At 25.2% G+C, this 144,179-nt stretch overlaps 7 protein-coding genes and 1 long non-coding RNA gene across 12 annotated transcripts in view; 4 read left to right on the forward strand and 4 right to left on the reverse strand.

Annotated features, from left to right (window-relative positions):
• Window positions 1-1,453, reverse strand: part of LOC145844877 (kelch-like protein 35) — a 2,535-nt gene extending 1,082 nt beyond the window's left edge. Inside the window, exons 1-2 of the mRNA XM_082952298.1 lie at window positions 1,231-1,453; window positions 1-363 (exon numbers count right to left, since the gene is read on the reverse strand). The exon at window positions 1-363 is cut by the window's left edge and continues 1,082 nt beyond it. Coding sequence (XP_082808424.1) covers window positions 1-363; window positions 1,231-1,453 — 586 coding nt within the window. The remainder of the gene's footprint in view (window positions 364-1,230) is intronic.
• Window positions 1,454-16,202: 14,749 nt separating this feature from the next.
• LOC145844551 (uncharacterized) lies at window positions 16,203-21,511 on the forward strand. Its single transcript, XM_082951948.1, has 2 exons — window positions 16,203-16,360; window positions 20,948-21,511. Exons 1-2 carry the CDS (start codon window positions 16,231-16,233, stop codon window positions 21,364-21,366), a joined length of 549 nt encoding a protein of 182 aa, XP_082808074.1. The 5' UTR covers window positions 16,203-16,230; the 3' UTR covers window positions 21,367-21,511.
• A 17,755-nt stretch (window positions 21,512-39,266) lies between these two features.
• On the forward strand, window positions 39,267-50,731 carry LOC145844065 (inositol polyphosphate 1-phosphatase-like). The gene is made up of 8 exons (XM_082951404.1): window positions 39,267-39,499; window positions 41,507-41,658; window positions 41,934-42,064; window positions 42,309-42,483; window positions 45,997-46,072; window positions 46,948-47,085; window positions 48,560-48,704; window positions 50,146-50,731. Exons 1-8 carry the CDS (start codon window positions 39,302-39,304, stop codon window positions 50,343-50,345), a joined length of 1,215 nt encoding a protein of 404 aa, XP_082807530.1. The 5' UTR covers window positions 39,267-39,301; the 3' UTR covers window positions 50,346-50,731.
• Window positions 50,732-54,980: 4,249 nt separating this feature from the next.
• Window positions 54,981-70,774, reverse strand: LOC145844153 (cysteine/serine-rich nuclear protein 3-like). Of its 4 annotated transcripts, none has more exons than XM_082951516.1 (9): window positions 69,969-70,774; window positions 65,910-65,996; window positions 64,327-64,551; window positions 62,599-62,729; window positions 61,888-62,081; window positions 61,415-61,559; window positions 60,946-61,078; window positions 57,394-57,567; window positions 54,981-55,400 (listed from the first exon to the last, which is right to left on the reverse strand). In XM_082951516.1, exons 1-9 carry the CDS (start codon window positions 70,759-70,761, stop codon window positions 55,357-55,359), a joined length of 1,926 nt encoding a protein of 641 aa, XP_082807642.1. In that variant the 5' UTR covers window positions 70,762-70,774; the 3' UTR covers window positions 54,981-55,356. The 4 variants fall into 4 exon arrangements, with proteins under 4 accessions (XP_082807642.1, XP_082807645.1, XP_082807644.1 ...); XM_082951519.1 differs by lacking the exon at window positions 69,969-70,774 and adding an exon at window positions 69,666-69,759; XM_082951518.1 differs by lacking the exon at window positions 69,969-70,774 and adding an exon at window positions 66,555-66,615.
• Window positions 70,775-85,842: 15,068 nt separating this feature from the next.
• On the forward strand, window positions 85,843-88,027 carry LOC145843792 (sec1 family domain-containing protein 1-like). Its single transcript, XM_082951020.1, has one exon. It carries the CDS (start codon window positions 85,879-85,881, stop codon window positions 87,766-87,768), a length of 1,890 nt encoding a protein of 629 aa, XP_082807146.1. The 5' UTR covers window positions 85,843-85,878; the 3' UTR covers window positions 87,769-88,027.
• Window positions 88,028-101,292: 13,265 nt separating this feature from the next.
• Window positions 101,293-103,831, reverse strand: LOC145844583 (uncharacterized). The gene is made up of 3 exons (XR_014370293.1): window positions 103,724-103,831; window positions 103,092-103,185; window positions 101,293-101,586 (listed from the first exon to the last, which is right to left on the reverse strand). It is a non-coding gene; the product is annotated as an uncharacterized LOC145844583 (long non-coding RNA).
• A 1,882-nt stretch (window positions 103,832-105,713) lies between these two features.
• LOC145844878 (elongation factor 1-alpha-like) lies at window positions 105,714-127,205 on the reverse strand. The gene is made up of 5 exons (XM_082952299.1): window positions 127,023-127,205; window positions 125,234-125,411; window positions 124,139-124,367; window positions 123,214-123,847; window positions 105,714-105,886 (listed from the first exon to the last, which is right to left on the reverse strand). The coding sequence occupies exons 1-5, from the start codon at window positions 127,111-127,113 to the stop codon at window positions 105,714-105,716; spliced, it is 1,305 nt and encodes a 434-aa protein (XP_082808425.1). The 5' UTR covers window positions 127,114-127,205.
• A 10,300-nt stretch (window positions 127,206-137,505) lies between these two features.
• LOC145844634 (large ribosomal subunit protein eL18-like) lies at window positions 137,506-142,785 on the forward strand. 2 transcript variants are annotated; one of them, XM_082952034.1, is made up of 4 exons: window positions 137,506-137,549; window positions 139,521-139,607; window positions 140,324-140,657; window positions 142,600-142,785. In XM_082952034.1, the coding sequence occupies exons 1-4, from the start codon at window positions 137,547-137,549 to the stop codon at window positions 142,722-142,724; spliced, it is 549 nt and encodes a 182-aa protein (XP_082808160.1). In that variant the 5' UTR covers window positions 137,506-137,546; the 3' UTR covers window positions 142,725-142,785. The 2 variants fall into 2 exon arrangements, with proteins under 2 accessions (XP_082808160.1, XP_082808161.1); XM_082952035.1 differs by lacking the exon at window positions 137,506-137,549 and adding an exon at window positions 138,138-138,192.
• Window positions 142,786-144,179: the final 1,394 nt, after the last annotated feature.

A 144,179-nucleotide genomic window follows, 5' to 3' on the forward strand; every position in this document is an offset into this window, starting at 1 on the left:
AAAACGCGCGCCTCTGCGCAGCTCCAAAGCTCAGCCAGCGGTCGGCGGCTTGAAGCACCTCCATCTCCGAGGTGACGTTCAGCTTTAAACTGGACAAAATTTCGCTCACGCGCGCAAAATCGAGGTGCAGGAAGTTTTCGCTTTTGGCAGCAGACGCGAAAAAGCGCTCCATGCAGTGAAAAGTTGCTTTGGAAAATGCGGGCATGTTGAATATTTTCGCCACCTGGTGGAAAGTCGCTACGTTTTCGACGCTTACTTTATCGCTCATGCGCTCGACGATGTCTTGTTTCATGATTTCGTTTGAAATAAAAGCTTCGGGTTTAAAACGCTGACACGTTTTTCTCCGGTCGTGTCTCGTTGCTCCTGTGAAAATATTTAAAATTAAATTTGTTTTATGCTTTGGTTTCAAGCCAAGCTTAGTCGTGATTACGCTTGCTAAATAAATTCCTAAACTAGTTATTCATTTAAGTGTTTAATATAGTTTATTGAACGATAATAAAAGACGATCAAAGTATTTGATTCTATTACCTGATGCACGAAGAACCTTTCGGCTATCGAGTCGTACATCACGGATACCTTTTAACGTCTTGTCCAGGATTTTTTCTTAAAATTTAATCCAATATATATATACAACTGTTTAAGCTTTAATAATACAAGAACTAATCTAAAAAAATTTACTCTGAAGATAGTTTGATTGTATAATATCAAGATTGAAATGCACTTAAAACAGTGTTTCGTTTTAAATCAAATAATATAATAAGTATAGATTTTCATTTTTAATTATTAAAATTTGTTATTGTCAAAGTTAAATTAAATGTTGCAGATTTAAATATATACTTTAAATAAAAAAACAACTAATTATCGATGTAAAACAGTGACGACAGCCCTCATTCCTTTACCAAATCATTTGTTTAAAAATAGTCAAAAGCCAATAACACAAACTGGTGCAAACAAAACACAAACTACTAAAGCTTTGTTCGTGAGCTAAACCATTTTTGAAATAGATAAACTTGATTTAATCTGTTTATCTACGTATGGGGTAGATTCTACGTAGACATCGTGTTTGTTTGTAAAACTTGTAAAAATTATTTGCTTTATTTTGTCTTGATTATAGCAGTAAATATCATCAATAAGATTATCAGCGACATCGATAAATATTTGTTTTTATCAAAAATAGTTATAGAAATTTAAAAATTTATTCGAAATGGAAAAATTTATAAACTAGTTAACCTGCTTCGGAAATATTGTTCCCAATTTGCGTACTCTTCTTCGCCAAACGCTTTTCAGTATTGCTCTTGCACAATTTAACAAAAATAGTATTTTTTGACCTTGCAATAGGATGTTTACCGTAGCCGAGTAAATTTTGAGTGGCTTCCCCAATTTTTCTTTTTAAGTTATTGAGATGTCTTGTTGGTGGTAAAGCTTGATTTTGTTTAGACAGATTATTTTTCATTTTAGCTACTTAAAGTCTTAAAGCATTCTGAGATAAATATGAGTAATAGAATTGATTTAAATTTTAAAAACTTGGTTTACCTAGCCAATGTTAAAAACATCTATTATTAAATCAAGAATTGAGATAATACAGAGATAAACATTGAATGAATAACGAAGTAATTGTCTTTATGAGTGATCATATTACCAAATAACAATGTAATGGTGAATCAAACAAAAAAGTAAACCTCTTGAATAAATGAACTAAACACTAGAGGTCGGCAAGCTGCGGCCCACGAGCTCGTTTACTTTTTTTAAAGAAATGCTAAATTACAGTAGCCTCTCGCTTATTTACGCACATTGTGTCCACAGAAAAAGTTCGTAAAGATACGAGAGATCGTAAAGATACGAGAGGTCCAAATATACTAACTATAATGGCTGTTATTTGATATTGCTTTTAGTTAGAAGCAGACTTGGGACTTTCCAACTTTTAACAATTTGTCTACTTTATTTATAAATATGAAAACAAAAGATGAATTACAAAACAATTAAATAATTGTTTTTGATAAGAATGCTGTAATTTGATCAGTTTTATTTTAAACATTAACATTCTTAAACAATTTAAAAAAGTTACTTATCAGGCCTATAAAAGTAAAAATACAGACTGACATTCTGGCAGTATTTTTTCTCAGCTTTTAAAATAACTCTCCTTTTTATAATAGCAACTAGTGAACTAAAACAATGTTTTAAAATTACTTGGTTCAGTAAAGGTATCTTTTTACTGCATATTATTTTTAAGTGTGCACATAAATATTTATAAAAAAATTGAAATAAGACATAAGCTAAATCATTATTTGTTCATAAAACATTTTCTATTTTCTAAGTAACTTTCAGTGTAAATTTATTTATTTTTTATGCAAACTAATGTACAGTGTAGACTAGGGTTTCACAAACCTTTTTTTAAATGCCCCTTTGAAGAAATAAAAAAGGCTATTTCCCCTTCCAACAAGACTACTATTTTTTCTTTTTGATCTACATCTGCAACTCAAGAATATCTAGTGTAAGTTTCAAATTTACTAGTAAATACACCTAAGACCTTCTTTTTTTTGCGTTTCATCTGCAACTCAAGAATATCTAGTGTAAGTTTCAAAATTTTAAAACTCCCCCATCCCTTTGTCCCCTTTACTGATTATTGCCTCCAACTTATTTTAATGGCCTCCGGTAACGCCCACTTTAGGAAACCCTGGTGTAGACAAATGCATATTTTTAAAACCAAGTTTTAAAATTATGCTTAAGAAAAATAAAGTGTAATTTGAGCAGGAATTTCTAATATAATTATCAATTTAATGATACAAGTGTAAAAAGACACATTTCAAACAAAAAACAATAAGATATAAGGTAGAACTTTTTTTTTTCAGAATTTAATTTTAATTTTTTTTTTTAGATTGTCTGTGAATATTGAATTATTTTCTAGGAGTGCTAATGTACATATATGTTCATTTTTGAAACCAAACTTTTACTAATACTTAATTTTGATAAAGTTTTATTTAAGCATAACTTTCTATAATATTTTTTTTCCACTACACATCATAGTTAAGTGTCAACAGACACGTTTAAAATAGTTAATAATATGACATAAGTTAAAACAGGTTTTTGTTGAGAGTACATTTTCATTTTTTAAATAATATTTCTTTCAAGTTAAGTTAATTGTTATGCATTGCACACAAACACACAAGAGCTCTTATTTGGAACTACTTATTTAATGTACTTTTGATTTAGGAATGTTAAAATCACTGAAATATGTCATGGTTCCCAAAGAAAAAAAGATGTTAAACAAACGTAAGCAAAAACACATAAAAAAGGTTGATAAATCACAAGAAGTATATTAGTTTCTTTCATAGATATAACTAAATATCTATTTTTATAAATTATGAACTTTTTCTGCGTTTTTTGTGTTTAGTTTTTTAAAAACAATTTTCCCTGTTTAGTTGAATCAATGAACTACCTAAAAATTAAAAAATACTTTATTTCTGAATAATGATGTGTTGCTGTCAAGCCTTAAAAAGGGTATAAAAACAAAAAGAAACCAAAAATATAGATTTGTTGTTTTAAATTTTCGTTAGGCAAATTAATTTTGCAATTTTTTATTTTAATAGAGCAAAAGACTTTAAAACACAAAACTCTTCAACAAAAAGTAATAACTTACTCTGGTACTTAAATATTTGTAGCTATTTGATTTTATAAAACTAAACTATCTGTCCTTTGAGTAGAACTACTTTTTCAAAACCATTTATCCAAAATGGTTTTAAAAATATTTTAACCAAGCACTGAACCAAACATTTGGCTCAGTGCTTGGTTAAAAATTATAATGATCATGGTTGCTACACGCTCAGCAAGATAGCCATTTAACCTGGATCCTGGTAAAAAATAATAAAAAACTGGAATTACCTTAAATTAAGAATGTTTTTCGAATTTAAATAAGTAATCTAGATGAGATAAGAAAACAATTATTATACACAAAAGAATTATTAAATATTTAGATTTTTTACAGACAATTAAAGTAACTTTTTTTTTCAGTAGTTTTATACTAATAAATATTTTTTTAATCTTGAATTTTGTTTTCCACAAAAAAAAAAGATAACTTGCGCTATAAAAACCTGAATATTAATCAGAATACCTAAACGAAAATTCTAAAAAACATGTGGCCTCCCTGACTACCCAAGGTATCTCAGACTTGTTAAAGATTTTTCATAAGTTAAAACCAGACTTTTGTTTAAACTTAAATTGAGTCGATATAAAAGTGAGACAAATGTAAAATTAAGTTGAGTTATTTTTTTACTGATTAGTAATTTAAATCTAATCAGGCTTTATTTTGTTTCTTAGAAGTTGAAAAGACCTTAATTTAATAACTTGTCTCAGAGTTGTTGCCAATCCTTCTGACTAGTATATTGGTATGGGCCAAGGGTAAAGATATATTGGGCTAGATTGTAATTTTTCAAAATTTTTGGCTTAATCTGGCTCTACCATTATCTTTAACAGAATTCAGGCTATTTAGGCTACACTACTTTTTCTTTACCTCAGACAATTTTTGCTTGCTTGATTTTTTTTGTACATTAATTGATTTTTTAATGCTTTTTAGTTTTTGATTTTTTAAAGACTTTTAATATTTTTTTACTTTTAATAAACTCAAATATACCAAAAAACCTGGAATCTTGGAAAAACCTGAAACTTGAAAAATTTTGAAAAAAATCTGGAACTTTGAACAAAATTCATTAAATGACTGGAATTTTGAACAAAATTCATTAAAAACCTAGGAAAACCTGAAATTTAAAACAATTTTTTATCTTAAATGTTAAAATTTCGATTTGACACAAAAAATCTACTGTATAGATAAAGTATTTTTGTGATCATAAAAAGTTTTTTTTAATAAAATGTAGATTTAAAAAAAGCTTTAAGATATCTTGTCAATGTCTTTATACTATTTAATTCAGTTTTTTACCTTTAACTTAATTTTAAACTATTATTAGACCCTAAAACTTGTAATATTATAATCCTGGAATAATTTTTTAAAATCTAGAGAAAATTTGCCAAAAACATTTGGCAACCCTGTAAAGTGTAAACTTTGGTATATCTTATGTAACTAAGACTAAATTTTTTGTTTCAAAAAGTGACAACCCAGTATAAACTTTAGATAATTTATTAAACGTTTACGAATAGTTTACTTATTACAATTAATACCTTTTATAATAAATATAGAAACTTTTAGATCTTAAAATTCTGGTAAATATATTTTACTGAATTAAACTACTCAAAATTTAAAAGTGTGAATTGTATACGACAATCAGGGGAACATTAAATTATTTATTTTAATTTAAAAATTTAAAAACACAATGATTTCTTTGTTCTTTGGCTTTTAAGTACATTTTTTACTGAATTTAATAGCTAAATGATAGAGCTAAAATAGAATTTTTTTTGGGTTTATTGAGTTAGTGCGAAGAGCCCGTAAAAAAATGAATAAACTTTTTAACAACTTTTTTTTAATGAACTAACTTTGCTATTTAGTAAATTTTTTTTCATAAATTTAATACTTTTTGAGATATAGGCCATTTTGTTTTTTTCAGTTATGATATTTAATTATGATCTTACTGGTTAGTCAAAAAAAAAGTTTTTTGCATAAGTTCTAAATTCACTGAGTAATTAAGATATGCTGCGAGAAATGGAAAACCACAAAACGGTTTATAAATGTTTTTAAGTTTTTTAATAAGCATTTTATTTTGAAAATTTTGATAAAATGCCTTAACTACTAATTGAATTTAGATTTTTTTTAAACTAGTACATTTTAGGATTCACTAAATAGCATTTTAAAACATTTGAAAAAACAAATTAATTTAGAAAATAGAGCACAATAAAATACATCTAATCAACTTGCATTTTTATTTCGTATCGTTTCAATCCTTGTAACATATTTGCCCTTCTTTGTTGATTGTATATTAGTTTTCGGCCATTTTCGTTATGTGTTGAGGCCTAGGGTTACATCCTGTTTTTAAATAGAAAAAATTTAATTTTTATTTTTATTCTATTTATGATTGATATATTTATATTTCAATTTTTGTAGTTAAATTTAACTTAAGGAAAACTTGAACTAAAATTCTACAGTAATGATGACATTTGTATAATTAAACCGTTTCTAAATAAACTTATAAGTAAACATATTTTCATTTGTTTACGCAATTATTGTCACAAAGGTGTGATAGTTTTAAAAAGTATACTGTTTTTGTGGCTACAGATGATTTTGACAATAACAAGTGAAACGTGTAAACTTAGTAGAATAGTATAACTTCTAAAAACAAGTTAGAAACTCTACTAAGGTTTGTAAATGAGAAAAGCTTTGTTTTTTGTGAACTACTTACGTATTTTAATTTTTTAGACTTACACTTGTTTTTAGTTGATTTTTTTAAGTTTTAAGTACAACGATTTGGAGTATTTAATTTACTTTTTAGAAATAGTGTTAACCTAAAAAAAATAACTTACTTACCATTACAGTACCTTAAGTAGTTTTATTTATTAAGTTTTAGGAATTAAGTTCAGCTTATTTTTATTAAACGCTTAATTATAAAGTTAATTTGATTGAAACTGTATTTAGTTGGTTGCACTAAAAAAGACCTTATTCATTAATTCATTAATAAATTAAAAATAAAGATATTATAAGAAAAAATAACAAAGTTTCTTTATCTTTAACTTTTTAAGAAAGCATAGAATTTTTAATTGAATTAATGAGGTTGTGCTGGTTTTATAAAAGTTTTACTACTTATAAAAATTTTAGAACATTGAAGATTAATGTAGGTAGAAAATTGTAGTGTAACTTAACGAAAGTGAAGTTAGCTTGGTAACGTTTTCAAGAATTTTTAAAAAATGTCCAAACTTTAGACCCAACTATTTTCCTTATCTTAATAGCTAAATGAATTTTTTTTTTAATGTTAGAGAACGGTCGTTTGTCTTTAATTTTAAAAAAATCCATTGGATTGGGGTTTGAATTTTAGTGTGGGGCCCCTTAGAAAGAAATGAGTTTTTTTATCAATTTCTACTTGGCTGGAATTAAAAAATAATAATAATTTTTTTTTTATTTAATATTCATGTTTATTAGTAAATAGATTCTGTACAACGTTGTTTTTTCCAACTGTTAATATTTTGTACTATTTAGCCTTATTCTAGAACTCCTAATTCCGGAATAAGGCCAAATAGTACAAATTATGAGTTTTGTTATCGATTTTCACTTACCTCGAATTAAAAAAAAAGAAATTAAATTAAACTATTATTTTTTCAATTTTTATATTTATATGTGAACAATGTTATACAATTTTTTTTTTTTTCAACTGTTAATATTTTGTTTTATTTGGCCTTAATTCGATTTAAGAAATCTAGAATAAGGCAAAATAGTACAATATATTAACAGTTGGAAAATAAAAATTATTGTACAGAATTTATTTAAAAATGAATATAAATATTTAAAAAAAAGTATATATTTTTTATATTAATTTTTTTTTTAATTAGAGCTAAGTAAAAATTTATAAAAAATTATCATTTTTTCTAAGGAGCCTCACACTAAAAGTCAAGCCCTAATCCAATAATTTTTTCTTTTATTAAACACTCTCTAAAATAAATAAAAAAGTTTGTATTTAGCTATTAAGATAAGGAAAATTATTAAATCTAAAGTTTGAAATTTTTTTAAAAATTGTTGAATAATGTTACCAAGCTAACTTCACACTCGTCATAACAGATAGTTCTAAAATAAAGTAGAATTGCTTTATTTATTCTGACTGAACTGTAAAAAAGGCTAAGTTTTAAATCAAAATTGCACTAAATTTTATAGACTTTTGTTGCTAGTTTTTGTCTACTAAATTCAATTTATTATTGTTATATAAAACTCGAACATGCATATCTTAAAAATAATTGAATGGTGTGTTAAGCAAAAGTCATCTAATTGATTGTTTAACAAATAAAACTAGAAATTTGTAACTAAACAAATAAATAAAAAACCTTAATTGTATATTTCTTAATTTTTTATTGTAATATGTATACTTAACAGATATTCATCTCTACTTGTTGGATTCAAAAAAGGAATGCATTACATAGTAAAAAAAAATCATTTTTACATATTTTTATAATACTTTACTACTACCTAACATAAGATTTTAAATATTTAAATCTAAGATTTAGAATAGATTTGTAATGCAACATAAATCCGTGAAAATTTTGCTTTTATTTAAGAATTAAGATTTGTTTTTATAAAAAAGAATGATCCTAATAAAATTTAATATCATAAGATATTTACAGAAAAAAAAATCTGTTTAATTACATAAAAAAAACCTTATTGAACTTAAAAATTTATTACTGACTTGACTTATATTAATTAAGCATTTAAAGGTTGAAATTTTGAAAAATTACTTTAGTTTATAAAATTTTATTACTTAAAATATTATTAAACATATTTATTAGTCTAGCATGCTTTTTATAGGAAAAAGTATAACAAAAAATACAATAAGGTGTCAATTTAATTTGTTGCTTTAAATTTTTAACAAAATTATTACTAAAAACAAAAACAACTTAGGTAATAAGTTTTTGATATATTGTAAGTTGTATTCAAGTTATAGGCTACTAAGACGTGTATGATATCTTTTTTTACTTGTTTTAATTAAAACAATTGCTGACTGCTTAGTGTTTTAAAAATTAATTAGGGTTAATAGTTTAGATTTAGAGTTAGTTTTTGTAGTTTGGTTTAACAAATATTAGCTTATATATTTGATATGACATTATAAATTTTAGTATTTAACTTGGATAAATACTTCTTTGTTTATAACTTTTAAGGCGAAATTTATTTTAATAAAGAAATATAGAAAAATGTTTTCCTTAAACTATTTGTGAAAACATATACAAACAAACTGTTTTTTTTTTAAGAAAACTTAAAAGGTTAAATTTAATTCAAAGTTTTTCATACTATAATTTAAACTAAAATAATTTTAGTTACCTTGTAAAATCTGAATATAAAATTAAAAGTTACATAGAGTATCTTAAAGATAATTTTAACTTTTTTTAACGTATTACTTAGTTGTTGTACAATTTAACACAAAAATAAATAGAACTTATAATGTTTTTTTTTGAACTTTAACGTTTTTATATAACTACAAAAAATTTTGAACTAAATTTTACGTTTTTACTTCTAAAGTGCAATTAAACATCTAAAAACTAAACAATTTCAGAAACTTCTTGATTTTTGTCTTACTTTGTTTCCATTTTTTACATTGGCACAAGAAATCATACCAAGTTTTTTAGACCACTTTTGTTTAAACTCAACTTAAAAAATACCAACACTAAAATGTTACTGTACACAAAACTTTCGGCCTAATGGCTAGCGAACAGCTGAAGAAAAAAATCATATTTCTTTACCCGATCTGCGTCAACGTCGGAGCTGTTCTAACCTCGGTATCATTGTTCTTGTTCGACAAATGTCAGCTTTTGGGCGAGATGAGATGGACTGTTGCTGTTTTTTGTGTCATGTGTTTCGTCATAAACATCTTTTTCTGGATAAAGACTTACTTAACTGATCCGGGTGTGATCCCTGCCGGTAGTGATGAGGAGCAAGTTGTGGAAATTTCGAGGCAGCAGCTGCCTGCGAGGACTGTTGAGGTATATTATACTATTTAAAAAAGTGTTTAGGGTAGGAGTCTAATACTCACAAAGGGACACTTTTGCACGAAAGGAGATTTTTGCACGAAGACGCTTTTGCACGGCGTCAACTTTGCACGAGGCGTCACTCTAGAACAAAGACACTTTTGCACAAGTCGAAAATTTTTTAAATATTTTTTTACTATCACTATCACCCCTTACCCTTGGTCCGATATTTTTTTGTTTTTTTATTTATTTTTTTTTTTTCTTGTTTTTTTGATTAATATTTTTTGAGATCAGGGTTGCCACTTTACCTAGAAAAACTTGGAATTTGCCAAATTAGGCAAAAAAACCTGTAATTTGTGAAACATGTAAAAAAAACCTGGAAAAACCTGGCATTTTAACAGTTTTCACATATACAGTAGTAAAATTTTGATTTGGCTAAAAAAATCTATCATACAAATAAAAAAATTTTGTCATCATCAAAGTTATTTTTTATTAAAAAACATATTTAAAGTAGCTTTATAGTTTCTTTTCAATGGTTTTATACTATTTAACATAGTTTCTTACCTTAAACTTAACTTTTAACTAAAAATAGACCCAAAAATGTGAACTTTTAAAAACCTGGAACAAATTTGGAAAACCTGAAAAAAAAATTGAAAAAACGAGTGGCAACCCTGTAAGAGATTTTTTTAATTTTTTTTTTTCTATCACTGTTACCCTTTACCCTCGGTCGGTAGCTGTCTTTTTAATTCATTGTTTTACTTTTTATTTTATAGTATTTTTTTTTACGGTTTTCTTCTTTTTTTTTTGTTTATTTTTTTACTATCGTGCAAAAATGACCTTTCGTGCAAAAGTGTCTTTATGCAAAGGTGACTCTTTGTGTAAAAATGTCTTCGTGCAAAATTGTCTGCGTGCAAAAGTGTCTTCGTGCATATTTTACCCGTTCCTGAGTGTTTAATTTCTTTAAAATAGTTAATTTACTTAGACCTATTTTATTATTAATTTTTTTTGAAACAAGCGTTGCATCACCTACAAAATCTGATCATTAATAATTCAATTTAGTTGATGCTAAATTTTATTTTTATATTAAAAAATTAGGCTCTAAAGTTATTTTAGAACATAAATATTGTAACTTTACTACATAATTAAATTTTACTAAAAAATTTTTTTAGCAGGACCCCTACATAATTTCAACAACCCCAGAAACTCATGACCACTGTGTTTTAATTAATGGCAGACGAGTCAGAAAAAATTATAATTGGTTGTCTGTTGATGAAACTCTGATAAAGTTAATCTACTGTGAAGTTTGCCAAATGTACAAGCCCTTGAGAGCTTCACATTGTAAAAAATGTAACAAATGCATTGAAAAACGAGACCATCACTGTATTTGGATGGGCTGTTGTGTCGGTAAAAGAAACTACAAGTTCTTCTATTTTTATTTAGTGTCCTACATTTTGCTCCTTATTTATATCATCTCTTTTGCAATAATCCATCTGGTAAAGCTTTCAAACCTGCTGGAAGGATTTTCAAACGTAGCTCATGACAGTCCAGGAACCATAGTTGTGTTGATAATTTCCTTTTGTTCCCTCTGTTTTGTACTGATAACGTTTTGTTACCACAACACAATCATGGCAAAGGGACAGTCGGCCATTGAAGAAACAATAAAATGTCAGCATGTAAAGTTATTTTACAGAGGAAGTGCTTGGAAGAATTTCAAAGATGCGCTTTGTACACCAGTTCCTCCTATTAGAACGTAAAACTGGTGTGAAGTTAGCTTGAATAAGTTTTTAAAAAAATGTCCAAACTTTAGATCCAATTATTTTCCTTATCTTAATAGCTAACTAAAAACTTTTGTTTTTATTTTAGAGAGCGGTCCTTTGTCTTTAATATAAAAAAAAAAAACTCCATTTGATTGGGGCTTGAATTTTAGTGTGGGGCCCCTTAGAAAAAAAGAGTTTTTTTTATCTATTTTTACTTAGCTCGAACTAAAAAAAATAAATTTTTTTTTTTTTTTTCTTTTGATATTCATATTTATTAGCAAATAAATTTTATATAACATTTTTTGTTATACAACTATTAATATTTTACAAAAGTTTTTATTTAGCTATTAAGATAAGGAGAATAATTGGATCCAAAGTTTGGACTTTTTTTTTAATTTATTCAAGCTAACTTCACACTCGTGAATGTAATGCAGTCCTTCTATACAAAGTTGACTGTTTCAAAAGAATAAAATTATCTATAGTAATTACGCTTCCTTCTTTTTCCATGTAGTAATTGAAATTTAAATTAGCGCAAAACTTTTTTTCAACTATGTTTATCGCGCGTTCTTTCTTCTTCTTTTTTTATGCAAAAAAATATGAGTTACTGCCAATTTTTACTGTGTTTTTGTTGTATATGTCTGTCATGAAGTTTTATTTGGTTTTTGTACTAAGTATAAATAAAATATATAAAATAAATATTGCTGTTTGTTGTATAGTTAAGTTATATAAATAAAAAAGCCAGCTAGGTTATACATACCGCTTCCAAAATATTTGATTCAAGCAGAAGGTTATTTTAAATTAGATAAATTCTACATCAATTCGTAAAAATTTTTGTTTTATTTGTATAAGTATCGTTTAAGTTTGATAATTTAGTATAAAATTAGAATTCGCATGTTTTAAGGTAGTTTTAAGGCTATGGTAAATAAAATAATGGATATAACACCTATTTCAAACCATAAACACAGGGTGTTTAATATAACATTTATTTACCAATATCTCATGATAATACAGTTTATTGAATAACAAAAAAGAACTCAAAAAGTTTGGTTCAGGACCTGGTGCACAAAGAACCTTTCGGTTGTCGAGTCGCACACCACGGATACATTTTAACGTCTTGCCCAGGACAAGACGTTAACTAACTAACATAAAATTTTATACTAAACATTAAACTATTTAATTTTTATTTAAACTGCAATGTTTAAAAAAAAATACTAATAACTTAGATTTATTGCTGCCAATAAAGTGTATTATTGTTAAAATAAAAACGTTTTTGAAATTACACAGTAATAACTGTTCACAGATTATCAGTCAACAATTCAGCAATATTAAATTTGATTTATGTATATTTCTAAAAAATAAAATTATGTAGGTTTTATTAATATCTACAAGCCATTTTTTCTTTTTCGCGAAATCTAAATAATTCTTGAGATATGGCTAAAACAAGTTTTAAAGAGTATTAATTTTTGATAACTTTTAGTAACTTTTAATTATATAAAAAAAACTTATTTTACAAAAATAAGAAAATGGTTTGTAAATATTAAAAGGACCTACAAACTTTTTTTTCATCAAGTTTATTTAACTTTTTGAGATATAGTTTTTTTTGATATTTTTAAAAAATTCGAAAGGTCAGCACTTAAATTATTCGAACTTTAATTGTCATATAACTGCTAAAGAGTACAACGCGGCCAGAAAATTCTGCTTGGTAGTCTGGAAGCCGTAGTTTTCCCACCCCTTCCTTGAAATACCTGTAAAACAAGCTTCTTATAAAATATAATTTTCTTTGACTTCATAGTTATAATAATGAAAATGTTATAAACTTAAGGTTTTTGATTAAAGTTTGTTTTCAAAATATAAATTTGTTGTAGAGGTCGTTAATTTTTATTACAAGTGTCTTTAAATAATAATAATTTTATATTTCGGCTAGTTTTTAAAGCTATTCTGTTACAAGTCACTGCTCTATGAACACAATTGTTTTTTAATAAATATCTATGCTTTGAAAAAGACTTTTCAATAATTTTACAAGGTTGTATAATAAAATTATCACCTTTAGAGTACTAAAGCAAACTCAAAAAGATATTTAGTAAAATTTTAAAATTACTCGATTACATTTCAATGTTTACATCTTTTTAGATGTATAATTTGTACTTTTGAAAAGAAGTTATTTAAAAGATTCTGTAACAGTATTTGTGTAAAAACTAAACACCTACAAAGTTACAAGTCAAATTTTTTGTACACTGGAGTGTGCTAAGCAGCTAAAACATTTTTAATTTTTATATCAGTTTAATGTTGCATAAATTGTCTTACATAACTTTGTTCTAATCTATAAAGTCTATTTTTATGCATCTAACTTACTTTTTACTAATTTGATAATTTGAATAAAACACCTTATGTGTTTGCAATTAATGATAAATTAATAAATGTACTATTTATTAGAAAGTTAAGAAAATTTAGCTTCTACACTGACAAAAACTACTGTACTTACCACAATTTGTGTGAAAAAGAGGATTATCAGTTGTCTTCTTATTATAAACCGCAGACGTTTCCTTCCTTAAGCCATTTATTTTGGATATTGTTTAATGAGTTAATCTTTTTCCACTGTAATGATTTAAATACATAGGTAAAAAACTTAAGCCGTAAAAAAATCGTAAATAATAGATGCGGTTTTGAAACAAACGACGCCGTATTGTCGGTAGACAGTCAAAAAGGATTTAATAAAATCGCTATTGATTCGCATTTAAAATGTAATAATAATTTTGAATGGTTGTACAACAATTAAACTACTCACCACAAGTTGTATTGGGTGACTCACCATTTTTTTCTGAAATTTATGCGTCGTTTGTTCCAAAGTTTTACGACGACTTCAGTCTCTCTTCAGTTCAAGAAAAAAGTCAGTTTGTCGTTTTAAATGAGGCTTACATAACTGTTAAAATTACTTTAATTCAATTTCTTACAATATAAATTATTTTTGAAGGCTTAAAAACTATAATTCAAAATTTAATTCAAGTACGACAATAAACAAAATTTATGTGGGTCTAATTAACAAAGTTATGATACTAAAACGAAACTGAGATATGTATTTTTAACCGAAAAAAGTTAGAATTATCAAAATTAGCCATACTTTAGTAAGTTTTGGAATATCTATAACCATATCTCAAAAAATATTTTAAATTTTGAAAAATTTTAAATTGCACATGTAGATCTTATTAACAAGATAAAAAAAAAAAAAAACTTGAAAAAATTTAGAGTAAACTCAAAAAAATTTGAATTTAAATTTTCGTCATTTGAATTGTTGCGAACCACTGAATGAGCTTAGTTTATAAGTAAGAAATAATACAACAAAATGATGTGAAAACTTAAATTTGTCTTGAACAGAATCTCATTTTCTGTTTCTACATACATAGTTTAAATTCTTTTTTAATAAATTGTTATAGCAATGTTACTTACTTAATTTATATTAATTCTAGTGTTGACTTTTTTTTTCTTATAGGTGCTACATATAATTCATTTTGGTAATTCCATTAGCATAGTGCTTAAAATTTTTTTTTTAGTTTTGCGAGCGATTCATAATCTAATAGTTTTATAACATTTTTTTATAAGTAGAGTTTTTTATTTTTTCTTGTTTTCCTTTATATGTCCTGGACAAGACGTTATAAAGCATCCGTAGTGCGCGACTCGATAACAAAAAGGTTCTTTGTGAAGCTAGTCCTACCTAGGACCAAATATATCGCTCAATAAACTATATATTTACAAAAACTTTATTTAATTAGTCTTGTGTTGTCCAAAATGAAAGCTTAATTGTTTAATATGCAGTAGGTGTTTTCTATTATTCTATTATTTTAATTGTAAGTTAATATTATGCACTATAGCTTTAAAAAAAATTTGATAAGTTGCAAATTGTTGTTTTTACAACTTTTAGTGTAGTACTTTTTATTTGCATCACATATTTATATTTACACCTTAACTTACTTCAATATTCAAAAGTGAAATGATTTATTTATTTTAAATTGATTCTAGATAGAGTTGCATAAGTTCTAGAACGAAACAGCTCTGAATACTTAATAAAGGTTTCTAAGTTTAAAACTTTAAAAAGCATACTCGAGTATTTATGTGTTTATTTCATTTCATGAATTTAGTAACTGTGCTCCACAGTTTTCAATTTGCATGATCTTTTTTTTTGAATATAGTTGTTTTTTTTTTTTGAAAAAGCTCGTTCTAAAACTAATGCCTATAATAATATAGAATGAATAAAAAAATATCAAATAACTTTTTCTGTAGGCTTTTTTACCAACCCAATTAGCCCAAACTCAAAAAAAGTCATTTATTTCAAAATAAAATTTGTTTATTTTATTTTAATTTGTGGGTTGAAATTTCTAAAACAATAAAATTGTCTCACTCAACCTTTTCCTTACTTTAAATTGTCATTGTTAGGCTACCGTTTTGACAGCATTTTAAGTTTTCTTGCCGTTATATTTGCTTTTTTAAATTCGTTAGAATTGAGATGGATATGTTGGAAATTTACCGTTTCTACTTATTTTGTTCAAAGAATATTTCAGGGCCTGATGTTCAGGCTTTACTTTAAACTAAGAAGACTTTAGCTTTTACTTAGGGGATCTTACTAAACGTGATTTGAAATCAGTTCTTTTTGAAATTGTTAAAATCTAACATTGTGTGCATTCCAGTGAACTTGAAAATACAATGTTCTTCTCTAATAAATTTTTTTAATTTGTATTTGCTTACTGGTGGTTCATATTTTAGTGCAATTCTTTAAAAAGTATTTTCAAATTAAACATTTTATGCATAGATAGGTGTTAAATTACAAATTGTTTTTTTTAACAGAATCATATTTAAAGTACATATATTTTAAGCTTTTAAAATGGGGTTTTATAAAAAAAGCAATGTAACTGCCTATAAGAAAGGAGTTGCAACACCTATATCAGAAATAGAACTAATAAAGAAAAGTTCAAGAAGCCCATCATCTTTTTCAATTGATTTTGTCAACAAAGGTCTGTTTTTTAACATGCACTTTAATGTTGCAGGGTTGCCACACAATCAGAAAGTGACAACCCTGATATTGCCAAAAACTTTCATGTTTTTCATTAGAATACAATTTTTAATGGGTTAAGTTATTTTATAATTGAAAACTTTAATTCTTAAGTAATACTTAAACAATAGTGTAGTTTTTAACAGATTTTAATGTACCATCTTTTTTAACTTAATTAAGTAATTGAGAAAGTTGTTAATATTTTATCTTAATTCAAAAGTACTTTTTTTTTTAATACTTACAAAAATTTGGCTTAAAAATTCACTTTTTATAAATCCTTTATAATTAACTTTTTTAATAGAAATTTTAATCAGTTATAAGCATAGAACTGATAAATTATTGTATTAAATCAGACTTCCATTTGCTTTTGATCAATATATTTTGTTTTAATATCAGTGTATTTTATAACAGTTATAATTTTACTATAAACTAGTCATATTATTTCAGCTATAAACATTTTATTGGCAGGACATTATTTGATATAGAGATTTTTTTTTTTGTAAATATTTATATAATAAAATTGAATAAACATTACTCATTGATTTAAAGTAGTTATTTACTACAAAATCTACAATCATTATACTCTATCATAGTGTCATTTCTACTAAACGGTTAAAACTGAAATATAAATATTTGAAAATGGTAAATTAAGGAAAATTTGTATACAAAATAAAAAAGTGTTTTTAGTAGTAAAAACAAAGTCTAATTTTAGTATCAACTCAAACATATACTCACTATTTTGTTACTTTGTTTTTATAAAAACCAGTGCATTTATCAACCTTTTTTCAGGGTTTTTACAAGCAGCACTAAAAAAACAAAATGCAGAATACATATTTAAACTAGCAGAAATATTATAAAAAAAAGTATTTTTAGTTTGTGAATTCTATTAGTAGCGCTGCAACACAATCAGCACAACTCAGATTAGTTTAATTTTTTTGTAAAACTCAGGCCAACCTAGGCTAGTTTAATTCTTTTTAACTCTGACTCAGTCCTTTTTTCCAAAACTCCAGTAAGTTTATATGTATGTGCCTAAAACTCTGTTTTTTTTTAGTTATATTTTTATGAAGAAACCTTGTTATTTTTTTGGATTTATCATAAACTTAGACTAGTTTATAAAGTTCAGAATTTCAGGCTTTTTTTGCTTTAAAGAGTGACAACCCTGAATAAAAAACTTTTGTAACTGTCAAGGTAATATTCCTTATTCCTAAAAGCTGTTTTGATTCTTGTAGTAAAAGTAGTACTAAATGATAGCTAATACACAACTCTACAAAATAAAAATAACTACTATAAAAATGCACATCCTATATCCTTAATATGTTGTAAAACTCTTATAAGTATATTTGAATACTTTTTCTTGTAGTATTCCATTTGTATTTTAGAACAATAATCACATATATTTTTTCATATTAACCACCAAATTAGTCTCTTTAAGTTAAATTTAGCAGTACACTTTGTCTAAGTACACTTTGCTTAAATTATTTTGTTTAATGTAAGTAGCACTACTTAAGTATCAGTTGTTAGGCAAGTTCAGCACAGTAAAATCAGAAAAGATGAAACAATCAATGTTTTTAATTAGGGCATTAAAAAAGTATCTAATAAGGAATTAAATAAATACTCTACTTAACAAAATCAACTTTTATTTACAGTTAAAAAAAAACATTAAAACAATAATTTTATTTTTTGAAAATAATAATATAATCTTTTTTAAGATGATGTCCTGAAATTAAAAAATTGTTAAGTTTTAATATCAAATAAACTATACTTTTATGATTAGTAACGCTTAAATAATAGTTTATTATTAAGTTGTGTCTATTGGTATGAAAATGTTTAAGTCTATAAAAAAGTTTAAAAACAAAACTATTAAAGAATAAAAACTGAATAATGTCGTTTCATTTTATTATTCAAAAGTTTTTTGTAACTTATAAATGAAATTTTGTACCCAGATACACACTTTTGTAAAAACTGGACAAGAAAACACTTTTTTTTGATTTTTTAAAGTTAAAACTAAAAAAACTAGTAGTTTATGAATAATAAACGTTGTTATATACATTTACTTATGTTATAACTTTTAAATTGGTAATTTTCTAGAAATCAGATTTTGTTTTTGAACTTAATTGAAACTAGTTTTCTGTTTTGAAGTAATATATAACTTAACTTTTAAGTATCAGAGATATATTTTGCTTAAAAAAGCTGCAGTTTTAATTTTGTTCTTAGTTGATTTTTTTTTTAGAAACTTTTGTTAGTATTTAGATAATTTCTTAATTATTGTTAATTAGTAAGAATATCTATTTGTAGATAGGATTTTGGTATGGTGAATTTAAGTTAGGGTTAAATTAAATATTTCCTCTAAAGGAGATGAAATCTAATTATCTTTTTAATGAGGAACAAGCTTACAGCTCATAAAATACCAAGAGGATTCAATTAACTATTTGTTAAGTTATCTATTTATTAACGCAAAATTTTAATTCAAGTTAGTTTAAACATGGATTGTACATAATTTTTTTGATTTTAGTCTTGCATACCACAATTTACACTGACATTTTCTCGCCATTAGAAGTCAGCTCCCAATAGGACTTATAACTAGAAGATACTACGTAGTTTATTAGTTTGGTTGTAGTGGCAAAGTTATAAGACTTCTGAGTAATTTTTGTTACTTGTTCATATGATTTTTTTAAAGATATTGTACCTTAATAATATCATAAAATTTTGAGTAGTATGATATTGAATTTTCACATAGCTTCTACAGATATACTTAACATTTAATTCTAAAGTCCTCGCTCACAATGGCTGGGCTAAAAAAAAACAGATACTAGTTTAGAAATAAATTCACAACTTAAAATTTTTTACAAAAAAAATAGTGACTCTCAAATTTATTTTGAAAAGCCAGGAAGTTTTAAGTAATTATATTGACAAAAACTGACATTTTGAAAATATTGCCTTAAATTCGGTATAAGTTAATTTACAAAAAGGAAATTATTTAAAATAAATTTGCAATTTAATAATCTACTCAAAAAATAAAGTTTTACAAACTTCTTGGTGTTTAATAAACTTCTAAGCTTATCAAAAAACTGTCATTTGGAGAGTTTTCATAATTGATATCAACTGATTCAGCCTGACACATAATAATCCTTGTTTGAAGAAAATTGTAACTTTGTTCAAATAGTATTTTAAATTATTTTTTTTACTAAAGGTAGAGTTTAAGTATCAAACCTCAGTGGAAAACTTTTTTACATAGACAGTAAGTCAATTTAAATTTTATGCTAATATAAGTGTTGAAGAAAGTTAAGTTTTGTTTAGTCTTAGTTTATTTAGTTAAGATTTTAATTAAAAGTAAACAATTAAAACTAAGAAAGCTTTATTTTTTAGGCTCTCCAAAACTAATATACAAAATGGATAAAGAAGGAAAAGTTACAGGTTTGTTAATAAAATACTCAAAAAAAACAAGCTTGTTAAATGTTTTGGACATTTGTTGAACAGAGAGGAGTTTTTTTTGTATTTACATTTAATTTCAATCTAATTCAGTTTTGTTTCGAAAATGTTATTTCTGGCTAACATTATATAAAAAACAAAATACTTTATTGAAACAAAACTGATAAAGTATTTTGTTTTTTATATGTTGCTAGCCAGAAAACACATTGCTTGTTTATTTCGTTCTGGGAACTTTTAACTTATGAATAGTACAATATATTTTGAAGAATTTATTTTAAAAATAGTTTTGAAACTACTTATTTTTTTACTTATTAGTTGTGACATATTGCAAGACTGGTAGTTTTTGATTAAAAAGAATACAGCTATTCAAGAGTAATAAAATGTTTTAAGTAATTTTTGTTTATTAGTTCATTGCTTTGATTTTAAATTTGTAAAATTAAAAAAGCTTTTTTATTATTAATAGAAACGAGTTGTCATTGTTATTTAAAAATGAATATTTTGGTAAAAATATTTAAAGGTTACTTGGTAAATATTTAAAAATGTAATTTAGTAATTTTTTTAATTTGCTGTTTTGAAGTATTTTCAAATATGTTGACACATGAAAAAATTAAAAGTACTGTAATGATTTTAATCTCATTTAGTTTCATGAATTTAGATTAAAATATTTTTTTTAATGGCATTAAACTAAAAAAATCAATTATTATACAGCTGTTGTAAAAATGTCAGTTTTGATATGTTGTTTAAGTTTAATTAATGTCCTTTTTTATCTTTTAAAATACTGTAAAGCTGTTACTATTTTAGATACAACTGATCAACTTTATTGAAAAATTATCTAATGTCTACATCTAAGCTTACAATTAAAGTAGTATTTGTTTAGATCTATGTTTGTAGTTATATTGTTCATTATACTGACTCGTAAAATTTCTGACCAAACAATATTTAAATTAATTAGTATAACAACAACACCCTACAGCTGTTGTAACATAAACAAAAGTTTTTAAGTGATTTAATATTTAATTTAAAAACTTTTTTGAAAAATGTTATAATAACTGTTCACAAATAAATTTGTATAGCTCAACACAAACACACGCATCTGCTCACTTCATCTATTATTTTACAGCGTTGAAAAGCCACCAGAAGCACGACTCTCCCCTGGTGCTCACCGACACGCCTCCCACCCGCAACGCGACCATCTACTCGCTGAACGCGTTGGGTCCGAACAGCAACAACCTGCTCGTGACCAGGAAGAACCTTCCGCGCGACCATCATCACAGACCGCCACCTCCCAGACAGAACGTCCCGGATGAAAAGAAAGTGTTGGTGAAGCCGCTGTGCAAACCTGCTATTGTACATAAAACTATTCAGAAGCAGGCTAATAAAAAGTATTCGAACAAAAGTCTTATTGACAAGAAGACATATATAAAGGGTATCGTTGAGGAGTGTAGCAATCTGAGGGGACAAGTATGGATCGGTAAATACTTGTTGAAGGATACAGCTGGAGAATCAAAGTTTAAGTATCCGCCTTTAGACAAAATGTGAATAGTGACTTGTAAAGTTTTTTCTTTTCTTTCACAAATGAAGTTTTCTAGGTAAATGAATTCCAAAATGTTTTCTTTCTATCGATAAATAAAGTTTCTTATTACTTACTGTAGATAATTTTAGCACCGTTACGAGATTAAAAGTTTCTAAACTTGCATTTGTTTTTTCTCTTTAACCTTATATGTGTTTTTACTTTTATAAATTTAAGTAGTATAAGTATTATTTCTAGCTTTAAATCATTGTTTTTAAACTGAAAAAGTTTTATATTTTATTTTAAGTTCTTAAGTTGCTCCATATTAACATCTACAACAGTTTCCGTGACATCTACGATTAAGACTCATTATTAAGACTCATCATGCTGAAAATACTTCAGAAACGCTGTTTATTAATGTCTTATATAGTTATAAAGTACAAGCATCAAAGTATTTAAAACCTAATTACAGTTATAAGTACATAAAAGCTCGATTTTGCTCATTTAGATTAGTACTTAAGAAATATATCCTTGACGCTTGAAAGCTTTTTATTTATTAGTTTACATCGAAATTTCGCCGACTGTTTTTCTTTGAAATCAAAATTCGTTAAGTTCAGGGTTTCCCAAACTCGTTTTAGTTAACGCCCCGTTTCGGAAATAAATAATAAAAATGTTGTTTTTAGATACTGCCCCTCAATTATTTAACAACCCATTTACTATTTTCTTGCCTACTAATTAAAGATCCCTGTTAGCATTTTAAGGGGCATTTCGCTCACTTTGGCAAACCCTATTTAGTAGAACTATTTTTTTAAGTTGAGACTCTTTTTCTGGTCCACTTCAAAACTCTTTAAAAACTGCTTGACATTTTTCCTTGTAATTGATTTATACTTTGAAAAAATTATTCAGATTAATGATAAAAAACCTTGACATGGTATAATTATATTTGTAATTTTTAGCTTAAATTACAATAAGGTAGGCAACTTTTTTAGTCAACAAAATGTTTTCAAAAATGAACTAAGTTAAATAGTTTGGCTACGCAATTTTGAAAACGTTTACTATAATAAACGGTGAAATATTATTGAATAGATTATTTTATAAACACTTCTAGGTAGTACATTAAAAGTTTAATTTAGAAAAATAATTACAATTTTTTGCACTGTTTTTCTATTCACTCATTTTTTATTAATAATACTGTTTTACTTTGATAAAGCACATAGTTTTTTCTACCAGTAAAATAGTAGCTCTCTTATTAGTTACATTAATATTTTTAGAATAATTAACTTTATAAAGTTGCTATCATACACTTTACGAGCATCTTAGACTGTTCAAATACTGTTAGCTCTATTATCTACAACTGGTTTAATAAAATATAAATAAACCATTCAAATCATGTTAGTTTCCATAATATTTCTTAGTAAAGCTCCTAACCAGCTCTAAATTGAAAATAATTGAAACCACTTACTTAGTACATATTTTGTTTAAGTATATTTAAGTGTAAAAAAAGATTATAAAATACAGTAAATCAAGCTTGAATACTGAAAAAATGATAAATGTAGCAAAAGGATTTTGTATTTACAAAAAAACTTAAATATATAAAAATACGTTAGAACTAGAAAAAATACTTTTATAGCTTGAGTTACTAATAAAGAATTCAAACAAGTTTGAGTTTTTTTAATTAAAAAAATTTCAAACAGGCACCAGTCTAATTATTACTATTTTTTTTTAACATTTTTTTTATAACTCAGTAGGAACTCCGCATAGTTAATTGAAGTGTTGTTTCTGCACAAAAATTTATGTAAATTGATAGCCGAAATATTTTTTGATACATTATACCATTTAATCTATGTTAGAACGTAACTTTTTATCTTAAATTACTTATATATTTCAATGAAATATTACTTATAATACGTTAAGTAATTGTCTTTTTAATCTTTCAAAAACTTTTTACAATTTCAAATTTTATTAACTCAATACCTTTTTGTTCATTTAAGTATAAGATGAAACACGCAATATTTTATCAAAAAAAAATCTTACTTTAAAAATTTAAAAACTTAATTTTAATAATTTAAGTTTTTTGAATACATTTCATTAACAAATCTACAAACGATTGCCAAGTAATTTCAATTATAACATTAAAATATTATACAAAAACAAGTACACTAGAAATAAATAATAACAACTAGAACTTATTATAATGATTTAAACTCAAATTAAATATAGACTTAAAAAACGAAGTTAAAGTACAATTGAAAATACTTACTACATAATTTGTTTTTTTGTATCTTGCACAACTTAAATTTAGTTAAAACTCTGCGAGGAATAATAAACTACCCTGAGTAACTATAAATTAGCTAGATTAGTCTGAGTTTATTTTAAATCTTTAAAAAATATATATTTATATACTGAGCGTTGTGTTTCAGTAGGGTACAAAGTGTTTAACGTAGTACGAACAGAAAACTATTTAGATTACAAATATATGCTTAAATGTATACAAATCAGTCTTGAAATATCTTCAAGTACATTAAAAATTCCAATATTTCATGCATATATACAGAAAAATAAATATTCTTTCAATGTGTAGTTTAAGATAAAAAACACGAATAACTGTTCACAAAATATTTAAGATGCTGAGAATCACTGATAGCAAAACTGTAAATTTATGCTTTTATTTTTTATGTTTACAGAAAACAATTTTAAATACGTATTTTATGATTTATTAAAGCTAGTCGCAAGGCAGCCATTGTTATAAACTAAAATAAATACTTTAAAACTAACATGATAAAATTTAAATGGTAAAACAAGAGTAAGTATTAGTTGTAAAAAGTATTAAAACTAACCCAAGTTAAAGTAATTTGGAATTAAATAAATAACTAACCAAAGTGTTTACAAAACATTTAATTCGGTTTCTCAAAAAAAAATAGCTTAAGACAGCCTGAGTTTTTTCAAACTATATTAAGAAAATCTAAATTAGCTTGAGTTGCCTAAATCTATTAAAACTTTTTAAAATCTGAGTAGCCTGAATGTTTGTAAACTCTTCTCATACCAATTATACACCACATACAAACTCTTTATATTACTCCATACCAGGGGTCGACAAACTGCGGCCCACGGGCCAAATGTGGCCCTCAAAGCCAAAATCTGCGGCCCGCGAGTTACTTTCTAGTTAAAAACTTAATTTCAAAAAAGTTAAAATAAAACGTTTTGCAATAAAAACTTACAGCCAGGCTCTTACTTTACTAAATACTGTTTAAAGGTGCTATTTTACTGCTTATTTTGTTATAATTTTGTAATACTAATTACTGTAACTATTTTTAAATAACTGCGGCCCTCGAAGACTTTTTTTTAAATAGTGCGGCCCGCAAAGCATATTTTTCTGAAAAAATTGGCCCGTGCGTTACAAAAGGCTGTAACAGAACAAAACAGTATTTAGGATCCACATGATTTACTTTTAAACAAATATACAGAAACCACAAATCATCGTTCAACAATATTAACAAAACACAAACAACAGAGCTGGCGAACTACATTTTGAATTTGAAAGATAACAACACAGACTACAAAATTAAATGGGAAATATTAGACAGGACAAAATAAAAATTCAATACTAAATTCGGCTGCAAACTTTGTAACTTAGAATATATAGAAATTGCTAAATCAGATAATAATGTAACACTAAACAAGAAACGCGAAAGACAAAATATATGCATTCACTACCAAATAACTTTTTTAGCGAAATTAAAACTAACTAAAATTTAAAACTAAGTAAAATTAAGCCGCAAACACGAATAGATAAAATATTTTTTTAAATAATTTAAAACATTTTCCTAGCATAAATTAACAAGTTCAGCGTATTTTTTCAAACTCAGCTCACTGTACTCTATTTATCTCTAATTAACTCTGTCTGTTATTACTACGTCATAATCATTGTAAAAATTTTCACTTTCTAAATTTTTGTTTAAAACTGTAATAAACAATATCTTACTGAGGAGTATATGGGATTTTATATATCATATACGAAACGTTCGTCTAAACTATTGGTTTTTGTATAACCAAATAAATATTTAGCTCCAATTCAATTTTTCGAGCACTATCGACCAGAACTTTTCATAAAATCTTTAATATATTTATGTATATATATACAGCAGGGGCGTGTTACGACTGGTTTCCTCTGCAACCCCTGAAAAAAAGAAGTATAACGGAAAAATCTTAGATTATTTAACCGAAAATTTTAAAATTTATTTATATTTAGTTGTGCTTTTTTACTAAACTTTTGAATATTATTGACCTAATATGACGTAGTTTTGCAAGTTTTATTTTTAAAAAAAAGTAAAAACAGTATAAAAATGTTATACTTGCAAAAGTTGCACATATGAACAATAAAACTTTTGTTACAAATTACGCCAACAAAAATTGTTTATAAAATAATTTTGAGTGTTATTACAAGTGAAAGGGTTTCATTTTTAATTTTGGAAACTTTAATTTTTGCTGAAGTTTCGTTTCAAAAACATAAGTAATTTTTGACAAAAATTTGATGTTTAGCTAAATTCTTTTAACTGGAATTGTTCGACTTATCAATTTATTTAAATATCGTGATAATGTTTTACTAATACTAATACAGGTTAGTTACTAATTTTAGTTAGTTCTCGTGTGCAGTTTCTTATTTAAAAAATGTTTTCGTTATTCATGTTAGCTTCACAATGTAAGACAAAATTTTCACATGGTCAATAATAAATAACATAGGTGTATATTTTAATTGTTTTACTAAAATTTGAAGAACTGTATTACTACAAATTTTATACAGTTATGTAGTAGACATTCATGAAAGTTTCAAAAGTGTTTATTTAAACTTTAAAGCTACCACAGAAAATACTTTGGTTTTGATTAAAAAAATGTGATACCTCACTGAAAAAATTCTAAACACGTCCCTGATATATATCGTATGCAGAGAAGCCAAATGTAGCTGAAACGCGGAAAATTAGTTAAAAAATGAGCTATTTTCCACAATAGCTGTTAGCTTAGCATAAACCTCTTTTAACCGAAATTTTTATTTTTGTAGCAGAACGGCCTCAAGGGGCGTCACGTAAACGTAAAGAAGAACATTTTGAAAAATAATTTATCAAAGTTTATAAACTGTAGTAACAATGCTTGTAACTACAAGTTGTAAGGTTTAAAATAATAAATTTAAACTGTGACAAGTTAAATCATTGTAAAAGGTTCTAAAGGAACACTGCTCTTCAAATAAAGTAAATTTGGAAATATTTAAAAAATGCTCATGCTCATAACTTTTATAAAAAAAATCATCAGTTTTAAAAAGCCAATTTTTAATATGTTTTAAAATTTCAATTAGTTATATATATTTTCTTTTTTCAGATAGAAAATTAAATAACTTATTTAAATGTTAATTTAAACTTATTTAAACTTTTTTATATTGTTTTACGAAAATAAGACGAAATAAGACTTTCAGCAAAATAGTAAGCTTAGTGAGTTGTTTATGAAACATTGCCACTAAATTAATTACACTAAAAATACAAATTTTTAAATTTACAAAGTGTTCAATTTAATGTTAAGAAGCAAAATAGAGGAGGGTGGAGTAAATCTGATGGTTGTCTACCATAAAAAATTAAAATATCCTAGAAATAAAATAATAAATTGTGATTAAAGTCTTAGAATAATTAAAGATTTTTATCAAAAATTTATCAATTTAAAATTTTAAAATTTTAAATTTTGTTTAAATTTTTGTATTCTATTTTATATGTTTGAATGTTATAATGAATTTTTAAATGCCTTATTTAAATTTCAAATTTTATGATTTCATTCAAGTAATATAGTTTATAACCAAAACATTACTATATTCAAATTACTATTTATTCAAACATAAGTTTATCATTTTTTCAAAAACAAAAATAAGGTTTAACATTTTTTTTTAGTTTTTAGAAATGTCTCTTTGACTTAATTTTTGCACATTTTTGCTGGTCACTCTTTACTAAAAAAAAACAACAGATTTAGTCTTAATGAAATTGGTAAATAAGATTTCTTGTAACAATCTATCTGCAAATTTTAATTTAATTATGTCTTGCATTATAAAGTCTAGGACTGTTTGTATAGTAGCCATATAAAAAGTAGCCTACAAATGTGCATAATTGTGTTAACCATTAAAATGATGAAATTGGTTAACCTGTGTTATTAAATTAGTCCAGTTTTATAAGCTAACTCTTATTAAAAATATCTTTGAAGACTCTCCTTTTGTAACAACTAAATATTTTAACTGTATACTTATTAATTATTCAAGAATTATCTAAATGACTTTAGACTAGTAAAAAACACTTTATCTATTATTTTAGAACTTAACAGTTATATAATGTTTTCTTTTTAATATTTATCATTTTATTTACTCTTTTTAGCTCTTCTTTGATTTCTTAAATAAGTTCTTCTGTTATTTGATAAATATTTTTGTTACAATTTTGGTTTTGATAAATTATGTTTTACAAGAATTCTAGAAGTTATGATTTTATAGCTTAAGTTTAGAAGTGTAGAAATTTTTCTAAAAACAGCTGTGTTTAAATCAAAACTAAACAATGTCTTTTATTCACTAAAAACAATTAATCAAGTATTATGTAAAACAATCCTAAAAAAATTAAAAATAAATTTTGTGTAATAAGTATAACAAAATAATAGTTAAATAATTGATCTTAATCATCTAATTGTTATAAAAAAGAATCATTAAGAACAGTTTTAATAAAATAATCATTATAAAATTTGATAGATTTGCTTCATTAAAAAAGTTTTCAGCTCACATTTCCCATATCCTACAATATATGAGCAAACAAGTAAAGTTATGGCTTTTAAAGCATTCAAATAGTCAATGAAAATGTACTTTAGTTTTTGTGGTGGACTTTAGATAAAATTTTTGTGCTAAGAATTAATGTTTTAGTTTTATAGTTTGTTTGTATCATGTAAAAATTTAACATCAGTAGATTAGTTTTATTTATAGTATCATCCATCAAGTCTATACTAAGATATTTTATACAACTAAAACCAGTTTCAATTAACTTTTAAGATATATTCAGTTAAAAAAAAGTTTCAGATACATACTGTGTGTGGCACTCTTAGGCTAGTATGAACTTCTTTTGAAATCTCATGCTAGTGCTGATATCCTTTAAGTATCTCATACCAGTTTGTATGCCTTAATTATTTCTTATTTGTTACAAATATTGATTTTTTAAATTCTTCTGTAATTATTTAGGTATCTTTTTGTATTTAAACTTAATTAGTATTATTTTTAATCAAAAATTTTATAACAAAAACGTTTTGTTTCTATTTAATTATAAACTCTAACTAGTCTGAGGTAACACAGACTGACTATTTTGTCTCAAAGAGTGGCAATTCTGATTATTATTAACTCAGATAAATTATAATTACATTAACTTAGTAGTTAGAATAGTTAAAAGCAAAGTATACATTTGTAAGTTGTTTAAAAAGTAGGAAAAACATCTATCTAACTAACTAATGAATTTTTATTAAGTATTAAGTAAAGAAAAAAAATAATATTTTTTTAATAGCTTATTACTAACAAAACAATGTTTTACTCCTATATTTGCATATAGGAGATCCTCAGTTGTTGTTAACAAATTTGAAAAAAAAAGTTTGACCAAATAAATGGAAGTAAAATACAATTAAAAACAAAATATTGAAATAGGCATTTAAGTCAAGAACTTTAAATTGATTAATTTAAAAAAAGTAACAATATTACTAAAAAAATATGTACAAATATGTTTCCCAATATTTATTTAATCCAAAATACTAAAAAAATATTATTTGTTATTTTATGATAGTTAACTTTATAACAGCCTATTTAATATAAAGCACTAAAAAATTTATTTGTCACAGCTGGTTAAAAATTAAAATGTCAAAATTGAGGCACCTACTAGGAAGAATAAACAAAAATACACTTCTAAATGGAAATCTGTTCCTGAGTTTAAAGGTAAAGTAGTTGATTATTGCTTTACATAAATAAGACTTATCTATTAAATATAGAAAATGATTTTACTAATAGGCTAGATTATGCCTGATGTTTCTAGTTCATACCACGTAATGGTGTAGATATTTTAAGAAGAGATTTAAGTCTTAAATACCATGCTAATACTAGCCAACATTTGAAAAAAATTCGTTTTAATTAATCATCCTACCAAAAATTTTGAATAACAATTAAAAACATATTAAGGGCATAGGGATGTAGATCACCATTTTTACAATTTAGTCTTATAATATTGAATTTTAACTTAGCTCCAAGTTGCTTTTTACCAATTTAAAAAAATAAAATTACTTTTTGAGATATAGCAGGTCATATTGGACAGCAACAATAGGTTCCTTTTGGGAGTGGCAAAGTAAAACAGCAAAAAAAGACTACATCACTAAAAATCTATATTCTTCTACGTTTTTTGAGATAAATGCCACAAACTTTCAGAATATGCTCCTTGCAATTTTTAAAAAGTTGTGTCGGAAGAGAATTTAAACAAATAAAAATAGGTAATTTGTGACAAAAAAACAAAAAAAAGCTGTTTTTTTATTTTATTTTTTTATAATTTTATTTTTTTAATTTTTAAAACATTCTTTCTGACAAAGTTTTGAAGTACTTTAAACAAAATATTCTGAAAGTTTGAGGTATTTATCTCAAAAAACGTAGGAGAATATAGATTTTTAGTGAAGTAGTCTTTTTTTTTGCTGTTTTAGTTTGCCCCTCCTAAAGGAACCTATTGTTGCCTCCCACTTTGACCTTATATATCTCAAAATTTTTTTTATTATTAAAACCAGTAAAAACCATCTTGTACCTTAAAAACTCAATAAAATAAGATCAAAATGTGAAATAAGTGTTAACCCTCCTATGCCCTTGATACTTTTATTAAAATTTGTTTGCATTTCTTGATTTTAAAAATAACTAAATTAATTTTCATACTGCTCTACTATTAGCATGTAGTTTTCATAGATATTCATGATTAAAACTTCAATAACAGGTTTTATTCATTATTTTTTTCATAAAATTTAGGTTTTTTCAACTTATTTTTCTTTTTTTAAAAAGGAAAAATTTGCTACATTTAAGCTTACATAATTTAATTTTATTCACAGGCCACAAATGAGATATTTATATATTCAATACTTTTATAATTTTTTTTTACTGAGATATTGTTTCTTCCAAAGTATTTAAGTCCACAGTTTTCATTTAATAAGAATGTTTACTATTAAGTTTTGGGTTTAATTTAAAATATATTATTAAAAATAATTAAGAATAATATACTACACGTACATTTTTTTGCATATAAAAGCAATTTAAATCTAATTAAATTATATTCGAACATTTTATAAACATGATAAAAGTATTATCAGTAAATATACAATTATTTCTAGTAATCTTTTAAGTTTGATAAAGTGTATTTGTATGAAAGTTGTTTTTTATTTTTTGTTTAATTTTTTAATTGAAATATTTGTACAAATTAATCAATTTTTAATGTTTTATACTTGAATAAATTTTATAGCTTTCTACTTTTAATTATATTTTTTGTTTAGTATTTAATGTGTTTGTTCTAGTTCAACCTATTTTAGAAATTTTTTTTGACTAAACAGGAATTTATATCACTTGAAGCACTGATTATAGTAAAGCCAACCGCAAAAAGTTAGTTAAGATTTCAAGAGAATTTTTCAATTTGATAGTGCCTGTCAAAGTTGTAAAACAAGTAGGATTTTAATTGTCCCAGGAGCACTCATCTCTTTAAGTTAGTTTTTGTTTTAATATTTCATTTATTCTATATAACTCATCAGTGTTTGTAATTTATCTATTTATTTATTTTTAGACCATCTTCCCTAATTAAAAAGATACTTTGGTCTTTAAGTTAGTTAAAAAAAAAAATTACCTTTCTAAAGTTTTTTTTCAACTTAAATAAAAGTATGATTCCAATTTTTCCACTTCATAGTATCTATATTGTTTTTCTAACTCTTTGTTTTAAAATGTATAATAATATTATTTTTAACTACAATGGATTTTCAAATATTTAAAAAAATATTTTTGAGTGATAAACAAGTTTTTGAAATTTCACTTCTCTATAAAAAGTTTCAAATACAAACATATGTAAAACAAATCTTTTGTAGTTATATTTAAAAGTTTTAACTAATTTACACAACTTCTTTTATGTTCTTAAGCAAAAAACCTTGAATTAATTTTTTTTTTGCAATGAAGAAAAACATAAAATTATCAATTAAACTTAGATATAAATTTACTCAAAAATCAACAAATTTTAAAACTTTTGTATAAAGATTTTTATTAGAATGCTAATCCAAGTTTAAGTAAACATTAGAGATTAAAAATACTCAAAGTGCTTTATTTTTGTTATAATTTGCTCTTGCTTTGTGTCATGTAATACAACTTTCTGATCAAAAGAACTGTAATTTTAATTTTTGGTTAACTTAAGTATTACTTCATGCATACTGTATCAGTTGAATTGAAGTTTAATAGATTCTAAAGAATTTTAAAACAATGTATGGCTCGATCTTACTTTGTAGATTTTTAACTAAATTTTATGTTGTTTTTATTTACTGTTTATTTAATTTATTAAACAAATTTTGAAATATAACTGTTTAAAATTGAGAGCACAATAACTTTTAAAATATTTAAAATTTTTAAGTTTACAAAGATAAAAAATTAAATGATTTAGATAAACATTTGAACTGGAAGAAAAGTTTAAATTAGTTTTAAATAAATATATATAAAGGTATATGTTCTGTAACTATAAATAAATAAATGTTTGTTATATGCCAGTTATTTCATTTCCTAATTGTTTGCAATTTTAATTATTATACATGTAAAAAAACATACTTCACTGCTAGGGTAACTTGAAGTAATTTGTTCTAAATGTTTTTTCAGATTAAAAAAAAATATATAACTCTTTTAATTTTTAATTAGTTCAGTGTATATTTATTATTTTACTACTAACAGTTTTATGTAACAAATTTTGCACTTAAGTGAATTTAGTTGTGTTAAATATGTTCACAAAATGTTGTTCTTGTGTTTTTGAAGTTATAGAACTAATAGTTTTATCACTAACTGTTTTGTAAAACAACTTTAGTAATTATATAAACTACTTGTTTTTTAATTAAAATGTGTTCAAAAAATATTTTTTGTTTTATTAGATCTTTTAAATTTATTTAATTTTGAACAAAAACATAAATTTCTGGTTATTATTTATAGTCATGTTTATTAAAAGAACAAACATTTTAAAAGTTATATATAGTAGCAATTAACTTTTTAAAGTGATGTATGTTAAAAAATAATGGTTTCAATAGAAAGTTCCTCCTTTGTGTAGTTTTGTTTCATTTTAGTGTTATTTTTCAATCAGAAATTAATAATTACGTGGCTTAAAAATAAAAACAGTTACTGTTTAAAACAATTTGTTTTAATTGCTTTAGAGTTTCTTTATGTTTTAAGCCAACTTTACAATCTACAATATTATTACTGATGTTTTTTCTGATTATTTTAATTAAAAAAGAGTTTATTTAGTTATAGTCTATTTAGTCTATTTTTTACTTTAAATGTAAAAATTTACTAATTTAGTATACTAACTTTATTAAAAATTTTAGAAATAGTAAACAGTTTTTTATTCAGCGTGTCAACTTATGAATTGTTGGTTTTGATAAAACTTATTTGTCTTGTTGATTTACTGATTTACTAGTTTTTTAGAAATGCTTAAACAAATTAGTTGTATAAACCAAGCTTATGTAACATTTCAAAATATTTTGAAATTTAATTTGTGTTTTTATTAAACCGATATTTTCGTTCAGATGCTTAAAACTAAGTGAAATTTTTACCTCGTACCTTGGAAGTTTTGTTTTTAATAGAACATTTTGATATTCAGTATTTTTGATCTTAAAATGCACTTTAAGCTGTATCTTTTTATCAATTTTCTTTATACCAAATTTAAAGTTTTTCATAATTATTTTATCACAAAAGCTTTTATAGAAATGAAATTTAGAAACTACAACAGTAAGCTCTACTTTTTATGTGAAAACTACCTTTTAAGAATAAATAGTGTAGAAAATATCTTAAATCTATTTGATTAGTCTTTTTAATTTCACAGTAGATTATATGATGTTTTTTGAACTATTTCTTATTAATTTTTCAAATTAATACCTAAAATAATGACATAAAACAGTTAATTATGAAGCTTAAATTGTTACCTATTATTTTTATAATTTAGTTTTAAGAAGTACCAATAGAAGCAATTTAATTCTAATAGCTTTAATCCATTTGTTTTTCATTATTATGATGAACAAAAAAGATTAAAAGACCAGCATAAAATTTGAAATAAGTTCTTCTAGGTGTTTTATATTGTAAAGTTATTGTAAAATAAGTTTTACTGTTTATAAGATGTTTTTTAAGGTGTTTTTTAGTTATGTAAATAGTTTTGCTGGATTTTAGACAGTGAACTATTTACAATTTCTGCAATTTATAATTTCTGCAATTGCTTTTGTGTTTATTTGTTTTTATTGTTTGTAATTTTTATATGTTGACTATGATAAAGCTTTAGTTTTTAATATATTCTTTTTAGCTAATTTATCACAAATTTATTCAACAAATAACTTAATATATTTCAAATATTGGAAAAAAAACTTAAATTAGCTTTAAAAACTTAACTTTAAACTAATGATTTTTTTACATTTAAAAGTTTTCTGTATCCTATAGGTAAATGCACCGTATTTGTACACGTTCAATTATTAGAAATGATATCATTTGTTTTTCTAAGGTTATCAAAAAATCCTGCTCACTGTAGGAATATATGCAAACTAAATAAACTAAAGAGTTTTTTTTTTAAATATTTATTATAAAACTGATAAATAACCTTTTTTTTAAATACACTTACTAAATTTCACTTTGAGTTCAGTGTAAAAGTCTAAAGCTATATAAATATTAGAGTTCAATACTTAATTACTGTATTTTATAAATTAATCTATTAATAATAAAAAATGCTTTTATCCATTGTTATCGTTAAAATTTAAACCAACATTTATTACAAAAAGGTTACATATTTTGAAGTTACTGTAAATTAAAAAAAAAAATCATAGTCTAAACATTAAGTACAATTTCATTTAAAAATTTTTAAAATAATCGTCTTTTAGTAAAAATTGAAAAACAATCTTATAATTTACTTTTCTTCAAAAAAAAGTGTTTATTACTGTTATTTTGAGACTGAGTTTACAGAAATATAAAATTTAAGTTTTGAATTAAATTTATTTCCTTGATTAGAACCTAAAGTACATTTAAAAGTTTTACGTTTTGTTTTTTCTAAAGTTTTTATATATTTATTTAAATACATTAGAAAAAAATTACACAATTAAAAATAATATTTTGAAGCTTATGTTAAACTCAAATTTACTTAACTTAAAATTGAAAAAGTTACATACTAAGTAAATATTTTAAATTTGAAATCCAAACTTAAACAGCAGTGCGAACTCAAATTTTGCAAATTTAAGCGACTGTGCGAACTCAAAAAACACGAACCTAACTGATAGACTTCTGCATTTGAAAATTTTAAGTATGAACAAAAAACTGCAAGCAACTTTCAAATCAGCTAAAGAATGATACCGGAATTTGTACTATAAGTTTGCAAGAATTATTCTTTTAGTATTTCAGTATAAAGAAGTTATTTTCCGTAAACTGAAAGTTAATAAGAATAGCACTATAGTATAGTGTTTTAGTTGTAGACTAATTCATTTACTGAAATTCAAAAAAAGCCAAACTTAGCTCTTGGGCGATACTTAACGGTTAAAAATCTGTATATGTCAATTTTCCAATACAAGTTGAATGAGGGCAAAAATAGCAGAAAAATTCTGGCAACTGTGAATTCGTATGTATACCGACCGATAACTACTTACATATTTAGTTAGATGACAAGACGAAAGAAAGTATCAAAATGTTACTAAAGTAATATTTTGTTTAAGTAATCGAAATGATACGGAAATATTTAAGTTAAGTTAATAAGTTAAAATTAAAATGTTTAAAAAATACCGTATTCAAAAGTATATGGAAATCTGCTCTAATATAGTCCGACTTTTAAATTCTGTTTAATTTTTTTTTTAATTGATTTCTATATTTTTATTTATTTTTAACATTGAACTAAGTGTACTTTTAAATTAATAACATACACTTTTAAAACTTTTGCGGTAAATATGCAGTATCGAATTTTAAATAAGTGGATCATAATAACTTGTACACTTGCGTGTAGTGTCAATTGAAATTCTTATGCAAATTAGTGTAGGGTTTACTTTTTCAATAAGGCTAAAATTAACTTTAAATTTACTTCTACATAATAATGGGTTTCTTATTTTTTTAAAGTTTTATCTATTTTCATAATATAAATTTATATGATTAATCAATATTGTGTATTGAACGATAAAAAAAGCGTTTAAAAAGTTTGGTCTAGGAACCTAGTGTACAAAGGAACCTTTCGGTTATTGAGTCGGACACCATAGTTAGTTTGTTAAATCTTTTTTGTACGTAAGAAACTTTGTTTTAGCAAGAAGCAAACATCCGTTTTGTACTCCGTAGTTAAAATTAAATACCTTTTAATTTTACACAGTAAAACTAAATTACCTTAACAACGTAAATATTTATGTTTATTTTTTTAAACTGAGCTTAAATGTAACTTTTTACCATAGTTAATACTTTTTAAATTTTTATTATAGACGAAGTTTCAAAGCAAATTTAACAATATACTACATTGATCATTTTTTAAAGATTTTTAATAGATTAAGAATATAAATTTTGTGGTTTTCTAATAATAATTACAATTCTTTTTTTGTTTCGTGTTTTTAAACAATTCATCAAATAAAAGTAAAAGTTTTATAACACTGTATAAGTAGTTTTAATAGACATTAAAGCAATGTTTTTTAGATCAATAATTCAAAATAGATCAAAGTTTATGTAAGTAACCTTTTTTTCGCTAGTTTTTTGGTTTCATAACTTCTTACTTAATCACTCTTTGTTAGTAAATTTTTAATGTTTAGCATAAAGAATGAGTTCAACCACTAACAGTGTATTTTCGTAGTATTAATTGTTTGTTTTTAATTTAAGGACTGTTTTTGAATTACACTTTAAAAAGCAATTTGTTGTAATACTACTATAAGAAACCTAGTTGAAAAAATTTTGATAAAATATTTCTTTTATAGAAATCAAATTGAAACCAGAATATAAATTGAACAGTTAGATATCAAAAATTCATTAAGGGTCACTTTTGCTTTAAGATCCAAATTCTGCAAAATTGTGAATTTTTTGCCCAGTCCAAAAACACAAGAGTTGTAGTAAATTTTGATAAAAGGTTTATATAGAAGTACACTTATACATTTTTATTCATTTAGATTTAAATTAATTTTTTTTAATTGCTCTTTACTAATTTTAAGTTTTTAATTGTTTTTATTTCTTTAAGAAGTTATTGATCTATAGATTAATGTATAGAAATATTACTTTGGATTAAATTTTTATATATAAGTTTATTAATTGAATACTTAAAAAGGATAAAAAAATAAAGTATTACTTTTTGTCCCAGGAGTCAAACATACCTATAAGTTTTCAACTAATAATAAAAGATTAATAATTTTAGTTGGTGACTTTTTTTTAGTTAAAAAAGCATTAGTCTCAAACTCTACCCCTTGCAACAATAAATGTTTTCTGGGGAAAAATTATTGTGATCATATGTAATTTTACCTGCTCCATTAATAATAAACTTTAATTATCTTAAAATAAACAAAAACTATCTTTTAAACAATTAAAAAAAAACCTTGGTGACATCCATTTAGAGATCACTCACAACACTTTTTATATCATTAAAAAACCTTATGATTTTTTTCATTTAATTTGAAATGAATTCTTTATCTAGATATTGCTCAGTACAAATTTCTAGTTGTTAATTGGTTGTTTTTTTTCAGAATATATAGTTTCAAAAATAAATATCTAAAAATAGTACAGTGCTTATTCACTTATCCGGACACGTTGGGCAAGATTTTTCTGTAAACGTGTCCGGATAACTAAAAATCCGGATAACTACAAAAAATTATTTTTTTCATATAATAATATACTGCTGCATATAATGCAATGCATAATAAAAGTGTTGTGGTAAAATCAAATACATAGTAATTGTAAGTAATATATAATAAAATGATTAAATAATAAAAGCTAAACTTAAGGTTAATTAGTTTATTTTTTCTATGGTAGAAAAACATCAGACTTACTAATCTTCTGCAAATATATACATTTTTTATGGCTCAAGCAAGTAAAATTCATCATTTGTAATTCCACTTGCCCTAACTATTAATTTAAAAAAAAATATTAATTTTTGTTTAAGAGAAAATATAAACTAAATTTATCTTTAAAAACAAAAAATAATGTAAACTTATCTCTTTAAATGAAATGAAAGACTTTTTTTTAATTTAAAAACCAAACAGAAAGAAAACGGGAAACTTTGACTAAGTTTAAAGTCAGTTTAATGAAAACATATCACTCCTAACAAACAAGTTTTTATCGAAAGTTTTACTTAAATTAAAAATAATAGACGCTTGTTTTATAGTTTTTCCACGTTTTTCTGCAGAAAACTCATAGAATTTAAAAAGTTCTGAAACTTTTTGAATAAATTTTTGTGTTTACTTTTGAAATTTATTTAAATTTTCTTCTGACCAAAACTGTCTGGATAAGTGAGCGTCCGGATAAGTGAAGTCCGGATAAGTGAATAAGAACTGTACTTTTAATTTTATTAACAAATATAAATATAGTAACTGAATTTTTTTTTTGTTGACTTTTAAAATTTAAGTGTTTCTATTTGTCCCATGAGTCCAGCACAACTATAAGCATCCAAATAATTAAAAAAAATTAAACATATTTTATTGATTGTTTTTTATATCATTGAAATTGTTTAAATATTTTTTTTTAAGTATTTATATTTGCTTATTACTATATATAGTCTAACATGTACTATTACCATTCACCAGTGTATTTTATTTTATATTGCTTTGCTGCATAATTTATTTTTAGAAATACTTTTTTTTTGTTTTACTGTTCATGACTTTTTTGTAGTTATATAGAAAGTAAAGTAATTAAAAGACGCAAAAAAAGACTATAATTTAAAATGGGAAATACTCTGCAGAACCAAAACAAAACCAAAAAACAATAAAACATGCCATTTATGTTGCTTGGAAAAATACGAGATTGAAAAATTAAAAAAGATTTATCATTAAATAAAAGAAAAGAAAGGCAGCAACCCTGCCTACATAATCAAAATATGTATTTCAAAAGAACCAAAACCACTAAATAATAACAAAAAAATAACAACAAGATAAATCTAAAAACAAGAACAAACAAAGCAATGATAAGTTAACTTGTACATAAGTTGTTTTTAAAATAGGCTAACTAAAATTATTCAATTTAGTTGAAACGTCACAATGTGTTTTTTTGTTTTATTCTTTAAAAACCTTACTTTGTTCTTTTTATCGTTCTAAGGAGATGCATAAAGCATCAAAACTAAGTAAACGATTTGAAAACTAGTTGTTTTTTTATATTATAAATAGAAAGTAAAGTAATTATATATAAACATATATACCACAGATGTTCTTGTGCTAAAACTTTATTTCAACTAACGGCTCTCAAATAAATTTAAGAACAGATCTACGGAGTCTCAAAAAGCTCTAAGAATAGATTTCTATTCTTAGAGCTTTTTGAGACTCCGTAGATCTGTTCTTAAATTTATTTGAGAGCAGTGAAACGCCGTTAGTTAAAATAAAGTTTTAGCACAAGAACATCTGTGGTATACATTCCGATAAGCTTAGCTTATCAGGATCTCCAGGATTTAACGCCTTATAACGTTACATCTTATAAACATATATATTTACTTATAGAAACTAGTTTAAAAGTAATTATTAAAATTAAATATTAATATGGCTGATTCTCTCATGAAATGTCTTGTAGAAGCAGGATATAAGGCTACAAGAATAGCTTCAACAATAAGAAAAGATGAGAAACTGTTTGATATTCTTGTCCAACAAAAATCAATTTTACCAAATTCTAGGGTAGATTTTAAAACTTTAGCAGATGTTCTAATTCAGCAAGTAGTGATACACACTGTTGATAATAAAGTTAGTTTAGATTTAAAATAAAGTATTGTATAGTATATTTTTTATGTTGAATTTTTTTTGATAAAATTATTATTTCAGTAGTTTTACTTTCTGCATTTAACATAACGTCTTTTTACTTAATGACATACAAGTATTTGTATTTTAAATTAAAAAGTATAAGATGGTTTAAACTTTAAGGACTTTTTGATATAAAAAATAACTACTACTGTATAATAATAGATATACTTTTGTATTTTTGTTTTCAAATAACAAACAGTTTTATTTAGTTATATACAGGGTTCCTGCGCGTCAGGCTAAATCAGTTTTTTTATTTAAAGATTTGAGAATCTCAGTTTTTTCAGTTCAAATGCTTGAAAATTTTTGATTCAGAAAAATTGAGAAATCTTTTTTAGATCAAATTGAGATGTGAATTTATTTCTAAATAAGTATTTAGTTATTAAAGACAAAATCAGTCTGTATTTGTAAATATAAATGCTTAAAACCTTATGTTGAATCTCAAAAAAAAAGTTTAAGAATTTTCATTATTTAGTTTTGAGTAGATTACATATGTCATAATTATGAAAAAAAAATACAGTTTAAACATTACAGTTTAGTAAACAACTTAGCTGTTTGTTTGAATTTTAATTCTTGTGTAAGCGTTTCATTTTAAATTTTAATAAAAGACGACAATGCACGTTGTTTTATTATAAATCTTTTGGTTATAATGTTTCTACTTAGTGCTTAATTGAATTGAACAATTGTGTTTAGTAATATATATTGAATTTTTACACTAGTAATATATGAGTATATTTTAAAACTAATCACTGAATTTGTTATGTTAAGGGCATAAGGAGGGGTTAATTACCTTTTTTACAGTTTAGTCTTATTTTATTGAGTTGTAACTAAGCTATGAGTTGCTTTTTGCAGATTTTATAAGCTCAAAATATTTTTGAGATAAAGCTGGTTGAAGTCGGAGAACAACTTAGCTGTTTGTTTGAATTTTAATTCTTGTGTAAGCGTTTCATTTTAAATTTTAATAAAAGACGACAATGCACGTCGTTTTATTATAAATCTTTTGGTTATAATGTTTCTACTTAGTGCTTAATTGAATTGAACAATTGTGTTTAGTAATATGTATTGAATTTTTACACTAGTAATATATGAATATATTTTAAAACTAAGCACTAAATTTGTTATGTTAAGGGCATAAGGAGGGGTTAATTACCTTTTTTACAGTTTAGTCTTATTTTATTGAGTTGTAACTAAGCTATGAGTTGCTTTTTGCAGATTTTATAAGCTCAAAATATTTTTGAGATAAAGCTGGTTGAAGTCGGAGACTACAATAGTACTAATCAATACCCCCAATACCTAAAATGACTTCTAAAGGGGATTTTCCTTACTTTGAAAAAATATCAGGCTAAATTGGTCTCAGTCAGGCTAAATGAAAAAAAATTCGCTCACAAATCCTGTATATATATTCTTATAGTTATTACTGTTATATGATTCTAAGTTTTAAATGTTTTATAACTTTTATTTTTTACTTTAGTATAGTTACTTGTCTTAACTAAAAAGAGATTTAATGAAATGTAAAGAGCTTATTTAAATAATAATGGGCAAATTAAATAATTTATTTACTACCAGGTTTTTGTTGCAAAAAAAAACGACCTTTTTAAGTATATTAAGATAGTAAACTGCACATAACAATGTTGCTTATGTTATTAGTGTTGCTTATCATAACTTTTATTTACTTTACTTTAATATAAACTTTTAAGCTAAAAATTATATTATAGTTTTCAAGTTAGTTTGATTTTTTTTATAAGCTTTTTGTTATTCAAGTTTACTTTTGTAATATTTTTTAATTACTAGGATTTTTAAAACTCTAAAAATGTTAGAAAATAACTATTTGTTATACTGCTATATTTTATAACTATTAATCTATATAAAAATTAAATAGGTTGTAGTTTTTCTTTATTAGAAACTTTTTAGTATTGTATTACTGATTGTGAATTACTTATTGAATAAAAATAGTTTTCAGGTCTCGGAACTAGAGTTTTTGGAGAAGAAGATAATGAGTTCAAAAACAAATTTGGTGAGAAAATAATAGTCCAAATTCAAGATACAGAAGAAAAAACTGCTAACTTGTTGAGTAAAGTTCTTGATGGAAATAAGTATGCAGCTAAGTTGGTATTTTTTCTTATTTTTGTAACACTTTTTTTAGATGGTTGCTATCTTTTGATATCAATTTTATTTAATTTTATTTTTAATGTTAGTTATTTAATCTTACTTTTTTATTAAGTATTAGTTTTATTTATTTGTAAGTGTTTTAATGTGGTCAGATGTCTAGTGTAAACTTTTTATCTAAAATTTAATTTTTTGTTGTGCTGATTTGTTTACAAGTTATAATACTTCAAATAATAGTTTTAAGCTATACATAACAAAGTAATTATATTTTTAGAAATTTGGCTCATTTGACTCATGAAGACTTAACAGATTCTGTATCTAATCATATAAGTAAAGAAGCATTGAATTCTTTGGAAAATGTTCATATTTGTTTTGACAAAACTGCTTTTTGGGTTGACCCAATAGGTAAGTTTCAGTTTTCTTTTCTTTTTGGTTTTAATGTAATTTTTTAAAGTTCTTTGTTTAAGAAGAATTAAAACTATGATAGAAAACTTGATTTCACAATTAAGAATTTTCAATTACAAATTACTGAAAACATTAAGTATGTAATAGTTTTTATTTTAAACTTATATGTTGATTTTCAAAATAAATACTATATTACAATCTTTTTAACTATAACTAGTTTAACTATAAAATAGAATAACTTTAGATGGAACTCATCATTATGTTAAAGACTATAAAGATGATAATATGAAAAATGGGGTAGCTGAACAAGGTTTAAAATGCGTAGCTGTACTAATGGGTGCCTACAGTCTGCAATCTGGATTACCTATTTTAGGAGTAGTATTTGAACCATTCTGTAGTAGGATTTCAGAGAATGATAAGTTAGTTTGTGTTAAATGCGTATTATGTTTTTGTTTTATAATTTTACTAGTACTCTTTAAATATTAAAACAACAAGTTCATTATATGGTATGAGAATTAGAAAGTTATGGTTTTTGTATAAGTTTTCGCTAACTTAAATAATTTATTTAAAGTTTTATTGTTAGTTGTATATACCAAGGTTTTATCAGTTTCTTCAGTTTGTTAAAAAATAAGTTTATTACTTTTAATTTTTCAAATTAAATCTAAAAGTTTTATTACAACTGTTAGTGTTACTCGAAATAATATATAAATTTTGTTTAAGATTTCAACCTTAAAATAGTTATTTTTTGTGTCAATTTTTTAGTTTAGTTTTTTATGTTTTTTAATTTACATGTATTACCCTTAAAGAACATAAAATCTTCTGTTTTGTTTTTGTGAGACGAACTTTAAACAGTTTTTTAAATAACTATACAATAAAAAAAGTTGTATTTAAAGTTATATGAGGCATCAACATTTTTTAAAGAATCAAAATTGTTGTTTTACATGAAAACCTGTAATTTTGTATTATTTTGTTTGCAAAATAATAAAATTTAGATTAGATAGGAAATAAGAACTATATTTAAGATTGTATACTATTTAATTGTTTATTTATTGCAACTTTAAAATAAAAGATTAGTTTTTATCTTGATTTCGATTTCTTATTGAAAAAAATTGTTCGTAAAAATGTCAAAAAAAAATCTAAAAAGCCGTGGCCACCCTGAAAATTAACCCTGGCCTTAAATGTAAAATTGTATATTTAAAAAATAACTTTAGTAGAACAATAAAATAATGATATATCTATGAGAAAAAATTATTTAGTGACAAAATTACAATACAAGTGTATAGAGAAGAAAGTTTTCTTTGTTAATTTTTCTAATTTTTGGAAATTACTAAAAACTATCTTTTCTTAATGATAAAAGAAATTAACCTCAAATTTTCAAAAAAAAAAAATTTCATCATAAGAAATACTTCTAAGTGTAAAAATGTATAAGCAATACAACTTTATGACCAGAAGTAATTTTTTTTAATTAATTAAAAGTTAAATCCTACATATCTTTAGTTAAGTATTAAGTTAAGATTAACTGGAAAAGGTTAAGAATGATTGCTTAAATTTGTAGGAAAACATATATTTTTAATGAATACTATTTTTTGCCTTTTTACTTGTTTTTTTATTAAAAACCTATTTAACATTTAAACTTTTACCCTTATATCTCAAAAAGTAATTTTAAAACTATTAAAAATAAATAGCTAGCTACGTTAAAGATGTTTAAAATTAAATGAGTTTGTAAAAATGTTTCTTACCCCTATTGCCTTAGTATGTTAATTATCAAGAAAAAATATTAGAATAACTTAATTATTTGTAAGTATTTTTTACTTTAGTTTAAATATTTAGTTACTTTTAAGTAGTTAGTAGCAAAAAAATATAATTTGATTTAAAGTAAATGTTCTTTTAATATGATATGAAACTTAGTTATTTAGGTATACTTTTTAATTAACTGTATTAAGCTTATAGTCATTTAATTAAATTCCTTTTTAAAACATAGTTAAGTGAAGAAAAACAGTAATAATTTGTATAATTTGATAATTGTTATATAAACAAAGACAAAATAGATAGATTTTTAAAATTTTGTATATTATTGTATTAAATTTCTACAAACTTTAATTTTACTAAACAAGTAAACTAAGTAATTAGTTTATTGCAGGGTTTCCTAAAGTGGGCCATGTCGCACCCTTAGGAACAATTATGGCTATCATGGGGAAATAAATAGAAAAGCAACCAAAAAGTAATTTGGTGATTAATCAGTTTAGGGCATAGGGATCCACCTTGTTTTTTCATATGATGTTTTTTTAGTAGTTTTATCTAAGCTACCAGAAAATTTTAATGTATAACAAAATTCTAATTAACTTTAGAGATATAAGTAAACAAAATCGGTGAGCTAAATAAGTCTCTAGTGGAAGGTGCACACAAAAATTGCAGTAAAAGACTATTTCATTAAAAATCTATCCAAAGTTGAGTGTCATTTAAACTATATAAGAATAGTTTCCTGGATAAAAGTTTCTATTTTAAAAACAAAGAAGAAGAAAAATTTTTAGTGAACTTCTAAATTTCCTAGAAAATTGACGACATAAATATTGCGATCCATACGTTTGTAATCATAAACTTTTTACAAAAATGTCTATATCTGAAAATTTATAAAAATATTTATATCCTAGAAAAACTTATTTAAAGTTTATACTTTAAGATTTTATATAAGTACCAATTTGAATTAAGAAAAAATCCTTTCTCCTATGCCTTTAATGCAACTAAATATTAAATTACTTGCAAGGTAGCAATTATGAAAATGAGTTTGGTAAACCCTAGTCTATTTAAACACAAGTTTGAAACCTGTATATAGAATATTTCTGTCTTAAGTTTTATTATTTGTTATAAAAATTTTTTTATAAAAAATTTAAAATCCATGATAAAAATAACTTTATTGATATATATATATATATATACATATATATTTAATTAGAGAAAATGATGTGATTATATTATTATTATTGGAGTTTATTGTGCAAAGATGGACTCGGGCATTAAAACCCGAGCCGCTTAAACGATACACACGAGAAAAGAAACAAACAAATTACATTCGATGAAAATTGAAATCTAAAAACAACACAGTAAAAAAAAAAATAAATAAACAACAAAAAAAAATACAAACAAATAGTCATGTACGATAAATAATAACTTAGTATGCACATAGAACAAAACGAAATAAATTCTCATATAAAAACCTATGCATAGACTAGAAAAGATTACACATTTACAAAAATTATATATATAAACTTATAATCTGTAGGGGGAAGGCGTAAGGAAGAAAAATTGATCTTAGTGATACTAATATTTTAAAATGATTTTTTATTCGTTAATCACTGTATTTTACTTGTGTTTATATTATTTAAATCGATTTTTTTTAGTTTTAATTGAAATTGTTCCACCCTCCCACACGAAACCACATCCTGCGGTAACCTATTCCACATATTTATTGTTCTGCAGAAAAAAGAGTTTTGCCACTGACTGTTATTAAAATTATATTTACATTTTATTTTTTTATTATTTCCTCTCAAATTATAATTGGTCCTAGAAAAAACAAAAAACTGATTGAAAAATTCTTTATTTTTACCATTAACAATTTTAAAAAGTGTTATCAAGTCAAACTGCCATATATAAACTATATCCATTATATAAACTAAATCACCTTCCACAGAGCCCACTTGAAGGGCTTTTAAATAATTTATACTTTTGTTATTAAAAAAGCATCTACAACCATCAAATTATACGGTCTCTATTGTACATTTAAATACATTTTAATAATTGATTTATAAATTAAAATTGTTTTCAAATTAAGTTCTATTAGTAAAGCTAAATAGTATAATAATTAAACTTTGAATAAATTGTTTGTTTTCTGTGAATACATTCTAAACTAATAATTTACAAATACATTGAAATAGTTTATGGAATTCAAAATGTTATTGGTCGTGTTCAGTCCCTGGGGCAGAATTTAACAATGTTGAAGATTTGTTCAAAGTAAGTTATTATTTTTTTAGAAGAATTATTTTTTAATACACAATACTACAATCTAAAAGTGTACATAAAACTTAAGTGTAAAAAGTTTTTTTAGTAACAATAGTATCAGCTTTTTTTGCAATCTCTGTAAGTAAAATTATATATACCTTATTTGTATATATACCTGTAGACTTAAGCAATGTTTCATTAAAAACACTTTCAAAGAAAGTTTTTAGTTTGTATTAGAAAAGTTGCAAAATATATTTTTAAAAAGGATTTTTTTTCAATTTAAAGTTGAAAACCTTGTTGGTAAAACAAGAGCTAGTGAAACTGTCTGTATTCAACAATTGTTATAAAGTTTTTAACTTAGACTAATAGATAAGTAGTTCTATCTGAAAAGATTCAGTTTACGCCTATGGCATTGCTTTTTATATTATCATAGATATTATAAACGCTATGCATTGTTTTCTACAAAATTTTATGTTTTATAAAACTAGATTTAATAAAAATGTTGATTGTTTTTTTTACTTGGATGACTTGTTTTAAAAGAAAGTGTTGTTTATCTATATTATGTAGTATATTATTTAAGTAGTTATAATATATTATGGAAAATATCTCTATACTCAAGTTTTTATGTATGTTTATATATACTAAAGAATTTACTTATTTTTGCAACATAAGCAAATTCAAATATGACAAATTTCACTATAAATTATCAAAGTTCCACGTGACATTACATAATTTAATGCGTGTTATTAGTAAACATAAGCAAACTACAACTACATTCTGCGTAAAAAGAAAACAATAAATTTACATGTAGGTCATATGACCTCAATTTTTTTCCATTCTTTTTAAAAAATTTCAATAACGTCTCTACAATGTAACACTTTTCGCAGAAAACATTATCTGAGCGTTTCGTTGGTGGGACTACTAACAAATTGGTGGTTATGAGTAGCAACGATGAAGAACTCATTCACATCACTTCGACATGCAGCAATTTCAGCACTCTGATTGCTGGAGCTTGTGGCTACAAAGTAGACTTTTGTTATTAAATAATTGACCTAAATTAAATTATTATTTGTACTTAATTGCGTACTGTTTATGTTTTTAGCTAAAACAAGTGAGAAATAAAGCTTTATACTTCAATGTTTAGATTTATACATTTACCGTTCAAAATTTAAATCACCTCAAAGTCATTGTTAACAGTAAGAATATGAAACTACACTTCGCAAATAAGTTCTCCTAACTTTAATAATTGTTCTGTATTATTTAAGTCAATACACCAAATATAGTGCATTGTTGAAATAAAAATACACATACTTCCTTTTACAATTTAACAAAAAGGTCAATAGCTGCATTTCGAAAATATTCTGTGGTTTTACTTAAATAGTTTAACTTTTCTTTTTACGATCATAAATATACTTAAATAACATTATGATTCATGTAGTTAGTCATACTTCAGTTGTAATAGTATTATAATTAGTTTTAAATCAAACAATTCAAAGTTCTCGACTTAATTAGCTTTAAGGAGATTTTTATCTATTTTTTTTAAGTTTATATTATCCTGAAATATAAAAAATAGATACTTCAGTTGTCTAAAAATACTCGTTCCTCAATTTTTTTCAAACAAAACTTCATTAAATTTAGTTTAATTGTTACTTACTTGTGCAGACATCAATATTATACATGGTTTCCATTACATCAGTAAACTATCATTGATTGTTTTGCTTAAGCTGTCTTTGTTTTTCTATGTAGATATTAATTTTTTAATTTTTTTTGTCATATTTGATTCAAATGTTTGGAATCAATTACTAATTAAGGTACAAGTTTATTTTACCGGTTAATATTTAAATCCGTCCTTACTGACTAGACTAGACCAAGGGTGACAGTTTTTAACATGAGAACTAAATTTCAAGTTTGATCAAACCTTATTTGTGTTTATTACCTCATATAAACCGTTTCATTTCAGTGAAAATTTGGTGTTTGTTGGTTTTACTAGGGTAAATTTATTTTTCGTGTAAGCCACAGTCATTGTTCCTGAACAAAAGGTTTACTCCAATTAAACTTCCTTAAAATTTATATGCTTGTTTTTTAAATTATAATTTTTTTGTTATAAATTTTTTTCCCGTAAAATAATTGTCAGACTTACTATACTACTTACTTTAATGCTTTTTTTTACTAGGTTTTTTTTTATTTAATTCTTTTAATAATGTTTTTTTAAGTTTTTTATCTATTTCTAACTCAAAAAAACTGGTACACTTGTTTTATTAATTAAAACAATTTAAAAAAAGTTAAATAAATAGTTTTAGTCAATAATTGACAAAAATGAGACTTGAGCAAAATTGATAATAAATAGTGTGTAGTTTAAATTGTACATTTTACGAACCATTTTGTTCTTTCTCCGACAACCATTAGTTTTATTTTGGAGTATAGTGCAATTATTTTTAAAAATACAGCTTCTTTTACTTTACAGTTTTTATTTTTAATTGAAAGTTAGTATTTGCGCAGGCGTCATGCGTTTACAAAGGGCTGGTCGATTTGTACGTGTCCACGTCAGATTCATGTTACAAATGGGACACATGCGCAGTTCAGTCCATACTGATGAGCATCGGCGGCGGAATTTGCCAGTTCGCATCACTGCTCAGACAGTTCGGTATGTTAAACATGCTTTTGTCATTATTAAATGTAGTTTTTGTGTGAGGACTCGATCACTGAAGTATTCGTATATGCATTCACTGCGCATTGAAGAATATTTTTGTGATTTAAATGAAAGATAAATAACAGCACCGTTATTTTGTTTTTACCACTGTTTTGCTGTAAATGTTTCTTAGGAACTAAAAAAACTAAAAGTAGTATTTGTTATAAAATGAAGGAAATTGAAAGTATTTTAAATTCAAATTTTCAACGCACTGCTGCTAACTTTTATACAGTTTAATGTGCAATACTGTTTTTGAGTTTTGTAAATTGAATATAGTAACTTTCTTTTATCCGTATTTTATAAATTATTTTTTTAATTACCTTTGTAACTATTCAGTATAAATGTATGGTAACGTATTTTTTCACTAAGCATGAAGTTCTAAAAACTTAAGTAATTTGTAATCAAAAATTTAATTGATTGTCATGACCTCTTAACTTATTACTTTTGATTTTCTTACTAAAGCCCTTTTAGGTTTTTTGTTTAAAACTCTTTTTATTTTAAAGATAAACTTTACCTTAGCTGTAAACTTGAGAAATAAATTTAAGTTAAGCAATGCTTTTCAAAATAAGCCTAATAAAACTGAGTATAATATTAAAATTGTTGTTTATAGAATTAAATAACTGCCTTAACCTGTTGGTGTGTGAAAAGTATAATAAGCAAACAAGTTTAGAATTGATTGTGATTTTTTTTGTTATATAAACTACATAAATTTAAAAGAATAAAGATGTTTTTCTAAAAGAATGTAGCTGCGAAATGTTTTATTAAGAAATATATCTTTTTTGTAAAAAAAAGTTCTGTTTAATAAGATTTTATATTTTAAAACTTTTTTTTTATTAAATTCTATCCTAAAGATAAAAATCAGACTTATAAGATTTAATTTTAATATCTCTAATATCATTTTTGTCAGTTAGTAAAAACCAGGACTTTTCAAAGTGGGCCAAGTGGTCCCACTGGGGGCCATGAGCAGCAAAGGGGCCAAAGAGATGTCATGAGCAGTAAAGGAGCCACAGGGGGCCATGAGGTCATAATTTGAAAGTTACATTAGATATTTTAGAGTTAATGATGAAATGCAAAAAAAGTCCTTAGGTGGTTTTATGGTAGTTTTAAAACTTACACTAGATATTCCGGAGTTGTAGATGAAGAGAAAAATAAAAAAGGTCTTAGGTGTTTTTAATGGTAGTTTTTTGAGTAATCTTCTTGGAGGGGACCATAGCTTTTTTAAGTTTTTTTAAAGGGGGCCTTTTGAAAAAACAGTTTGGATAACCCTGATAGAAACAGTTAAAAACTCACCTATTTGATGACTGGCGATCATAATTTAACATGGAAAGTGTTTATTTATTATTTGATTTTTGTTGAGGGAAACATTTTTCATTCAAAGTTTTTTTTAACTCAACAGTGGAGTGTGGGGATGTGAGCACGGACGACCTTCTCCAGATGTGCCACGAGAACAGCTTGAAAAACGCGGTTCCCAACGTCAGCAACCTGCCCACGTGGGCCAACATCGGTGGCATAGTCGCGTACTCGCCCTCCCCGCAAAGCATGGAGTGTTTGAAAGACATTTTGTTGGCGTACAAAGAAAAACGGCCCAACTTTTAGTGAAAAAAAAAACGTTAAGATGTTATTTGTAGAGATTTTTCAATGTCTGTTTCTAGTTAGTAAGATTAATTTTTCAATTCAAGTGATATTCAAATCATTACTGTTCAAATTTTATAGTAGTTTCAATTAATTACAATTATTTATTAAATTATTAAACTCTTATTTGAAAGTCGACCACATTTTTTAAATTAAATTTAACATTTTTAAATGCATATATGTTTTTTGTATTAAACTAGACAGCTGTAATGTTTTGTCTTGCCATCTGTGTATTGCACATTGAAGTCTTTTTTTTGTGCAATCTTAGTTTCATATTCCTTTTTAAAATTCTTAGGTTTTTTAACTGTCATTTTTTTTCTACTGTAACTTGCATCAAATAATAAATGTCAAGTAGCTTTTTACTTTTCTATATTGTAGAATATTTTTATTCAATAAATATTTTCTAAGTTTTGTTTAGTTTTTAAATGATTTAGTTTTTTAGGTTCGTGAATTGAGTTTTCTTATAAAATTTTGTATATAAATTTGTTCTTTTAATTTCGTAAACACTTGAATTTTTATAATTATTTTATAGCTTAGTAAGTTTTCTTATTACTATAATATGTTATAGAGTTTTTAAACTGTAGGTAAATCAAAAACTTGCTTTTATAGATTTTTATAAAGTATTTCTACTTCAATAAAAAAACTGGTATTAGAGAATGTAAATAAAACTTTAAAATTTCTTATATCTTTCAAACACGGTATTATTTATTTACAAAGATATTAAACGCAAGATAAAAAAATCTAAATTTTTTTAAAGCAACTAGTCGTTTATCTTCAGTCAAACTTTTTTTTTACTAAAGGCCATAATAAACATCATGAAATGTACTGGTTTAATAAATGAAAGGTTGAAATGTAATTACTACAGTCCATAACTACTTCTCGGCATATTTATCTGATAATTTTAAAATAAATAAAAAAATAGACACGATTTAACTTCGTTCCTGAAGCCATTTTATTTTCTTAAATAACTGTTAACGATTTTCTTTTCTAATGACTTATAACTAAAACCTAATTCTAATTTTTTTTATTTAACTTAACAATCTAGTTTCGTCAACTTTAGAAGCTTTTGATAATAATAAGTTTGATGTATTACTTTATTGTATATTATGTTTACCCATGAAACTAATTCTGATAAATACCAATAATAATTAAGCTTTTTAAAGCAGTTGTGTAAAAGTTACTAATTAGGATTGTAAAATGAGTTTAAATAAGAGTGTGCAATTACAATCAAATTTTGACAACTTATAAGATCAATAAAATAATAAATGACATACATGAGTTGAAGTTTTTTTTCTCTCAAAGTTGTATCAAGTTTTGAATATCGTAAGCGTTATGATTTTAATGATTAATCAACATTTAAATTGAATATAAGTCAGAGAATTTTTAGATTAAATATACAGTTAGTATATTTTATAAATAAGCGTATCACTTTAAACTGTGATTTACTGGGACTAGTTTTTCGTTTAAAAAGTAAACTGTTTTAAACTATAGCATTAAACTGAACTGCAGGTATACTATTAAAATCCACCCGATTTTTTTAAACATTTTCTTTATTAGTTTATTTTAAACATTTTTGCGTTTTATTTTTTTTTTCACTATCACTCGATCGGTAAGCGGTTCTCGAATTTGACTGGATGGATTTTAATCGGTGGGAATTTTGAACATGTCCCGATCTGCAAGTCTATCAATAACGATCCATTGGACATTCTGTAAACAAGTTTCGTCCTCATTGTGTATACGTGTTCCTGATGAGGACTAAACCTGGTCGCTGAATTTCACATGAACGTTGGATGGTCTTGCAGTTAAAAACAAGGTTCGTTATGATTGCGGGAAAAAATATCAGAGATAGCCAAAAACGTTCCCACTAAGTTAACTGCTTTAAATATATTTGAAAAATAGTATAATAATAACTGTTTCTACTGAGAAAAACTGTTTCTACTTTTACATCAAGCTTTTTTTTTATTTAAATATTTTAATCATTCTAGAAAAATTATTAATATTTCTATTTTTGAAGTTTAAACAAGTCTGTAACAATATACATTTTCTTTGCTTTAATTCAGAAGTATAGGAAGGGTAATTTTTTCTAGTAGGTTGGTCCAATGAAATAGCCTTTTGCATATAACGTACTATTTTATTAGAAACATAATTTTGCGGGCTACCTCACTTTTGTAAATTCATATGGAAAAGAAAACAAAATAATAATTAAATTAACCCCACAGTTTAATCAGAGTTAAAGTTGTATCGTGGTGTAAATTTTATTAGAGTATTATTTTTTAGACTGTTTGTTATTTTACATCATACGACTATAGAACCTATAAAAACAAAATCAACAAAAAATAATAAAACTGGATCTGAGTGGCGCGCCGTATGTTAAGCATCCTAGAATTGAAACCAAATAAACCTGTCGCTATCTGAAAATACTTTTGAAAGTTCTTAGACAATTAGTTACAAAGACTTCAATGTTTAAAGCAACTTTAAAAATTTAATTTTAATTCAAAAGTTTATTTTCAGTGTTTTAAAGCTGTAATTTTATATACTTTTTAAAATTGAAATGTAATCGATTTTAATGAAGTAATACAAAAATATTTAAAAAATAAAATTGAAAATAAAGTACATTATTGTTTGTATAAACAATTGAAACATAATAATTTAGTTTGTTTTATTCGAATTTTTTTTTTTTAATGTTACGATGATTTTTAAATGAGAGTGGGTAAACTGCAGGCCAGATCCGGCACGCCAACATAAGTATTTTGCCCGCGACCTATTTGTAGCTAGAAAGTTTTGGTTTTCTGTGTAAAAACATTTTTTTCTAACATATACTTTAAAACGTATTCTTTATTTTGAGTACATTGTAGTGTGTGTATATTAAATGTTAATTTCATTTAATTATCCTTATAAAGAGTATCTTTAATTTTTATAGTATAATTTCTCTATGTTATGCAGGCCGCAAACACATCTTTCAACAAGATAGACTTTTTGTTGATAAATTTTGTCTAGTTTTAAAAGCTAGTTAGTAGTTCTATTTGTAATAGAATTAATAATTTTAAGTCAGTTAATTTTCTTTTTAATTTGTTTTCCTTCTACATGATCGCTTACATGGTTTAGGTGACTCAACCTACATTTTATTTTCATTTTAAGCAAAAAACTTCTTAACCTTCGTTTCGAAATGAAAAACAAAGACTATTAATTAAGACTAAATTACATATTTTATAAACTTTAAGTTATTACTAATATTAGAAAAAAGTAGTTAAGTAAAATAGAATTTGTTCAGTTATCAAAAATACTAAAAATTCATTTTCTCAAACTTACATGATTAAGTAGTAATTAATTCTACAAACTTTAAGCTAGTATGAAACTTATTTTATTGCAAGTTAAAAAATAATCGCTTCTAAACCGTTGCAGTATAACTTATAAGATGTGTCTACTGTACCGTGATTACTAAGATTTTATTCAAATCCTTATAGAGCTTACAAACTTATGTGTGAACAAGAAGAAATTTAAAGTGTACAGAGAAATTTATAGTGTATATTACTGTGTTTTACAAATAGTTTGCTTTTTAAACAATGCACGACAAAAATAAGATATTTAATAATCGCCTTTAGCAAGTTTTTATCTACTATAAGTTGGTATTTAAGATTACTTTTAACTTGTTTTAAGTTACTAATGAACATAAGAAACAAAAATTACACAAGTAAATGTTTTTCAGATATTTATTTTGTTGTTTATTTCTTTTGCTCACGGCAAAGCTTTTTTCATTTAATTAAAAACTTATTATTATCAGCTATTTTAAGTTTTCTGTAGTTACATAACTGTTTACGTGTTAACTAAAAGCATTATTGATTCTCATTTCTAATAAAAAACTATTTAAATATAAAAAACAGTTTTTTCAGTTTTTTTTTAAGTATTTATTTTTCAAGTACTTGTATTGTTAAAAAGCTTTAAAATAACATATGCTTTCATCAAATAAAATATTTAACTAATTCTAAGCAAATGGTAAATAAAATCAAACTTAGCAAACAGACTATTTGTTATTAATATTTTTACTATTTCATTGTTAATATTTTACTACTTTATTGTTAATATTTTATTATTACAATTAATAATGTTATTGTTACGAACAAAATCCTTAATATTTAATTTATGTATAAAAATTTCAACTTACCTAATACGTCAATAAACAGTTTGTTTTAAAGTATAATAAACTTTAAAAAAAACTTCTATTTTCTTTTGCAATAACATAATTCAAACAATAAATAAAAAATAAAAGTCGAAAAACACTAAACTGCAATTTTATTTATTCGCTTGTCAATTATAATTTTTAAGTGTTTTAAATAAACAAATGAAATTTTATAAAACTTACTACAATTTTGTTGCCAAATTTGACAAAAGTATAAGTTTATTTTATAAATGTAATTATTCTTTTTTTTTTTTAATTTCAATTTTTAAACTTCGACAGTTGCATTGCTTATTTACAGTTGGCATACGCTGTTTTGATTTTATTGTTTATCATTAAACTAATGGATATTTTTATAAAAGTTCAAAACTTCTCACTTTTACTTAATCGTGGTTAAACAAATCAAAACTTATGCAGTTGATTATTTTATTCATATCGCTTCATATACAAACACATTGAAAAGACAAAATCTATATCATAAAAAAACTAAAGACATGCTCGAAGTATGTTTGAAAAAAAAAGTGTTTAAACAAAATGCAATAGAAACAACAAAATTATCAGTCACACTCTTACAGAAAAAACAACTTGAAAATTAATGACGTTAAAAACTTAAATAGCCTTAAGATACAGAAAAAAATGTTTGGAAAAAAAAAAATTGATTTTAATTGATATTTTTGAAAAAACTAAAAAGTTTAAAAAATAAAAGTAATACTAAGTGCTTGTGTTTCGTCACTTGGATATTTAAGTGTATATGAAAATAACATGTTGCACATTAACAAGGGTCATGTGTATAAATTACATTCACGCTGCTTTGCCTTCTGCATCAGAATCACAATCTTCTGACACTGTTTAAATTTAAATAATCAGATTAGAATTAAAGTACATGAGTATTTTAAGTATTAAATTTTATATTTCTAAAGCAACAAGCGTAAAGTAAGCTGTATAGCAAAACTTGATAGGTATATTCAAACTATTAACTTTTTTCGACTCTATATTTTAATTGCTGAACTTTAAAAACACATTTATAGTCATATTTGCTAGTATATTTAAATAACTTTTAAAGATACTAAATAACAAAGATAGAATTAAAAATAATATATAATTAAGTAAACTTAGCTAAAAGATAATATAAAAATAATTTAATTGATTTTAAAGCATGAAAAAATACTAACTATTTAATTTTTTAAATTTACTATAACATTAAGAAAAGATTTTAAGGATCTAAACAAAACTTAATTCAATAATCAAGTCATTTTTTTAAAACAAATCAGTACAAACAGTACTTTAAGTTCAAAATAACAAAATTCTCAACAAAGTTATGGGATGAAAAAATTAGTAACGCTTGAGGCGCCAACGAGTCGTCTTTCAGGTAGAACAATCGCCGCTCAGCACAAAAATAAAAAGCTTTCGTGACGATATCATGTGAAACGAGTGCTTAGTAAAATACATAGATGCGCTTTTTGTTGCTTGAAAAAATACGAACGTTTAGCATATACGTTTAACAGTTGCGTGTTAACTATAGCGAACAAGCCAACACGCAAATGATTATTAGAATGTCAAAGTACCTCTGGAGATTTCAGCCCACTTTATGTTATAATTTAAAAAAAACTTTTGTATATAAGTTACTAAAGTTAATCACGGGTTTTTCGCCCGGGCAATGAAATTCAGCATACTAAAAAATTTTCTCCGGCTCTCCGACTAACAACTTTTAACAATTTTGCGGTATTTTTATATAGATTAATTAGCGAAATATGCGTGATTATTTGATCAAAGAATTTCGGCAAGTACTCTAAACTATTAAAATAAAGTAAAATTGTTAGGAGTTCATAAAACAGTTATGTTCGAAAAAGCATGCGTACAACTAGCAAATGTTTTATAACTACAGCTTATGGAATAAATGCATACATAAGTCGCATATATAAATATCTTGAATACCAAAAACACCATACGAAGAGATTTTGAATGCCAGTAATATTTTTAAAAGGAATTGCATAACAAACTGTTTTAGTTTAATTTTTTTCTTTTCAAAGTTGTAAAAAATAAGTAATTACAATAAAAGTATAAACTTTAAACAATAGAAAAAATGAGAACACAAATAATTAGTTATAGAATATTTATAAACATTATATTTTTTTTCAAATTTTTTTAACCCAGATAAATAATTTATAATCTAATGATGTAAACTCAACTTTGCGAAATTGTTACTTCAAACTTTTTAGATTCATATAATCAAATCACTAATCATGTTTTTAACAGGCTATTAAATCGAAAAATAAGAAGTATGCAAAATAAACAAAAAAAAAAAAAGCTCACTGGATGGTCATTTGCAACTATTTTGGATTGTAATAAAAATTTATACAGCTTAATATAAAATCTCTAAATAAAAAGAGATAACAAAAAATATTAAAATTTATAATACTTTAATCAAATGAACCGTTTAAAAAGGCTTTCAGCAATATTATTTTTATTTTTAACTGAAAATATTCTATACTATAATCTAAATTTCAAAACTAGTTAAATAACATGACTTAAGTTAACTTTTTATTTTAATTTTAAAAAATAATCATGCTTCAATCTGCTACTTTACGTTTATTGTCACGTACTCAGTAACATTATCATTGTTACATTGCTACAAACGAATGAATGCAGTTACCCCCGGGCAGGCACCATGCTATGCTTCTGAGCACTTGCGTTAAATTTTAGTTCTACGAAAACGATGAACAATGTCATGTGATTTAAAAGCAAAATCGAACTAAAAGTTTTAAAGACTTCATAACAGCCCAAACTAGTCTAAAATCCTGACAAAAACAAATTTTAAGAACACAACAGCCAACTCACCAGGCGATTGGGAAAACTTGATGATCCTTTTTCTGCGGGGTCTGCCGTTCGTGCAGGTAACGACAGTTGAAGGCACGTTTTTGTCGTCGAAGGAGGCTGGTGGCGATGTGACGTCACACATCGTGACGTAAGGAGTGTAGTGAGCGCTCTCTGGCAACTCGATCTCGTATTCATCTGCGAAAGCAATTGTTTATTGATGCTATATTTAAAAAAAAAAAGCAGTTCAATGACAAAGGTAGTTTATAATCCTTAAGTTTGTTTTTTTAGTTATAAAACGTTTAAACTATTTTAAAAGGGTTGAGGTACTGACAGTGGGGTAGACTACTTAAGGAAATTAAAAATTATTGAATCTTGAAAACACTTTGTCGTTTGTACATTAGAGCAGATGTCATTAAAAGAATCACTAAAGAAATTAAAAAAGTATATTCTCCTTCAAACTTGCTCGATACTTTTTTTTCATTTTTGAAGCATAAAAATTAATGCACAACCAATATCTAATGTAAAGCTAAAGTTTTATACAAGTGGGAAATAACTGAGAATCTCAATAAGTCTCATTGTTTTATGAAAAAATTGGTTAACTAATTTATTTATAAAAAATTATAACAATTAAGAAAAATTTCATTCGAAAATTGATAATCATACTTATTTACATTCTAGATAGCAATTAAGCGTTTGAAATGGTAGATAAATAAGTAAAAGTTCATAAACTAACAAATAGTTACATAACCACACAAACATTATAAAATTAAACAAATAAAAACAACTTTTAAAAAACTATTTTATGAACTAACAGACTTACTTCAAACTTATAAAATTACAACTTACAAAAAATTAACATAGTAAAAATCATATAAAAAATTAAAGTACAACAAAAAAAATAATTAAATTATAAAACGTAAAATAAGCATTTATCTAATGATCACTACTAACCAGTAGTAATTATTCAAAATATAAAAAAAATATTTTTACAAAAAGCCTAAGTTATATGTAGATAATTACTGCAGACTGTATTATTAATATTTTTTTGATTGTTTTTGTCAATTGATATTAAAACAATGACGTAACTTTAAAAAATTAACCAAAAGATAACTATTGGACTGAATTTAAATTTCTACTCGAACTTAACATTTTAGAAAATTACACAGTATTTTTTGTTTTTAACGTGCTTTACAAATAATGTTTTGCAAAAGCAACTGCTTACTACGTATGTGTTTTCACTGCTGATACAACATACCGAGTGATTTATTCATATGTAGTGGGCAATTTCTTCATAGTTAGTTATAACTAGTCAGTCACACTGAGCGGTAGAACCGTTATTGTGGTCATTTTATAATAAAAACTGTACTAAACAACCGGCTTAACCCTTTAAATTAAAGTGTTTTAAAAAAATATGGAAAACTTTATTATTTATTTATTTGTACTCTCACCCCTTGCTTGCACCAGTAAAATAACAAGATTTTTAGAAACAACACATCATCTAAATATAAACCATAATGGTTTCATTATGCATGATTTCTCTTTCTATTGTTACTTTACAACAAGTTGATATCGATGAATAAAATCAAAAAATATAAACAAAATGTCTAATATATTGCATATTACATTAAAAACATAATACTTGAAAAGTTATAAAGCTTTTTTTTTCTTTTAGTCAACTAACATAACTTCCTAGATTACACCATTTTTAATTCACTTGAAATTAGTCTTGAATGGAATATAATTTATAAATAAATATGAAGTTATTACAATATATTTACTATAATTTGCTTTAAATTTTTTTAAATAATTTTAATTTTTAAATAATTTGCTTTTTTTTTCTTTTAGTCAACTAACATAACTTCCTAGATTACACCATTTTTTATTCACTTGAAATTAGTCTTGAATGGAATAAAATTTATAAATAAATATGAAGTTATTACAACATATTTACTATAATTTGCTTTAAATTCCAAGCAAATGCAATAAAACAATCAAAAACAATGATAATTAAAAAAAAGAGCAAAAATACTTATTTTTATAACACATACATATTACTCTTTTTCTTTTTTTTCTGTTAAATGACGTTTTTGGGCTTTCATAAGTTTTTACTGTTTTTTTTTTTTTAATTTCTTTTTTCAATTTTATATACAAAATATTATGAAAAAGTACTATTTGCTAAACCATAATTTTACAACTATCAAAACGGTATTTTTTAGACGATAATTTTTTTTCTGATGACACAAAAAAAATACATTAGTCAGTTCTAGTTAGTATAGCTTAAATTCCATAAATAAGCTGACGTATGTTTCAACAAATTTAGTTGAAGTTTATTTTAAGTCAAACTATTGCCCTAGCTTTCAATGTACATACGAAAAAGTATTTGATTAACTGCAAAGAAAAATAAATCTTAATTAAGTAAAATTTAATAAACTAAGTAACAGGATACATCACATTTTTTTAAATAGCATATTTGTTATGTAAAATAGTTAAAAAACAGTTGTTATAGTAAAATGCTTCTAGTACACTTATTTATTTAACTTTATACGTCAACACTACATAGCATAGAAAAACGTCACTTTAAATTTGACATAGCATAGAAAAACGTCACTTTAAATTTGACAGTCATAATAATGAGTCACTTTTTAAAGCAAGTCTATCTAGTTTGTTTATTTTTATTGATATTTTCTTCATTATAAAATGTAAAAACATATGTGTTAATACAAATATTTATTTATAATTTATAACTTTATCACCGCTTAAGCATTCAAAGCAACTTGAGCTAAGACGAGAGTACATTAGATTGCATGTAAAGTAGCTTAATTTGATTATAAAATAGCTAAAATTATATAACTGTAAATCAGTAATCTAAGTACTCTTGTCTTAAGTTTATTTGTTTTAAATGTTGTTAAACGTTTAACTAATCTTGAAGTTGTGAATAACCAGAAGTACCTCTACTGCTTATTTAATACAATTTTTAGTAGTTATAATTTTAGGTAGATTATAACAACTTTACATAGCTAAAAAGTAGACTGTAGTATAAACATCATAATTTGAAAATTATTTTCAACACATTACATAGACTAAAAGAGTTAAGATATAGTTATAAAATACTTAATTTTAACTTTTTTCATTTCTATAACAACTGTTATTTTAAGTAAACAGACTACCTAAGTACAAAAATAAGGTTTTCATCTTTAAACTATTGTCTTATTCTTAAAAACTATTTAACTGCCTACTGAATTGAACGAAGTCGTTGATAAAGAGGATATCACATGTATCGATAATTAGTTTAATTCAAAATGTCAAAAGGATTACCATAAAACTAAAATTCTGTACTGATTATTTAACTACATCCTAAACAAAACTTTATTTAATAACAAATTACGAGTACAACTTATAACAAAACAACAAAAACTCGTTGTTTTCATGCAAGATGACAAACGCACCTTTTGTGTCATTTCTAATGATTATCTAACTGCACTCAAAAATATATTCATTATTCAAAAAGTCAAAAAAACAAATCAGAACAAAACAACAAAAAATCGTTGTTTTTACGCGAGCCAGCAAACGTACCTTTAGTGTCATTTTTACGGTGGAGAACTTGGTCGTAGTGCGTTTTGACGCGATGAGTGTCAAACTGAACCTTCCCCACGGAGTTGTGGCACCCGTGGTTGGCACAACCGCAGGGAAAAGTGTCTCGGTCGACCTGTGTACAATTTGCCTGTAATTTATCTGATGTAAACATGCTTATCTTTCGCATATACAATTTTTCTCAAGTGGTCATAATTTTCAGTTTCATATTGACAAATAAATATTCGAATAGAAACAAATTATTAAATTTAAAGTGTTTTTCAAGCTTGCGTAAAATTTAAAATGTGTCTATAAAAAAATACAAAAAAATCTATGGCTAATCAACTATTTTTTCTTTTCTAACAACGTCTTAAATAAGATAATAATTAAAATAAAATAAAAACTACTCAACTTTCAAATTTTAGTAAAAAAAAAACCTTAAAAGCTAAATTTTAACAAACAGCGTTTTAACCTGACAGGGGATGCCCATTTGGTAGCAGGAACAGGTTTCAGGATAACAAATTCCGTTGCAATCGCAACCGCACTTCTCCCGCGATTCCCGCAAACACTGGTTCTTCAGCTTCTCATTAGAATCTATCTTACACACACCGGATAATCTGCAGAACACACGAGTACTTGGTTACTTTATTTAAAATTATAACATTATTGATATAGTAAAACCATAAGCACTAGTTTAAAAAACGGTTTAAACTTGTAATAAGTATTTTTGTTGTACTTTTAACACTGTGAATTATACTTTAATCTGTAAAAAATAACTGTTATAAAAAATTATTTTTAACCAAAAAAATATTGTAAAAAAAGGTCACTTTTATTACAAAATATTTAAAACCGGAAAAACAAAACTATTAAAATACCACAATAAAATCCAACATACAGTAATTTTTTTGCAAAGCGTTACGAAATAACTCAGCAAAATCAACTCACCTTAGAATTAGCCGTCGCTTTTTGGGCGCGATCGTGTTTAAACGGTGGCACTCTCCGTACTTTTGCAAGTTTTCGCTCGAGCGATCGTCTTCGGAATCGGAAGATGAGGAGAACGAGGGGATGAGATCGGGATACTTCTTCATGGCTATCTGCACGTACTTGTAGTTGTTCATGTCCGGCTTCTCTCTCCTCAGCTGGCGTGACAAAACTATTTAGAAAGCGATAAACGAAATACAACAATAAAAAAACAAGTTGAAATATTATAGTGAGATTACTGTCTGTATAAATTTACCATGGTTGCCGAAAGTTTTTAAACTTTTTTTTCAATCCTTTTTAAATTTATTTCAGATTTTTGAAAGTATAAGTTTTTTTACAAATTTTAAGTACATTTTTAGTATAAAATTAAGCTCAATATAAAAGTGTTTTTATAAATATATAAATGTTTAAAAGATTCCAGGTTTTTCGGCAACCATGACTTACGTTACTACTTACTTTTGAGTTTATACTTTACTAGTTCAATTCTACTTTAATAACAAAATGTCTAATATACACTACTTGATTTTAAAACAGTTAGTTATTTAATAAGCTTAAAACTAATATTTTAAACTAAATTTAAAACAAGTTTTTTTAATAGCTCTTGGACATTAAATAAAAAACTAATTTTGACGTTCTATACTTAGCGACACCAACTAAATCAGCGACAAAAAATACCTGCTTAATTTTAGACCCAAAGTTTTTTAATCTGCTGGCGCGAGACAGCGATTTGCTTCTGAACTTTAATGTTTTTCGCTGGTGAGCATCAACAGTCATTTGCTTTTTGTTGAAATGTTTTCGTTCCATCCCTGAAATAGTGTTTTTTTATACTTGACTTACATTTTAGTTAAAATTTTGCTCAATTATCTTTTCAGGGATTTGTTTAAAAATTATTCTACTTCTAAGTACAATTTAAATTTGATAAAGTATTGAAATATATGTGCAGAAAACTACAAAAACTCTAAATTAAAAAAATCAAAATTAAATAATTATTGTATAACTATTGACCAAGCTGTATAAACAAAATACATAAAACATACACAAAAATTGGCAGTCTTATGTTTGTTGATTTTTTATTTATTAACAAATACTTCATTATTCTTAAAGTTAACAAATATAACCAAAATAAATACATGATACTTTTTTTTCTTAATTTACATGCCAGTTGTGATATATCTTAATTTTAACGTAAAAAATATTTTTTTTAAGATGTGAGTTTTCTGAATTTTTAAATGTAACGAAAATATTTCAGGTATCAGACTATTTCTTATACAAAATGAACTATGAACTGTTACAGGTAGTAGACATATAAAAAAGTAATCATATTACTTGCTCTTTAAAACCATAATTTACCGAAATAAATTTAGGTAGTTATTTCTGATTAGTAATAAATATTCATAACCTTTAGAAATTACTTTTTCTATTTTCATAGCAAAACAAAATTACAATAAAAAGGTTTAAGATATATTATATTGAAAAAATTAATTATCAAGGATGTTTTTTACAAAAAGATCCTAACAAAAAAAATTTTTTAACCTAATAAGAAACATTTTAAAAAGCACATAGTCCATAGAAGGAGTCCTACATTTTTTACAAAAATTAATATTGGCTTGTATTTGAAAGCTTAAAGTATAAACTACAAGCCAGTTTTTAAAGAATACAAAATTTTCAATCACTATTGAGATATAGACGTGATTGTAAAAAGTTTCCAAAAAAAAAGTATAAACTGCAATTTTTCATCGTCAATTTTCTAGGAAGTTTGAAAATTCACTAAAAATCTATCTTCTCTTTCATTTTTCGAGCTAGAGACCTCAAATTTTCAAGAATCATTGTTTTTACAGTTTAAAAGACTTTTAATGTAGGGATATTTAAAATATTGAAAAATGAAAGCTTCAGAAAACAAAAATAAAAAAATTAGTGATTTTTTAACAATTTTTTATTCTTTAAACTTTAAAAAATCCTGCATTGAATCAATGTAAATATTAGTAGTGAACTTACTTAAATTATCTTAAAAATTAAAGAAGATATGTTGAAAATGAAGGAGAGGTAGATTTTAGTGAAATAATTATTTTGCGTTTTTGGTTTCCGCCTTCTATTTGGAACCTATTGTGGTCACTAACTTCGATCGCCTACATCTTGAGAGTAACTTTGAATTTCGTTAAGCGATAAAATTATCTCATAGATTAAACTCTAAAAAATAGCATCAACTTGTAAAACCAAGGTGGAACCCCGTATGGCCTTAACTTACTAAAACTGACAACATATCTCTACGTTACCATCTCTATAAAACTCTGTCGAGCTGTGCTATCATAGCTTAAAAAACATAACAGGTTTTCATAAATTGCGATTTTTTTAAATTGTTTTTAATATTAACGTATTTTTACTCAGTTAATTCTTTTTAGCAACCTAAAGATGACCCGCCCTCAGATGGAATTGTCATCTTGTTCTGCTTCCTACCAAAATAATACTTGATCACAGACCCAAACATCACTTTGCTGCATTTGAGGTGCTTTTCGGTAATTGAAAAAGAAATCATTGGTTTGGGTTGGTCATCCTCGTCTAGCGAGTTGGAATCTTCGACTTCGTGGTAATTGCTTTTTGCTTTTTTGAAGACCAGTTGGCAGTTTTCGTCTGTGAAATATTTGTAAATAAATTGGTGTTGTTGAACTACAGCAACTTTTTTCTTCAGTATTTTAATGTTTTTTTTTTCGGTTATCTAAATTTGTTTTTTATGAATGGAAAAAATCAAAGACTATGTAATAGTATGGTGTTTTGAAAATACAACAACTACTAGTAAACTATAAACAGTATAAACAAAATTTTAACAATTGAACATAAATAGTAATTTTTATCTTATTTTGATAATTCTTCATAAAAAATTATGGGATGTAAGTTCACGATAAGTTTTTAAAACACTATGTAATTAAGTTATAAAACTTAAAAATAACATTCTAAAGTTCTACGAACTATTTTAACCAATTTTCGTATTAGTCCTTTTTATTAAACAACTATAAAATCCTACTAAATACTATACTATTAACTTTCAGTTTTCACAAATTTAAAAAATAATAATACATAGTGTTTAAGAAATAAAAAATAAATTAAATATCATTTTAAAATTTATTGAGTATTTTTTAAAACACAAGTTTAATGTCCTAAAGGTTCTATTAAAAGCATAAGAAAAAAGATTATTTGAAAAAAAAATTATATTGGTTCTACCATACTGATGTAAAACTGCAATAAGAAGTTGTTAAAATCAATAAAAGCTTAGACAAAACTTTTTTTAAAGTATAATGTTTATTAAACGACAAAAAAACTTAGGTCGAAGGACCTGGTGCACGAAAAAACCTTAAGTAATGGAGTGGTACACCACACTTAAAAAAATGTATATTAAGAATTCAATTTTTTATGAATTATTTTGATGAAAATAATTACAAAAAACTATGTTATCAAAAACTTTGAAACTGTAAAAAACACTTTAAGCAATTTGCAGGTTATATTTAGCTACTTTGTACAGTACAAGATTAACTTAAGATAGTTCCTGTTAATCGAAGTTTTACATATCAATTTTTTGGAATCTAAAAAGCTATTTAAATATTGGATAAGATGTGAAACTAGTTAGAAACTATTAATATTTTTCTTTTTATGTTTTATTTTTGATCAATAATTTTATATTTATAAATTCAAATAAATAAATTTTACTTTATATATCAGTTACGTAAAAAATAGACTTGAGTTAGATACATTATTTATTATATATTATTGTATATTATTTATAATTCAATATTTGTAAAATTTACTTTAAACATAACTAAATAGTAAGATTTTTCTATTTCGCAGTCTTATTCGTTTTAAATTTAGATAACTTTTATAATAAGTAGTCTCAATTAATATAAATACTTATTAAAACCTATAAAATTATAAGACAAAATGATCATTTAAATATAGATAAAATGATACAGAAAAAATTGATATTAAACTAAATTAACCTTTTGATCTTTTTAAATTCAAAAATCGCTTCATACTTGCGGGTTCATTTAACATGTTTTTCGAATCACTGATTAAATTTTGGTTCTCTGAAAATAAAAATAAAAAAAAAGGTAAGTTTAATTTAGAAATTGTAATATATGTTTTGTTAAACCTTTCAGAGATTTTAAAATTATCATATATTTTAGAATATTATAAATCTAAACGCTTCTTTTTTTTAGGTTTAAACATTTTCATATCTATTTCTAGTCCATAAGCTTTAAGAGTCAAAATTTAGTCACTTTATTTTAGTTTAATACATGTATCACAAACTGAAATTCTAAAAAACATTTATAAACTATTAATTTTATATATTTACTATTTTTAATGTCTATTTCTTTATTATAAACATAAAATTTGTGTAAGTTTTCAAATTTCTTACATAAACTTAAAAGACTTTAATTTTCCGAACTCTTACACATCGTCTAGTTAACTAAAATAAAAGCACAATGTGTGAAGAAAAAATTAACTGCAAAAGAAAATGTTTAATAACTTTTAACAACTAACTATTATTGGAAGACTGCCTTCGTATATACCTGCTACTTAACATAAATAAGACAAAAGCTTAAAAAGAATCTCTATAAAAACTGCCAAAACAAAACACTCACTGCATTTCTTAATTTTGGAGATTAAACACTTCCTTGTGCCATACATTTTTTATCTTTTTCATTAACACTTGTGTAACTTTTTTACAGTCATAATTCTAAACTAAGATTATTACTCTTTAAAACAAAGTATAAGCTTAATTAAAATTTTATGTAGAAACTTATTCAATATTTAACTATTTTACCATCTAAATTTAAATTATACATTATTTTGACTAGGTGATTTAAAAACGAAAAAAAATAAAAATATGAATTTATAGCTATCGTAAGCAGTTTCACAATTTAAAAAATTCAAACTCAAAAATTTCTTACTCTACGCGAAATGCATAAAACACATATTGTAGTGCTAGCGTTGTTCTACCAAATAAATTATTTTAAACTTTTTTTTTAATCTGTAGTATTAAAATATTTTTTAACTAGCTATTCAAAAAACATATTCAGATAGCTCAGTATTTTTTAAATATTTTTGAATCAATAAAGCTATTAAGTTTCATACCATTTATATGCAACTTTTCTTAATGGTTTAATCTTAAACTCGATTAATTTGATACTTCAAAATACTTTAGTTTGAAACGCTTTAAAAATCAGCAAGGTAATAACGTAACTACTATTTTTATTAATTTTGTCTATGAAATATACTTTAGCAAAAAGATATTACAATTCAACCTCTCTTTAAAATCTATTGTAATACATTATTTTTCGTTTTTAGCATACTTATTAATTAAACTTTGAAGAATAAATTGGTTAAGATACTTATCAAAACTTGTTTTTTTTTAATTTAGTGTTTTCTCTTTGGTAATACTTATCTTAAAAAAGCAAAACTTTGTAGCTTCAAACGTTTTAAAAAAATATTTAAACTAGTTTTTCATTATCATTAAATTGTTAACAAAGTTCATATAATGATATAGCCAAGAAATATAATTTTTTCTAATACATATTTTGTCAATAAGTTTATTTTTTCGATTAATTTACTGCTACACTAAAAATTGATTAAAAGTTCAAAGACAGAAAAGACTTGTTTCTAATTTTTGTAATGTTGAGGCTTAAGGAACTTTTAATAACTCAATTGAAACATAACAAATATGTTTAATTCAAAACTGTATTTTAAATGTTCAGTTTGAAAAATAATCAGAGTATGTAAACTAGAATAGTAAAGGAGATTGATTATTATCGTACGTAATAAATTATAAAATGTTAAAGTTTTTAAAATCCTTTTAAATTTTATTAAACAAAAACTGATAAAAAGTGTTCGAGTTTCAATTATATCTTTGAAAAAAGCTAAGTTAGTTTGTTAAGTATAACTCAGGTTAATTTAACCTTTCACAGATTTGTCTAAATGTCTGATCAAAGTCATAAAACAAACTAAGTATTTCAAAAACAAAATGTAAATAAAACGTTTAGCAACAAAAGATTTAAAAACTAGACAATAGAAAATTTAAACACCGTTAAATTAAGTATTCAGTCTTATATTTCATTTTACACTACTACTAAAAGCGCAAACTAAACTTTTTTAAGTGTATATTTTGATTAAGAATGCTTTATTAAATACTTTCAAAAAAAAATTAAAAGCGATATAGTCCATGACAAACTAATAAAAAACATTATACTTTCGATAATATGTGCAGAGGCTTTTGCTTACTTGTATAACTTAGATACTTTTAATATACAAATTGAGTTTTAATCAAGTTTAAAACAGTTTCTGTAAAAAATACCTAAAATAAAAAGCTATATAAAACTAACTACAAAAACGTATTCACTGATATAACTGACTTCCTGGTCTAACTCTAAATGTATTAATAAATATTGGCAATTTAAGATATTTAAATTTAAATATACAGAATAACAAAGCATAGTTTATTTTTTTCAAATTCAATAAGATACAGAATAGAGAAAATTTTAAATCAAATCTTCTTTACATTTAATCTAATACAAACTAACTAAAATACTTACGAATTAAGTCATATTTATCTAAACTTTTTAACAATAAATACCTGAGTAAACCTTATTTCAAAAAACTTTGACAAATACAGTTATCAAAAAATTCTTTTGAAAAGTAATCGTAATCAGTAATTGCCTACTTAATCACCAGTTTAAGTTAATCACAAAATCGAAAATACATCACAATTTATCATATTAGATTATGGAATCACTAATGTCAAATCAACATTAAAAACTATTGTGGTAATTTTTTTCAACACAAATCTCATAAGATCAGAAATTATTAACTTTAGCTTTACAGAGACATATAAAACTTAAAAATTCAAACATATTACTTATCATCATTAAGAAATTTTAATTTAGAAAATTAAACAAAACTTATTTAGTAATTACTACGTTGATTGAGTATACATTTACCTCATTTTAGTGACACAAACTTAATGCTATGTCAGGTAGTTTTATAATAACAGTCATATATTACAAGCAATTTACATTAATTTATTTTAAAATTTTCACCATCAACATTCAGACTAAATTTGACATTATTTATCTAACTAAAGAAAAAAAAACTTATCAATTTAAGCTATTTAAGACTAGAATTATTTGTATAAAACAATCAGAATTTAAGTAATATTTAAAAAAAAAAATATTCAATCAAACGTATACAAAAGGATAGTAAATTATACTATTAGCATAGTTAGGTCGATCATTATACTACTAAGCAAATATCAGACTATATATTTCTGATTAACTTTATTCCTTTTTATAGTATTAGCACTTCAAAACCAGTAATAAGTAGGTAATTTTATAAAAAAATTGTTTATCTTAGATCAGCAAAACAGCTTTACGTTTGAAACATGAAAAAAACTTTGTTTACCTAGTTCTAACATTTTGAAACTATCAAATTCTAGTTTTATAAATATAAGTTTTTGGTTTAGGTATATTTTTAAACTTTTAATATTTTGCTAATCGTTGTTTTTTTAATGTGTTGTTTTTAGATTTTATCAAGGCCCACCACTTAACTTTAAATACTTATAATTTCTATACCACAAAAACAGTTTAAAATAATTTAATCAGTTCAAACTGCCTGGCAGCAAAAATAAATTCTACAAAAACTATTGACAATTTTTCTACTTATATTCGTAAATTTTAAAATATAAATAAAATTGTTAACACCTGAAACTGCTACAAGTAACTTTTTCATGGGATTATTAGGTTAAACTGCATAATAAATTTAGTTAAAAATCATATCAAACTAAGTTTACACTTTGAATTCTATAAAAACAACAGTTTTTTTTATTATTTGAAGTACAATGTAATTATCCAACTATAATAATTTAAAGTGCTAATTAAAATTTTCAGGCTTACTTATACTGTCTTATTTTTTAAATAATTGTATATTTTTCAAGTCAAAATTCAAATAAAAACAGTAAGAATATCAACGTCTGAACACAACTTGGAAGATAAAATGCTACTTACTTTTATTCATATCTTCTTTAGTTTTAGTTTCATAAGACCTTTTTTTAGTATACTGATGATCTAAATCAACTTTGTTTTCTGATTTTAGGATACATGGAACTTTGTTTTGTGTTTGAAAGCAACTGTTCTGTTGAAGACAATATTCCAAGCAGTTTTCATTTTTATTTTTCCCATTATGATAAGAAAAAAACTCAGGACTATTTAAATGCTCCGTATTTCTTGATTTCTTATTTTGAATGATACTTCTTTTCTTATTCAATAAAAAGTTTTGGTCTTTTAAATTTACAGCTATGTCTTCTTTACAGCTCTGACATTTATTTATTGAGCTATAGGTAAATATATTGTTTTGATTGTTTCCAAGAGGTACATCATTATTATTTTTTTGATCAGTTCTGTTTAAATAATTATCTTTTATAAAACTTGATATTGAACTTTCTTCAGTTTTTTTATTATTTGTAGAAAAAAAAGTAGAGTCAGACTTGTTACATTTTTTTGCACTTATTATTTCTTCTTGATTTACAGACTTCAAAGATTCTTTCTTTTTAATAGTGGAATATATATTTGAAAAAATAGGTGAAGTAGTACAAGCGTTGCTATTTTTCTCTAAAACTATTGTTTGATAATAATGCTTTACATCTGAATTGTTAGTTTGTCCAATTTTACTGCTACTAGTAACAACATTTTTCTCTGAAATTGGTAAGCTTTTAAACTTCAAACTTTTACTTGATTGGTTGTTGGTATAGTTTTGAGAAGGAGTTGAATATTTTTCATTTAGTTTACACATGTTTTTCATAACTTTGATAAGAAAATCTAGAAAAACAATGAAACATTGAAATCAATTATTTTTGTCAATATTTTAAAGAACTTTAGTGTCTTAAATTCAATAGAAATATTTCTATTAATAATAACTTGTAAAAACTAATCAAAACTAAAGGTAGGAGAATACATTTTGAACATTGAAAATATTAGCTGTAAACGATTATATTTGCTAATAAAAGATCCAAACAACTAAAACTTATTGAAGTAAAACAACATTTTTTAAAAGATTCAATTTACTAAAAAACTAGGAACATTTCTCTGTGCAATAACTAGTACATTTTCATTAAACCATAGAGAAGACTGCAATTACAGGAAGCTAGGTCAAGCAAAGAATTAGGTAAGGTTGTTGAGAACTTTGTTATACCCTTATATAACTGGGAGCTTATTTTAAGGACAACTTTGAAAATCTATTAAAAAAATAAAGTTTTTAACATTTACTTAAAATTTTTAAGTTTCTGTTACAAACAACATGACTAATACAGTGCTTCCTTGCTTATCCGGTTCCTTGCTAATCCAGCCAGTTTCAGTTGAGAAATAGATTTGTTAACGGCCATAGGAAGGTCCACCTTATTTTTTACAAGCAATTTACGGCAATTTTTTTCAACTTAGTTACCAGAAAGTTTTAACGTTTAACAAAATTTAAAGTCAGTGAGCTTAATAGGTTCCTAATGGAGGTCGCAAACCAAAAACATGAAAAAAGAGTACTTCATTAAAATATATCTTCTCTTTAGTTTTTTAACCAACCTTCTTTAAATTTTAACAGAAAATCCAAGACTAATATCTAAATTGACTAAATGCAGGACTTATTTAATTTTTAAATTTTTTTTTTTTTTAAACCATTACATTCAAAGTCTTTTAAACTATGAAAGAAGCTTTTCCTGGAAATTTGAGCTCTCTAGCTCCTTCAAAAAATGAATAGATTTTTAGTGAATATATAAATATCCGAGAAAATTGACAATGAAAAAATTGTGGTTCATACAATTTTTTACAAAAACATCTATATCTCAAAAACAAACTAATTCTATAAAAATTGACTTATAGTTTATACTTCTAGCTTAAATACAAAAACCAATGTTAAGTTTATTAAAAAAAATGTTAGAACTCAATGTTTTAACCCCCCTCCTCAATGCCCTATTAGGAGTGCCACTTTTGAAACATCTATAATTTTTATATCATGGTTGAACCCTACTATTATTTAATCAGGATTACTACTTAAAATTGTGTAAATTTGTACTGATTAATGGTTTACTAAAGTTTAGGTAGAAAATCATTCATATGCAGTAAACAACTTAGTGCTAGTATAAACAAATTAAAAACTGATTACACCCTAGCCTTATTTAGTTAAGACCATTTTGTGTTGATTTTTAAAGTTTTGTTGATTACATTTACGCTTACTTAATTGATCAGTTAATTAATTTGTAATTTTTTTTGTATATATACTTGTTGTGTTTTATTTTATTGTTTCAATGTAGTTTCCCTGAAGAGAATTTGACAAAATATATTGGAATGAAAAAAAAATTGAGTGTTCTTTTATTCATTAAAAAAATTAAAAACTGTTTCTTCTAATATGCAGTGTACTATATTTATTTATGAAAATCAGTTGAAGTAGCCTTCTTATGTTTTCAACTGGTACAAATTTTATCAGAAAAAATCATTAGCACAATTAAAAACCATCCACTTCAGTTTTAAAAAAACTAATACTTTGTGTAACAATTAGTAATAATAACTATGAATAGTCAGTTGTAAACTATGTGATCAGTTTTCATTACAAGATCAATAGTATAATGATAGATACTATTTTAGTAACTGTTGATGAAACAAATGTAGCTTTTATTTTATAATAGTGTAATTATAGATGACAAATTAAGTGTAACATCAACATCTAACAAAATCCTCAACTGATTTCTTTTAAAATATTTCTTAAATGACAAAAAAAAATAACTTTAATTAATGAAACACTAAAACCACTATACAGACATTTTTATGCAATTATTTCTTATGTATTTTTCATAAACCAAAACTTATCTTTGGGTTTTCTAAGGCAGTGGTCTCACAGTTAGCAACTGTGTACAAGAATGTGCATAAAAAATATTTTACCTTGCACAGAAAATTTTGTACCATGAAAAATTACTCTCTGAATGACATTTTTTTTAGTCTTTCTCTATTAGAAAAAAAATTATAACATAATTTAACAGTTCTTAACATGCTATCTATTTATTAAAACATTCAGAATATTGAAAAATAAGTTCTTTTTAATAATAATTTATGTACTTATTAATAGTACAGTGTGCACAAAAATTATTTTCAATTTATTCACTGTGCACAGCTTTTGAAAAGGCTCAAGACCACTTTTTTAAGAATTTATACAAATTATTATAAATATTATGGTTCTAGTATAAATAGTGGAGTCTAAAATATAGTTTTTAAGTGTTTTAAACATTTACAAAATCAATTTGAAATTGAGTAAAGAATGGTGAGTTTAGTCATACAAACTAAGGTCTTACAAATTAGCAGTTCGATTTAGCAACTAGTTTTTAAATAAAGAGCTGAATAAGTAAAATTGTTTTATGGGTGTAGCTAGTTTATTTTTTTTATTATGACAATTTTATCTCTCTGGTTGAACTGTAATTGTTCTTTTTTCCTGAACAACTTTACATTGTTTGAGACTACTTTTTTAGTTTAATAATTTAGATAAAATAACAATTAACAAAACTTAATGATTGTATTTTTTGTAGCTTTTCAGTACGTTTAAAACTGAAATAACTCTATTTTAAATTATAATTTAAAGTGTTTACATAACATGACTAATTTATGTATAGGTTTGCAGGTCTTTAAAGAAGTAACTTGATGAGCATTGAAAATATAATTTTGATAAATTTTTTTAAGAAAATAGAAAGAAGGAAGAACAATGTAAAGTTTGACAACTATGATTAATGGATTGTTGTACACAAAGACATTCATGTTAAAAATAGTTATGAAGATAACACTAAAATTTCAGAATAGTTTTTATAAAAAAAACTATACTAAATTAGTTGAAATAAAATTTTAAGTGCAGCCTATGGACCAGTTTACTGACAGAAGGTTAATGGTGAACAGATAAGAATTAGTACTTAAGAGTTATAAAATTGAATAAAAAACAAATCTTGCAACAAGGTACCTTTATATAAATAAAGCATATCATAAACTAATAAACAAGTAAAAATCATAAAGTGCAGGTACCCATTATAGTTTCAGAAAACACAAAAAAGAAAAATTATAAATTCAATCACAATCTGTTAGAATCAACAAACAGCTGTTGTAAACTTTTAGATATTATTTAACATGAGCTTAATTATGGCATAAATTTTGTAAACATATGTTTAAATAAAATCCACCAAATAAACAACTAACTATTGTTTTTAGTTTAGGGAAATTGATTATAAAAAATTTACAAAAAGTTTTTGAAATTATGAATTATAAACAAATTTTAATGAGCTGTTATGAGCTATTTGTTTTGATTTCTTCATTTATTAGTATTTACTGTTGTTATTAGTTATGATAATAGACATGTTCAAAAATATACAAATAGATATTAAGTTCTGTTTTTATAATGTTTAAGACTTACTTTATGGAGCAAAAATAAATTTTTAAACAGTTTTTCAAATTTATTAACATTTAAAGTTAAAGATAAAAACCACAAAAAAGGGCGTGTGGCACACTCGATCAGCAGAAAAAGTTCTGTGCACACAACTTAATTAGTTTTAATTCAATATATTTATATCGTTTAAATAAAAACAGATTTAAACGTATAATAAAATTAAAACAAAAGCGATAAATGACAAACTAAAAAGCGTTCAGAATAATAAATATTTCATAAATTGATGAAAAACTTGTATAAAAAAATCTTTTAAACCAAGCTTTTTAAATTTTTCTAGTTTTCGTTAACGAAACTTGCTGTTAAAAATTAAATAAACGTGTTTTTTTTACAAAATCAATAAGTTTATTAAGAACTGACTTTTTTTTAATTTTTTAAACTTAGTGGTTTATTGAACAAAATCAAAAAATTGCTCAAAAATTTTTGGTTCAAGTACCTGGATACGCAAAAAGATTTAAATACTTGCAGTCTTGCATTTTTTTTTAAATCTACTTTAAAGTTCAATAATTTTTTTTTACTTATAAACTGTTCATGAGTAAACTTTAAAGAACTAGAATTTATCAAATCAAATACAAAAATAATAAAAAAGGGGCGTAAATGTAAAAGGTTAAAATACTAGTAAAGGAGCAAAATCTAGATGGGGAAGAGGAAGCGATTTTGTTATAAACTTCTGCCAAGAGGATGATTATGAAGATGTGTTTGGAAAACCTTGTTATAGACATTCTTATGTTAATTTTCTTTATGTTAAAATTTTTTTATTAAAAGTATATGTTGTGATAGTTTATTAGGTTTTACAACTTTGCACAGGATGGACAACTTTTTTAGTTGGCAAGCCAGATTTGAATATAAAAATTCTTTTGAGGCTAGACTTGTAATAAAAATATTTTTTTGGCCACGTTATTTCAAATTATAGTTAAAATAAATAAATACAAAACCTTTTCACAGTAAAAACACTATGAATTGATAAGTTTGAATGCAGTACTGAAGACCAAACTGAGAGTACTTTTAAAATATAATATTTGCTATAGGAAAACTTCTTACTAAGAATTTGTTTTACAAAAGTAGTCTCCAAGCTAAAATCATGTTGCTTGCCGGAAATTTTGCTTGACAAGCCTGGTCCGGCCTGCAAGCTTTACGTTGCCGTTCCCTAACATAGGCTATTTAAAATAACTTATTATGAAAAAAATTCTAAAGAAACAGTTGTAAAAATTTTTTTTGTTTATCAAATGTGTATTAAGAACTAAAAGTAATTAAGACATACTTCTAAAGTTTTAATTTTGAAACGTTTGTTTTAAAAACCAAGTATTTGAACAGCTTTTTCCGGTGCATAACTTATTCAAAAAAAATAACAGTTAACATTTCATTTTCCTCAAATTTATTTTAGTACTTTCGTAGTAAGGCTCATCGGAAATTGTTTCTCACTAAATTGGAATGAATACAAATTGAAATAAAATCATACTGAATTTTAAAGTTTTAAAATATAAATGACGTAACAATCAAATTTAAAATTAACTAAGTGCTTGTGCTATATACATTTGGTATACTAATAAAACTCGTTAGAATTAAAACAATCTAAAATAAACAAGCGATAAAAATTAAAATTAAAACTATACTTCAATATAAAATTTAATAAGAAACTAACTACTTTAAAATTACTTAATATAAGGATTTAAATAGTCTAGTTTAACTAGTATACCAAATGTATATAGCATAAGCACTTAGTTAATTTTATTATTTGATTTTTACGTCATTTATATTTTAAAACTTTAAAATTCAGTATGATTTTATTTCAATTTGTATTCATTCCAATTTAGTAAGAAACAATCACTGATGAGCCTTATTACGAAAGTACTAAAATAAATTTAAGGAAAATGAAATATATTCTGTTATATTTTTACAAAAACCAAGTAGTAGCTTTAATCGATTAGTGTAATTTAATCGAGTCTTTTAAGTAACAAATTAAAAAGTTAGTTGAGGGTTAAACAATATTTATTCTTTCTTTAACATTTTAGTTAATTAGCTGATTTTTTTTTCTTGCTATGTTACATGTGATTACAATATAAGTTGATGACTTGGTGGCATAGTTGTCATTGTAGCGACAAAAGTAAATCAAAAAAGATTGTAGTATGAAATTTTAATTAAAACAAACAAATAGTTATTCAGTAAATAGAATACTTTATTTATATCATTCTCGCAGCTTTACTCAGTTTCAGTTTAGTCTAAAATTCCAGTCAGCCATTGAAAGCCGTAACAGAACTATTCAAGATCAAAATTTGCTGGTCAATAAATTTATATTAATAAAATAGTACTTCTTTAATATTTCTTTAAGCTTATCATACTTTATACTATAAAATTTATAGTTCATAAAATATTAAAACATCGATATATAAAATTGCTCTTCAGTTTATGTATTTTTTAAGTAACACCTTAAAAAATGGGTACATTAAGAAAAACAATAGATGAATATGACGAAATCAACTTTAGACTCTTAAATAAGAAAATTTAAGTAACTCTGGTTTGATTTGTTAGTAGGTAATAGGTCGGCAGGAACTTTGTGGTCACGTACAAAGTTATAAAAAAAATTGTTGACTGTAGTTGTAGTTTTGTTTTAGACTTTTTTACTCCAATTAAAATCTAATAAAAATTAAAATATATTTTTTTTGTTTCTAACACATTTAGTTTAAAGTTTATATTTACCGTCAAGTTTGACGAGACTTATTGCTACTCTTCATTACAAACCCAAAAGTATATAGTCTTAGTGGAAGTTTTAACAATTTTTGTTTGGTGGGCTTAATTCACATGCTTGCGGGTCTAGTTTAAAACTTTATAACTACTTTAAAACAAGAAATTATAAGGTATTTTTGAGGATCTGAAAACAATTTAAAAAAGCTTCTAACAGACTTTAAATTTATTAAACTAAAATACAGAAACAACAAGTAAGACAGCTTTCGAAATATTACGATCATTAAATTCTTAAAAATATTTGTAATCAAAAATTATCAATAACTTCAAAAAAAATCTTTTGGTTAAAGCTTTTATATGTTTTTTTAACAATTATTATTGTCTGAAAGTTTGTCTTCTAAGTCTAATAAAATACCAAGAAACTTAATACTTAAATAGTTTTAGCTTTCAAAAAGCATTTTATTGTTTGTACTTTTGATATTTTAATTTTTTAGTTTTAAGCAAAACAAGTGTCTAACAATCAATAAAAAAAAATTCAGGTCTCGAAAAGATTAACAACTTAAAATAGTCTTAGATTTATTTTTTTTCTAAAACTTTATTAAATATGTCCATATAAGGTTTATACTTAAAGCATGGTTAAGTGTTATTTGGATACTGTTTAGAGATCACTTCAGAATTAGTACGATAAGTTATCATAACAATGATTACTATCTGTCCAGGACAAGTTATTAAACTGAATCCGTGGTGTGCGACTCGATAATCGAAAGGTTTTTTGTGCACCAGGTCCTTGGACTAAACTTATTGGCGCTTTTTTCGTCATAAATAAATAATAATCTAAAAGTATTTTTCGTTTAGGTTTACGAAAAGAACTATCACTAACAAAATTTAAAACAAATTATCTTCAGTACTAAGAAATAAATGTTTTTCACAGTCCACAGAAATTAAAATTATTCAAAAATTAAACCAAAACTTCAACAAATTAAAGTCGTTAATTATAAGATACAACCTTATACAACTTTTGATAGAAATAGTATAAATAAATAATCAATAAGTTATTAAATATTAAAACTTGCTTTAATAAACTACATTTGTCAAAGCTAACAGTAAAGAGTTATTTATTGCATTAACTAAAGTAAGCATAATAAATTGTATCAAACTCATACTTTATTGCGAAAAGATCTAAATTTCTAACTCGTTAAAGTATTTTGCTGCTATATATTACTTTAAATAGTAAGTTTTTATAACATTATACTTACTTATGAAACTTTTTCTTTAATAGTAAAATGTAAAAATAATTATATTCTGTTATCAAAGCTAAATAAAGCAAAAAAGTCATTTTGTAGTTTTAAGTTTGAAGGTATGCTAACAGACAATAATAAATCTTCTTTTAACGAACTCAAAGCCTTAATTAAATTCTAGAGTAAAAAGATTATCTTTATAACTTTTTTTTTCTTTTATCTTAATACCTTACTGTTATTTATAGATAAAAAATTAAAATTACTTACTAAAGTTAACGACAATTTTTAATAACCGTTTTATAAGTGAGATATTTAAATCTTATATTATTGCCAGAAAAACTTTACTTTATTTTAAATGTTTTATTTATAAATTTAAAAACTATTTTGATTAAAAAACCTAAATCAAGTTTAGCAATTTTTTTTGAAATTTTAAAAATATTACTGGATGTCTTGTTATGGATGGCCTCTTTAAAAAAGTTTATGAATTAAAGAAAAACAACTTTACTACTATGAGTTACTGAGTGAGTACCATTTTTTAAATTAAGTACTCAAGTCATTACAGCCTTTTTAGATTCTTTTTACCTGGATTTACAAAAAAAAAAAATTTAAGAATAAGATTTCTACATATTGAAGTTCTATGGTTTACTAAATTAAAAGTTTATAAGATTCAGCCTTGTTTTAATTAACTAAAACATTGTAGATAGGGCCACAAATACCATACCTTTTCATGATTTTTTCCTTGACATAAATTATTAATAAAGAAGAGTTCAATCTAAATTTTTGACCTAATGTAGTTAGAATAAAAATTAAATAATAATTCTTTATATTTAAAATCTTTAAAGTACTATTACTAATAATTAACATAATCATATCTTAACAGAGACAGTTGACATTTTAAAGCATAGTAGTTATAAATAAGTAATTTATTTGAAACGATGCTTTAAAAAAAAACTTATCCGTTAGTTTTTTAAATGGAATCTAAAGAGTATAACTTTTTTTATAATACTTCTCTAAGTTCAGAAAAACCATATATACATATTTTTTTTGCATTTAGTAAATAAAAACTCAACAGTCAACACATAAGAATCTAAATGTTTATAAACAGCACTTGTTAACAATTTACACTTGTTTACAATTAGATTAACAACTATTAAAACTATGCCAATTGCCAGCTCCGCTATAAAGATTTTTTTTTAATGATTTAGAACATTTTTTAAGAAGTAAATGAACTTGAAAAGTATTTTATAAGAATTAAAAGCTAGTTGTTGATTTATAAATTGTAGAACATAGTACATTACATATGTATTTAGCAGCATAGTTAAATTAGTTGATATTTAAATTTACTTTTAACAGTTAATTCAAATAATGGCATTTAAAAACATTTATTAAAAAGATTATAAAGCTTTTGTTTGTACATATTAACAAATTTATAGCTTCCTACTTAATTATTAACCATAAGTATTTAAACTAGTTAGAATGATTTTTTTCAGTTTTTCGAAGTAGGCTACAAGTATAATTGCCATAATTTCTGAATACTAAGGAGAGTTTTGTTTGTTCTTTTTTAATCTAAATATTTTATGTTCAAATAGTTTTTGGCAATACCCTCATCGCTATAATGACAACTATACTATACTTATAGGAAACTATGTAAGATGTTTAAATATAAAAGTTTTACATTAAGTTTGTTTTTAATTTAAGTTTCGTTAGCTTGATTCAAATTTAAGCTAAAAAAAATTTTAGATTAAAATAAAAACATAACTATTTTTATAATAGGTTTTAAATACACAAAACATAAATTCTTGATCGACAAAAACTAAACAGAAACGATTATTTTAAACGAGTTAAACCATAAAATAAAGAAAAAAAAATATTTAAGATCCTTATTCTAAATCATAATAAATACTGAAAAATTTATGCTTTAGTTATAATTTTTAAGGTTCAAAAGTTTATAAATTAAGTTAAACTGTTTTTGAAGATGCAAAACAAAATTCATGTTGGAGTTTAAGGAATAAAAACTAAAAATGAATATAAGCTTGAGTTTGAAGCAACAAAATACGTATACGTGTCTCAGTATCAGTAGTAACTAAACTAACTACTTTCAAACTACAACTCAACAATATTGCTGTCTTTAAATACTATTAACAAACTCTAAAAAATCATTTTTTCACCCAAAAAAAGTTTGTTACATTCAGGAGTTTACTACTAAGTTTGGTTCTGAACTTATTATCCTATAGTATGAAGCTAAAACATGTGTGACATCTACAAAAATTGTTTTGGTTTTTAAATACATACTAAATTAAAGTACACTGTTGTTTGTCCTCTGTATATTAATAAGTTTTAAATTTTTAAACATATCAAAATATTACAAATAAATTCATAAAATTAAAAATTTAATGGACAGTTTAAAGTTATGCATATTATAATTAGTATTAGATTGAGATGAAAATTAGTTATGTTTAGCAACAAAAATACCTTAAATTTTTATTACTCAATTTTAGTCACTTTAACTTTAAGCATCAGCAGTTGTTCAACAAAAGTCTGAACTTTTCAAAGAAAATCTTTAGTTTTGTACTACTTTTCTTCTTTAGTACTTTTTTTTTGTTATTAATGATGCCTACTTAGCTGCTACAATTAGTGTTAGTTAACTTATTTTAAAATGATAGGTAATTAATAAAGTGTTATATTGTTAATAACTTTTTTAACTAGCTTTATAATAGTTATATATTTTCTTAATTTATGAGTTCAAAAGTATTCTAGTGCTGATGCTTTGAACCAGTTTTGAAAAAATATATAAACTTATCTTAATTTTTAAGTTAAAAAATATTGAAAATTATATTAGAGGTGCTGCCTTTTTTAATCAGCTCTGAACAAATATACATTTATCTTTAATTTTGATTTATGGTTATTCGTAAGATAATATTTATTTGATAAAAGTTGAAATGACATTAATAGTAGCTGTTAAAAAGACATCATTAATAACAAACAAAATATTTTAATTTTTTTAGCTGTTATATAAAGCAAAATGATATTAAATAAAGTCTCTGTGAGAAGTTCAAAGTTTTTTAAATTAAAAGCTACCCCTTAAAGTTATATTAAACCTAATTTTTGTTATATTTTTAGAAATTGTTTAATGATAAACATAAATTAGTAAGCAATTATTGTTGGCCACTGAAGTTTTCAAATTTTTTTCTAGGCTTTTAAAATAGTATCTGAAGTTTTGGTGTTCTTGTTAACTTTTAGTAAAAGATTAAATTTAAGGTCAAACTCTTATTTTAACATTTCAAAAGTATTAAAATTATACTTTAATGGTACTTTAAATGTGTTTTATAGGAGACCTATTCTAAATAAAGTAAAAAGAATAGCTTATAATTATTATATAATTTATCTAAGTTTCACATAGTTGCACACACTCAGAATAGCTTAAAAAACTCAGGATGACTCAGGCAAGTTAAGTTTTTATAAAAAAGCTCTGGATAGTAAGTTTTCTAAAATCTCAGACCAGTTTTTTTCTAGAATTTAAATGCAATATAGTTTCAATATTTTGTTATTTTATAACCAATTTTATTCAAAGACTAGATTTTTACAGGGTTGCCAAAAAACCTGTAATCATGGAAATAACTGTAACTTGACAACTTAGGCAAAAAAAAAGGAAAAATCTGAAATTTGAAAAATTTTGAGAAAAGTTGGAATTTTGAAGAAAAAATCATTAAAAACCTGGAATTTAAAACTAGTTTTACATTTTAAGTGGCAAAATGTTGATTACGTACAATAAATCTGTCATAAAGATTAAAACAAATTTATATCATTATATTTTTTTACTAAAAAACACATTTAAAATAGCTTTACAGTATTTTTTCAATGTTTTATACTATTGAACACATTTTTTAACTTAAATTTAGTTTTGTACTAAAAATATACCAAAAAACTGTTTTTTTTAAACCAGGAAGAATTTTGGAAAACCTAAGAGAAATTACAAAAAAACATTAATCAACCCTGTTTTTATTGATTTAAAATTATTTAAATTTCAAAAATTAAATTTTCTAAAGAGTAAAAAATATTGCAGGACAGTTTTTGGTCACTCAGGGTTTTTTTTGGCTCAAATATAAGCAACCCTTTTGAATGAAAAATTTTGATTAAAAAAGTTGAAATGTTGCAGTTGATCAGACATTAACAACTAGGTTGAAATATTTAGCTATAGCAAACATTTGAAGATAAAAATTTTGATTGAAAATTAAAAAAAATTTATTATTTTAATACAACCAATATTTTACTAAATACTAAATGTTGTTGTAAATGTTGAAATATGGTATCAAAACTACTATTAATGTTTTCAAAAAAAGATTTAAGGTAAGCTAGAAATTAAAATAACTAAACAAATTTAAAATAATAGTCTTCTAGTTCTAAAAAGTTTTATATTTCTATAATCAAAAAAAGTAATGTGTTTACTTCAACAATTCACTTTAACTTCTAAAACAATGTTTTACATATGTCACAACCTGTTTTATAGATTGCAGGAGTTGAAAAACGGATACATTTAAAAACACAAAAAAAAAATTACTCAAATGTCATGCCTATGCAAACCCCTATGATACAAATTCCAAAAAAATTCAGCATGTTCTTGGTCTTTGCTGTCTTAGTTACTATTGAGTATTGTCTTTTTCTATTATGCCATTAAGATTTAAGAGCATTATATAAATTTAAAATGACTCACTTTGACTTAAAATTGATCACCACTTATTTATACTTATACTTTGTCGGATTAATTTGATTTTTTGGACTAAATTTTGTCAATTCTATTTTTACTTAGTGGACTAAATTTGTCAGTTCTACTTTGACTTTTTAGACTAAAACTGGGACAAAACACTTTGTAACTTATTTGACTTAAACTTTGTCACTTACTTTCTGTGACTTCAGACTTAACTTGTATCTTTGTAGCCTGTTGGTTTACTTTGACTAAAATATTGTCACCTATTTTTTGTGACTTAAAATCTTAAATTGAGCCAATACATTTTGTGGCTTATTTTGACTTAAGCATTGTCACTAACTTTCTGTGACTTATTATGGCTCGAACTCTCTTAATACCCTTCTTACTTATTATTTTCCCTATGATACTTTATTCAATATGACTCCTATTGGTTTTCCTAACCTCTATTTTTTATTCTTTCTGGTTATGGATAAAAACTCAAAGGCTTTTAAATGGGCATATAGTAAATGTGAGTACTGCTTCTGAAAAACTAAATGCAAGCTTTATTGTAAAGTTTCTCTAAATCTACTGTTAATAATATGAACTACAGTATACTACCGCTTAAGTACGCACTTTTTTTGGTACGCATCACGCCTTAAGTACGCACTTATCCAGAAAGACAAAGTAAAGGATGTTATACTAGAACTTATAAGAAATTCCAGTTTTTTTGCCTAAATTTTCAATCATCAAGTTTTTTCAGATTATTTTATGTTTCTAGGTAGAATGGCCAACCTGCTGAGTTAGCCTGAGACTTTCACAACTTTTTAACTAGGGTGAGTAATCCTGAGTAGTCTAAAGTAACCTGAGATTGTGACAGTCCTTTATTAAATGTTAATAAACTAAATACTATGTAGTGGTTGCAGAAAAGTAAAAAGAATAATGATATTTGAGCTGTAATGCTATAAAATAAATAAATATAGATGACAAAGTTAAAAAAACCTACAAATACAAAATAGTTAAGTCATAAATTAATTTAAATGTACATACATTGATGTTTTGAAAATGTTTGGTAAACACAATGTAGTTTGGTACTTTTCCTCTAACAAAACAAAATGTAGCTTAATATTTTTTTTTAATATTTGACTGACATTGACTTTCTATATTAAATGTATGTATTAATTATGCAGAAACTTTTTATAGAAAAAATAAATCATTTTAAAATTTATGAAAAAATTTTACAAATTAGAATTATGTATTAAATGTTATTTAAAATAAAAAGACTTGTTTGTTTGGCTTAATTATTTAGTGGCTAGTTGTAAGAAAGAAAACAAACAACTAAATTTCATATTATACTATGTCGTCAAAAAGTACGCACTACCCGTGCTAAGTACGCACTTTTTGGTCGGGTTCAATTTGCGTACTTAAGCGGTAGTGTACTGTATATAACAAAAATATAAGAATGTGAGATAAAAATGTGATAAATACTGCCTTCAAAATAAAAGGTAATACACTAGTAAAATTTATTTGAGTAAAATACTGTCTTGGTAATATTTAACTGTTACCTAAAAAACTGGTTATTTTTACCCAAAGACGCCATGTAGGGTTCTTGATAACCAAAAGGTTCTTTGTGCACCAGCACCTAGGACAAAATATTTTGAGTGTCTTTTTTTGTTAATTATCTATTAATACAAATAACTTAAAAAGTATTCATCAATGATGTTGTTAAAAGTATCTAGTGAGTTGTGAATTTGTATTAAAAAGTTTTTAACTAGTTGCATTGTAATAAAAAAAAAATATGTAAATTGCAAAACATTTAAAAAAATATTTTGTATATATTAAGAACTCCTTTTTATCTTAAGTTTAAATTAATACTAAAAAAGGACAAAAAAACTTGTACTACAAAATTGTGGAAAATATTTGAAAATGTTAACTTGTAGCATGTAAAAAACTTCAGACAACTTTCTAAAAATTTATTGCCACCTTGATGTACTATATATATTTGGTTAAGGGCATAGGGAAAATAAAACACTATTTTCACAATTTAATCTTAATTTATATAGTTTATACTAAGCTACAAGATGATTTTTACAGATTTTAAGATTCAAATAATTTTTGAGATATAGTGGGTCAAAGTTGGAGACAACAATAGGTCCTTTATCGGAGGCGCAAACTAAAACGGCAAATAACTAGAAATCACTAAAAATCTATCTCCTATGTTTTTTGAGATAACCACCTCAAATTTTTGGGAAATGTTCCTTGCAACATTTAGAAAATTCTGTAAAACAAAGTTTAAAAAATAAAATAAAATTTATAAAAAAAACTGTTTTTTTTTTATAGTTTTTATAGAATTCTTGTATTTTAATTTATTTTTAATTCCTTTCGATTGAATTTTCTAAATATTACAAGAAATATTTCCTGAAAGTTTGATATAGTTATCTCAAAAAATGTAGGAAAAGATAGATTTTTAGTTAATAGTCTATTTTTGCCGTTTTAGTTTGCGCCTCCCATAAGGAAGCTATTGTTACCTCCAACTGTGACTGGTTATATCTTAAAAATTATTTTGAATATTTTAAATTTGTAAAATGCATCTTGTAGCTTAGTAAAACCTATACAAAATAAGATCAAATTGTAAAAAAATAGTTTTACCCTCTTCCTCCCCCCTATGCCCATAATGAAATCATATTATAAGATATGTTTTAAGTGCTTGATAAGTTAATTAATTGTATTGAAATGTTTTTTTAGTCAATTTAGTATAAAGTAACATTTGAATATAAAATTTTGAAAATGATAATTTAATTAGTGTTTGTTTATAGGTATTCAGATACTTTAACAAAACATATCTAACAGATTAAAATGAGTAATACTATTAGAGAAAGGCAGCTTTCAGCTATAAAATGCATGCTCAACTTTGGAAAACCAATTACATCTAAGGTTTCATTTGAGTCAGAGTTCAAAATTCTAATATATGACAAAATTGGTCAAGATATTATTTTACCGTTATTGTCCGTTCGTGACTTGCATGACCTAGGTGTGACTCTTTACTTGCAATTAAATACCTTAAGAAGCAGTGTATCTGACGTTCCAGCTGTTTATTTTGTTTCACCTACTGATGCAAATATCAAACAAATTTGTTCAGACATGAAAAATGGATTGTATGACAGTTACCATTTCAACTTTATATCTCAGATTTCCAGGACAAAACTTGAAGACTTGGCAGAAGCTGCAATGGCAGCAGGGGTTGAAACCAAAATAAACAAAATTCATGACCAGTTTGTTAACTTCATTAGCCTTGAAAAGGATATGTTTACTTTAAATTCGTCTAAGACAAATTTGCAATCTTACTACAATTTAAACAAACCTGACTTAAAAAATGATGAAATAGTAACTATTGTAGAAAGTGTAGTCAATAGCTTGTATTGCATTTTTGTAACACTTGGAACTCTACCAGTCATAAGATGTCCTCCAGGCAATATTGCTGAAATGGTGGCTAAAAGCCTAAGTGAAAAACTTGGAGAAAACTTTAGAGATGCTAGAAATAGCTTTTTTTCATCCATATCAAGTCAGTCAAGTAACAGTGGGATGCCAATGATGTCTTTTCAAAGACCCCTTCTTTTGATTGTAGACAGGAACATTGACTTGGCTACTCCCCTGCATCACACTTGGACATATCAAGCATTAGTTCATGATCTACTAGAATTCAATTTAAACAGTGTAAAACTCCCCAGCCAAATTGATAACGGAGATCACAAAAAATCTCCAAAAGTATTTAATTTAGGTGTATCAAACACTTTTTGGCAAGAACAGAAAGGTAAATCATTCCCTGAAGTTGCTGATGCTGTGCAGCAAGAAATTGAAAAGTGTAAAAACAACCATGAGGAATTAAAAAGATTAAAAGCAACTATGGGGTATGATGGATCAGGTCAGGCTGTAGATGTTTCAGACAATACTGCTAAATTGACCCATGCCATGGGCGCCTTACCAAAACTATTGAACGAAAAAAGTCAAGCTGACATGCACACCGAAATTGCAACTACACTTTTGGCTTGTATCAAGGACAGAAAGCTTGATGAGTTCTATGAGTTGGAGGAAAAAATCTTAGCAAAGTCTAGTGCTGCAGAAAATGAGTTGTATGAGTTTTTAAGCAACAGCAACATAACTAACAACAAGGATCGCATGAGAATTTTTCTCCTATACTACCTGAGCAACCCCAGCATTTCAGAAGCTGACACAGCCAAGTTCATTGAACTTTTGCAAAAGCATGGTTGCGATACTTCTTCCTTCAACTACATCAAACAATGGAAGCAATTCAACAACTCGCTCATTGCCAGCAGCTCATCTCAGCAGCACGGTGGTGGCACAAAATCAATGAACATGTTCACTCACCTGATGAACACAGGCTCGCAGTTTGTCATGGAAGGAGTGAAAAACCTGGTCATCAAAAAACAAAACTTGCCCGTCACCAAAGTGCTAGACCAGCTGATGGAGTTGAAAGAGGAAGTTGAAACTGAAAAGTATTTGTACTACGACCCAAAATTAGCTCGCAGAAGCGGCAACATGACCAGAAAGTCAAAGTCGCCTTACTCCAACGCCATTGTGTTTGTAGTGGGCGGGGGGAATTACATTGAATATCAAAACCTCACTGAGTATGCCAAGAGTAAGCAGGGAAAACAAGTTTCATATGGCTGCATGGAGCTGCTCAATTCCGAAGACTTTTTAGAACAATTAAACCTATTAGGAGTTTAGTTGGTCTCAGCAATTTTTTATTCTCAACTTTTACATGTACTGTGGTAGAATTTAGTGAATTTTTCTTATTTTTTAGATAACTATAACATTTTTTTTTATATCTATAATTTTAATAAAAGTTAATTATAAAAATATGATTCTTTTTAGTTTTTGTATTGTTTATTTTTCTCTATTTACAAGTTTTAAAAGTCGTTTTTTATGTAAGTATTTTTTCTTTTTGACTTGTTTAAAAACTTGTTAAGATTTGATATGAATAAGTCACAAACATTGCCACTTTTGAAGTATTTAAACTTTGATTTAAAATTTTGTCAACAGAATGGTGTACAAGAATTATTTTTAATTTTTGTGCTTATTTATCAAATTTTACTGTTTATTTTATCATAGCAATGTTTTTCTAAAAGTATTAATAAAATTTAATATTATCGATTATAGGTTTTTTTGTTAAAAGCTAAAACATTTAATTTAAACTAATCTAAGGTTTTTAATATAATGATTGAAAATTATATTGCTTTTAACTTCAAAACAGTTCATAACAATAGTTATTTTTTTGTATGAACTTTTTTTTTAACTTCGAACTACCAGTTCTTTAATTTTTCTGGCAACAAAAAGTTTTATTATTTTATTATCAAATTATAGTGATGGCCCTTCAAACGGTTTTTTGTAACCACTTTTTGTTTAATATATTTTAATTAACTTTAAAATCTTGTATTGAAAAATATAGAACTTGTGTAGAATTGTTCATTTAACAAACAGGTATTTTAAAAATTAAATGTTTATACTCAAAAAATAGAAATATATGTTTCGATTTAAGGTAGAAAATACTGCAATTTAGTTTATATTTTTATTTGAATAGTAATAAATGTATTTTTAAATTCTTTAAAAAATGTATAAAAATACCAAGCATTTTTATTATTTTTTAAAAGGTAGCTTTTGTCATACATTTTACAATTTTCATAAAAGTTTTTCTTAAACTGTTGAAGTGTATAAAAAATGTTATACCTTTTTCTAAGCCTACGACTACTTATTTAAGCTTAGTGTACCAATTTTAAAGTTAATGTATTTATAAGGTGGGCATTATGCTTCAGTGTTTTTGGAACATACACATCGCACTACTATAGGGGTCGGCAAACTACAACCAGCTAAAAAATTATTATTAAACAATCCTCTACTTTCACTCTAGTACTAAATCTGTCTCTGATGATGTATTTTGCTCAGGATAACTTGCTCGAGTATGTTTACTAGCACCTCAAATCTTTTTAGCTGTATGCGCGTTTTACTATCATTTCTAACTCGCTATCATTTCAAACCCAATCACTTCTAACCCGATCATTTCTAACCCGATCTGTATTAATATGTTTTTTTATTATTTTTTTAAATAAGGGTTTGTTTTAAAACAAAACTAATCTCAACAAAGAAGTTTTGTTAATGAAATTTAGTTTGTTTTGTTTAAAATAAAACTTAATTTTCTTATAGCTTTTGTTAGAAGTTAATTTTTGATATTTATTGCTATTGGAAGTTTGTAATTCTACGCTAGACCCAGGCATCAAAATCTGGGCCACTTAAACTGAATGACACTTAACAAAGAGTCGCAAATTTATACACCTTAAAATCAAAAACTACAGTTTTATCCAATCTTTATAGATTAACAGCAAAAGATATCAACACTTTAGTATAATACTAATTGACTTATTTATGATTTAAAGGAGAAGGTTTTTAACAAATTTGGTTTTAATCCCTATTAAGCAAGTTTAACATCAATTCTTTCATAGATCAGTGAGTTCCAATAAAACCAAACACAGTTGCACAATCTTTCAATTTAGATTTAACTTCCGATTTCTTTTCAACCAAAACCCTTCTTTGCAAAATTCAGCAACAAATATTGAGACGATTTAGTAAATTATTTCAATGATTTTAGTGCAACAATCAGCAAAATAGTCTGAATTACGCAGTAAAATAAAGTTCAGGGTTATTTTTATTAGTTTCATTTAAAACATACCAGAATGTCAGAATTCAAACTACATAAGTTCATGAATAAATTTATTCTTGTTCAAACATCAACCGGATATACACCTGACTTTTATAGTTAGTTTATGTACATTTGTTCAACCGTTTGGTATTTCATTGTTTTTTTACAATTATTTTTATCGCTTTGCCAAAGCATAATCAATACAATTAAAATAAACATAATTGGAATTAAGGTCCAGACAAATTAAGGTGTAAAAAAATCAATAATTAAGTGCATTGACTAAAAACTAAATTTAAACTTCAAATCACATTAACAATACAGGTCAAATAAATATCTATTGAAAAACGGTTTATTATTTACAGAGGAAAGGCGCTGCTAATAAAATCAAACTATAGAATGAGCCAAATATTTGACCATATTAAATCAATGGTTTATAAGTTTAAAAAGTTGTTAAATTACTTATAGTTTCTAGTATAAATTATTTTATCTAATCAAGTAAACTTAAATCAAAGTTGGTCATTTTTATGCAAAAATTATTTTTTTTTAAAGCTATTCCACATTTAAACTGAAACATAATTAATAACTATGAATTTTTCGATATAATTTTGTGGTAATTAATTATTTTGATAAGGGTCCGATTTTAAAGCAAAGGTGTTTTCCCTAATATTTGCTGAATCATCTTTTTTTTTTCAACTTATTTTAATATTTATGCCCTTAACCCTAACCTACCTTACCCAACATATTTTTTTAAATTTTATTTATACCCTTACCCAAACTAATTAAAACACAATTTTGTTATAATTTTTTTATACTGACTCAGCAAAATTTTGGGGATTTCCGTCACATCAACAAAAAGACTCTTGAAATAAGGTACAAAAAAGGATTATAAATTAATTGTAGTTAATTAGTTTGGGTTGTAAGTCTTTTGAATTCTAAAGATTAACTATTAAGTTTTGATAGTCGTCAATGTAAGAAGTATAATGAGTATTGCAACCGTTAAAGACTACTCCGTACTTTTTCTTTGACAAGATTCTATATGGTTAGTATATGTTTTTAAAGTATGAAAACCAGACTGGCAAGTTGCATTCAAATTTAGGGCGAATTTATATGAAATACAACCTTTTAAGAATATTAATATCAGTATATATGAGACTTGAATTAATAAAGTTAATAAACTGAATAAAATTAAATAACAATTTGTAAAAGAAATTAAAAGGAAACTTAAAACTAACCTACTATAAAACATTAATACATAAATCAGCAATAATACAACATTTACAACAGACTTTCAATGTATTTTTTAGACCGTAATATAAAAGTTTTTGTATCTGAATACTACAATTGTAAAGGTTTACTTTTTAAAACTTGCCTATGTTAAAATTATTATAGTCACGTGAATTATTATAAGATCCAACTTAAATATAATTATAACTTCTTACTTTACAATTCTACAAAGAATAGTTCAAATATTGTAAAGTATAAGACTTAGTGAATTGTTTACGATTAACGAAAAACGTCTGTTAAAGTAAATTAAATGAACAAAATATTTTTGAAATAATGAAAATAATTGAAATTATGTGTAGGATGAAGTATAAAAATGTTAGGTAATAAAAATAAATTAAACTTATGTTAAGTTAATACTAAAATTAAAGTTTATACTAACAATATTTTTTACGTAACACATTAAAATCATAATGTTTTAAAGAAATTAAAAATTTAATAACTTTATTAAGACTAATTTGTTTTTGCATGAAGTCCAGATTTAAAACAAACAAATGGGTTAGAAATGATCGGGTAAGAAATGATTGGGTTAGAAGTGATCTGGTTAGAAATTATCGGGTTAGAAGTGATCTTGTTAGAAATGATCGGGTTAGAAGTGATCGGGTTGAAGTGATCGGGTTAGAAATGATCGGGTTAGAAATGATCGGGTTAGAAAAGATCGGGTTGAAAATGATCGGCTTATAAGTAATCGGCTTAGAAGTGATCGTCTTAGAAATGATTGGGTTAGAAGTGAACGGGTTAGAAATGATCGGCTCCCGTATGCGCACACGTGGCACGCTTGGTAACTGATAAAAGCTTGAGTTTCTTGCTAGTATTACTCATAGTTAGTATCAGTTATTAGTACTACCGATAAAGGGGAGCCGATCATTTCTAACCCGCTATCATTTTTAACCCGTTCACTTCTAACCTGATCATTTCTAACCCGATCACTTCTAACCCAATCACTTCTAACCCGATCATTTCTAACCCGATCACTTCTAAACCGATCATTTCAAACCCGATCACTTCTAACCCGATCACTTTTAACCCGATCGCTTCTAACCCGAATGTTTCTAACCCGATCACTTCTAACCCGTTCATTTCTAACCCGATCACTTCTAACCAGATCACTTCTAAGCCGATCGTTTCTAACCCGATCAGTTCTAACCCGATAACTTCTAACCCGATTATTTCTAACCCGATTAGACCCAATCATTTCTAACCCGATTACTTCTAACCCGATCATATCTAACCTGATCACTTCTAACCCGATCACTTCTAACCTGATCATTTCTAACCCATTCTACTTGTTTATTTTATTTCTTAATTTTAATCTAGATATCTACAAAAACTAACTAGTCTTAATAAAATTTTTTAAGTATTTTTTTTCTTGTTTCTTTAAAGCATTATGATTTAATGTGTTACGTCAAAAACATTGTTAGTATAAACTTTAACTTTAGTATTAACTAAACATAAGTTTAATTTATATTTATCACCTTATTTTTGATATTTCATTCTACACATAATTTCAATTTTTTTTTCATTATTTCATATATTTTTGTGCTTTTAATTTACTTTAAGAGACATTTTTCGTTAATAATATACAATTCACTAAATCGTTTACTTTACAATAGTTTGAACTATTCTTTGTAGGATTTTAAAGTAAGTAGTTATAACTATATTTAAGTTGGATCTTATAATTATTCACGTGACTATAATAATTTTAACATAAGCAAATTTTAAAAAGTAAACCTTTACAGTTGTAATATTCAGATACAAAACCGTTATATTATAGTCTAAAAACTACAATGTAAGTCTGTTGTAAATGTTGTATTTTTGCTGGCTAATGTATTAGCGCTTTATAGTAGGTTATTTTTAAATTTCATTTTAATAACTTTTACAAATTTTTATACAACTTGCATACGCCTATTAAGATAATGGAATTCAAAAAAACACTACAAGAAATTAAATACTTTTGTTTTATTAAGTAAAAAAGCCTTATTTTTAGGTATAATCTAGATCAGGGGTCGGCAAACTGTGGCCCGCGGGCCAAATGCAGTCCGCGAAGGGTAAATCTGCGACCCGCGAACACTTTATTTTTTTGAATGGAATGCGGCCCGCGAAAGAAAATTTTGCGGCCCGCGAGCATGTAAATGTGGCCCGCTGAGCAAAAATATATTTCAAGTTAAATTTGTTTGATAAATTTAGTTTTAAGTTCCTGTATAACATTTTAAATAAAACAATTAAAATACTTTACTGATTTAGCCTAAAAATGTGAAAAAAAGACAGGTTAGCATTCTACTAGGTTTTTTTTTCTCAATTTCATAATAACTTTCTTCTTACAACAGCAAGTTATTTTTTGAAAAAAGAGTGTAAAAAGTGATTTGAATTAGTAAGATAGTTATATAATACCTATTGGGTAAAAATTAAATGCAAATGTTTTCCGTTTTGTACAAAAGTAATGCACAGTAATTAACTAAAATGTAATTTCTTTACAGTTTAGTTTTTTTTAATCGTTTTTATACCTAAGTTTCTATTACAGATGTTTTATTTCTAAATGATATATTCTAGTTTACACAAAAACATTTAAAATAACATAATAATAATAACTTTAATATTATAAATAATAATAAGAAATAAAGTTAATTTTATTTTGGTTTTGACACCTTTGATTTTTTAGAAGTTTTCTTTACATTTTAACTTCATTCCTATGCACACCAATTAAAAAAAATGCTAATATTTTAAACTACTTTTTATTTAATAATTAACGAGATAGAATTTAGTCTAAGCACAATTTCCTAACATTATTGTTTCTACATGTAATATCTAAGTGTTTACAGACACATTTAAAGCAATATATATGACTTAAATTAAAAAAAGTTTTTGTTTAGCATACTTTTTGATTTTTCAAACCATGGTTTTTGGCAAAATAAGTTAATTTTTATGCGTTGTATACTAGTATAAACAGTTGCTGTTTTTTGGAACTACCTGTTTAATAGAAACTAGATTGAGAAATGGTAATTTTTTAAGTTTGTACTTTTTCAATCAAAGTAGTTCGAATTCGATCAAATAAACAAATAAAAAATGCCACACACTCAGACGATGACTATTTGAAGACTTCAAATCTCAGGTTAATTTTGTCATTTTTTTAGTTTCTGGCTTGAATTACTTTTTATATGCTAAAATATCAGGCTAGTTTTGGTCACTCGGACTGACTTTTTGCTTTAAAGAGTGGTAAGTTAAGTTTATGATGCGTGTTTTGTTCAATGCACAGTGTTGGTTTGTATTAAAATATTTTTTAAATTTTAAGTATTTCAGCTGATATAATTTAAATTATTATTTATACTAATTGCATACATATAAGTGTGAACAATTAGTGTTGCCAAAAAATCCCGGAAACGCTTGAAATTTGACAATTCATACTTAAAAAATCTGAAAAAGCCTTGAATTTGAGAATTATTGAAAAAACCTGGCATTTTAAACAATTTTTACATGTAAAGTAATAAAGTTTCGATTTGACACAAAAAATCTTTAATATAAATCATTTTAAATAAAAAAACACATTTAAAGTATCTTAACGGTATCTTTTAAATTTTTCTATATTATATAAGAATTTTTTTTTACCTTTAACTTAATTTTATACTAAAAATAGAAGCAAAAAGTTGTACTTTTAAAAACTCTATTTCGATGCATAGCACCTTTACTTTTAAAATGTCTTAACCTATTGTTGTGCTTTGTATTGGAACTAAACCTAGGAGTTCTTCTAAAATGTCAAAATTAGTAAAACACCTGTAATAAAAATTCAAAAATTAGCCATATCTGTTGTATCAGTTCTCGCATCTTAACAGACTGATTTAAGTCTTAATTTGGTTTATTCGGCTGTAAAATCTTCAGACATTTCCTAAACACGGTTTCTTGTTGATATTGAAGAAATAAACAAAGATTTTTTACTAACGCAAACACAAGTTATTTAAATAAATTTTCAACTCACAACGGTATCTTTTTTTAGTAGTTAATTTTGCTACTTTATAACTTGCCTAGACAGTTTTTTCTGATCAGTCTGTAGTTAATGAAAATAATTATGCGCGTTGTTGAAACTGACTTAAGCGATTTGTTTTTTTTTTTTCGTTTATCTAAATAACTCCTAAATAACGTATTATAGTTCTTATAGCTCGTCTCATAATTCACATTTGCTCTTTATAAATACAACATTGTTATTGCAGATAAAGAATTCCTAAAATGCTCAATAAAAAACAGAATTTTCTAATTCATTAATAGCTCAATAAATTTTTATACATTTGATAAAAATGTTTAAAAACTTGATTGTCCATTAAAGCTTAACTACAATATTTTCTTTAGTTGTATAATTAATTCACTGTTAATAAACTTCGGTATTTCTTTATTATGTGAACTTTATTTTAAACAGGGTTGCTGAACAAACAGGCTAGTTTAAAAATTTAAAAAATCAGACTAGATTAAAGCTGTTTAAGAAATTTTTATAAAACTCAGGTGTATCTGAAACTTTTATTTCAAACACTTTGAATAAATCCTCGAATTCTCAGAATAGTTTATATAACTGTAGTGTAGTTTACTAATTGTAATGTTTTGTTTATTTACATATTGTGCTTTTTTATAATAATGATATTTTAGTTATGTATTTAAGCTTGATTAACAAATATTTCAAGCTTTTTTAACTTTAAGTAAACTTTTAGTATAATTCAGAAATTTTTGCTTTTAATATGGAACCCGTGTAAAAGACTAATTAATTACCAATAAGGTATTTTATTAAAGTATTCCAGCATTAATTATGCTAAAAAATTTGATTAAGCTTATCTACAGTATTAATAGGTATTAATTTTATTTGATTAACTAATTACTGAATTTTCTAAAGAGTGCAAACTGTTTAAGACGCAAAAACTAATTTCTAAAGTTAACAGTTTTTAAAATATGAAAAGGTGGTTCATAATATAAAAAATGTATAAAAGTGACCCATAAATGTTTTTCAAGCTCCGTTTTTACAGAGAGTTAGGTTGTAAGTAAAAAAGTATACGTATTTTATTAAGTTTAACTTATTAAGTATTTAAGAAAGTACATATTTTATTAAGACTTAAGTATATTAAACAATGTAAATTCTATTATAATAGATATTTAAATATAAAACAGGCATTCTATGTATAGCTTAAAGTCATTTAAAGTAATTAAATGAATAAAAGTAAAACTATCTCTGGTGTGACCAAAACTAAAGCCAAAAGATTATTCAAATATCACTAAAACTAAAACTGTGGCCCGCGAAGATTTTGAAAACTTGAAATTTGGCCCGCGAGCACCAAATTCCTGCCGACCCTTGGTCTAGTCTAGATTAAACTCTCTCAGTGTTGTTTCTATTGCTAAAAACTTAATTAAAAACTGTAGTGGTTTTAATGAGGAAGTTATGAATTTACTTATAAACAAAAAAGATAAAAGGATGCACTTTCATTACAAAGGTAAAAATAAGCATTTTAGTTTTTCTTTTTAACTACTTTAGCTTTTGATAAAAATGACATGTTTCAGATATATGTCTTTTATTATTAGATATTATTACATGTAGTTTGTTTTACATATTCTACGAATTGTCTGACTTAAATTACTTTTTATTTTGTTATAAACTTCGAAAGTATTTAGCTATTTTATAAAAAAAAAAAAGCTTTTTTATTATATTTCAACTTACTTGCAATAGAATATTTTTGAAAATATAAAAACTTTTGTGTCTTATTAACTCTTTAATAAGATGTTTTTTGTGATTTTTTCTTGTTCTTTAGATAATCAGTTTTACTGTCATTAAGTCTTACGTTTCAAACTTGCTATAAAATTGTTTTTCATAATGTCTTGTGTTCTACATTTTTCATTTACTGTTTCTTTTTTTATAACTTTTGATTTGTATTTCTTTTAATTAAAAAAAAGCAATAAGCTAAGTTCACCTTGCTTTAACTTTGTTATAATTCAGATTAAATGTTCTAGCATTAATACCTAATTTACATTAAATAAGCAAGCAATCTATTCTAATAATAAAATTTCACGTTATTTTACTCAAAGACGTTTTTGTGTAATATATAATGTGCAATGAGGTGTTGCTATCACTGTTGTATTGTATATTAAATAGATTGATATTTTTTCGTAAAGAGAACAGATATTTACGTTTTATTTAATACTATTAATTTTTAAAGATATAAAGTTTACTGTAAGTAGTAAAAACAATTTTTATTTAGTAAGTTTACATTTCTGAAGTATAAGTAACTTTACTAAAATTTATACTTTTTTAAAATTGTTTAATTTTGTAATTATAAGTATTTTTAAAAAAAGTATTTTCGATTTTTTTTACTTAATGAATTTTTTTCAATTATATTACTTAGAAAAAGATTTATATATAGCAGGGGTCGGCAGGTAGTTAGTGGTCGCGGGCCAAATTTCAAGTTTACAAAATCTTCGCGGGCCGCAGTTTTAGTTTTAGTGACATTTGAATAAACTTTTAGTTTTAGTCACACTATAGAAAAAATTAATTTTATTCACCTTATCATTTTAAATGACTTTTAGCTATACATATAATGCCTATTTAAATTAATATTTATTAGAATAAAATTTTCTTTGACTAATATACTTAAGTATTAATAAACTATGTATTTTCATAAGCACTTAATAAGTTAAGCTTAATACTTCTGTAATTTTAATTACAACCTAACTCTCTATAAAAACCAAACATGTAAGACAATTTATGGGTTAATTTTATATATTTGTTATATTATCAACCCTTTTTTTCATATTTCTAAGAGTATTTACTTCAAAAAAAGTTTTTTCGTGTTAAATAGTTTACATTCATTTAAAAATTTAGTAATTAGTTAACTTAATAAAATTAATACATGTTTGTATTCCAGAAAGCTAGAACAAATTCTTTAACATAATTAATTCTCGAATACTTTAATGAAATATCTTATTAGTGATTAGTCTTTTACATGGTTGCCACTTATAAAGAAAAAATGTCTGAGTTGTTACAAATCAGCCTAAGTTTATTAAAAGTTGAAAAAGCTAACCAATAGTTTTTAATCACGCTTAAATACCTAGTAAAAGTAACATCATTAACATTTGTATCTAAGAACACAAAGTGTAAGAAAACAAGAAAAAACTACAATTAGTAAACTACACTACAGTCATAAAAACTATTCTGGGAATTAAAAGATTTCTTTAAAGTGTTTGAAATAAAATTTTCACACGCACCTGAGTTTTCCAGCTTTTAAAATAGCCTGTTTGTGTAGCAACCCAGTTAAAACAAAGCTAACAGCATAAAGAAATAACGAAAGTTATTAACAGTAAATAAATTACATGCCAAAAAAAGTAAAAGTCGGCTGGAATGGACAATTAAGTTTCTAAAACAATTTTAACAAAAATATAAAACTTTATTGAGTCATTAGCTAAATATAAAAACTTATTTTTTATTTAGCATTATAGCAATTCTTTATCTGCAATAACATTATTGCATTTAAAAATATTAATTGTAAAATATAAGACGAGCTACAAAAATAAAAATAAAACGTTAGTTAGGACTAATTGCGAGAAACGATAATAAAACAAATCACCAAAGTCAGTTCCAACAAAGCACATGATTATCTTCAGTAACTACAGAATTATCAGAAAAAATTGTTAAGGCAAGTTATAAAGTAGCAAAATTTATCATTTAAAATGAGATACCGTTTATAATTGAAAACTTATTTAAAGAATTTATGTTGGCTGTAATGAAAAACTTATTTTTATTTCTTCAATGACAACAAAAAGTCATATTTAGGAAATGCATTAAGGTTATAAAGTCGCATAAATCAAATTAGGACTTTAATCAATATGTTAACATGAGAGCACTGATAGAAAAACTATTGCTCATCTGAGAATTTTATTAGAGATGTTTTTACTAACTTTGACATTTTAGTAGAAATTCTTGGTTTAGTTCCAACACGAAGCACTTTAATCGGTGAAATTTCACAAGTAAAGGTGCAATGCACCAATACAAAGTTTTTAGAAGTACAATTCCTTCTTTTATTTTAAGTATAAAGTTTAATTAAAGTTTAAAAAGTGTCTTAAAAAATATATCAATATTAAAAAACACTGTTAAGCTACTTTAATATATTTTTTAATAAAGAAATGTGTATTTGCTAAATTTTTTGTGTCAAATAGAAATTTAATTACTTTACATGTAAAAATTGTTTGAAATTCCAGGTTTTTTCAAAAATTCTCAAATAAAAGTTTTTTTCCAGAATTTTTAAGCATAAAGTTTCAAGTTCAAAGCTTTTCCGGGATTCAACTTTTTGGCAACACTGATTTATCACACTTAAATGTACACAATAATATAAATAATATTTTGAATTATATCAGCTGGAAGACTTAAAATTTAGCATATATTATAACTCAAACTAACACTGTGGATTGAGCAAAACTTACATAATAAGTTTAATTTGCCACTCTTTCGAGCAAAAAAGCCAGCCTGAGTCAACAAAAACATTCCTGATATTTTTGTATACAAAAAACAATTCTAGCCAAAAAATTATAAAAAGACTTAATTGGCCTGAGATTTGAAGTCTTCAAATAGTGATAGTCTGAGTGTGTGTCATTTTTTAGTTGTTTATTTGCTTGAATTTGAACTATTTGGATTAACAATGTACAAACTTGATAAATTTACCATCTCTAAACCTAGTTTATTTTAAATAGGTAGCTCCAAAAAACAGCAAATGTGTGTATTGATATGCAAGGCATAAAAGTTAACTTAGTTTTACATAAACAATGTTTGAAAAATGAAAATGTACACCTAAGAAAAATTTATTAATTTATGTGGTATATACTTTTTTAATGTGTCTGTACAAATTTAGATATTACATGTAGAAACAACAATGTCAGAAAATTATGCATAAACTAAACTTAAATTAACTAAAGTATTAAATAAAAAGTTGTTTAAAATATGAACATGTTTTCAAGTTGGTGTGCATATAAATTAATTTAAGTGCAAAGAAAACTTTTAAATAATTTGTAAAAACAAAAATTAAACAAACCTTATTTCTTATTACTATGTTATTTTAAATGCTTTTACACTGAAATATAACATTTACAAATAAAAAATCTATAAAAGAAACTTTGGTTTAAAAAATGTTGAAAAAAAATATCTAAGCTATAAAGAAATGACACTTTAGTTAATTACTGTTCATTACTTTTGTACAAAATGGAAAACATTTGCATTTAGTTTATTTAATAAACAGATATTTTATAACTAACTTATTAAATTCAAGCACTCTTTACACTCTTTTTTCAGATAATTACTTAACTAAAGCAGTAATTTCTTCTAACTGTTTTTAAATGTTATACAGAGACTTAAAACCAAACTAATCAAATTAAATCGAATTACCGAAAAAAATTCAACTTGAAATATATTTTTGCTCAGCGGGCCACATTTACATGCTCGCGGGCCACAAAATTTTCTCTTGCGGGCCGCATTCCATTCAAAAAAATAACGTGCTCGCGGGCCGCAGATTTACCCTTCGCGGGCCGCAATTGGTCCGCGGGCCGCAATTGGTCCGCGGGCCGCAGTTTGCCGACCCCTGATATATAGCTAATTACAAAAGTCTTAAGTTAGGGGATTTTTTTAAAAGAAAATTGCTTACCCACTGGGCACTGACCTAAAAACCACGCTATCACTGAGTAGCTATAAAATTAGAGCTGTATTGAAAAAAAAAACACAAAAGTTTAAAATTAAAAACAGTTGTTAAAAAGGTTGTAAAATTATGCACTAATATACTTTGAAATATACTTAAAAGCTTAAAAAATCTATACAGAAATTGTTAACAACCAAAATAGTTTTCAGCAAACTATCTGTAGTTAAAATAAAATAAATAACCAACCTTACTATATTTAAATTTTTGTTCGCGTTTACGAGTTGATAATGTTTAACAAAAAAGTATATATAGACAAACTTACACAAAATATTATTTAAAACGTATTTTATTACCGAGTATATACAAAATATTACAGTCAGCTTTAATGTTTTGTTATAAAACTAAAAACAATAAATCAAATAATACAACGGTGTTGTTTTCGAATAGCTTACAATGTATTATTTAAAAAGTAAAGAGTAAATGTATAAAAAAAATTTGGTTTATGAAAAAACAGTTTATTTTTATCTATAAAAACTATAAACACAAATGTTTTTATGCTTAATTAATAATAAAAAGTTATTGGCTATCTTGAGCTCTTTTAGTTAAAATTCTAAATTATTAAAAAATGTAGCATGTTTTAAAGTATTTTATGGTTATTCAAACACAAATTTTAGTTTAAAAATTGAAAAAATAAAAGTTTAAGTTAAGCTTCAGGCGTTTTTTAAATTTTTTGTGTAAGAATTTTTTTTCAAAGCAAGTTAAATGTTTTAGTTTCGATTTTAAAATCGAAATTTATATTGTCCAGTTAAACCAAAATTAGGCTTACTTCTGTAAAAATAACTTAAAGGTTTTTCTCTAGTTACTCCACCTTTAAACCGAGCTGGATAAGGGGCATTTTTTTTAAGGTTTGAATGATAGTTGGTAACATACCTGAAAAAAAAAGTAGTTATAAATAAACACGTATTAATGATAAAAGTCTAAAAAGGTTTGACAAAATTATTTTGTTTAAACTTTAAACTAACTAGCTCATTCTTAGTTCCTACTTGTGCTAAATGTTGTTTTTTTTTTATTAATAAGAAATTAATGATTGTTTTTAAAAGAAAAAGAAAATTTTACACAGCACATATAAATCACTCTACTAACTTATGTATTAGATTGACTAAAATATACTAATTTGTAATAAAAAAAATGTTTGCTTAATTAAAAATAGAAACTTACATTTTGTTAAATATATGATTAAACTAAAAAAACAACTTTTTTCTTGAACTTTTGATTACATAACTCTTAATCATAATTAATAAATATAGCATTTAATCTAGAGTTTTAAACTTTAACTGGTGTAATTAGGTATTTTTAATACTCAAACTATAAAAAAATAAAGAAAAACATACTCATAAAAATTCTTTTTGATTACAGAAACTAAAATAAAAAATTTTAAGAAATCAACAAGTATGCAAACTGTAAAATAAAAGTCTACTAACTAATACGACTATACTCATCAAACAAATATTTCTCAAAATGTACAACAAAATGTTATATAATCAGAATCCTTTTTGTTATGTTATAAGTAAAAAATACTCAAAAAGAGTTTTTGTTGTAAAGTATCATTTAAAAACAAAAATATACTAAAAGGAAGTTTAATGTTTTGCTTTTCTTTTTTATTTTAAGTTTGATCACAGTTTCTATAATGTTTAGAAATGTTAGATATTATAGCAGAATATGTTTTTTAAAGGTTTGAAACTAAAACTTTGGATTAAAACTTATTTTAAAATGTACTAGTTATTTAACCAGTAAGATGGTTATACTTAAAAACAGCTGTTTTTTTGATAAAAACCATTTGATACAGTTTACAATAGTGTAAAAATAGATCAGTAAGCAAATCTATTATTTTAAAACGAATATAAAAACAAAAACGTTTATTTCCATTTAAAACTTAGTTTTTTATAAATATGGACAAAAAACTTGTCTACAATTTTATTTGATTTGGATGAAGTTTTAGTATTAACCGAACTAGTCAAATACTATTTATAGTTAAAAATTTTATTTTCAATTCGAAACATTTTGTAGAAACCATTATTAATTTAATGATTGAGTTTAAACAGTGTTAGGAGTCTTTAGGGGCTATTAGATATTAAAATAGTTGAACAGAAATTGCTTTAATTTGTTTTTACTTTTAGTTACATTTCTTGTAATAAAAGTTTTATTTTTAGGAACTCCAATTGGCTTCCAAAAATAATTGGTTTTCGACATTCCTTTTTTTTTAAGTTTTTGTTTAGTTGGTTCAACCTTGTTTTCTTAGTTAGAAAAAAACAAAATATTAAAACCTTTATATTTAAACTTTTTTTACAAGTCTAAAACACTGTTTAACTAATAAAAAACTATTTTCTAAAACTATATACTAAAATTATAACGTTCATAAGAAATAAGCTAAAAACCTTGTGTATTGATCATACTTTAAACCGTTAGGTTGTGGTCCAGTGAATTGTCCAAGTTGCTTGTTAAGTTGTGGTCCAAAACGTAAACTCATACCTGAAAAAAGATTTTTTTATAAACAAGTAAAATGTATTAAGTTTAAAGTGTAAGTTTTACTTTAATAAATATAAATATTTTTTACACCCTTAAAACTAAAAGAAAATATAAGCAGTCATTAAAAAAAGCATTTTAGATAGGTTTCATAAAAGTAAGAAAGTAGGTACTGCAAAAATGAACATAGTTAAAACACATTTTAAAAGTTTTAAATGAAAGTTTTAATTAATATTAGTACTTATTAGCCTTTGTTATGACCAATATTATTTAGTGCTTTTAAAGTTTTAACTTTATAACAAAGCAAACACATACTTTTTGGTTATGACTAACTTTAAACAACATGACATTTACCAGAAGTTTACTATTTAAAAAACAAATAATAATTATCGTAAAATTGAAGATTTAGTCTTCTTTTTTTTTTAATTTTTAGCAAAACTTTTAATAACATGTAGTTTTATTTTTTCTACTTTATTAGCAAACTTCTGAATTTTAAACACAGTAAAACTTTAAAAAAATCAATTAATACTTATCAAAGACTGACCATCAACGTAAAAAGTTAAAGCTATCCAGACAAAAACTAAAATTATCAGTTTCATTCTAACTTTAATTTACGAACAAATGATATTCCGATTACTTTAAAATGTGTTCTTAAAGCTGAGCTTCTAGAACTCATGTTAACTTAGTTACGTAAAAGTTGTCAGCGTAAAAATTTCCCACAGGGCAAATATCAAAACGCTAATAACATAGTAAATAATATAAAAAGCTTACCAACTTTGTATTAGATTTTTAACTATATTCAACTCAAAAAATGTCATGTAAATATTTTTTATGTGGTTTTTTACACTGTCATAGGTTTTATATACAAACAGCATTCATTGTAAAACTATAAACTTGTATACTTTCCTTTTTTTAAAGTTTTACATATAAAACATCAAAAAATAAAGTGTAAAGGAAGTTTTTGATTAAATTATTAAGGTTTTTATGAAATAGTTTGATAGTTTAAAAATATTTTCTTTGAGTTTTAAATTTTTAAGTTCAGTTTTAGAGTTTAAACGTTGCTTTGTGTAAAAATTAATAAAACTCTGAAATACTAAAACAAAATAACTAAAATGCTTCACAGTGTTTTGCTTTTCGTTTTTGCAAAAAACCTAAAATTTACAAAGAGAAAGTAATTTTTAGATGTTAAAGTTCTTTTAAGACATACGATGTTTGTTAAAGCTTTTACGGAAAAACAGAAAATCTTTAAAACTTATCTGGTGAAAGTTTCAATACATAAAGCAGTTCATAGAAATAAGGAAATAGACTTCGTTTGCTTGACCATAAAAAGTTTTTTCAAGGCATTTGTTATGAATTCTTTATATAATGCTTAAAACTCTTAAGGGTTTCAAATACAAGAACTTAAAATTGTCTTCGCTTTTTATTTTTTTATAACATTACAAAAAGCAATCAAAATAACATATATATAATCACTAAGCAAATATTTTTAAGTTACAACAGTTAAAATTCTTAGAAATTGTTAGTTCTAAACCTATGATTAAAATGTATTAAGACATTAAATCCTAGAGATCTAAACAAGCAGAGCCCAAAATGAAATCTAAATATCTGTTTTTCTGCGCAAGTACTTTATTGACTTACGACTAGTGATCTAACGAATCCGAATCCGAGTCTTAATTTCAAACTTGGATTCGGCCGAATCCGAATCTCAATTTTGAAATTTAAATTCGGCCGAATCCGGGTCCGAGTCCGAATATTCTAATATTTGGAATTCAAAAGATTTAATCTGCTTGTTATGTAAATACAATATAAGTTTATAAATAATAATTACGTATTATATCATTACTTATTTCGAAAAAAAAGACTAAACAATACTTTAACGTATTATTAAAGAAATTAATTTTCATTTAAGAATAACTTGTTTTAAAAGCGAACAAAATAACATATGTCTTGCTGGAAAAAAATTAAGCTAAATACATAAAACTTAGTTTCAATATTTTGATAGCCAAGCATACAACATTAACGATTAAATTGTACTTTTGTTATGCAAAATAAATAAATTATAGACTTTAATAAATTCCTAAAGCAGAAAAAAATCACAAAAAAAGTTAAAACGTTTTACGTTTATCTTAAGGGTTAGTTCTTATTGTGACCATAAACAAATTAAAACATAAACTTTTGCAAGTGTTTATGTTTATAAAACAAAGTGCAATTGAAAAAAAACATTGAGCCGTAATGAATAGAAATATAATACCAACTGTAGTAAAGGCCGAAAAAATAATATAAATTACAATTGTAATAAAAATTATTTAAATTACACTTAGGATTACACGTTTACAATAACAAAAAGGAAATATAGATTAACTTAAGCAACTGTTTAAATATATAAAACGAACTACAATCGGAAAAATGTCTCTGTTATACTACAAAAGACTATTCTTTTATTTATTTTTTCTTTATTACTTAAAGACTATTCTTCTTTTTTTTTCATTTTGTGGTGGAGAAATAAAAGCTTTTCGCCGGTCTTTGGAGGCGATTTACTTCTTCTCGTACAAACTTCCAGCTTGAGAAAGTAGTCTTTCAAGATACACAGAAGATGATGGTGCAGCAAGATATTTCCTTGCAAAACTGGCAAGATGTGGGTATTTTGTCTTGTTCAAGTTCCAACAGTTTAAGACTTTATCCTCTTCAGTTTCTGCATTCAAATATTCTGTAGTAAAAAAAGCACTATATTTCTGCTTCAATTTCTTTATCAATAGAATCCTGATGCTCGTCCTCCTATGTAGCTGTGTTTGATTAAATTTTAAACAAAGAATATCAAGTTGAAAACTTCTTCGGATCAAAATTGACAAAGTGTTGTGGTTTTGGTTTCTCTGATGGCAATATAGGAGAATTATCACCTTGATTAGCCTCGAAACAGATATGCTTATTACAATTTAATTTTAGCTGCTCTTTAACATCATTTTAGAGGTAAGAAAGGAAAGCCTAAAGTCGATATCGTGGATCAACAGCTGTTGTGGCAAACAGTAATTTTTGTCATTCAGTTGTTGTTATTGGTATAGAACCTTCTTTCGCAAGCCTACCCTGTATTTTTGCCTTAAGATTTACAAACATTTGATACTTCTTCTGATTTTTTATAAAAGTTTACAAACTTTTAATTTTTGAAAGTTTATTATTTTATTAGTCTAAAGCACTGATGATCGAAAATTCATACAAAAATCTTCTAATTTTTTTGTAGTGTTGAAAACTGCTGATGATTGATAGTTATTAAGAAATTTGGATTATATATTTAGTAGACAGCTCAACAAGGTATCGTGCATAAATGACCAAATAGTTACTTTTTGTTAATAAATAGCAAACATTGTAGAAAATTTTCAAGCATATGTAAATAAATCAGTTGAAAAAAGTTTTTATTATTTTATAGTTTTTTACTAATATTGAAAACATTTTGCACAAATAGGTAATGAATTACTATAAGTTATAGAATTGGCCCGTGAGCACGGTATTTTTTTGAATGGAATGCGGCCCTTGAAAGAAAGTTTTGCGGCCCGCGAGTATGTAAATGTGGCCCGCTGAGCAAAAAATATATTTTCAGAATTTTTTTTTTGTTATTTGGTTTAATTTGTTTAATATCGTTTTAGTCCCTGTATAACATTTTTAAATAATTAAAATACTTTATTTCTTTAGCTTAAAAATGTGAAAAAGACAGATTAGCAATCCATCAGGGTTTTTTTCTCAGTTTTATAATAATTTTCTTCTTACGACAGCAAGTTATTATCTGAAAAAACAGTGTTAAGAGTGCTTGGTTTTAGTAAGTTACTTATATAATACGTATTTAGTAAACAAACTACATGCAAATGTTTTCCATTTTGTACGAAAGTAATGAACTGTAATTAACTACGATGTCATTTATTGACAGTTTAGATATTTTTTTAAAGTTTTTTATTCATAAGTGTACTTTATAGATGTTATTTTACTAAATGTTATATTTGAGAGAGAATAAAAACAGTTTAAATTAAATAGTTTCAAGAAATAAGTTTATTTTATTTTGATTTTGACACGTTTAAATTTTTTAGAAGTTTTCTTTGCACTTTAAATAAATTTCTATGCACACCAATGTACAAAGATGCTCATATTTTAAACCACTTTTTGTTAAATAACTAAGTTAGATTAGTTTAGTATGTGCTTTTTAAGATTGTTGTTTCTACATGTAATTACTAATTGTCCACAACCACATTATAAAGAACATATATGACATAAATTAAAATAGTTTTTGTCTGGTCTATATTTTCATTTTACAAACAATTTTTTTTGCAAATTAAGTTAACTTTTATGCGTCGCATACTGATATACACAGTTGCTGTTTTTTAGAAATAGCTATTTAATACAAACTAGATTTTGGTATGGCAAACTTATTAAGTTTGTACATTGTTAATCAAAGTAGTTCAAATTCAAGAAAATAAACAACTTAACATTGCAAAACACTCAGACTATGAGTATTTGAAGGTTTTAAATATCAGGCAAATTTATTATTTTTTTATTTTCTGATTGAATTGCCTTTTGTATACTAAAATATCAGGCTAGTTTTTTGTCACTCAAGCTGGCTCTTTTGCTTTAAAGAGTGGCAAATTAAACTAATGATGTATGTTTTGTTCGATTTACAGTGTTCGTTTTCATTAAAATATATTTAAAGTTTAAAATCTTGCAGCTGATATAATTTGAGATACTATTTAATTAATTCTATACACATAGGTGTGAACAATCAGTGTTGCTAAAAAACTTGAAACCCGGAAAAGCTATGAATTTGACAATTTATGCTTTAAAAAATCTAGAAAAACCTTGATTTTGAGAATTTTTTGAAAAAACCTTGAGTTTTAAATGTTTTATACATGTAAAGTAGTGAAATTTCGTTTCGACACATAAAATCTACCATACAAATATTTTCTTATTAAAAACCCATTTAAAGTAGCATAACAGTATTTTTGAATATTTTTATGTTATTTAATTTTATTTTATACTAATAATAGAAGAAAAATGTTGTACTTTTAAAAATTTTAAGTGGTGCATCGCACCTTTGCTTTTGAAAGGTCTTTGCCTATTTTTGTGCTTTGCATTGAACTTAACCTAGAAAATTTTCTAAAATGTCAAAGTTAGTAAAAACACCTCTACCTCTAGTAGAACGTAGGTATTTAATAGAATCTAGAATTAAATGAACACTTTTTGTTGTATCAGTACTCTCATCTTAACAGATTTTTAATGTCTTAATTTAATTTATTCGGCTTTTTAATCTTAAGACATTTCCTAAACACGACTTCTTGTTGTCATTGAAGAAATAAACAAAAATATTTTGCTACAGCCAACACAAGTTCTTTAAAAAAGTTTAAAATTCTAAAAGGTAACTTCTTTTTAGTAGTTAATTTTGCTACTTTATAATTTGCATTAAAAAATTTTACTGATCAGTCTGTAGTTACTAAAAAATAATCATGTGCTTTTTTGAAACTGACTTAAGCAATTTTTAATTTTTTTTGTTTCTCCGAAAACTCCTAACTAACGTTTTTTAATTCTTTTAGCTCGTCTTATATTTCAAATTTACTCTTTTTAAATGCAATAATTTTATTGCAGATAAAAATTTCTTTATCACTTAATAAATTTTTTCTACTTCATTAATGGCTTAATAAAGTTTTACAATTTTGTTTAAAATATTTAAGTAACTTAATTGTCCATTCAAGCTGATTTATATGTTTTCTTTCGCTATATTTTTTACTAGTTGTGAATAAGATTTGTTATTTCTTTATTTTTGAATTTTTTTTAAACACTGTTGCCAAACACACAAGCTAATTTAAAAATTTGAAAAACTCAGACTATTTTAAACCTATTAAAGATAATTTTTAACAACTCAGGTGTGTGTTAAGCATCTATTTTAAACACTTTGAATAAATATTCGAAATCTCAGAATATTTTTATGTCTGTAGTGTAGCTCACTAATTGTTTATTTTTTCTCGTCTTCTTAAATATTGTTTTTATTTAATGATGATATTTTAGATAGGTATTTAACCTTGATTAACAACAAATTTTTAACCTTTTCAACTTTAATAAATTTAAGCTGGTTTGATATAACTCAGACATGTTTTGCTTTTAAAGTGGCAACCATGAAAAAAACTAATTAATTAATAATAATGTATTTTATTAAAGTATTTGACCATTAATTATGTTAAAGAGTTTGTTTTAGCTTTTCTATAATACAAATAGGTATTAGTTTAATTTAATTAACTAACTACTTTTTTTTTTAACTGAAAACGAAAAATTTTAGACGCAAAAGTTATTTTCAAATTTTAATATTTTCAAAATATGAAAAAGTGGTTCATAGCAGGGGCGTCGCGTGGGGTGTTGCACTGCCGCAACTGCACCACCTTGAAATTTTGTAAGAAAAAAAAAGTATCTATAACGTTTTCGTTATTTTTTAAACGAAATCTCTTTTAAAACTCCAATTTTGAAAACGACCATTTTGCCCACTTCACTGCCGCAAACTCTTAGCTGACTGCCGCAAATGAACTCAAAAAAGCAAAATTTCTTCAAGAATTACCGCAAAATCAATATCTTGCGGTAAGTAAGCTAAGTTGAAAATTCCCTAAAACAGGACTTGCTTAAGTATCATCTACAAGCTATTGTAAACATAAAGTAAACACAAAGCTAAGCTACTGCAAAGTGCAAAGGATTAAACTTAAGTTTATGTACCCCCCTGATTTTTTAAATTTAAGAGATCACTTCTATTAAAAAGAAACAATAAAAGAACAAAACTTGTCATAAACTACATATTTTGAAAAAAATAGACAAAAAACCTAAATCACCAAAGTCTTAAAAAATTGTTTTTTTATTTAAATCTGCATACATAAACTTAACTATAACTGATTATTGTTATCATAAAGTTAATAAAATATTTAATTAAAATATATTTAAATATAAAATTTGAGTGCTGAAAATAAATGTTAAGAAGTTTATTATAAACTTCTAGTTTACTCTTACAGAAAAATAATTTAGATTTATATTAAATAAAAATTTGTATTATTGATACAGTCACATATTTAAATAAAGTAAATAGCTTTAACTTAGAAATTTTGATTACTTAGAGTAGTTTAACATTTTAGGAGAATTTAGTCTACTTTATATGACTTTTGGTTTAATTTTTTTATTAACAAAGAAAAAATTTTAGATAAAATTTCTGAAACATGGTTGCCTTGCCTCATAATCAGAATAACTTAGAAATTAAAAAAAAAACTAAAGATGACCCAAGATAAATTAAAACAGACCAAATTAGAAAAATATTCAGGCTGACTAAAGCAGTTTTAGTTTTTACTCTGAAAATAACAAGCTTATTTATAATTAAAAAATAAGTGTTTTACCCCTATGGCCACATGAAAACTAACTAACCAATTTTTTTAATGCTATAATGGTTACATATTTATAATTTATCTTCAAATTTCTTGAAAAGACAACAGCCTCACCAACTAAACTTAAAAAAGTTGAGCTCCTGAGAAAAATACTGTCATCAAAATGAAAAACAAATTAAATTTAAATAAAGAAAAGATACTCTTAAAGAACTATTGAATTTTAAACCTCCAACAAAAAAACCTTAAATTTAGAAAAAAGTTAATAAAAATCTAAATGTTTGTAAAAAAAATTGTGCAAAATTTTGGGGGGAAGGGGTGTATAGGCTCTTTTTTCATGTTGTTCTTATTTTAACGTTTTCAGAAAGCAAATAGTTGATTTTAATAAACTTGAAATTTCAAATTAAACTTTTAGATACAACTGGTCAAAGCCAGAGAGTACAATGATTTATTATACAAGGAGCAAACCAAAACACCAAAAAAATACAATTTTACTGAAAACCTATGTTCTCCATAATTTTTAAAGCAATTTTTATTAAACTTTTTATCCTACTTTTTAGAAAATTTTATACTTTTGTTGAAGAGAAGTTTTAAATTTTTAAGTATCAATATATATTTTTATATATACAAAAAAATAATTACTTTTGTTATAACTTTTTTTCTTAGTGTTTTAAAAATTTATTTTAGCAAATTGTTTTGTTTTATAAAAGAAACATCTAAAGATTTTAAGGCCAACTTATAAAAAAAAGATATTATTATAGTGATTTGATTTATTTGTTGTTCGAGTTTATATTATATTAATAAGGATTCTTTTGTACCTCTGACTGTGAATTACCATATCTCAAAAAATGAATTTTTTATATTGATAAAAGATGACTTTTAGTTAAATTAAAACTGTATAAACTAACTTCATTAAAATAATTCTAAAGTAGATGATAAAATTGTTATAGAAAAAAGTCTTTATTTAAGATAAAAAAGAGTTTTAAAGTAGGGGATTTTTTAAAAATTCTGCACCACCTAATAAAAATACCACGCGACGCCACTGGTTCATAGTATAAAAGTGTCCCATAAATTTTTTTAAGCTCGGTTATTATAGATAGTTAGGTTGTAAGTAAAATAAAAAATAAAAAATTTAGCTTATTAAGTTTTTAAGAAAGTTAGTATTTTATAAAAACTTAAGTATATTAGTCAACGTAAATTTATTCAAATAAATATTTATAATTTAAATTTAAACTATGTGTAGCTAAAAGTCATTTATAAATAGTAAAGTGTTTTAAATAAAAAAAATTCTGTACAGTGACTAAAACTAAAACCAAAATAGTATTCAAATGTCACTAAAACTAAAACTGCGGCCAGCGAAGATTTTAGGAACTTGAATTTTGGCCCGCGAGCACCAACTGCCTGCCGACCCCTGATCTAGATATTAAAACAGTTATGTCGTATAACAAAGAGCAAAAGTATATTACGTCGATTGACCGTCTTGATTTCACATCATCAATAAGTTCCTACTTATTCCTAGAGCAAAAAAGTCACTAACAATTAAACAGACATGTTTATTTGTATAAAAAGTCCAAGGTTAATCAAATCTCACCCAGGTAAACTTCTTTAAAACCTTCACTTCAATCTATACAAAATGTTTTAATTACGACTTAAATTAGTACTTTAGTAAACAAAAATTTATATAAAATTTATTTTTAACATGAACAGTTGAAATAACGTAAGTGTCAACGAAATAAGTACTGAAAAAAAATTTGAAATAGAGTAATAAATTAATTATAGTTAAATTAAGTATAACTAGGAGCAGAAGTTTATAAAAACTACATCAAGTTTTTTGTTTCCTTTTATCAATTATTTTTCCAGACGATTATTACACGCAACATATTTACTTTTAATTCATATCAGTAAAGCCAGCTTGAAGTCTGTTGACTTTATTCTCGGTGTTTTTTTGCACCTCTAAATTTCTAAAAACGATTTTTGCACCTCTAATTTTCTAGAAACCTATATTAGAGTTTAACAATACAAACAAATTTTATTATTTTGTTATGAATTTTAAAGACATATAAATTAATCAAATTTATACTCATATTTCATATTTAATTATCACTGAATAATCTTAAGTTCTTGTGTTTTTGGATTCCTGTGAAACAATAACTTTTAAAATATATCAAGAAATTTTTTAAAGAAGTTTCTATGATTAATCGTGAGAAACTGTTTTTGCAATTTTAAATTTTGAAAACTTTTAAATTTTTATGATAAATGTAAAATTGTTTTTCTCTACACACATCATATTTTAAAAGAAAAAAAGGCAAAATAATAAGTTTTCGACACTTAACTTTTATAGTTAAGTTTATTACATGACATAACTCATTTAATCTTTAAATATAATTTACCATTGGCTAAAAGAAAGAAAATTAAATATAAGTTTTAGCAAATGACAGGTTCTAAATATGGAAAAACGTCTATCTCTACTTTTGACCTTTTAAACAGTAAACACTTTCGTTTTAAGAACTTAGAATTTAATAATGATAATTTTAAATGAAACCACCATACTAATTACGATTACTAAATTTTATTAACTGTATTATTTCGAGTTTCATATATACTGATATTAATATTCTTAAAAAGTTGTATTTTATATAAATTCGCCTTAAATTTGAATGCAACTTGCCAATCTGGTCTCCATACTTAAAAAATGTATATTAAACATATAGAATCTCTTCAATGATAAGTACGGAGTAGTCTTTAAAGGCTGCAAAACTTATTATATTTCTTACATTGACGACTATCAAAACTTAATATTTAATCTTTAGAATACAGAAGACTTATAATTTCCCAATGCTTTTTGAAACTAATTAACTACAGTTAATTAATAATCCGTTTTTAACTTTATTTGAATAATTAATTACCACGAAAATAAACCATTAATTTATTAACCTAACGAAAATAAACCATTATATACCATGATATAATATGTAGAATTTTGGTAGCTCTATAGTTTGATTTTATTAGCAGCGCCTTTCCTCTGTAGAGCAATATAAGGTTTTTCAATATTTTCGATAGATATGTTTTAACCTGTATTCCTAATGTCTTTTGGACTTTAAATTTAGTGGTTAATAAATGCACTTATTTTTTTATTTTTTTTAAATTGTCTGTACCTTAATTCCAATAATGTTTATTTTAATTGTATTGATTATGCTTTGGCAAAGCGACAAAAATAATTGATAAAAAAACAATGATATACCAAACGGTTGCACAAATGTACAGAACCTAACTCTAAAAGTAAGGATATGTATATCCGGTTGTTTTTTGAACAGGAAAAAAAATATTCATGAATTTTTGTAGTTTGTTTGAATTCTGACATTCTGGTATGTTCTAAAAAAAAATTATAAGAGTAACAATGAACCTTATTTTAATGAAGAAGTGCGCAATTCAGGCTATTTTGCTTATTGCTGCACTAAAACCATTGAAATAATTTACTAAATCGTCTCAATATGTGTTGCTAAAATTTTTAAAGAATGTTTTTTTTTGTTGAAAAGAAATCGGAAGTTAATTCTAAATTGAAAGATTGTGCAACTGTGTTTGGTTTTATTGGAACTCACTGATCTATGAAAGAATTGATGTTAAACTTGCTTGTTATGGAGTCAAAACCAATTTTTTTTTTAAACTTTTCCTTCAAATCATAAATAAGTCAATTAGTATTATACTAAAGTGTTAAATTCCTTTGCTGTTAATCTATAAATATTAGATAAAAATATAGTTTTTGATTTTAAGGTATTTAAATTTGCGTCTCTTTGTTAAGTGTCATTCAGTTTAAGTGGCCCAGATTTTGATGCCTAGGTCTAGCGTAGGATAACAAACTTTCTATAGCAATGAAAATCAAAAATTAAATTTTAACAAAAGCTATCTAAACATTAAGTTTTATTTTAAACAAAACTAACTAAATTTCATTAAAAAAACAACTTTGTTATGATTAGTTTGTTTTTGAAACAAACCCTTATTCTAAAACAATAAAAAACAAATATATTAATATAGATCGGGTTAATAATTGTCGGGTTGTATTGGGTTAGAAAAGATCGGGTTAGATATGATCAGGTTAGAAATGATCGGATTAGATATGATCAGGTTAGAAATGATCAGGTTAGAAGTGATTGGGTTAAATCGGGTTAGAAATGATCTTGTTAGAAATGATCGGGTTAGAAATGATCGGGTTAGAAATGATCGGGTTAGAAGTGATCGGGTTAGAAATGATCGGGTTAGAAGTGATCGGGTTAGAAGTAATCGAGTTAGAAGTGATCGGGTTAGAAATAATCGGGTTAGAAGTGATCGGGTTAGAAGTGATCGGGTTAGAAGTAATCGAGCTAGAAGTGATCGGGTTAGACATGATCGGGTTAGAAGTGATCAGGTTAGAAATGATCGGGTTAGAAATGATAGCGAGTTAGAAATGATAGTAAACCCCGATAAAAATAATCTATAAGTTATTTACTTAAAAACACTTTAAAAAAAAACTTCCTTTAGTCTGACCGAATAAATAACTTTTATATAATAACATAATAAATAAATTTCAAATAAGTATTGAGAGTATAAATTGTTGTTTTGCTAAGCTAATCTGTAAGTAATAAACAATTAACAATTAAGCACTCAACTTGTATTACACAAGGTATGAAAAGAAAACTCAAATTTCATACATTTTAGAGTTAGGTCGCTTAAACGGGTATTTGTGTATTTGACTTACTTTCGTTTCTTGATAGCTCGTTCTGAAATCGATGTTCGAATTTGAGGAGACAATCATTTCACGTAAAACGACTTAAGATTGCCTTGGCTGAATAACAGAAGTTGTTAAACAATCGAAACTAGGTTGTTTAGTAAATCAAGCAGACGGAAAGCGAATGTTTCCGAGACTCTTCAAGCGTGTAAAATACATTTCAGAATGGACCCGCAAGTGGAAAACGCGCTTTAAAATAATAAAACTGCGACGTCGCCCTTTCAAGCCTCGCCTGGCTTTTTATACAGTTTTCGCGACAGTGGTTTATTCAGTTTCTTTTTACTAAATCTCTCAGGACGAGACTAAGCAAATATGCTTATAAAATTTCATGGTCGCGACGTATTTCAGCTTGAAACTAAATTGTGCAAAATAAGCACACTACTTTTTTTCTATAATTGTTTAGAATTAACTAAATAGTTGATACATATTTTATAGTCTTTGTTTTTAGAGTAACTTTGTTATATTTTTGAAAGTTATGGCGGCCGCGAACGACTTTCTATTGAACACGGATCATTACTTTTTAAAAAATGCTAATCATTTCTAACTCTCAATTATTTTTAAGTTGATGTGTTCAATCTATTTATTTTTTAGTTTAGTATGTTTATAATCTTGTTAATCATAATCTTTAATTTCTACGTTTAAAGCCACAACTTGATTTTAGCTTAAATTTTGTTTAGTTAAATTTTAAATTTTATATACTTTTGATTAAAACTTATTTATATTTAAATTCTGATTAATTAAAAAAAAATTATATTTTCACTGACAAGTTTTAAATTTATAAATTAAACTCTACTTAACACAAAAATATAAACTAAATAATTGTAAACCTCAATCCTAAAAATACAACATAGATACAGTAACCTGTCGCTTGAACACTTTCTTTTCAACCAAAATACTCTCTCCTTAAAACGTTTTTTTTTTTACTTTGAAATTAAAAACAGAATTACCTAAAAGTAATGGTACAGAAAATATATTTTAAAACTAATTTTATTAAATTAACAATAAAAAACGAAAACTAAAAGAATCAGAAAAAATTTTATGATTTCACAAATTATATATCAAATCCATTTACTTAGAATATTAAAAACAAAAGTATTACAGTTTATTAATTTAAGTTATAACAAAAAATGCATATCACATGATTAAAACGTAGAAATTTAAAAATGTCATATTGAAATTTAGACAAACGAAAGTAATGAACAAAGCAATTGATATTTACAAACCCAATGTTTGAAATATTCAAGCTATATTCAAGTTTAAAAACTTATGAAAATAATAAACATCAAAGTTAATTTCTAACTAAATGCTCTTGAAATCATGTCTGTTAGTGTAGCTTGTTGTTTGAGTTTAGCAGACACTTTTTGTTGTTCGCAGTTTTTTACTAAATATTTTTTAAGTTTTTCAAAACTTATTATAGCTTTCTAAAGCCGTTTTTACCGACAGCTACTTGCATTTCTGCTAAAGACAGTTCTCCTTCTGTATTGCATATTGCACGACAAAAATAAAGACGCTCAAAATATTTGGTTTTAGGACCTGGTGCACATAAAACCTTTCGGTTATCAAGTCGCACACCACAGGATACCTATTAACGTCTGAGTCCAGGATGACAGATCCTAAAGGTTATATTTGGTACTTTGTTTTTAGTCATCTGTTAATTTAGTAGTGGCTTTTAGCATATTTGTATTAGGATTAATAAAGGTAAATAGATAAATAAAAACCAGGATTACTTGAGCACACAATGTCGGTTTAGTACTCACTTTTACGCTTTTTTCAACGCGCGTACTCAAGCGGCAGTTTGCAGTATTTAAAGTTCTGCATAAAATGTGATTAAAATCGAAACTAATTCAACTATTTATACTTAAGTATAAGTACACTACAATCTTTAAAATGTATACATAGCAATAAGTTACAATCTAATACTATATAAATATGTAATAAATTAATTTAGTAAAGTTAGACAACCATCGTATAAAAAATAAATATAACATTTTCTAAAAAATCTTGCGTTTTGTGTATGAATTATGTGAGAATTTTGTTGTTTATTTTTAGATCTAATTAAATTAAAAAAAAAACTTTTCTTAAAGTCTATTAAATATTTTAATCTAAAAGATGTATAACTTATTTAAAAGTAGTATGTTGTATAATTATTCGTTATTGAACAAAATTAAAACTCAAAAAACTTGGTCCAGGGACCTGAAGTACGAAAAAACCTTTCGGTTATCGGAGCATACTACACGGATACAGTTTAATGTCTTGTCCAAGACCTTAAGTCTATTCATTTTAGACTTGGTTCAAATTTGACGATTAGTTTTCTTAATTTCATCTTAGTTTCTAATCTTTTATTTAAAACATCGTTTAATAAAGATGATTATTATTTTCAAAATTTATAGTAATTTATAAACTATACTTTTCTAATTAGACCTGTTTTTGTAGTTTATAAATAAAACTCAACTTTTACTAGATTAATTTTTCATTAATTTGATTAACATTATTATAGTTAAGAATTTTTGATAAAGTTAATTTTACGTTATAACGGAATTCTTTAAAAATAAAATCTGTAGTTACTTCCTTGTACCCAAGTTGAGAGCTTTTACTTTTAGATTTCAAACTAAAAATATATACAGTATCTTTAACCCCAGTTCCTTTTTTTTTTTCATAAGACCTCTTTTGAATAAATTTAAAAAAATATGGCCCCCTCCAATAAGATATCTCAAAAGACTAAACATAAATACATGTATAACCTTTTTTTTTTGCTTTTCACTATGAAGTTCAGAATATCTAGTACAAGTTCCGATACTACCCTTAAATACGCTTAAGAACGTTTTTTTTTGTTTCTCTTCATTATCAACTCCAAACTATCTTGCGTAAATTTAAAATAAAGGCCTGTAAGTAATTAGTCCATTATTCCCCCTTTGCAGCTTTAGGCCCACTAAATTTCTTAAGCTGCCTCAAAGGGGTCATATGGCCTACTTTCGGAGACTCTAGTTAAAACTCATAAAAAAAATTTTGTACAAAAGTACAATTATATTTTATATACTACTTCTGCATTATATGTACTTAAACACTAATAATAATTTAAACAATATCTTTAAAGATGACCTTTAAAATTTTACTGTATTAGTTTTTAATTAACATTTGTGTAATTAATTATTAAACTGAAAAGAAACAGAAGTGTTTAAAAAGTTCAGTGTTAATATAAATTTAACTCAACTGTAAATTTTTTTGAACTCGTTTAGTTTTTGATTTTTATTGATGTTTTGTTACTTTTTTATGGTGTTTAAATTTTTAATTAAAAATACATATATTAATCTACTTATTAAAAGCATAGTACAATTAACATTAAACTTGTTATTTACTTAATAAAAACTAGTTTTTACTCATATATATATTTATAAACTATTTTATAGGTAATATTTTTTTGTTGACTACAAATACAATAACATCTTGAGTATTTTTTTATGTATTTATAACTTTGAAATAAATACAAGTACCAATGTTGAATCATACTGTTAATCATACTGTTGAATCATACTGTTGATAATGTTAATCAACTGTTTTGTTATTGTTTTGAAAAGAATGTTTATCCAAACAAAACCAGGTAGTAAAAAATATCCGTATAATTTGAGCATTCTTTTGTTATTTATTAAAAACTAAACACTAAAAAATAACTATAGGTTATGAATAGAAAAATATCAAGGTTAAACTTTTGTCTTAATCAATTGTCATATAAGTGTAAATAGTTTTGTCTTTTGTGTTTTACAGTTATTTTTTAAATATTGCATAATGCACAGCAATGTGTGTTCTTACAAACTCTAAGTTAAAATTGTACTTTGTTATCTTTTAGCTTCTATCAATAGTGCTTTTTCTGGATATAACTTACTAATAAAGTTACTAGCTTAAAAAAGTAAAGCGTTTCGTAATAATATATGACGAATAAATTTGGCCTGTTATGTACAAAACATTGCAATATCAGGTCAACCGACTATAGAAATTGCCTAACTTATTATAAAGCATTGAAAATGTGTACAAAAAAATATTAATTAAAATTTTTTTACTTAATTAAAACACTACATATAAAAGATAATTGGTATGTCATGAAACGAAGGAAGCAAGATAACTATGAAAAAAACAATTAACATGATTTCATTGATACAATTAAAGTTATGATTAAAAAGAACAATAAAAAGTTTACCTTTGCTTTTTCATCAAGTATTCTTGTATTTTATAAAGCAACGAAAAAACAGAAATAAACATTTCTAAACATACATATAACTGTTCAAAATATAGTTTTAATTGTTTGCTAACAAAAGATCATAGTAAAGTAACTTCACTGGAATATAAATAAAAACAAATTATACAGTAATCTTCCTTTATTCTACCAACATATGTTTCTGTGTGTCAACGAATCAACACACTTCAACTGGGTTCTGTAAAAAAATAATTACTGTAATGAGAGAATAGAAGCATAGGATATAGAATAGAAGAATAGAAGCTATTCTATGCTTCTATTCTCTCATTACAGTAATTATTTTTTTTACAGAACCCAGTTGAAGTGTGTTGATTCGTTGACACACAGAAACATATGTTGATAGAATAAAGGAAGATTACTGTATAATTTGTTTTTATAAACATACATATACAATTATTGCAATTACAGAGATCGTATGCAAAATTTTCCAATTTTAGACTGGCATTCCTCGATATAGACCAGGGGTCGGCAGGCAATTGGTTCTCGCGGGCCAAATTTAAAGTTTCGAAATTCTACGCGGGCCGCAGTTTTAGTTTGAGTCAAATTTTATTTTTATCGGTTTCAATCACATTTAGCCTATTTTATTTAGGGGTCTGGCCTATTTAAAATGTATTTTGAGTTTAAAGTCTAAAATGATTTTTTAATAAAGTACTTATGTCCTAATATCATTTTTACTATTACCTATAAGTTTATTTAAATAAAACAACAATTTTGTTCTTTTCATAACCACCTACCTCTTTCACAATGAAATAAGCAATCTACCAGACGATTTGTGTTTAAAAAAACTTACACGATACACAACAATAAAAGATCAACTACAAACACAGTGATACAATAAAACAATTAACAAAATTTGAAATCTATTCTCTCTTCTAGTTCGGTTTCATAAAGTGTTTTTTTTTCTCTTTCATCCAGTTTTTTGTATTTTGGAGATAGCTATTTCACGTAGTCATTTACAAGCAACTCTCACTGACATCTGTAGAAAAATAAGCTCAAAAAACTGATGCGGGTCACTTTGTACACTTTTTATATGATCAACTTCTATTTATTTAGTTATTATTTTCTTTAAGTTCTGGAAACTTATCTTTGTGCATTTCAATACATTGCAGAGCAGAAATCTAAAGTTTTAGTTATTCTTTTACTTAACTAAAATATAAACAAAAAATATATTATTATTTTCATTTTGAACAGCGTAAGTTTTTCTTTTAAAACCCTTAAGTGAATTAATAATAATTTCAAAGTTTTCTTAATTGCAAATTTTTAAAACAAAAAAGTTACAATTAGTTACATCAAATCAGTTACTGTTTTTAAAAGTTAAACAAATGTAAAGAAAACAAGATTGAAAAACTTTGCCATTTACACAAAATAGTTTACAAGTTGAAAAAAATATTTTAGTTTTAGTTAATAGTTTTTGATTTCTTTTAAGTATTTCTCTGCAAATTTCAATTTAGTGAAAAAACAATATAAAAGAACCATTTTTATGATCACACGTCAAACCAAAGACCTAACCTATAAAGAATTAAAATGTTAGTAAAACACTGTAATGTTTGCACAGTGTTTGTACTCAAAAAAATCTTTATACTAAATTAAATTACTTATTGCATTGTCAACTTACTGTATCTAAGAGACACTCTAATTAAAGTACGTAAGCTTTTTTATACATTCCAAGATGTTGTTGTTTGTATGGAAAAGCAAAATCTAAACTTTAAATAAAAACTGCTAAAACTACTATCTGCCACATTTACATGCTCGTAGGCCGCAGCTTTTTCATTCGCGGGCCAGATACCTTTAAATAAAAAACATGCTCGCAGGCCGCAGATTTACACTTCAAGGGACGCAGTTGGCCCGCGGGCCGCAGTTTGCCGACCCCTTTATAGACCTTGAAATTTTACTGAATGTTTTTAGAACTAATTATGCAACAATATCTAGACCAGTGTTGTTTGACCATTTCAAAAACAAGTTTGACCATTTTAGTGTAATACTTTAAAATAAATTTTGTGCAAACTGGAGTACAAAACTTATAAACAGTCATTAAAAAACACTATTTTTTTATGTTTTTAGCGTCTTAAAATATAAATAGCGTGTTAGAACTGTTAATTAATGTTATATTTAGCTTCTTTTAATGGAAAAGGAGAATAAAAATGTCGTCTAATGTTTTGTATAGGCAGTGACCGATAACTGTCCTTTTTATAAATGTAAGGTAAGTTTCCACATTCAATGGAAATAAATTGTCTAGAGAAAATCTAGATCTCTCAAATATAATTCGTATATAAGAACTGAATGACTTTAATGCGGATAGTTTTTTGAATTACTATCGTCAGTCCTAATTTCTTTTATTATGATCATCTGTAACAAACCGGAGATTCGAGAGGACTCAAGTCTAAGGCTGATATTTAATATTAATAAACCCAAACTATATTTATGAGTTTACTTATATACTTAATATATTCCTTAGTTTAAAAAACTATACTTATTATTAGTTGCCTACGTTATTCTAACTTATACAAAATATGTTACGATATAATCATACTTCTTAAAAACTAGAAACATAGCTAATCAGTAAACAAAATATTAAAACAAAGAAAAGGTAGAAATGAAACAGTAAGTACTGACACCAAAGCGCCCACAAAAACTAAATAATTTTGCCTTGATTTCGTGTGTGTTATTATATAAAACGAGGGAAGAAAAGAAAAGAAAGCCAACTAGCAGAAAGCTTAATAAAAACGTTTTTAAACCAATAAGTCAGGGTTTGGAAGGTCTGATATTAATACATATCAAGGTCAGTTTTAGGTATCAAATCTTTTTAGTTACCTGACAGTTTACAGTATTTCTTACAGCTTGAAGTAAGTCATCAGACTGCACTTCCCGAGTTCACTAAATTCCGAGTTCATTAACCTCGAAGCACTTTCTAGACTAGAATTTTTTTTTGTGACCAACACAAACAGGAAACTTTTTAACTAAAACTTTTTGTTGTCTACATTAACCGTGCTAGTCGTTGTTATTGTGTAGTTATTTTCTTTATATAAAGTAGTTCAATTACTTGCTGTTTTTATTTATTTCTTCTAGCTTATCCTTAACGTAAATACTTTATTAAAATTAGACTTAAAAATTTCTTTTATATTTAAATACTAACATTATTAGTTTTCACGTTTTTAATTTTGTTTGAGTTTTTTCAATTCTTACTTTTAGAAAGTTTTAATCAGTATCTAAATTTATAAATGTTTTACTAACTAAGCACATAACTATTAAAAAGTAGTCTAGAATATCTGACACCCGATAAATTAGTATTAACCTAATAAATCTTTTACTCAGTAGTGGAGAGTCAAATAACTATATAAAGTAGTTTAAATTAAGTAATTAAAATTTAAGAAACCCTGCTTTACACTTCATCTCGTGATATTTTTCTTGCATAAAAGATAAAGTTTATGATAAAAATAGTATTTTTGTAGGATTTCGTTTAATATTATCATTTAATGTAGTTTTAGTTATATAAAGTCTATTTAAACTTATAAATGACCAAAACAAGTTTAATTCTATTCAAATATGTTTTATTTATGAAGCGAACAACAAGTCCAGCTAAGTCAGTTAAAACTGTCAACGACGGCCGTCTGTTCTTTAAGTGATCTATTTTGGTTTTTTACTTTCCTTTTTACTTCCACCTTTCTTTTGCACCGACTTTATAACACCGATCGCAGTAGCTTGGTCCATATAAGTAATAACGAACCGGCCTAGCGACGGAAAATCCTTGTGAGTCTCAACGCACAAGGGAGCACCCGGCACGATTTTGACCAGCGCGGTGTCGCCGCTCTTCAAAACTTTCGGGTTTTCTTCAAGCACTTGGCCCGATCGAATGTCGACTTTGAGCAGCAGCTCGGCGAACTCACACCGCACGAGGGCGGTATGAACTTCCAACACCGGGGAATACCCGACGTTGATTTCTCCCGGGTGGGCCAAGAGGGTGACTTGAGCGACGAATGATTCTGCTTCCGCGGGCGGCTGGTTGTCCGCATCGCCGGCGACCATGCCCTCCTTGACGTCATCGAGAGACACGTCACCAATGTTGAATGCCACTATGTGGCCAGTGAGTGCTTCCTTTACCTGCTTGTGATGCTCCTCGACTGAATAGACGGTGGCGTTTTTCACTGGCGAAGGAGCGAAGAGCGCGCTCATTCCAGGTCTGAGCGATCCCGTCTCGACCCTTCCCTCTGCAATTGTTCCCACTCCGTTTATTTCGAACACGTGGTGAAGTGGTATGCGCAGTGGTAGTTTCAGAAGCTGTGTGTTTTGATTAGTTTTTAGTTTAAATATTTAAAATATAGTTTGTAGTTTCATACAAATTTTTTGCTATATAGTATTTTTTAACACTCTAACAAAGTTTGTAAGAGTTTTGATCAAATAATGAGAGTAAAAGTTTAATACTTTTATGCAATAGTTTTCATAAAAAGTTGCTGCATAATTACTCGAGCAAGAAATTTTAAATTAAAAAACAAACATTTACTTAGTAACTAAAGTTGTTTATGAAATTCTTTCAGCCCTGCGTTGTGCTAAAAGTAAAATTCAACTAACAGCTTGACGGTCTGGTGGTTGAGTTGCATCTACGGCATCCAAAAGGGTTTTGCCAGAAAACTTTCCCTCTTTCGTTTCAGTTTCCCATCCTTTGTACCACGGCATGTTTGTTGAAGGCTCTATCATGTTGTCTCCCTTAAATGCCGAAATTGGTATAAACACCACCCGTTTGGTGTCGTATCCAACTTTGTCAAGGCACCCAGAAACTTCCTTGCTAACTTCATCAAACCTAAAAGTGTGTTGAGATTCAAAACTATTGTATGATGAATTAAAAAGCAGATGATGTAGAGCCAGTAATATTTATCTTGTAGCTTAAAGTCTTAGACTTTTAAAGATTCCTTTTCATGCATGTATTGAATACTTACTTTTAAATCTTTTTCATAAGAGACTTAAGCAAGCTATAAGTTTCTCACTTTTATAAAATAAACATAGTCTTTAATAACTAATTGTAATTACTATTTCTTTTACATAAAATATGTATTTACTCGTTAAGATGTATGCAAACAGAATGTCTGTTTATAATTAAGTACTTATATAGTGTTTGAAATAGTAAATAATTTAATTAAACAATTAAAAAAGCTTTAAGTGCTGAACTTCTTTGTAAACAAATTAAAAAAAAACTATTATTTCTTTATTTACTGTTAGAAATTTTAAAGTTATATATATACAACTAAGTTTTAGTAGCCCAATAAACTTTTACTTTGTTCACTGAGAAAACTTAATTGTCCTTTTGAAGTCTTTTCTATGCTTAAAATAAACTTAAAAGTAGTACTATAGTTCCACACTTATGGGTTCTTCAGCTAATAAGGGCTAAAATATAACACTCAAACGTAAAATTGTATTTAGAAATATTATACTAAATTTCAAAAAACAATATGTCGTAAATTTGAATTTTGTGCAAGACTTTTTATAAAATATCCAACTGCTTTTCAAACAAGCAAAAAGAATCTAAAAAGTTTCAATAAGTAGCTTTAAAGTTTTAATAGAAAACAAATTTTTAAATATGAACTATAAAAGACAAATTTTAAATTTATTTATAAGAGGAAATTAACTTAACATTTATACATGCTTTAAAAAAAATCCTCAAAGTTAAACCTTATTTGGCTGTATGGAGGCTCAGTGGAGTCCATTTTGTTGACAACGCAAACAATTTGCTTGACTCCCAGCGTTTTTGCCAGCGAGGCGTGCTCCTTCGTCTGTCCGGCCATTCCGTCTTCAAATTCAGACGTGGGAGCGGCAACCACCAAAATTGCACAATCTGCCTGTAAACCTCCTAAAATATTCGTGGCATTTACATAAAAATTTTCGGAATGAGGCTATTTTAAACTTTTTTTTTTGGTTTATTTTTTAGCAAATGATTTTTTTAACTATTAATTTAGTGATTAGTAAAATTTAAACATTTATAATCTGCTAAGTTTGTTTTGAAAATTGTTACTTCCTAAAAAAGTACTTATTAGAAACATTTTAAAATACTTTTTTTGGCATATTTATTAAATAAGATAATGATGGCTGCTAGGAGCCGAAACTGGAAATACGTACACTTCTAACAATTAAAATAACCAATATAAAAAAAACAGTAAACCAACAGGAAACTAGGCTTTAATAAACTTATCAATCTTATCTTTGCTCAAAAATCCTATTCAGAAGTTTTTTGTCTAAACTTTACTAAAAAAAACCGAATATTTATATTTAAATAGTTCTAATTTCTAGAGGTTACCAAACAATCCCCTAAAATAAAAAATGAATATTCACCATTAACAATGTTGCTATCAGAAAAAATTATAATTTTGCTAGTGAAAAAATTAAAAATATTTATCTTTACGTTTTTCTCTGATTGTTAGTGATAAGACAGTCAAAAACCCAATAAATTTAGGTCATCAAACAAAATTTACAGATCCTTCTACAACTAAAGTTATGCCAGTTAGTGCAAGGGCCGTAAAAATAAATTCTGCTCAAAACAAATTTAAATAACTAAAATGTTATATAATCAACTATAAAATACAAATACTGTTACGGAATTACTTTTAAATAATTTTTTTGTTTCTTAATTTTAGTTATTAACTTGTTGAAACTTTAAATAGTTTAAAAAGATAAATGAACAATGTGTAGTTTTTCCTATTTTTAGTCCTTAATCTGGTAAACGTTTACAGATTGTAAAAAAACCGAAAAGGTAATTGATTATGTTAATTAAAATCTTTTGTTTTGCATATTTTTCCTGATAATAACAGAAAATGGTCAACAGCGGTTGCTTTCTATTAAGGATATTTCGAAAATATCTTGTTTGCATATATTTCTAATTTATACTAATAATTTAATTAAAACGTTTTCAGATTTAATACATAAGACTTATTTTTCACATCTACCAAACATCTACAAGCTGTTATAATACAAAAGTAGATAAAATAAGAATTTTAGTTGCCTCTTTTTTAAGTTTGATGTAAAACTAATTTGTAGCAGAACAAAAAAAAATAACAAAAAACTCAAAGGTACTACTTCATCTACAATTAACTTTGTTGTAGAGAGAATTTTTTTAATCGAATGGTATAATCTAGCACACAACAAAATCAAATTTTTGAAAATGTTAACAAATTTATATTCAAAAGATAAAATCATTCTTGTTCACCAAAATCCGGGCCCACTGTGAAAAGTGGCGTATAATTGAGTTATTGTTTTTTTTAATTGACAACAGCAAAAAGTTGTTATAACAAAAAAAACACTTTAAAACAGGGTTTTCAAAAGTGGGCGATATTGCCCTCTTAGTGGATATTTTGGCTATCATATGTAATAATCAGTTAGAGAACAAAAAAGGAGACATTTAATTAACTAGCAAAGGGGCGATTATGAAAATTAGATTTGGAAACCCTGTCTTAAACACACCACAAACCAGTTATCATGTTCTTGACGAAGCCCTTCCGTCCCATGTTGTCGAAAACCACAACTTCACGCGATTTAGATTTGAACTTCACCACGTGCATACTTCCCCCCTCCGCCTCCCGCAACTTTTCCACTACCCACGCGTACTTCAACTCCTCGGGAATCCCCTCCTCCACCGCGTCCTTTTCCAGCTTTTCCCTCATCCCCTTGTGCACGCCCCCGCAAGCGTACACTAGGTGGCCGGCCGTCGTCGACTTTCCCGACTGCTGGTGGCCGAGAACACAAACGTTGACTTCTTGCTTTTCCAGCGGCATTTTTGCTGTGCTTTTTTTAATTTATGCTGGTGAAAAAAATTGTTTGTTGATAAAAAATCCTTTATGTTCTATTTTATTTCTAACATTAATTCGATGAACCCCAGCTAATATAATCACTAAAAATTTAAGGTAAGCAACAAAATACTGCGTAAAGTATTCTTTGAGATATTTAACTAAAAGAAACAGTTAATTTTAGTAATTTAAGATACATTTATTTACAACTTCCTTTTTTTTCTAGGATGATTGTCGTGTTGATATCTTTATTTAAGAGAATAAAAGTTCAAAGATTTTAAATTGCATAGCTCCTGTGTTATTTCTGCACTTAATAAATATGTTTCTTAATTTTTGAATTTAATTTTTAAGTTTTGAACTAGGCTTAAGTTATTGTTATGTTAAATGAAAACTACTTAAGGAAACATTAAGAATAATAATAAATTTTTACAGGTGTAGAAACATTTGTTTTAAAAGACACTTTTAATAAAACTACTTACAAAAAGCTTAGAAAAAATTAAAAATATTTGTAACACATATCTCCAATAGTTAAAACATCATAAAAACCGAAACACTACCTATCTAATACTTTTACAGCTTTTTATTTTTTTGCATATTACAAACTCGTTTATTAAAGTTAAAAACGAATGTATTCTAAACATTAACTTTAAACATAATGAACAATTTTTATAACTTAAGCCAAAGATTTACTTTTTTCATGCAGTATTAATTTTTTTCAACAATGTTCACCAGAGCATTAAAACTACTTTTATAATAGTATAATAAATGCAATTACGGCTCTAAAGTAACCACGTTCACTTTATAAACTGCTTATTAAAGGCTCTTAAAGTACACACCTGTATACATCGTGCAATTTTTTTAAGAAAATTTTCAATATTTTAATGAATAAAATATTTAACGATTGTAGTATTGTTAAATTAAGCCTATGTTTAAACATAATAAATAACTAATAAACTAACACACTAACATAATAACTTTGCAGGAATTTCAAAAAATTGATTTTAAACGAAAAAGCCTAAAAACCATTTGACTTTATTATTTAATTTTTAATGCTAAGTTCATTTGGTTTGAAATTTTATATATTCTTACCACTGCAGTTTATTTAATCAAAGTGATTTAATACATATAATCTAACAAGTATAGAATTTTAATATACTACTACTTTTATTTTAATAACTTTTTTTATACAGCTATCTTAGCGTAAGATGTGAGGAATATTAAGTAATTATTATGCATACTTTGTAAATTTTCATCAGAATTGCAAAGGGTAAGACTTTTGCACGAGTTTGTTTTTATGATCAGGGTAGAAGTTTAGTAGTTTATGGTAAACCACAGAAATTTAAATAAAGTTAGAAGCAAAGATTTTTAAATTTTAATTATAATCGTTCGTGAAAATTTTACACCTACTGATTTTTCATCACCTATGCACTTAAATAATAAATGAAATCGATTTTTAACGTAGAATTTACTTTTTCTGACTTTTTATTTTATTTTCGTTATCAACTTTTGTAATTGACATCAATTAAAGTTTTTTTTTTTTTTTATTCATTATTTAAATTTTTCATTTGTTCAGTTTTTAAATATTTACTTCTAAATTTGTGCTTATTTAACTTAATGATAACATTATTCTATTGCTTTATTATTTATAGTATTATTACTTGTACTAATTGTACTAAGCGTGGTCTTTAATTTAAGCTCTGTTTTGATGTGTGTACAAATTTCTGTGAGCACGCAATGTATGGTTGAATTGATCTACAAGCGAGCCAGTTTTATATTAAAAATGTGTTGTTTTTTCATGTGAGCACCTAGATTGCATACAATTAATTTAGCTGTACTTTAAAAATCTATAAGCTTCTATAACAATCTAGTCTGAATTTGTAAAAAATATCTTAAGTGTTAAATTATTGTTTATATCAAAATTTAATAGTCTGCATCAATTCTTAACCTGGGGTAACTATAAGTTATGTAAATTAATGTTTTTTAATTGTCGTTTAAATTTGTAAACTGGTTTTTATTGTTTTTTTTAAGTTAAATAGACTCTTTAAATTGTACGATTTTTTATACTAAATAAACGAAAAATTCAAAAAAACTTCTTTTTTCCTCAAAATTAAACACCAGTTTGTATATTGAGGCTAAATTTGGTAGTAACATTTCAAAAAGGGGTAAAACAATTTATTAATAGTTAAGAACCACTGGTCTATAGTATATCTTGTATTAATAAAACAGTTAATTTATAAACCAACCTATAAACTGTTCCTGAAAGTTTTTTCATGTACAAATTTTTATGTGCACAGATTCTTTTTATATAATAATCTATTGTAACAATAACAAATTTTAAAATCACTGTAATAAGCTAGTGCAAGTAAACAATCTATAAGTTGTAATTTCAATTTTTAAGGTTATTTTAGAAGCACGGCATTATCAAAGTGTAACTTGTTTATTAAGTAATCTTTATACAGCTTAGAGAACATTTAACTATTTTTACATCAATATAAGTTTATATTATTTATTGAACATTTTATTTTTTAATTTCATGTAAATTGTCTATAAAAGTATTAAAGAAAGATAAGTTATACATAGAAGTTTTTTACTACTACTACTACTACTAAACGCAAAAACTTTTTTATCAGCTAAAAATTTTTCAAATTATACATTTGACTTTTATGTTTTTTTATTTTTAATGTTTAGTATTCTTATTATTACTTTATATCATTTAATAGCAAGTGAACTATTGCACTTATTTAAGTGTTTGCCTACCAATCTGGCGTAATTTTTTTATCTTATAATTCTTGAATAGTTTTTTAATATTTGTATACCATAAAAATGATATAGATTAAATTTATTTAACTTGAGTCAAACTTAAGATTGAGCAGGACAAACAATAAATAATTTAATTTTAACATTAAAATTAATGAAATTACTAATTTAAATGTTCTGAATCAGACTGTTTAGCCAGGTGTACTTTTGTACAAAAAAGTGATGAAAGATCTAAATAAAAATGTACAGTAGTAAACAAATAATATTGTAGTGTTTTAAAATAGATGATATCAATTTTATAGAGAGACGGTGTAGGCATGACAAGTTTTGATCAAAAGTATAAAAAACTAGGTTTCTCATGTCAAAAAATTAGACTATTTTTTACAAATTTTCATTATTAAACTTAGCAAATAAAAATTGGATTTATTTGAAACTATGATAATTTACTAGTATGCCAGTAACAAGTAAAAATAGGCTTGTTTTAGTACGTATTTTTAAGAATATTCAGTACAGAACTTAGTTTAAAGGCTCTTCTACTTTGTGATAATCATTCTAGGTTAAACTAATTAAGTTATAAAGCAATTCAATTTTTTAAACAGGCTAACTGTTTGAACATGTTTAGTTTCTGTCTACATATAACTATGAAAGGGATAGTCTTTGACAAAAAAGTTTACATTTGCTTTTAATCAATAAAAGTATAATTTATTCTACATTTGTTTTAGCTACTATATAAATCTAATGCTATTTTATAGCGAAGGACCATTAACAGCATAGTTCGAGTCCTACAGACATAAAATATTAATTTTTCCAAAGAATTTTGTATACTTATCAAGACTGTTATTTCAAAAAGTCCTAATATTTTTTTATTGACAGTTAATTCAGCGACAGTGATTTTTCAAGGTAGTTTCATCTAAAGTAGTTTTAAATAACATTTAGTTTGACTCAGCGTTCAAATAATTTTTAAATTACTAAAGTACTTGATAAAATAAATTTTCTAAAGCACTTACTGAATTTTTTAGTTGCTTTAAATCGGATAAAATTTGCTGGTCGTTGCATAAATTAAATAACATCAGTGTTCAATACCTTTATAACTTCAGCAAAGATTTCGACACGTACTTGTCTGGTAATTTTATTTAGGGGCATACACTTACTTTAGTTTGACTCGACTTTGCTTCTCTGGAACTCCGTAACTCTATAAAAAATAAAGGTTCTAGAACAATATTGTTGCTTAAATTAAAAATTAGTGCTTAATTTTAACTTTCTTTTATTTAAACTAACTTTTTGTATTTTTTACAACTTTATATGCTTAAGGTTTAAAAACCTTGTTTTTTACCTCAAAATTAAGCACTATCTTGTGTGTTAGGGGTAAATTTGGTAATTACCTTACATAGAAAGTTAAAATATTAAAAAAGGTGAACCGCTATGCTAAAGCAACCTTACGAAAATTTCTTAACGATTTTATTGATTTGATCTGTGTTTTTTGTTTATACTTCTAGTATAAAACTACATTTTTATGTCTTCTCTGTCTTTGTATAAGTCTATTTTGTAGTTAAATGTTTGGTTTTTTGATTGCAGTCCTTCTATAAATTATAAACCATTATAATTGTTGAAGCGTAAATGTTTTTATTTAGTTTGCTACAGTCTTTTTCCTAAGAAATATATCATTTTAATGTAGTGTATTTTTGTTAGAAACTAGATTAAGACTCTAATATCTCAATAGCTAAGGCGGTTTTCTTATAAATTTTTTCTGTTATTTGTTCAATTCTGAGTGAAGCAGCTAGTATAAAAAGAGCCAGTAAACAAATAAAACTGTTGTTAATAGTATAGTTTACGGAACGCCAAAAAAAATCGATCAAAGTATTTTTTCCTACGACCTGGAGTACGAAAGAATATTTTGGTTATCGAGTCGCACACCACATGGATACCTTTTAACTTCTTGTCCAGGACAAGATATAAAAAGTCATTAACTTAAATACTTTCACAGAAACGATCATACGTGGTTTTATTCTTGTTCCATGCTTTAAAAATAATTGTTAGTAGTTTTGAACGGTTCAAACAAAACTAAACCTAAGTATTTACAAAGATTAGCAATAAATAACACATCAAGTTTTAGATCAGAAGGCTACCTCTTTAAAATTTATCCGATGCTATAAAATTGCGTTAAATGGATGGTTTTTTATAGTATAAAAACCATCAAGTACAATTCTTTACAGTTGATAAGTAAGAAAAAGATGAAAAGTCGAAGTTTTTGACAACTATCAGAGAAAACTGAACTAGGGTGTTTATATGTTTTCTGTGATTAAGAGTAGAGTTATATCGAACAGTCTTACATCTCCAACTGGTAGGCATTAGGGTCTTAATATCATATGCTGGAATTATCTAACTTTCAACCAATTTTATACCAAAAAAGTCAGTTTTTGTGTGGTCAAATTAAGCATTAATGAATATTAATGTGTTTAACTAAGCTACAATTATTTGAGTTTGCAATTTTATGTTTTTTTAACCGGCTTTATCTTTAATTATCAATATACTTTTTACTATAACTTTATGTTTTTTTAAACAAATGTAATCAATAGTAGCATAAAAATCAATCAAGTAAATAATCTTAATTTTAGAGCGTGAACCTTTTAAAAAATGTTAATTGTTGTTTGTTGTTTTTACACAGACTAACAAAAAAAGCCATACTTAAAGTACTGCATTATATTCTTAAGAATTATTGTTTATTTTTTCTAGACACGACGTTAAACTGTATTCAAGTATTTACGACTCAATAGCCGAAAGATTTCTTCCGTACACGAGGTCCTCGACACAGTATTTTGAGCGTTTTTTTCGTTCATTTTTGAACGACAAAAAATAAGTTGCTCAAAGTGTTTGGTCTGAGGACTTGGTATACAAAAGTACTTTTCGATTATCGATTCATAATCCACGGCGTAGTTGCCCGATATCAATGAGCTGAAAGCTAAAAGTATTAAACATACATTTATATACATGTGCAAATTCAAAATTTTTGGAAACTCTGCTCTACGGATAAAGTTTAATGTCTTGTCCTTTTATTTAGTTCATAAAAAATACAGTTGATGTACAGCATTTTATATTTAAATAGTTAATTATAAAAAATGTTTGCTATGCTACGGTTTTTGAACTACTTTATTTAAGTTGTAGTTTTCATATTTTTTATAACATTTTTTAAGTATTTTAAAATTAAGGTTGTTACCGAAAAAATAAATTAGTAATGGTTTTTTAAATCAACAGCTAAACAAAAAAACTTTACATCTCAAGTAAAAAAAATCAATATATGCAATACATAAACTACTATAAAATAAAAATAAAAATGCATTTGTTTACAAAATAAGGATACAATCTGTGCATAATGGTATGAATGATTTTAAAGATTAACAATTTTTGTTTATCTAAAAACACCACATAGTGTCTTATGTATCGACAAACTAGTATAAAAATATTTATTTTGTCATTACAAGTTCAACTATGCTTAACATTATCTTATACAATCCATGGACTTCTAGAAAAGTAAAATATTACGAAATGTAACTATTACTTTAATTAAGTTTAAATGACTGCATATTACACCATTAAAAGCAACATAATTTAAATTAATCCTCTGCCTCCAACAAGATTATTTTAAATCGAAAAAATTATTATACATTTAGGGTTCTTGACTTTAGATAAAAATATATCAAAACTTTATTTTTAGTTAATTCATAAACAATATTTCGCTCAATGAGCTCATCAATCTAAAAAAAATTTGAAAAAAATTTAAGTCATAAAGAAGATACTATGTTCAAAATAGTATTAATATTTCTAACTACTGGCTAAATATTTTAATAAAAGTTTAATTCGAGTGAAACACAAGATCTAATTTTTTTTTTCTAATTGATGTAGTGATGTTATTTATTAACTATTGCCTAATTAAATCATGAAACAAAAAAAAAGTTTAACAGAAGAAATAAAAATTCTAAAAAACAAATAGTTCTTAATATTTTAGATATTGTAAGTAACATAGAAAACATAAAAACAAAGTTTTTTTAAATTTGTTTGCTTATGATCAATAGTTAAAACAATTTTTATTTACTTTTGTAGCATAAATTAAGTTAAATGGTTTGTAGTATAACACATTAAAAAATCAATCAATGTTAATAATATTATAGATGTTTATTGAACGAAAAAAAAAGCGCTCAATATTTGGTCCTAGGACCTTGTGTACGAAAAACCTTTCGGTTATCGAGTCATACACCAGGATACAGTTAAATGTCATGTCCAGGATGCTTGCAATTAATGCTTGCAACCTAAAATAATTTTTTTTGATAACGTAACTACATATTATTTAAACAATTAAATTTAATATCACGTAAAAGCTTATTTATAACTACTATTAACAAAAAAGATAAATCAAAGTTTAGGCATGTTTAATTTTCATTTTGCATTTTTTAGTTTTGTTGATGCTACTGACAAACTTCAATACTGATACATTACTTATGGAAGCGAAAGTTTATCTTAAAAACCTTCTCAGTAGCAATGTGACAGAGCTTTGAAAAGTATTGAAAAATTTATAGAACGTGATAATTTGATAGTTAATGTTAGCTATAGGTGTAACAACTTTAACATTTTAAATTAAATTAAGAATCTCTTTAATTTTAACCTAATAACTGCAGTTACAAATGGCTTTTTATACAGTACAGTTTTAAATTGAAATAATACAAAAAATATATTTTTATTAAACTGTCTAAATTACTCAGGTATTAAAGTAATTTTTTTAATGAGAACATGTGTACAATAAATAATAATGCTTTTTTAAATTGTTTTTTTAATAGCCTTCATGATTGCAATTCTTTTTAAGGTGGTATGGTAGATGAGATGCTACAAATAAAGTTTATGTGGTTAAGTCAACTTTGCCTAAAATTATAATTTTTTAATCTAGCTGTTTAGATATTGCTCAAACATAGTCTTGAAAACTCGATAGCAATGTTTTTATAGGATTTCTAAAATAAGGTCTAATAAATTTTTTAGCTAAAAATGTACTAATGTAGAGTTTTTTAAATAAAATGATTTACAACTTTAGGTTAAGAAAAAATAATTACAATAAATCATTATTTACTTAGAGTTATCATTTAAATATATATAAATGTATTGATGTATGATGTAAACTTTATGGTATTGTGTGTTTTTTCGAGTTAACTTTAAAGTTAATAGTGCTTTTTTTAACTTCGAGACATATTATGATAGCTCTATGTCATTTGTATTTAGTTTTTAAAAAATCACTATCGTGTTTATAGATTTCCTTTATTTAGTACCAACTGTTGACCATTAGCAGTTTTCATGCTTGTTTTCTTAAAAGTTTTAAAATTTATTTTAACAGTTTCTAAACAAGCATTTGTAATTAAACAGGCATTCGTTTTTTGTAGGGCAATTGCAAAGTGCCTTATTACCTGTTTTGTTTTTAGTGTTCAGATATTTTTGTTAAGTGTCTAAAGTCTAAACTGATTTATTGGCTTAACCTAATTAGGTTTTGCAACTGTTTGTCTTTATTATTTTGGTTAGCTAGTATTCTTGTTAAAAGTGTACATCGATGAGTTGTAACCTTACCGGCCTTCAACAAAAAAACGGTGTTCATTATTTTTAAATGGCTTCTTCTCCAAAAATTAACCATTAGGTATCTTCTTCTCCAAAAATTAACCATTAGGTTAGGTATGTAAAAAACATATTTGATTTAAAGATACGTTCTCTAAAAATCTAAAACATACTATATCTTATTCCTACTTACAAGAAAAAGTATTAAAACAAATGTAGGTTTTCAAACAAGAGTGTCTTTTTTTTACTTTTTCTGAAATTTAAAGTTAAAGGTTATCCTAAGCATAGTTGCCAGATTTTAATCAGTTAATTGCTACACATTTCATCGGCTTGAAATTTTACTAAAAAACAAATATATGCTTAATATGTATTCAGTGTTCAGTTAGCATAGCAGCAACACTAGAAGCTAAATTAGTTAAGACAGATTGCTACAGGCCTAGAAGAATTTAAAAATAACTCATTTTGTCAACTCTGATCTCAATAGTTACTTAACAAGTAAAATATAATTAAATAGTTGAAGTTAAAACTTTTTTAAAATATACTTAACACTAATTTGTAAAAACAAAGTATATGTTGTTTTAAAAGCTTGAGGTGGCAAGCCTGAAATTTATTGTTATAGCTGTAAAACTTTGAACTTTTTATTTAGTTTTACACAGTGCTTATAATTTTTTATAGTAAATAAGTATAAAAAGAAACTTGTTTGAATAACGTATCCTTAGACTAGTTTAAATTACTTTTTTAATTAATAAACAAAACGCTAAATTTTTTTGATATTATAACACAATTAATAAAGCCTAAACATCACTAAAATAAATAAATATCGAAACTGTAAAATTGCTAATTCAAGTACTTTTGTAATAGTCCACTAAATTTAAATTGATGATCAATATGTTTAGTTGTAGTATTTTTATACACTAGGTCATTAGACCACATTTTAAACATTTTACTTCGTTTTTAGTTTAAAGCTTTATGTTTTTGTTGTTGTTTTTTATCAAAAATAAGTATAATTGGAGAAAACTGAAAAGTTTTGAGTTTTAATCGTTGATTTCGAAAATTGTCAAGATAAACATTATAATATACTGTTTTTAAAAATGTACTAACTAAATAATTTTTACTATGTATGAAAATAGTTCGCCTTAATTTTTTTTATAAGTTAATATTTTGTATTAAACTTCTATCTAACATTAGTAAGCCTAAAATACAAAAAAAAAGCGACTACTTTAAGCATACAAACCGAAATCAGGTTTTTGCAGCTAAAATAACTCTACGTTTACCTTTTAAAGAATTATAGCTATAAAGATTAAGTTGATAAAGCAATCGTTTTTTTATTTTATGTTTCAAGTTAGTAACAAAATTACTAAAGTATGGTTAGTTTTCACTTACTACAGAAAATAAAACTAACATTTTAACTGTCATAATTTTCTTTGTTTAATATTATATAGTTATTCATGTCTTGGGCAAGACGTTAAACTGTATCTAAGTGGTGTGCGACTCGATAACCGTAAGGCTTTTCTTGCACCACGTTCCAAAACCAAACATTTTGAGCTGCTTTTTTATCGTTCAATAAACTATATATATGTTCTACTTAAATTTTTATTTAGTTTTAATTTAAATTTACAGTTTAAAATAAATTTATAAAGAAAAGACTAAATAAGTAAAAATAATAAATTAAATAAAAATCATTGTTTAGTAACGTATTTTATTAACTTTGAATTTGTACTGTTTTGAGATAATAACTTTTTTCTTTCCTGTTACTAAATATAAAAGTACCAATTTGTAATAATCTTAAAAAGCCATTTTAGTCATTTTGAGATTTCTTATATACTTTCATACTAAACTCTTTGTGAAAGATACTCTCATTCATTATGGTAAATTTGTTTTTAGTTTATATAAGTTTTAGTTTTGTTATACTAATTATTAAATAATAAAATTATCATAAATTAATCTTACAGTATTGCTTAATATACAGTACTTTTTATTACAGTTGCAGGATTGCCAGAAAACTTGGCTACCTTGAAATACCAGGATTCAACAATTTAGGCTTAAATTACTGGAATTTTAGTAATTTTGAAAAAAAAACCTTTAATTTAAGACAATTTAAACAAGTTTGTAAAACAAAGTAAACATAATAATTTGACCTGAAAAATCTATCATATAGATAAGGTGTTTTTTGTCATCTTAAAAAAATTTTTTTATTAAAAAACTTTTGAAGCAGTTTAACAGATTATTTTCAATGTTTTTGTTGTATTTATCACAGTTTTATGAAAATAGACCCACAAGTATGTATTTAGCAAAAAACCTGGACAAAATTTTGAAAACTTTAAGGAAATTTTCATAAAACTTAGTAACCCTGCAGTTGTCATATAAATCAGTTTACATACCTTGTATTTGTGTAGTTTGGTTTAGTTTTGTGTATTAAAAGAATCAATTTTTTATTTATTGGTAATAAAAATTGAAAATGCAGGGCTATTTTAAAATTAAATTCATAAGTCTTTGGTAATCTTTAAAATGGTAAGTTTTTAACTTGCATTAATCAACTTGATACATAGTTGTATATTAAGATTTGACTATTATAAATAACTATTATTATTAATATATTAAATGTCCATAACTATGTCAAATTCTCTATCAAATAGGTAAGTCACCATAGATAACATTAAAAAGTTGTGCCTTTTATGAAATTAAAATTAAGCATTTTCTGTACTGGTTCATATCTTGGTTGGAGTCTCACCTAATTTTTCCCAATGTAGTTTCTCAAATTTGACACTTATAATGTTTCTTAATTTGCATTAATATAACTCATTTTTGTAATTTTTAAGTATTGTTGAATATTGATTTGTTTTTTTTGACAGTGCACCAGTTATATTAAAAAAAAGATAGTAAACTTCATTTGATATACCCATAAAGATGAATCTCTGAATTTGTTTTGTTATTAATGAACTTATAATATTTGTTACAGAATATTTTAATTTTTCTTTAAGTTAAAGCTTCTGATTGCTGTGTCATATTCTTAAACTTACCAAAACTAAATAAACCGTTCTCAAATATGTAACTATTTTTATTAAATACTCATAAACTGGAGTTTGAAGTATTAAAAAATACTAGTGTTGTAAAACATAAACTTAATTCTTATTTTTAGTAAGTCAAGAACAGGTTTATTGTACAGTTATTGAGATAATATAAAATCTTAAAGATAGAGCAAAATATCATTCACAAGTTATGTTATAAATCAACTAAATAAATCTCAGCGATATGAATTACTTTGTCTGTTTTTTTTAAGGTCCCTTATAAGCATAAAAATATAGCTTTAAAAGGTTAGCACGGTTAAAATAAGACCTATTATATAAGATTGTCATATAGTTATTTTTAAACAGAACTTACTAAGTATCATCTTAAATTTTAAGTATATTAATTTGCAATTATGAGCTTTAATCTAAAAATATAAATCAAGTTTTTCTTTACAACTTTTACACATATAAAAATGCATATCATATATTTTACATTTTAAAGTAAATAGAATACATTCATCACTACTTTGTATACCGTGATGCTAATGTGTTACTTCATTATAAATTGTATTAATTTTTAGACAAGTTGAACTGTCACAAGTAAATTAAAACTGTCGAGTCTAATAGAATTAAAGTACAATTATTGACCCAATTAATTTATAGTTTAAGTTTCCCATGGAAATTTTAATTAATATCAAGTAACTTGTATATATTTCCAAGAAACTTTACACAATTCTATAAAACTAAATATTTGATGTAATAAATTGGTTATTTGGTAAAAAAATTACATGTAGTTTAAAATTTTTAATGCTAATATTTTGAATATTCCAGGGTATTGACATCAGCCACAAACACGACCGCAAGGTGGTGAGGAAATCACCAAGGAGCAATGATGTCTACATGCATCTCCTTGTAAAAGTGAGTTCAAAACTTGGTTTTTCAAGCAGTGTCTTTCAATTAAGTTTTTAAATGTGAGGAAAAATAACCTAAACTAAGACATAGTATAGCTGAAGATACATTGTAGTTTTAATTTAACTTTTTTGTTAAATTAAATAAACCAGTTTAAAAAATGTTTCTTAAATGTTTCAAAAGATTTACTTAAAGTATAAAAGTACATTTTATTTTGTGTTTATTAATGCATGTAAATTAAACTGTTTTATTGGCTATAATATTTTAATTTTTGTCAATATTAAGGTTTATTCCTAAATATGTCAACAAGTTCATAATACTATGAAATGTATCATAATGAATTTAACTACTGATTTAATTAACAGATTTAAAATAAAATTTTTAATAGATTACAATTTGAAAAGCTCAAAAGATAAATAATAGCGTTAATTTATTTTCTTATTCACTTTAAAATAAGATAAAGTGTATGTTTTTAAATTGTTACTGGATTGGATGTAACAAAATTATTTACCATAACTGTAAAATGAATTTTATATTTATATATGTTTATTTAGAACTATTAAGTTCTACTAACACAGTGAGTCTGAAAAAATAAATTATTTAAATTAATAATTTGAATTTTAGCAGGAAGAAATCAAGTAAAATAGTAATTTAAATTATGTAATAATTAAGATCTCTTTTTTACAAGTTTAATTATAAATAATAATGTGTATATTTTTTTAAAGCTTTACAGGTTCCTTGCAAGAAGGACTAACTCTGGATTCAACAGGGTTGTTCTCAAGAGGATGTACATGAGCAGGTCTAACCGCCCACCTCTGTCCATTTCCAGGCTGGTGAAAAACATGAGCCAGGAAGACCGAAAGGGAAAGGCTGCTGTATGCGTCGGAACCATCACTGATGACAACAGGTACCTCAAGGAGCTCCCAAAACTCACCGTCTGTGCTCTTCATGTGACCGAAGCTGCCCGCGCTCGCATCTTGAAAGCTGGTGGAACTGTCTTGACCTTTGATCAACTTGCTCAAAACAACCCCAAGGGTGAAAACACTGTCCTCTTGCAAGGTATTTTAAACTTAAATCTTTTGTTTTTACTTTTTTAATTAGTAAATTTTATATTATTTTAAGTAATGTTTCAACTAAAGTGTGTATTGTGATTATTAAAAATATCTTAAAGGAAATCTAAATATAGCTTTAAATTATTATCTTATTTTTTTGTTATAAGCTCAATGTATCACTCAAAAAAAGAATTATATTTTTTTGTAGTGCTTGAAGTTCAATTTAAAAAAAAAAAATAAGTAAGTGATAAATCAAAGTTATTATGTGCAACAAGTAGAAAATAAAAAATAACATAGTAATTCATAATAACTGACTTTCATGACTATGTATGTATTCAAAAGATGCTTTAATGAGTTTAAACTTATACTTATTTATCAAACCTAGTAAACACAAATTCTGTTTATTCTTTTTTTAAAATGTATTGTTAATCAAGTTAACAAAATCATTTGTTAAGAGGCAGATAACCCATTTAAATGATCAGTTTTATTTTAAAAGACTATAGTTTTTTACTTTGACAGTGTTTCAAATCAATATTTTAAGACATAATTTGACTAAATTTTGCTATGTTCTCCCTAAATAGTTTTTAAAACTGGGAGGTAGTTGTCCAAATTTGTTCTTATCATAAATTATTTTACAAGTGACTTATTAACCTGTATTAGCTTTTGAACTAGGTTCTTATTGGGCTGATTGGTGTAACAATAAACAAGCACCCAAAAACATTGCTGTCCTGAATACATATTAGCTTGAATGATAGTTAGTTTATCTTCAGAATCCACTCTTAAATAGCATTTTCTATACATTAAACTTCATAGGTTGTCTTAATGGGGTTTGCTAGAACAAGAGCCTGGTATTAAAATAAATTTTTGTCCTTAGCTACTTCAGCAAACTAAATGAATTGATTGTCATTTTAAGTACATGTATATTATTTAACATCATTCGTTTAAAAGTAATAAATCAAAGTTTTAAAAATACATATAATAACAAATAACTTCACTTTTAAAAACCTAAAACATTAAATAAGAATATAAGTAAAAGCATTTATTTTAAGAAAATAAATTAAATATTTACAGATGAATAGTTTTCAAGTTAAATTTTGAGTAAAACTTCAATATTTCAACTCGTGTGTGTCTATATAAGGGTTTTCCAAACTTTTTTCATAAGGCCTCTTTTAAAGAAGTTGAAAAGCTATGGATCCCTCCAACAAAATTACTCTAAAAACTACCATTAAAAACGACTATGACTTTTTTTGCTCTTCATCATCAATTCAAGAATATCTAGGTTAAGTTTCAAATTATGGCCTTGTGACCCCTTTTAAGTGTGCTCTACGCAGGGTTTCCGTAAAACCTAGGAACCTGGAGGTTGTCAACAAAAACAACCTTAAATTTTAAACAATTTGCACATGAAGAATAAAGAATTTTCGGATGTAAACAATAAATCTATGATTTGAAGCAATTTTCTATAATTGAATTATAATTTTATTAAGTATAAAAGACATTTCAAATACCATTACAATATCTTTATACATTTGAAAACATTTCTATTATCTCAAATATAATTTTATTGAAAATGGACAAAAACGACTTGTACAATCAATAACCTGAGAAAAATTCTAAAAACATGGCAACCCTGTTTTTACTCCATTATTAATTGAACCGTATAATCATAGATACTAGATTCTTTAAGGGCTATGAATTAGTTAGACCTAACAATTAAACTAAATTTCATAACTTGTCAAAAATAAAACATTTAAACAGACGTTAGATAGTTTTGAAAACCGACTTAAACTGCTTAGAGATTCAATTTAGCCGAACCTGATTAATTCATGATTGAAAAAACATAAAATAACAAAATTATTAAGTTTAACTGCTCGTTTGCATTTTACTAATATTTAAAAAATATGTTGCAATGACTTTTTAGAAAAATAAAGTATACTAATTTGTCTCGACAGGACCACGCAAAGCACGTGAAGTGTACCGTCACTTCGGCGCTGCTCCAGGTGTTCCACACAGCCACACCAAACCATATGTACGCAGCAAGGGACGCAAATTCGAAGCTGCAAGAGGAAGGAGATAAATTCTTTTTGATTTTCATAGCTAAATAAACTAGAAATAATGCATTAAGTAGTGCAAATTGACTCGTGTGTTGTATTAATTAAAGTATTACAAGTTTGTGTTTCAAATTCTAAAAACATTTTTTTCTTATATGGCCATGCTGTCGACAAATTATATCTACTTAAATATTATTAACTTCTTGAAATTAATATATGTTAAATTAATATATTTTAAATCCTATGCTGACTAAAATGCGTTTCTAATTCAATTTAAAATTCAGTTGATTGTTTTTATCAAGTTAGTGTTTTCTAAAGCTGAAAGTAAATATTATTAGAGAACTAGGTAATGATAATGGAATTTTAATACATCTTAATGAAAAGGATTTTAGTAGTAAATCATTGTTTTAATAGTAAACTAAATTAGGAAAATGCTACTAATTAGCAGATATCGTATCTCAATAAAGGAATGTAACAACAGCGTTATTTTTGAATTTATGATTGAATATTTTGAATCAAGCACTCACTAATGGGACCATAAACAGTTAAAATTTTTTTTAAACATTGACTATATTATTAATAGCTACATTGCTATTTTTTAGGGCCTAGATATAAGATGGTTTATTATATACTGTAGGATGGGAATTGATACTTTTTATAATTTTGATACACTAAAACTTAACCAGTTGTCTTGTGATGTTGTAGGTAATCAAAAGTTTTAAAACACAAAGTGATTAATGATTACGTATAACCAAAGTTACCCTTATACTTTCTTAAGGTTAATTTTTAGGGACGGAAATAGAAGGAAGAGTGTTTAAACATAAGTAAAAATGATTCCTCAGTAATTATATTAATTTTTGTAAAGTTAACAATTTCTTATTCAACGGTTACATAATTCAGTATCTTACTATGTAAACGAATTAGAAATTAACGGTAAATTGTCTGAAGACAAAATAGTTGATCATAGCCAATAAAAGTTGATTTTAATATAAGCTTATAACTTATATTCTTCTTTTAGTTCACAGCAGGGATTTCAAAACTATTTCATGAGTCCCCTTGAAAGAAATAAAAAGCTATTGCCCCTTCAACAACTTTTTTCAGAGAACAGACCTATTTTGCTCTTCATCATAAACTCCAAGACTATCATTTTAAAAGTAACCTCCAAGGAGCCATTTGGCTCACTTTGGCAACATTTTTATTATATAAAGTATTTTGTAATAAATAATCACACGACTCATTCAGGGTTGCCACTTGGTCAGGAAAAAATGGGGGGTTTTGAAAAAAAGTCGGGAAATTTGATAAAATTTAAAAAAAAGTCAGATTTTGTTAGTTTAAATTTACGAAATTCCTTGTTTTCCAAAGCCTTCAAATGGTAAAAATTAATTAAAAGTTCTTTAAAGTCAGAAAAAAATTCCAAAATTTTACTAGAAATTTACAAAGATGTTTAATTTTGTTTCTAATGCCTTCATCTGGTAAAATTT

This window comes from Thalia democratica, chromosome 9, assembly GCF_965202585.1.
Source record: "Thalia democratica chromosome 9, ktThaDemo2.hap1.1, whole genome shotgun sequence".
Classification (NCBI taxonomy): Eukaryota; Metazoa; Chordata; class Thaliacea; order Salpida; family Salpidae; genus Thalia; species Thalia democratica.

Excerpts from the sequence above, each read along its gene's own strand:
- LOC145844878 (XM_082952299.1), bottom strand. The coding sequence starts at position 127,113 with ATGCACGTGGTGAAGTTCAAATCTAAATCGCGTGAAGTTGTGGTTTTC. Across the intron at positions 124,368-125,233 it reads CCTCCATACAGCCAAATAAG|GTTTGATGAAGTTAGCAAGG; the intron begins GTTTAACTTTGA and ends ACACACTTTTAG. Across the intron at positions 105,887-123,213 it reads AGGTGGAAGTAAAAAGGAAA|AATATTTGAATGCAGAAACT; the intron begins GTAAAAAACCAA and ends TTTTTACTACAG.
- LOC145844634 (XM_082952034.1), top strand. Across the intron at positions 139,608-140,323 it reads ACATGCATCTCCTTGTAAAA|CTTTACAGGTTCCTTGCAAG; the intron begins GTGAGTTCAAAA and ends ATTTTTTTAAAG. Across the intron at positions 140,658-142,599 it reads AAACACTGTCCTCTTGCAAG|GACCACGCAAAGCACGTGAA; the intron begins GTATTTTAAACT and ends TTGTCTCGACAG.
- LOC145844153 (XM_082951516.1), bottom strand. The coding sequence starts at position 70,761 with ATGAAAAACATGTGTAAACTAAATGAAAAATATTCAACTCCTTCTCAA. Across the intron at positions 64,552-65,909 it reads GAATTTAAAAAGATCAAAAG|ACGAAAACTGCCAACTGGTC; the intron begins GTTAATTTAGTT and ends AATATTTCACAG. Across the intron at positions 61,079-61,414 it reads AAATGGGCATCCCCTGTCAG|GTCGACCGAGACACTTTTCC; the intron begins GTTAAAACGCTG and ends AATTGTACACAG.
- LOC145844551 (XM_082951948.1), top strand. The coding sequence starts at position 16,231 with ATGGGGTTTTATAAAAAAAGCAATGTAACTGCCTATAAGAAAGGAGTT. Across the intron at positions 16,361-20,947 it reads AATTGATTTTGTCAACAAAG|CGTTGAAAAGCCACCAGAAG; the intron begins GTCTGTTTTTTA and ends ATTATTTTACAG.
- LOC145843792 (XM_082951020.1), top strand. The coding sequence starts at position 85,879 with ATGAGTAATACTATTAGAGAAAGGCAGCTTTCAGCTATAAAATGCATG.
- LOC145844065 (XM_082951404.1), top strand. The coding sequence starts at position 39,302 with ATGGCTGATTCTCTCATGAAATGTCTTGTAGAAGCAGGATATAAGGCT. Across the intron at positions 46,073-46,947 it reads ATGTTGAAGATTTGTTCAAA|AAAACATTATCTGAGCGTTT; the intron begins GTAAGTTATTAT and ends CACTTTTCGCAG. Across the intron at positions 47,086-48,559 it reads CTGGAGCTTGTGGCTACAAA|GCGTCATGCGTTTACAAAGG; the intron begins GTAGACTTTTGT and ends GTATTTGCGCAG.